Raw genomic sequence first — 144179 nt, forward strand, 5'->3', positions numbered from 1 at the left:
CTGTGGCCTCCATTGTCCTTCCACTCATAAAGACCCTTGTGATTATATGCAGCCCACCAACATTGCAGCAAAAGGAGTAAAAGCATGGGGGATGTCTGCTCGTGGGAAGTTTTCAAGAGCCTGCCATAGAAGCCATGCATTTCCTACCTGCTAGCCTTTCATTCTCATGGCTATGCCCCATGGCAAGGGAGGCTGGGAAATGTGGTCTGGAGGCCCCAGGAGGAAGAGGAAAAGAATTTCAAGAACAGCTACGCAGGGTGCCTGGGTGGCTCAGTTGGTTAAGCGAACTGCCTTCTGCTCAGGTCGTGATCCTGGAGTCCCGGGATCGAGTCCCACATCGGGCTCCCTGCTCAGCAGGGAGTCTGCTTCTCCCTCTGACCCTCTTCCCTCTCGTGCTATTTCTCATTCTCTCTCTTTCAAATAAATAAATAAAATTTAGAAAAAAAAAAAAAAAAGAACAGCTAGGCATTTCTGCCTCATAAGCTTGCCTCTGAAATCCTTCCCTTTCTAATCGAACTGGAATTTATATTCATCCCCAGAGATTCACCATGAACATAATCACTTATTTGGATATGGCTGTTCAAATTCTACTTTTCCAGAAAGAGCCCATGGTGACCACCTTCCCTTCAGCTCTTAGACCTAGAGTACTGGGTATCAGTATTTTTGTTTTCACAGGGTTTATCAAGGAGGAGAGAAAGGGCAGCTGCTGAGGGTAAGGGAGGGCTATCAGAAAACCCGAGGGATTTTTCCCACCTACACTCGCATTCCCCCACAGATAGCATATCTGCCCCCAGGGAAACCTGGCACTGGCTCACTGAGGCTCAGCAATGTGTGGGGTGGAAGAGGGACTGAGGGCCACAGATGTACCTTTATCACCCAGGCCTGCCAATCTGGTCAGAACTTTTATTTGTATGAATTTATTATCAGACAATTGTGTATAATGCCACAAGTCAGATCATGAACCCTAGAATACAGCCACATTCAATAAAGCTGGCTGTAACTGCAACTATGTGTCAGATTATACTCGTTACCCTTTATGTGTATATGCATTTTAAAAATGTTTTATTTATTTGAGAGAGAGAGAGACAGCCCACTTGCGCAGCTTGAAGGAGCAGGGAGGAGGAGCAGAGCAGGAGGAGCAGAGGGGGAGGAGCCGAGTGGGGAGGGAGAGGGAAAGCAGACTCCGTACTGAGTGCAGAGGCTGACCCGGAGATCGTGACCTGAGCTAAAACCAAGAGTTAGATGCTTAACTGACTGAGCTGCCCAGGCACCCCTACTTTTTTTTTATTTTTGCATGGACTTATTGCAGGCCTGGTGAAGTGCGTGGACCTCCTTTTTAGAATGTTTCCAAATTCATAAAACAAAATTCATAAGGATACAAAGGAAACCAATTATATTGAACTGCACTTACCCAAATATTAAAAAATAAACAAATGTTTATCATATATGCTTCTTTTTAAAAAAGATTTATTTATTACCTGGGGGGGGGCAGCAGAGGGAGAGGGAGAGAGAGTCCCAAGTGGACTCCAGCTGAGCAGAGCCCAACCCAGTGTTCGATCCCAGGACCCTGAGACCACAAGCTGAGCTGAAACCAAGAGTCGGACGCATAACTGACTGCGCCACTGAGGCGCCCCATATGCTTCTTTATTAATGCATGAAATATCAAAATCTAACTGCAGATCTAAAAACCAAGATTTTGGAGTAGTGATGAGTTTGCAATCTGGAAATATCTGTGTTTTTTACTAGTGACAAAGTCATAATTCCTGCCAATAGCACCGTGATTTGTTTCTCACATTCATCATTGAAAGAAAGGGTCAGTTTCAGTTAGAAGTTCATGAAATTAAGGATAATCCTTTCCCTATCCAAGTTTATGGACCTCCTGAATTTTATCCATAGACTCCTTAGGGACCATCGACCCCTAGATTCAGAAGTCCTGGATGATGGTTCCATAGTTCCCAAAAGTAAGCCCACATTTCTAAACACAGACTACAGAGGTAACTCATACCTGCTACCCACCTTTCTGGCCTGATGCCCACACTGGACCCTTGTTCCTGAGGTATTCTATTCTTGGGCACAGTCAAGCTAATCAACATTCACCCACACCAGCTTTTATCATTACTGGGCGCTGACCAGGCACCAACCCCCTTTTAACTTATTTTTTCTTTCAATTTTTTTTATTGCAGTAAAATACGTAACATAAAATGTACCATCTTAACCATTTGTAAATGTACAGTTCAGTGGTACTAAGTATATGCATATCATTGTGCAAGCATCACCACCATAGATCTCCACAGCGCTTGTCATCTTGCAAAATGGAAACTCTGTACCTATTATAAAATAACTCCCCACTACCCCGTCCCCTCATCTCCTGCCTGGTAACCACCATTTTACTTTCCTTCTCTATGACTTTGTCTACTCTAGGCACTTCATATAAGTGGATCATACAGTATTGGTCTTTTTTTTTTTTTTTTTAGTGTTGGTCTTTTTTTTGACTAGCTTATTTCGTTTAGCGTAATGCCCTCAAGATTCATTCATACTGTAGCAGGTGTCAGAATTTCCTTCCTTTGTAAGGCTGAATAATATTCCATTGTATGTATATATCACAATTTACTTATCCATTCATCTGTCAATGGACATTTGGGTTGTTTCCACTTTTTGGCTGTTGTGAGTAATACTGCTATGACTCTAGGTGTACAAGTCTCTCTTTCAGATCCTGTTCTCAACTCTTTGGGGGTAGATACCCAAAAGTGGAATTGCTGGATTATATGGTAATTCTATCTCATTTTTTTTGAGGAGTCTCCATACTATTTTCCACAGTGGCTGTGCCATTTTACGTTCCCATCAGCAGTGCATAAGGATTCCAATTCCCTCAACATCCTCTCCACACCTTGCTATTTTCTGGGTTTTTGTTGCTGTTGGTGGTGGTGGTGGGTTTTGTTTGTTTGTTTTTAATAGTACCTGTCCTAAATGAGTATGAGATTGTATCTCATTGTGGTTTTGATATGCATTTCATTAATGATTAGTGATATTGAGCATCTTTTTATGTGCTTATTGGCCATTCATATTTCTTTGAGAAATGTCTAAAGTCCTTTGTTCATTTTAAATTAAATTGCATGGGTTTTTTGTTACTGAATTATAGGAGCTCTTTTTATATTCTGGATTTTAACCCCTATCAGATAGGTGATTTGCAAATATTTTCTCCCTTTGTGTAGGTTGTTTTTTCACTCTGTTAATATGTTCTTTGATGCACAAAACCTTTTAATTTTTATGGAGTCAAATTTGTCTTTTTTTGGTTTTGCTATCTATGTCTTTGGTGTCATATCTAAGAAATCATTGCCAGATCCAATGTCATGAAGATTTTGTCCTGTTTTCTTTGAAGGATTTCTTTGGATGCTCTTACATTTAGATCTTTGACCCGTTTTGAATTAGTTTTTGTCTCTGGTGTTAGGTAAGGATCTACCATACCCTTTTCTAAAAACATTATCTAATTCGATCCTTGTGACAACCCAGTGAGCCATGGTATAGATAACACAAAGGGCAGTGAAGTCACTTGCCCAAGGAGGCACAACTAGTGAGGAGATGGAATCAGAATTCAACCCTGCTTGTCTGACTCCAGACCCAACTCCACTAGCTCTTTTGTGTGTTTATCATACCTCTGTGTGCATTCCCACGTCCATCTGCCGGGAACACCTTCTTTGGTCTGTGCCTGGCAAACCCTCCCCCTTGCAGCAGATGTTGTAGGTGTCCTACCCTTACCTCTGGGCCCCCACCGGTTTAGTTCATGCCACCCAGACTTCCAACGGCCAGCACCTGCAACTTTCTGCCCGGGAGCTTTTTGAAGTTGCTGGTGGTTGTTCTGCATACACACGTGGCAGACCAGAAGTGCCAGGAAATGAATGCCCCCAGAAAAAGCCCTCAGCCGATGATGAGAGGAGTTGGTCACCCTCCTGTCCTATTGGCTGTTCTGAGGCAGCGTTTACACTGTTTCCCTGTACCCCCTTCCCCCGAAGGATTGAGCGCTATTTGCCTACAACTGTTCATTTGCTCGATGATTCATTTTTATTGTCTTCTTTCCTTTCCCTGCCTCACTTTCTCATTCCTCTGCTGGTGTCCCCTGCAATTATCACCTAAAACAACTACTTGCCCTCAAATCTTTGTTTCGGGGCAAGCTTCCGAGGAAGACACTGCTCCTTCAGAGCTTTGCTCAAACTCCTCCTCCAGGGAGCCTTCTCCACTCTTCTCCTTGGCTGGCTGTTTCCCGCCTCTGCCCATGGCCTGGGGCCCACTCCTTGAAGGTCATGGGGCTCACATTGCCTGCCAGTGGTCAGTTTACACATCGGGTATAGGTTTTCTACTGCGCTGTGATGAATTACCACACAGAGTCTTAAAACAACACCCATTTCTTATCTCACAGTTTTGTAGGTCAGAAGTCCAGGCATAGCATGGCTCAGCTGGGTCCCCTGCTTGAAGTCTCACTAGGGCCGCAATCATAGCGCTGGCAGGGCTTCATTCCCTTCTGGAGAGCCTGGGGATGGGTTGGCTCCCAAGCCCATTCAGGCTGTTGGCCAAGTTCAGTTTCTTATGGTTGAAGGACGGGGTCCCAGTTTCCTTTCTGGTTGTCAGCCTAGAGCCAGTCTGCTCCTTTGAGAGACTTCCTAGGGGTACTTATGGTGTCCACGTTCCCCCCACCCCAGCAAAGTAGGTTGGATTTTCCTTATAGCTTCAGCCTCTCCCACGTTTCCTTCTGCCATGTCTCTCTGATTCCAGCTGGAGAAAGTTCTCTGCTTATAAGGCTTTACGTGATTAGGTCAGGCCCGGATGATCCAAGATAATCCCCCGTTTTAAGATTTTTCACCTCAATCCCATCGACAAAGTCCCTTTTGTCATGTAATGTGACATAATTTATAGGTTCTAGGGATTGGGAAGTGGACATCTTTGGGGGCCATTCTTCTTACCACATCTTCTTCCCCCACTCCATCAGTTACCTATTTCTTCTTAAAGAAAATTCAGTGGCTTCAACCAACCACCATTTTGTGTCCTCATGATTCCGTAGCTGGGGCTGGGCTGGGCTCGGCATTTCTTCTGCTGCAGTGCCAGGGAGACTAAGCACCAGTTTCCCACAACAGGAAGCCCTGCTGAAAAGTCTTCCTCTCCTCCCTCCCTGCCTCACCTTCCCCACTTCCTCCCTTGGGCTTTCTGTGATTCCCCTCCCAAAGAAAGGGCTTGAATTTAGGTCCTTATCTTAATTAAGGCTGTTACCATCACAGACTTCATGCTTTCCTTATTATTCCTGCTACTTCCCAGTGTGGTCTTCTCACCCTGTTTCTCCCTGGTCTCCATTTATCTAAGTATGTCATCTTTGCAGAATGTTTTCTGTTCTTATTAAAAACATAACCAGGGGCGCCTGGGCCGCTCAGTCGGTTGGGTGTCTGCCTTCGGCTCAGGTGGTCCTGGGATCGAGCCCCACATAGGGCTCCCTGCTCACCAGGGAGCCTGCTTCTCCCTCTGCCTGCCCCTCCCCCTGCTTGTACACACTCTCTCTCTAATAAATAAATAAAATCTTAAAAAAAAAAGCAAAACAATAACCAGACCCTATTCCTGCCCTGCTTGATGGCCCAGACCCCAGGCCTTCTTATGATCAGAAGTCAGTCTTTCTAACTCCGTCTGTCCTGCTTCAGCCATCTGTTTCCTCACCGTTTGAGAAAAACAGCCCAATCACCTAAATAAACGTCATGCTGAGGCTATAGACTTTCATTTCCTACTTTTCTCTACTACATTCGGTAACTTCCTCCCTCCCCCCCCCACCCCAAACTCCTAGTCTGAGCCTGAAAGGACTGGCTGGTAATTTCTGTTTCTTGATGAAGAAAGCCTTGTTTACAAAGCCAGTTTCCTTTTCTGTTACGTAAGGGTCTGGCATCCACTTCTTCCTCATGCTGTACAAGCAGTTTACATCAAGCTGTGTCTACATACAGCAACTTAGGATCAGAGTCCCTGGGCACAGCCAGAATCTAAGCACAGAATGTTGTCTCACTTATACGTGGAATCCAAAAAGCAAAACAAAACAAAACCCAAACTTACAGAAAAAGAGATCAGATTTTTGGTCCCTAGAGGCGGGGGTGGGGGGTAGGGAATTGGACGAAGGTGGCCAAAACATACAAATATCCAGTTATAAGATAAGTAAGTACTGGCGATATAATGTGCAACATGATGACTGTAGTTAACACGGCTATATGACACACAGGGAAGTTGGTATGAGACCAAATCCTAAGAATTCTCAGCAAGAGCAAAAAAACAATTTTTTTGTATCTATATGAAGTGATGAATGTTAGCTAAACTTTTTCAGTTATTATTTCACAATATATGTAAGTCAAATTATGATGTTGTACACCTTAAACTTATACAGTGTTGTATGTTATTATTATAACTCAATATTGTCTCAATTGTATCTCAATAAAACCAGGAGAAGATAAACAAACACAAAATGTTAGGATTTAAGGAGCCACGATTCGAATCCTTAAGGGGGGGATGGGTGAAATCAGTGATGGGGGTTAAGTAGCAAGTGCACTTACCCTGATGAGCACTGGGTGTTGTATGGAAATGCTAAATCACTGTATTGCACACCTGAGACTAATATAACACTGTATGTCAACTCTACTGGAATTAAAACTTAAAAATAAATGAATGGGGTGCCTGGGTGGTTCTGTTGGTTGAGTTACCAGCTCTGGATTTCAGCTCAGGTCATGATCTCAGGGTCGTGAGATCAAGCCCCGAGTCTGGCTCCACACTCAGTGGGGAGTCTGCTTGAGATTCTGTCTCTCTGTCCGTCCCTCCCAAAATAAATAACCCTTTTTTATAATAAGATAGATAGATAGATAAATAAATAAATAAATAAATAAATAAATAAATAAATAAATAAATAAATTCCTTAAAAATAATAATAGTAATAAATCACTGAGTGGAATATTATGGTTGGTTACATTCTTTTTTTCATTTTACTTTTCTGTATTTCTTGAAATTTTACAATGGTCATATCTTACCTTTAGTCAGAGGAAAAATAAGGGGATTTTTTAAAAAAAATTAATTATCCAATCAGCCTGCTTAATCTTATCTGAAAAAAAAAAATCCTATCTTGGACTGACCAGCCACTTCTCTTTCTAAAGTGGTTAAGCTGAGGTCATCTGGTCATTTAGTGGCTGTCAAGGGCCTCTAATTCCTGGGATGACCCGATGCATTGGTCATCCTTAACTTGGAAGCCCCAGAAGCTGACTCTGACAAAGACTCGGAGTAGTAGTCTATGTGAGAGATAATCGAAGAAAGCCCAGAGGGAGGGCGTGTGGGAGGATATGGGCCAGCCGCCAATCAAGTTGCATTACCAAGGGAGCTCCCACTCAGAGAGCCAGAGCTGTGTCCGCAGAGGGTCTCTGGAGCCAGAGCAGAACACACCTAAGAGCGTCCCGCTGCCACTTCCCATCAGTCAGGTATCAAGGGCCACGGAGGGGTAGTGACAATTCCTGGGCACTCTGGCCAGTCCTGTGGGTGGGCAAAGTAGGCTCCCGCAGCAGGAGGAAGCCCTGGCGGCTAGAAGTGGGGCCTGCTCACTGAAGGAGTCGATGTGAGGGATCGTGGGTGGGCAACAACAACATCCGCTACAGGTGTTAAAAGGGAGGAGACAAAGTTGTGAACTTGAAGGTCATCGAAATCCCTAGCTACCAAAACCATAAGCCTTCACTGATGGTCACAGGGCCCCAAATTCATCACCTAATCTGTTAGGGACAGTGGTTTTGACTACTGTGATTACAAATGGCAATAGACTTTACCAAAAGGAATGATATATCATTTCCCAACTCTTTGACTTTGGGTTTAGCCCTGTGACTTACTTTGGATAATGGTATATGGAAAGGAGTGACAGTGTGCCAGTTCTGTCTAGGCCTTAAGCCACATGTGTTTCTGCTTGCCCCTCTACCATCAGAATGAAAAGAACATGTGCAAGCTAGCCCATGGGTTCCAGGAGAAAGATGAGAACGACATGGAGCTGAGTCAAGTCACCCAGGCCGAGCCAGATAAGTCTCAGACTCATGAGCAAGTAAATAATTAGTGCTGTGTGACATAATTATATGTGGGGGCTGTTTGTTACAGAGCAACAGCTAACCGACACATTATGTTGGATACAGCTGACTCTCACAGTTCCTCATTGCACTTAGTTATCCGTATGTCATATCTCTTCTATCCCATTGGGCAGGTAGGGGTTTTCTTCCCCCCACCCCTGCCAGGTTTTCTTTTTTCATTTTCTTTTCTCAGCACCTAACCTATGCCTGGTGCACCGTGCACACTCAATGTGCACTTACTTACTGAATAAATGAATAGTTGAAAGAATGAGTGAATGGATGGACTTTTTTTTTTAAGATTTCATTTTTAAGTAATCTCTACACACAACATGGGGCTCGAACTTACAACCCTGAGATCAAGAGTCATATGCTCTGCCGACTGAGCCAGCCAGGCACCGCTGGATGGATTTTTTTTCTGCATGGATTTTGATTTTAAAATTGTCCTTAAAGGTCCAAAAGAACTTGTGATACAGGGAGAAGGGGAGAAAGTTTATGAAACTTCTTTCAAATTTTAACCACTCCATAAATTATTGTGTAATTATAAGTATACTGAAATAGTGTATAAAATAATAACCATAACTAGTATATCTACTATTATAAGAACACTTTTTGCATCATTTCCCAGAAAACCAGTCAGCCAACACACAGCTTACCCCCAGATCAAAACAACTTTTTCAGGTATTGTTTGATCAAAAAAAAAAGAAGGTGGTTGTTTTGTTTTGTTTTGTTTTAATATTCAGTAGGTAGGAATTCTTTATTTGAGCCTATGGAAAAAGGGATTTGATTGATCTGGATAGTTGCCTTGCTCTGAGGAAAAGGTTATCACTCATCCAGAAAGTGTGTGTCCCTTCTCTGGGGACCAGAGCTCCACGAGGGCAGAGGACTTTAGTCCCTTGAGGCAGCCACAGAGGATAAAGTAGCCACACGTGAGGCTACCCAGATGACAAAACAACTTGCTATCTACCTAGGCAAATGTGTCAGAGATAGGGGAGGAATGTACCATGGAATCTTTTCTCAAAGAAAAAAATAAGTAAATTCCAGCATAGCACAGTCACATTATTATGTTTTATAGATGGAACAGTAAATGTTCACACTTTCCTGAGGTAAAAACATGAAACTGGCCTAAAGTTTTCTAAGTAGTTTTGCAATACTTTGACCACCATTTGCCCTTCTTTTCCAGGATGTTAAACTGACCTCCATCCATTACTGACTTTTTAAACTGAAAGCATGGGCGCCTGGGTGGCTCAGTTGGTTGGTTGAGCACCTGCCTTCGGCTCAGGTCATGATCCTGGAGTCCTGGGAGCGAGTCCCACATGGGGCTCCCTGCTCGGCGGGGAGTCTGCTTCTCCCTCTGACCCGCCCCCCTCTCATGCTCTCTATCTCATTCTCTCTCTCAAATAAATAAATAAAATCTTAAAAAATAAAATAAAAAAATAATCTGAAAGCATAACGTGGATTGTTTGTTGGAGGGAAATCTGTCACGGTGAAAATATAAGGTCAAAGTGTTGACATTTCTGTTTTGCAATTTTAGGGTGTTAATTTCCCTTTCATATAGCTCTGTATTTCATAATCAATTTAATGGCAAGTTAAAACAAAATTATTTGGGATGTAAAAGTCACAAATTTGTATTTTAATCAGTTCATATTCTCTGAAATGTTTTAGGTGGTAAAATAAAAGCCAAGAATGTCAAGAGTTCTACAATTTTTTTAAAGATTTTATTTTTTTTTAAGTTATCTCTACACCTAACGTGGGGCTCAAACTCACGACCCTGAGATCAAAAGTCGCATGCTCCTCCAGGTGTCCCAAGAATGCCAAGAGCTCTGCAATGGAAACTGAATCTCTTTCTCACCCTAAGCCTGAAATTCTCAGTCTCCTCCCCAAGAGGTAACCATCTCTTGTTTCGAGAGTATGGTCCCTAAAATATCCCATGCACATATAAGTATGTTATAACTTTAAAAATTTTAAACAAACACAAACTTTCTAATACCTGTTGTTTCATAGCATCTTTTTTCCAAATATTCTCTTTCTTCCTTCTTTTTAAAAATAGCCATTCTCAGGGCACCTGGGTGGCTCAGTCATTAAGCATCTGCCTTCGGCTCAGGTCATGATCCCGGGGTCCTGGGATCGAGCCTCGCATCGGGCTCCCTGCTCTGTAGGAAGCCTGCTTCTCCCTCTTCTACTCCCCCTACTTGTGTTCCCTCTCTCGCTGTGTCTTTCTCTGTCAAATAAATAAAAAATCTTAAAAAAAAAATAAAAATAGCCATTCTTTCTCATGTAGGAAAAAAAATCTTGGAGCTCATTTTCTAAGTGACTTGCACTTCAACACAATCTCTCAAAAGTGTCAAGAAAACATGGGAAACCAAGGCTGTTTTGAGATGATTTCTTATGAATAAATAGGTTAGCAAGTGTTCATTCATGAAAGCACCCACATGTACTCTGGCGTTCATGAGCTGTATGTGTAGAAAACTCAAGGAACAGAAGATGTGAGGAATCAACTGAAGGCATACATTGTAATGACCGTTGACTGTGAACGTTAGTAGCATTAACAGGTGCTTCCTGGTAATGCCGTTCTGTCCTGCCTTCAATGTCACTGTCGGGGATTATGAGGCTTAACTAAGTAAACAGTGCTCTTTAACAGGGAAATGCAGATTAAAACAACAAGGAGCTTTGAATTCAGAGCCATTAGGTTGGCGAAGTTGTCACGTCTGATCCACTGTGGTAAGAGTAGAGAATCAGAAATGGGGGCTTTCATCCTTGGCCTGTGGGAGTGAAAATTGGAGTCATTACAATAGGGAGCAGTTTTGCAATACTTAGTAATGTTAATGTGTACATCATCTCAACTCGACACTCACACTTTTATGTATATCCCCAAGCAGGGTTTTTGCATATGTGGGTCGGCCCTCTGTAAGTAAGCCTGTTCATTGCAGCATTGCTTGTGATAGTAAAATGATGGGATACTACAGAACAGTTAAAATGAATGTATGAATTAGAGCTATGTTTCTTCAGCATGGATAAAATATCAAAAATATAATGGTGAATGAAAAAATCAAGCTGCGAAAGCACATGTAACAATCTGATACCATTTAGGTACATTTGTGAGACACACAACCAACCCTTTGTTTTGTTTTGGATACATATTCTCCACTCTCAGATCCACCTTCCAGCCTTCTCCACCATGGTCTGGCCCTGGGAGGCTTTAAGAACTTCATTAGAGGGGGTGCCAGGGTGGCTGAGTTAAGCGTCTGCCTTTGGCTCAGGTCAGGATCCCAGGGTCCGGGGATGGAGCCCTGTGTCTGGCTCCCTGCTCAGCGGGGAGTCTGCTTCTCCCTCTCCCTCTGCCCCTCCCCTTGTTGGTTCTCCCTCTCGATCTCTCTCAAATAAATAAATAAAATCTTTAAAAAAAGTTAATAGTCAACTTATCCAATATTCATTTAAGGTACTATATAGACAGAGCTTTCTTTCTTTCTTTTTTTTTTTACCCAAATACATGGAGGCTAAAGAGCATCCTATTAAAGAATGAATGGGTCAAGGGGCACCTGGGTGACTCAGTTGGTTAAGCGACTGCCTGGGCTCAGGTCATGATCCTGGAGTCCCGGGATCAAGTCCCGCATCAGGCTCCCTGCTCAGCGGGGAGTCTGCTTCTCCCTCTCCCTCTGCCCCTCCCCCTGCTGGTTCTCCCTCTCTATCTCTCTCAAATAAATAAATAAAATCTTAAAAAAAGAGAGAGAGAATTTCATCAGGAAGTTCTCTTCCTGTGGCTGTAGTTGGGTTCACCCAATGGGAGGCACCGGTAGGAGTCCAAGGGGAGGAGGAGAGGGAGGCTGGGGATGAACTCTGTCCCCCTACCTGCCCACTGCCTCCTTACCAAGCTGCATTTGTTTCCTGAGCACCAAAGCCGCCGTCAGGTAGCCGGCTCCTAGGGAGGCAGGTCTGTCTGGGTCTATAATAGCAGGTAGTTCCAACAAGTACCTCCAAGCCTTGACATGATGATGGCTCTCTGCAGTTGCTACCCCCAAGGTGCTTCGCCATCCCTTGTGAGTTTCCTCATCACAGTCTACACATTTGCAAAGAGAACCTTTATTAGACTACCTCAGCTCATTTGCATGCGCCTGCCACGGTTCTGAATTATGCACGTATTGGTGTGGGAAAATTTAAAACTATGTCTGCTAATGTTATACTCTCAGTTCAGGAGACTGGTCACCTCTGCAAAGGAGAATAAATTTTTTAAAAATATTTCATTTATTTATTTGAAAGAGAGACAGCAGAGCGAGAGACGGAACACAAGCAGGGGGAGTGGGAGAGGGAGAAGCAGGCTCCCCGCTAAGCAGAGAGCCCCATGCGGGAGCTCGATGCGGGGGCTTGATCCCAGAGCTCTGGGATCTTGACCCGAGCTGAAGGCAGACGCTTAATGACTGAGCCACCCAGGCGCCCCGAAGGAGAGTGAAATTAAGGATGGGGGAGCGGAGGGGAGAACTAGCTGTGCTGTATTTACAAAGTTTTTTTTTTAATAAAAAAAACTTTTTAGGATTTATTTAACAGAGAGAGACACAGCGAGAGAGGGAACACAAGCAGGGGGAGAGAGAGAGGGAGAAGCAGGCTTCCTGCGGAGCGGGGAGCCCGATGCGGGACTCGATCCCAGGACCTCAGGACCATAACCTGAGCCGAAGGCAGACGCTTAACGACTGAGCCACCCAGGCATCCCTGTAAAAATACTTTTAAACCAGTTAAATATGGGTGATTAATACATGGTTGTATTAACACATGGGTGTTGTATGATGTTTTGATTTAAGTATTTCTAAAAGTATTTTCTTTTAATAACAAGCTTCAAGAAAGTGAAATGCTTCTTCATGCAGATCGACACAAGGCACATTTGCACCTGATGGAAAGTTCTTCAGCCTCACCCAGGAATCTCTCTTCACCAGCATTTCTTCCAAAGACAAGATAAATTCTGCACAATTGGATGAGGACATTCCATCCTCTTTGCTTAGAGGTTATGAGACAGTGCAGAAGTGCAATTAAAACTAACACACCTGATGAAAACAAAATAAAATTGACTCCTATTCAACTCTGGAAGACATCATGGTGGGTAACAGCCACCGTGTTAACAGGACAGATCATTTGGGGGGCGCCTGGCTGGCTCAGTGGGTAGAGCATTTAAGTCTTTTTTTTTTTTTTTAAGATTTTATTTATTTATTTGACAGAGCGAGCGAGAGCAGGAACACAAGCAGGGGGAGTGGGAGAGGGAGAAGCAGGCTTCCCGCCGAGCAGGGAACCCGATGTGGGGGGCCTGATGCGGGGCTCGATCTCAAGACCCTGAGATCATGACCTGAGCCGAAGGCAGACGCTTAACGACTGAGCCACCCAGGCACCCCTAGAGCATTTAAGTCTTGATCTCAGGGTTGTGAGTTCCAGCCCCAGGTTGGCTGCAGAGATTACTTAAAAATAAAATCTTGGGGCGCCTGGTGGCTCAATTGGTTAAGCAACTGCCTTCGTCTCAGGTCGTGATCCCGGAGTCCCAGAATCTAGTCCCGCATCAGGCTCCCCACTCAGTGGGGAGTCTGCTTCTCCCTCTGACCCTCTTCCCTCTCATTCTCTCTCTCTCAAATAAATAAATAAAATCTTTAAAAAAAATAAAAAAATAAAAAATAAAATCTTGGGGAGCCTCTGTGGCTCAGTCGGTTAAGCATCTGCCTTCAGCTCTGGTTGTGGTCCCAGGGTCCTGGGATTGAGCCCCTCATTAGGCTCCCTGCTCAGCAGGGAGCCTGCTTCTCCCTCTCCCTCTGATCCTCCTCCCTGTTTGTGCTCTCTCCCACTCTTTCTCTCTGTCAAATAAACAAATAAATAAATAAATAAAATTTTTAAAAAATAAAATAAAATACAAATCTTAAGAGGTGCCTGGGTGCCTCAGTTGGTTGAGCGTCTCTTAATTTCAGCTCAGGTCACGATCTCAGGGTTGTGAGATGGAGCCCCAAGTCCAGCTCCCCACTCAGCTAGGAGTTTGCTTCTCCCTCTGCCCCTCCCTTCCCCCATACATGCTCTCTCTATCTCTCCCTCTCTAAAAATAAGCAAATAAAATATTAAAAATAATAAAAATAAAATAAAATAAAATCTTTTAGAAAGACAGATAATTTGTATCTTTCTATTTCTACAAAGCATTGTTAACCGCGCCTGAACTCATGTTGCTAAGGAAGTTGCTCCTGTAGCCAAAATAGACATAAGACAGTATCGAAAAGTTGCACAATTGTTCAACTTCCCTGAGTAAAACATTTGTAGCTCTCTAAAATTTAGAGCTTAGAGTGGAAACCTGTGTTACTTTGCCTTTAGGTACAGCTGTTCATAGTTTTAAGGTTTTTTAAAAAAATATTTGTATTGCTTTCTATGGTATTTACACAAGTTACATTTATTGCTCTGAAGAAGTAAACACAAAGTGTAGAGTTGACAGGACAAGTCCCTGGGGCTATGCCAGCCCCACCCAAGCCTCTCCCCTCCTCAGAATAAACACTGCTATTAATGTGCTGTGTTTTCTCCTGGGCCAGCTTCCAAGAGCGTATAGGCATGTGCATATGGAGATATTATCTCCAATATCAAAGCTTTGATACCGTTCTTGGTGTTTTACAACTTGATTTTCTCATCTAATAGATAAGAGTTGGTAGCACTTGATACAAGAAGACAGGTTTAATTCAAATGCTTTCCTTAATTCTCATTAAAAAAAACTCTAAGAGGCATATATAGTATATCATCATTTTCCCCATTTTATAAAAGGGGGAGCGGAAGCATAGAAAGCTCACCTGAGCTCAGACAGCCAGGAAATGCGAGCACCAGGATCTGAGTCCAGGCGGGTGGTGTTAAAGCCCTCATTGGGAAACTCTGTGCTATACTGCCTTCATCTTTTTTTTTTTTTTAAGATTTTATTTATTCTTTTGACAGAGATCGAGAGAGAGAGTGAGCACAAGCAGGGGGAGCAGCAGAGGGAGAGGGAGAATCAGATGCCCCTGAGTCAGGGGACCGGACCCTGGGATCATGCCCTGAGCCAAATGCAGTTGCTTAACCGACTGAGCCACCCAGGCGCCCCTGCCTTCATCTTTATAAGACCTTGTCATGCCATTCCATGCAGGTCTTCTTAAGTCTTTTTAGGTGCGGCATGGTTTCCAATAGAAAGGATTAAGCGGTTTATGTAACCATTATGTAACTATTCTCTGATGCTGAACACTTGTGCTGTTTCCAGTGTTTTGTGACTTATGTCTCTTCTTGTCTGTACATGGGTGAATATTTCTTTGGACTAAAATTGGAATGCAGGGTATGTACACTTAATGTTTTGACATATACTACCAAATTCTCTTCAGAAAGTGTTCTACCAATTTTATTTGTTTGTTTGTTTTTATCATGATAAGTGTACTCTTTAATCCCCATTACCTATTTCAGACATCCCTCAACCCACTTCCCCTGTGGTAAACATCAGTTTATTTTCTATAGTTAAGAATCTATTTCTTGGTTTGTCTCTCTCTCTTTCTTTTTTCCCTTTGTTTTGTTTCTTAAATTCCACATATGAATGAAGTCATATGGTATTTGTCTTTCTCTGACTTATTTTGTTTAGCATTAAACTCTCTAGTTTCATCCATGTTGTTGCAAATGGCAAGACTATTGATTTTTATAGCTGGATAATATTCCATTGTATATATATATATATACCACATCTTCTTTATCCACTCATCTATTGATGGACACTTGGGCTGCTTCCATAATCTGGCTATTGTAGATAATGCTGCAATAAATATAAGGGTGAAGGTATCCTTTCAAATTAGTGTTTTTGTGTTCTTTGTGTAAATACCCCAGTAGTGGGATTGCTGGATCATAGAGTAGTTCTATTTTTAGCTTTTTGAGGAATTCCCATACTGTTTTCCACAGGGGCTGCACCAGTTTGCATTCCCACCAACAGTGCACAAGGGTTCCTTTTTCTCCACATCCTCACCAACTCTTGTTGGTTGTTTCTTGTGTTTTTGATTTTAGCTGTTCTGACAGGTGTGAGGTAATCTCACTGTGGTGGTTTTGATTTGCATTTCCCTGATGATGAATGATGTTGAACATCTTTTCATGTGTCTGTTGGCCATCTGTATGTCTTCTTTGGAGAAATGTCTGCTCGTGTCTTTTGTCCATTTTTAACTGGATTATTTGGTTTTTTTTTTCAGTGTTGAGTTGTATAAGTTCTTTATATATTTTGGATATTAACCCTTTATCGGATATGTCATTTGCAAATATCTTCTCCCATTTAGTAGATTGTTTTCTAGTTTTGTTGACTATTTCCTTTGCTGTGCAGAAGCTTTTTATTTGGATGTAGTCCCAACGGGTTGTTTTTGTTTTGTTTCCCTTGCCTCAGGAGACATATCCAGAAAAATATTGCTATGGCTGATGTCAGAGAAATTACTGCCTGTGATTTTCTATAGGATTTTTATGGTTCCAGATCTCACAATAAGGTCTTTAATCTATTTTGAGTTTATTTTTGTGTGTGGTGTAAGAAAGTAGTCCAGTTCCATTCTTCTGCATGGAGCTGTCCAGTGTTCCCAACACCCTTTGTTTAAGAGAGTGCACTGCCAATTTTACAAGTACGTATCCTCATAGACACTGGCACTATTAGCCTTTTAAAATTTTTAAGAGAATTCATACCCTCACAAACTCTGGATATTACCAATTTTTAACATGTTTCCTTAACTGATAGGCAAAAATGATATTTCATTCATGGTCATAGCTTCTATTTCCTTCATTTTTAGTGAGGTTAAGATCTTTTTATATGTTTACTGGACATTTTAATTTTGACCTTCCACGAGTTGCTAATATATATTTTTAAGGTGTATTTATTTATTTCAGAGAGAGAGAGAGCACACATACACGGGGCGGGTGGGGCAGAGGAAGAGGGAGAGAGAGAGTCTTCAGCAGGTTCCACGCTGAGCACAGAGCCCAGTGTGGGGCTCGATCTCATGACCCTGAGATCAAGACCTGAGCCAAAACCAAGAGTTGGACACTTAACTGACTGAGCCACCCAGGCGCCCCTGCTGTCTGTTATGTTTTGTCCACTTTTTTATTGGGTTGTTTTCTTATTGATTTGTATGATATGCATAATAATTAAAATTCTTATCCTGCTATATGTACCACAATTTTTTTCTCCCAGTCTATCCTTTGTCTTTTACATTTATTTTTGGTGTCTTTTGACTCAAGAAGTATTTAATATTTATATAGACAAGTTCATCAGTCTTCTTTTTGGTTTCTGAGGTTGAGTCTTTCTCACTCTGACTTTTAGAAAAAAAAAAGGCATGTAATACATGCTTAGTGCACTATGGATAAGCCAAATCAAAAGCAAAAGTAAGGTATAATCCTATCCTCCAGGTACAAACCAAAAAATGTTAATGTTTTGGGTATTTCCTATTAATATTATAAATTAAATATTTTGTTTTAAATATTTAGGTCTTTTAAATCAATACTCCCATTAATATTATAAACTATTTTTTAAAAAATATTTTTATTTATTTATTTGTCAGAGAGAGAGAGAGAGAGGTGTGAGCACAAGCAGGGGGAGTGGGAGAGGGAGAAGCAGGCTTCCCACAGAGCAGGGAGCCCTATGCAGGACTGGATCCCAGGACCCTGGAATCATGACCTGAGCTGAAGGCAGATGCTTCACCGACTGAGCCACGCAGGCATCTGTATTATAAACTATTTTTTAAAGAGAAAAACAGGACTTTTCTTTTAATAAAAATGTTCTGGACACGCCTGCATGGCTCAGTCGGTGAAGCATCACTCAGGTAGTGATCCCAGCATCCTGGGATCAAGCCCCACATCAGGCTCCCTGCTCAGTGGGGAGTCTGCCTCTCCCTCTCCTCCCCGCTTGTGCGCTCTCTCGCTATCTCTGGCATTATCTGTCTCTCTCTTTCAAATAAATAAATAAAATCTTCCAAAAAAAATGTTCTGGTGTTACTTTCAAGGTTTGGTGTACTGCTTTAAGACCCTCGACTATAGGGTAATTATTACAAACCAAGGAAAGCACTGGGTCCTTACCAGTCTGGGCTGGAGGAATGTAAAGGGCACATTTCCAAGCAGTTGGTAGAATTTACCTCTTTTATTTCAAGGTGAGGGGATGATACCTGGAGGAACACAGGCAGCCCCGTTTGTTGGAAAGATGCCTCTGCCTCCCCGAGGACCCTCTCCCTGCAGACATCTCTGGTCGCCTCTTGCATTCTAAGTGGGCAACCCAGGCCCCTAGACTCCAACCCTCCCTCCCTCCATCAGAGGCCCCATCTGAGCACTTAAGCCCTGTATGTCATCTGAAACTGTCTGAGCCCCAAACTCTCCTGAGTCTCATTTGCTGTCTTGCTCCAGGCACTAAAGAGGCTGAGCACAGTTTCCATTGTTTTCAAAGGGGACTTGCACTAACTGAGCTCCCGAGGCTGTTAGAAAAATATATGACTTTGTAACACTGAGAGATGGGGGACATCTTTTAGGGGGAAAATGTATTTTAGAAGTATCATTTCTCTCTCAAGTCCTATCAGTGCACAAACATCATTATAACAAAGTAAAGGAAAAAAAAACATTCATCGCTCCATTACCATCTGTTTTCACATTTTTGATGCCTTCCAGCAAAAGCAGCATATTTAAAAGAACGATTTAATTTCCTTCTTCTCACTTAAAATCACTCGTAGAACAGGGTAAATTTTCTGCTGGTGAATTTCATTGGTGTGTGTTAAGCACTTTTATTATAATATATGTGTGTTCATTTCTGTCTATGCATGTGATCTCTCTCTGGCTATTAAGCCATCATGGTTTAATGCATGTATATTGTCAATTCACTGGGAAGTCTAGGCAGAGGGGCACTGAGAATTCTATTTTCAGGGTGCCTGGGTGGCTCAGTCCATTGAGCGGCCAACTCTTGATTTTGGCTCAGGTCATGATCTCAGGGTCTTGGAATCGAGACCCACGTTGGGCTCTGTGTTCAGTGCGGAGCCTTCTTGGGTTTCTCTCTTCCTCTCCCTCTGCCCCTCCCCCATGCGCGCGCGCGCGCGCGCGCGCGCACACACACACACACTCTCTCTCTCTCTCTCAAGTAAATTTTAAAAATCTTAAAAAGAGAGAATTCTATTTTCTCCAATCAGATTACTAATCACGATCTGAGTATCCTTCTCCATTCCTGAATGATATCTACAGCAAACGCGATCTGTGCCTTAAGGATATGGCTCTCACCTTTCACACCAAGTGCTTTTTGATGCAAGCACTCGGAATTTCCACCTGAGCTATCTCCTAGAAGGGGAGGGAATTAACACCTCTGAAAGCAGCCCTCAACCAGTGACAGATGGGAGTTGGTGGATGAATATCCCAGGGGTCTTACTCCGCAGGTAGGTCAACTCTGAGGTGTGCTCTTCATGCTCTCCCAGAAGTCCCTGTGGGGGTGAGGGCCAGTTTCCCATCCCCCCTTTTTTTAAATATTTCATTTATTTATTTGTCAGAGAGAGAGACAGAGGCACGCGCGTACAACCAGGGGGAGGGGCAGGCAGAGGGAGAAGCAGACTCCCCGCTGAGCAAGGAGCCCCATGCAGGACTGGATCCCAGGAGCCTGGGATCATGACCTGAGCCAAAGGCAGATGCTTCACTGCCTGAGCCACCCAGGCGTCCCCAGTTTCCCATTCTTTACTAACATATCCATGGCTTTCCTCCTTTCTCCATGTTGCTTCCCTACTCCCCTGCAGGTGCTTCCTGGGATCCTTTCCCAAATAAACTACTTGCGTGCATATCCTTGTGTTTTGGTCTGCTTCTAGGGGAAACCTACAGCAATATTCATACAATTCATTCTCAGCATCTCACTGTAGCTGGCTGGGTGGGCACCTGACTGTGCCAATTGGATTCTCTTTATAGGATTTTCATATTGGAACAGAGAGGATATTGTCTAGTGTCTGCAGGAGGCTGGCGCATACGAACTCAGGAGCTTTGTGGGGTCATAGTGTATCACAAGTGTAGAAGCGAAGAAAGCCGGTCTGTGGAGTGGGAGTGAGGGGGTGCGAGAAAGAGAAAGAGCAGAGGACGGGCAAGAGAATCAGAGATGAGAGATGGCTTCCTAGTCTAGGCTCCCTCCCTTCCTACAGCTTTCCTACATCCTGGTATGTGAATTCTGTCTGCGTAGATATAAGAAATTCTCCCTCTTCTCTCAAAATAGCTTAAATAACCTGTTACAAACTACCAAACAAAGGGTTGACACAGAAAATCATCAAAAAGTTAGACCCACCCTCTCACGGAGCTGGAAATCTATGTTCTAGAACTCTCCTGCTCCTTATCCCCTCCACCCTTCCCAGCCTCGTTCTCTGCTGTCAGGACTCCCGAGGAGAGGAGTCTCTGACCTCTGACCTCCTCCTGTGTGACTGGCTTCCTGGGAGGGCTCCTTCAGGTGGGGTCTGCCGCTGGTGGGCCCCAGAGTTGGTGGGCTCTGCTGAGAGAGCCTATGTGGTAATCCTGGAGTGCTGCATAACTTCATCTGGACCCTTCTTGCCACTGAAGACTGACCTCAGGCAGGGGCAGTCATAACTCCCCTCAGCCTCCAGGCCCTAGGCTCTCTCTGGGTGAAGCATCTCCTTGTTGGACAACTACTTGGGGAACCCCTTGGTATAGACCTCTACCCTATTCTGTGCTCCTTCATAAGGAGCCTAGTGACCCCTTGAGGTTCTCTTTCATGCCCTCAGACTAAGGGAAACAGGGTGAAAAGTCTCCCCATCCTCTCCTTTTGGGGCATGTTACAGTATGGTCACAGCTTACCTAGTACAGGCTGCCTCGTGAAGCCTCCCTGTTTCAGAATTGTCTATTCAAGAAGCACCACTGAGCTCTAAGTTCACAAGAACTCTCAAATTCCAGAAGTCATATGTCAACTCTCCTAAGAATCACAAATGCCCAAAACCAATTATTGGATACCCTCCCCAAACCCAAACGTTTCAGCTAATGGCAATTCCATCATTCCAATTGCTTGGACCAAAACCCTTCTTGACTCTTCTCTTTTCCGCATACCCCGTATCCCATCCCCACACCCCAATCTGGGAGCAAATCTTGTCACTCTTGTCACTTCTACGTTCAAGATATATCCAGAATCCAACTGTTTCTAACCACCTTCACTGCTATCATCATCTCTTGCTTAAATCACTGTTAGGTCCTTCTAACCCATCTCCCTGCTTCCAGCTTGCTCCCTGTATCAGTTGTCCATTGTCATCATGAAGACGCATTAAGAAAGTGGCATACAACAATGATGCACCTAGGGTTAACTGGGGATCAGCTGGGTAGCTCTTATTCATGCCTGGGGGTTAGCTGGTTGGGTTGACTGCCATCACTTTGGGCTTGTCCTATCAGCTGAAGCAAGTAATAGGGTTAAGCTCAGAGTCAAACTGAGTGATCCTTTCCAAGTTACGTGGCTGAAATCAAATCAAGTGGCAGGGAAATGCATGCTACCTCTTGTTGGGAGGAGCAGCAATGTGACATGGCAAAGTGTGTGGATGAGAGAAGTGAAGAACTGGGGCCTTTCATACAATCAGCCTCCCACACCTCTGTCTTGTGAATATTACATTGACACAGCACTTCGCTGCGAAAACCTTCCCACAGTTATAAAACACTTGGGGAAAAAATCAAAGGAAAAGCTTCATGACCTTGGGTTTGGCAATGATTTCTAAAATAGGACACCAAAAGTGCAGGCAACAAATGTAGAAATAGAGAAATTGGACTCTATTAAGATTAAAGACTTCTGGGCATCAAAGGACACCATCAACAGAGTGAAAAGGCAACCATTGGAAGGAGAGAAAATATTTGCAAATCATATATATCTGGCAAGGGGTTAATATTCCAGTATATATGAAGAACTCCTGCAACTCAACAGCAAGAAAACAAACAACCCAGCTCACAAATGGACAAAGGACTCAAATAAACATTTCTCCAAAGAAAATATACAAATGGCCAACAAGAACATGAAAAAGATGCTCAACATCAGCAATCAGTGGGGAGATGCAAACCAAACCACAATGAGATACCACTTTACACCCATTAGGATGGCTATCAAAACCAAACCAAACCAAACCAAACCCCAGAAAATAGCAAGTGTTGGCAAGAACGTAGAAAAATTGGAACATTTACACATTGTTAGTGGGAATGTAAAATAATGCAGTCACTATGGAAAACACTATGATGATTTCTAAAAAAAAAAAAAAAAAAACCTAAACAAAATTACCATATAATCTAGCAATTCCACTTCTGGGTATATAGCCAAAAGAATTGAAAGTGGGGTCTTGAAAAGAGATCTGTACATCCATGTTCATAGCAGCATCATTCACAAAAGCCAAAAGATGGAAGCAACCTAAAGGTCCATCAATGGATGAAGAGATGAGTGTAATGTGCTCTATCCATACAAAGGAATGATATTCTGCCTTAAAAAGGAAGGAAATTCAGATACATGCTACCATGTATAAAGTTAAAACTTGAGGATATTAAGCTCAGTGAAATCAGCCAGACACAAAAAAAGAAATACTGTATGATTCCAATTATATAAGGTACTTAGAGTAGTCAAAATTATAGAAACAGAAAGTAGAAGAGTGGTTGCCAGAGGCTGGAGGGGAGGGGCCGGGGGAGTAGAGAGTTTGTTTTGTAAGATGAAAGAGTTCTGGAGGTTGGTTACTCAACAATGTAAACGTGCTTAACCTACTGAACTGTACATTTGAAAATGGTTACAAGGTAAATGCTATGTTACGTATATTTTACCATAATGAAAAATAGACCCTCCCTGTGACACCTGGAACCCTTTCCTTAGCCTCCCTATACCACATGCACCGTCTCCTCCTTCCCAAACTCTTCTCTCCTACATGTCCTCCTCATGGTTCCCGGGCTGGGCCAGGCGATCCAGAGGCAGGCACGCGCCTGGAATGCTCTTGCTCTAGATAACTGTGTGGCTCACTCCTTCACCTAATTTGGGTCTTCTCAAATGGCCCCTTCTTGGGGAGTCCTTACCTGGAACTCTTTCCTTTTCTTTCTTTCTTTCTTTCTTTCTTTCTTTCTTTCTTTCTTTCTTTCTTTCTTTCTTTCTTTCTTTCTTTCTTTCTTCCTTCCTTCCTTCCTTCCTTCCTTCCTTCCTTCCTTCCTTCCTTTCTTTTGTTCTTTCATTCTTTCTTTCTTTCTTTCTTTCTTTCTTCCTTCCTTCCTTCCTTCCTTCCTTCCTTCCTTCCTTCCTTTCGTTCTTTCGTTCTTTCGTTCTTTCGTTCTTTCGTTCTTTCTTTCTTTCTTTCTTTCTTTCTTTCTCTCTCTCTTTCTTTCTTTCTTTCTTTCTTTTTGGAATTCTTTATCTAAGATGTCAGCCCCTGCCTTCCCCACCAACTTTTATCTCCATCTAACATTCCATACATTTTACTTACTGTCTTATCTTATTTTCTATTTTTCCCAGTAGACGTCCAGTCAGGCAGGAATTCCCCGAGGGCAGGGATTATTGTCTGTTTGGGGTTTTTTTGTTTTTGCTTTTTACTGTTGAATTCCCAGAGTTTAAAACATTGTATCACGCACCAGTAGGAACCTGTATTCGTCAAGGTTCTCCAGAGAAATTGAATATATAGAATCTATATATTTATGGGGCACCTGGGTGCTCAGTCCATTAAGCGTCTGCCTTCAGCTCAGGTCATGATCTCAGGGTCGTGGGATCGAGTCCCGCATCGGGCTCCCTGCTCAGCGGGGAGCCTGCTTCTCCCTCTCCCTCTGCTGCTCTCCCCTGCTCATGCTCTCTTTCTCTCTCTCACAAAAATAAATAAAAATACTTTAAAAAAAGAATCTATATATTTGCACATATATCCTATACCTATACCTTTATCCGTATTTATATCTACCTTAGTCCATTGAGGCCGCTGCTAAAACAAACTACTTAGACTGGGTGTCTTATAAACAACAGAAATTCATTTCTCACAGTTCTAGAGGCTGAGAAGTCCAAGATCAACGTGCTGGCAGATTCGGTGTCTGGTGAGAGTCCCCTTCTTGGTTCGTAGGCAGCTAGCTGTCTTCTTACTGTGTCCCAATATGGCACAAGGGGCAGGGGAGCTTCCTAGGGCTCTCTTTTATAAGGACACTAATCGTGGGGTGCCTGGGTGGCTCAGTCGGTTAGGCGTCTGCCTTTGGCTCAGGTAGTGATCCCAGGGTCCTGAGATCGAGCCCCGCATTGGGCTCCCTGCTCAGCAGGGAGTCTGCTGCTTCTCCCTCTGCCTGCTGCTTCCCCTGCTTGTGTGCTCTCTCTCTGACAAATAAATAAAATAAAATAAAATAAAATAAAATAAAATAAAATAAAATAAAATAAATTTATTAAAAAGAATACACTAATCGATTACTATTTGCAAAACTTCTACCCTCATAACCTAATCAGCTCCCTATCTCCTAAAACCATCATTTTGAGGGTTAGGATTTCAGCATATGACTTTTAGGGGTATGCAAAGATTCAGTCCATAAAGAGATTTATTATAAGAAATTGGCTCAGGTGATTATGGAGGCTGAGACATCCTAAGATCTGCGGTTGGCAAAGCAGAAACAAGAGAGCCGATGGTATCGTTCCAGTCCAAAACCAAAGGCCTGAACACCAGGAGATCCAATCATCTAAGTTCCAGTCCAAGTATGAGTCCAAAAGCAGGAGAAGACAAATGTCCCTGCTCAAATACAATGAGGCAGATAGAACAAATTCTCCTTACTCGCCTTTTTTTTTCTATTCAGGTCTTCCAAAGACTGGATGAGGCCCACCCTCATGAAGACTTTCCTCAGTCCCCCAACACAAATATTAATCCCATCCTAAACATCCTCAGAGACACACTCAGAATAATGTTTAACTAAATATGGTGGCATCCTGTGACTCAGTCAAGTTGACATAAAACTAACCATTATAGTGCCCAAGAAATATTTGCTTTTTAAATGGATGAACTCCCATCTTCAGATTCTTCCGCAGATTCCTAATTTGGGCAGCCAGGATCAAGATGTCGGTCTCCCCTTCTTGCAAACCCAACCATTTTCTTTAAGTGATTACCTTGGAGCCTCCCCAGTTATTTGATTGAAGGAGAAATGAAAAGGAACCCTAATTCACTCCACTCCTCACTAAAGCAGTTACCTCCAACACCACTCCCTAATATTCTCCCGTGTAGATCAAGAAGTGGGGGAGGAGTGAAGAGGTGGGAGTGTGGCTGACCGGAGCCTGAGAAGGAAGCATCCAGCCCCCCAGGTTGGCAGACCTCTTTAGAATGTGAGGTGTTTGTGTTTGTTGTTGTCAACAGTGCAACCTAGTGCTCCCAGGGAAGCAACGTGGAAAGTCCCTCTTAATATCTCATTGCACAACAGTTTCATGTATGGCAGGTTGTGAAAAATGGCCACAAATTCCTCCAATCCATGCACTGCCTGCTCCTTCCCAGTGTGGCTTTTCATCTCTTCCCATCAAGGGGTAGAAACGATTTCTCTACCCCTTTGAATTTGGACAGACCTTCTAAGTTGCAGGAATGACATCGTGGGGGAGTTCTGAGCAATGTTTCAAGGACCCTTGCAGCTCTCTTCACACCTGCTTGGAGCCCTGAGGATGCCAGGTAAAGTAGCCCAAGCCCACATTCTTGAGCATGAGAGATCACGTGATCAGAGTGGTTCAGTCGACAGCTGGCACCAACCACCAGATATGCAGATGGTGCTTTCAGGTCCCCCAGACCCAGTCATGCCTGATTGCTGCAATATGTGTGACTCTATCGGCTTTCTATTGCTGTATAACAAATCACCACAATCTTAGCAGCTTAAACAGCACAGGTTTACCATCCCACAGTTCTCCGTAACCAATACGGGTTCGCCGGGCTAACATCAAGCTGTCAGCAGGGCTGTGTTCCTTTCTGGAGGCTCTCGGAGAGAATCTGTCTCTTTGCTCATTCAGATGGCTGGTGGTGTTCAGTCCCTTGCAGTTGTAGGGATGAAGGTCCTATCCCCATGTTGGCTGTTAGTGAGGGCTGTTCCCTGCTTCTGGAGATCTCCTGCATTCTCAGACTCATGGCCCCTTTCCTCTAGATTCAAAGCCAGCAGTGATGAGCCCAGTTTCTTTCATATTCAAATTTCTCATGTCTCTCTTCCACAGCATCTCTCAGCCCGACTCTTCTGCCTTCCTCTTTCACTTTTAAGGGCCCATGTGACTACATTGGATCTACCCCGACAATCCAGGATACTATCCTTATCCAGAAGGACCTTACCCAAAGGTCCACAAATTTAATCCCATCTACAATGTCCCTTTTACTGTATAATGTAACATACACAGCCCTAACGCCAGGGATTAGGGCATAGACATCTTTGGAGGAGGGCGTTATTTTATTCGCCATAGTGACCCCAGATGAGAGCATCAGAAGAACCACACAGCTGAGCCAAATCTAAAAGCTGACCTACAGAATTATCAGCAAATAAAATGGGTGGTTTGTTAATGCTGCAATAATGAACTGATACATCCTACATACAATAACATCCGATCACTAAAAGCAAAAAAAAAAAAAAAAAAAAAAGTGCTTTTGGAATAGACACCCAAAATTCTTTGCTCTTGGATTCCAAAGGGGTCCCTCAAGCCTTGAAAATTCTCAAAGGTCTTCAGGCTCAGAGTCCTAACCCAATCTTATTGCTGCTAAACCCTCCCTGAAAATGGGAAATGGGTGATAAATCTTGAGAACCCAGTGGATTCTTGAAGTATGTTATCAGTAAAATGTAGAAGTTGGACCCCAAGTGATCATTAAGTATCTACCCATGCTCCATGCTTTTCTGGTTAAGTCACTTCCGGCTGCATGCTGAAAACCAACTGTGGTGCCAGATGGGTCCCTTTAGGGCCGCCACTCGTCCTGCAAAGAGTTGGGCACATTTCACTACTTTGTACAGCATCAGTTGAAGAGAAGTCTTTACTGTGCAAAGGCAAAAATCCACAAGTCCAGGGTGAGCAAGACAGACTCACACATAGTCTTCAATTTCACATTAAATCAAAGAGTGATCTGCCAGAGTCAGATTGCTACTGGATCCAACTTTGGTTCATTCCAGTGAAGGGACAATACCCAAACATGTGACCCGCTGGACTGGGATGTTTGGCTATTTGGCTAGCAGGGCAAATGCAACAGCTCTTGGACTGCAAGGCCCCCAAATGTCCCAGATGCAAAGCACTTGGCATCCCCAGACAATTTCACTCAACAGCTGACATCCCAAATCCGGACCATTTGGCACCAATCTATGCCATCGGAGGGAGGGGAGTTTCTTCACTTGAATAGAACCTATGGCATGTCCACAAATGCCCTGGACCTGGCATTCCTTCCTTGAGACATGAAAGGAGGTAGGACTGCCTGCCTTTTTGTCTGCTAGTTTTTCCTTTCCCTAATAAGGCAGATTCCTTAACCCATTCTGTATGACATTGCAGAATGGGTTCCTACCCTTGTATGACAGATGTCAACCCTGCAGGATCCCACCCTGGCATGAGAGTAGCTTTGTAAAAATAGACAGACGCTGGTATCACCCAAGATCAACTAAATTGGCCCACACACTGGAATTTTTTATATGCCATGGATCTTGTCGCATTAGGGGAAACATATGGACTCCTTCTCAGAATAGCATTTTTATAAAGCATAAAATGAAATGCACACATTTACAAAGTGACTCTTTTATAGCGGAGGAGAGAAATCAAAATATTAAGAAAACAAGTTTTGGGGGTTCCTGGGTGGCTCAGCTGGTTAAGCGACTGCCTTCAGCTCAGGTCATGATCCTGGAGTCCCGGCATCGAGTCCTGGGATCGAGTCCCGCATCGGGCTCCCTGCTCAGCAGGGAGTCTGCTTCTCCCTCTGATCCTCCCCTGCCTCTCATGCTCTCGCTCTCTCTCTCAAATAAACAAAATCTTAAAAAAAAAAAAAGAAAACAAGTTTGTAACATATTTGCTTCCATGTTAACACATTCAACAAGATGTAGCGATGGGTCTAATAACCAGAGTAATTCCAAAAGAGTAACAAGAGTAAACCCTTTCCTCCAGATTTTGCTCTCTACCCGTTCTCACCCTTATGATCTCTAATGGTTTTCCCAGAAAAGAATCCCTTTACATGGTTTCCCATGTTTGAAAAGAGTCTGTCTTCTCTAGTACTGGCAATAATTCATTTTCCCATTTCTGGAATGCAAATAGTTTAAGAACCATTGTTATGGCCTTTAGGAAGTCACTGAATCCCAAGGGCCTTATACGGGAATGACTATATGAGCAAGTACTAGCTAAGATGTTAGGTGGTAGCACCTTAAATTATATCCTTCTCAGAGGCATTGACATTGCAATTTGTTATGTCTATGTATAATTTAGAATGGAGATTTATATTTAAATTTTATTTAATACATACCCACTAGAATAGCTAAGATTACAAAGCCTGACAAACCCAGTTTTTGGCAGGGATGTAAAGCAATTGGAACTCTCATACATTGCTGGTAGCAATGCAAAATGGAACAGCCACTTTAGTTGGGCAGCTTTTTATACAGTTGAATGAAAACTTACCATGGTGAACCACACCTACACTATGATTTGTATTTCTATTCCTAAGTGACAACTCAAGAGAAAGAAAGACATGTGTTCACACAAAAACCTATGTGGGAATGTTTCTAGCAGCACAGTTCATAAGAGCTAAGAACTAGAAACAACCCAAATGTCAACAAACTAGTGAAGGATGGGATGGTATATCCTTCTTATGTAGCAATATTGAGGAATATAGAGGAATGAACCGCTAATACAACACAGATGAATCTCATAAGCATTATGCTAAACGAATAAACCCAGACATAAAAGAGTATACATGGTATGAGTCCATTTATTAGAATTTCTAGAAAAGGCAAAACTGTATAGACAGAAAGCTAACTGGTGGTCGATGAAGGGCTGTGGTCAGGGAAGGGGAAATGTCAGAATGTATTGGGGTAGTGGAAATGTTCTATACCTTGGTTGTGGTGGCAGGTAAACTCTTCGTCTGATGGGGCACCTGGGAGGCTCAGTCAGTTAAGCGTCTGACTCTTGATTTCAGTTCAGGTCATGATCTCGGGGTTGTGAGATGGAGCCCCAGGCCTGGCTCCACACTCAGCAGACAGTCTGCTTGGGATTCTCTCTCTCTCCCTCTGCCCCTCCCTACCACGGGCTCTCTCTCCCTCTCAAATAAATAAATAAATCTGGGGCGCCTGGGTGGCTCAGTTGGTTAAGCGACTGCCTTCGGCTCAGGTCACGATCCTGGAGTCCCGGGATCAAGCCCCGCATCGGGCTCCCTGCTCAGCGGGGAGTCTGCTTCTCCCTCGGACCCTCCCCCCTCTCATGTGCTCTCTCTCTCTCATTCTCTCTCTCAAATAAATAAATAAACAAAATATTAAAAATAAATAAATAAATAAATCTTTAAATTAAAAAAACCCTCTTTGTTAGAGAGTTGAACTACGTTGCACAAGGATGAGGGGTGGGGTCAGAGTGGTGGTGTTAATTCTGAAAACTGATAAGGAAGGTCTGCAGAAATAGGGCCTCTGTGTAGGATGGCTGCAAGTATGCAAAGGGTTTGGGGTCCTAGGTGCTACTCAGGGACCTCGGCAAAGAGCCCCCACCCAAATGAAGGGAGGGGACGATAGAGAGATTAAGTGGAACTCCATTTCTTCCAACACTTCAGATGGCAAGATATCTGTTCTGAGTAAACCCTGGGTGTTGTTACAATCCTAAGGGAGTGGGGAGGGAACTGTTCACCACAAGTCTGGGGTTGGGTTTCTCCATTGCTAAAGCCAGTAAAGGTTGGGTCTGATTTAGTTTCATTTAGGAGTGTAAAGGAAGGTGACAGTTCATGAGTTTGATTCTCATGGAACAAATTCATACAGATTCATACATATGACCATAAAATCATATTAATAGAGGGCTATTAGGGAAAATGGAATAGCCAAAGAAAAGGACAACTAAAGGTGGTTTTGGCACTGAGAGAGGTGATAGGAGAATGCCTTGGCAGCAACAGGTCTCCTAACTCCCCTGAGATCTTACTAGAGGCTGGTGCTTCTCACCCTGCTTCCTTAAAAAGACTCATTTACTTGGGCTTAGAGACTTTTCAGGGAAGCATACTTGGGTGGTCTGCCATGTAAGGAAATGGAAAGTCAGCTTGAGCATCATGTCTAAACTTGCAAAGACCATCATTTGCCAGACAATTTGTTTGGAAGAGTTGCCTTGTCTATGAAAGGCAGCCAGCAGAAGTTAACACTGTATTACATCAATATAAATAAAGGCTCTCCTCTTATAAATACATGCCCCAAATACTAGGGGCAGCTCACGCAAACTTGGGAGTTAGCAATTGCATGCTAACGTGATGATCAAGAGTTTTCAATTAGGAAAGAACCCTACCAACCAAAGGTGTCTTTTCAAGGTAAACCAGAGAGATAGATGATTATGTTAACATCAGCTTATTGTACATATTTATGACCTCAGGAGAACCATCTCCTTACATAATGGCCTGGCTTCATGACAGTCGAGAAAGGCACTTGTGTAGATAAATATGGAACTGTGAGTATAATGAGAGTATAATGTTTAGGATCTTTAATGATTGATTAAGATAGTGGATTAAGAGTTTTTGAAATGTCTGAGGTTTGTCCCAGCCCAGGAAAATCTATGTGGATGGAGGGGGACTTGGAAGAACATCTTAGTCCGCTTGGGCCGCCATAACGAAAGACCATAGACTGGGCGGCTTCCACAACAGAAGTATGTTTTCTCATAGCTCTTGATTCTGGAAGTCTGAGATCAGGACACCAACATGGTCAGGTTCTGGTGAGAGCTCTCCTCCTGTCTTGCAGATGGCCGCCTTCTCGCTGGGTCCTGCCAGTGCCTTTCCTTGCGTGTGGACAGAGAGCCATCTCTCTCTTTCTTCCTCTTCTTATAATTCTATCACATCAGGACAAATTCTATGAGCTCAGGACTCCCCCGCCCCCCATGACCTCATTTAAACTTAATTACCTCTTAACACCCCATCTCTAAATACAGTCATATTAGGAGTTAGGACTTCAATATCTGCATTTGTGGGAGACAATTCACTCATAGCAAAGACTACACAGTCTGTCCTTCCCCTCAACTTGGATTTTCAACTTAACCACCATAGAACCTGTAATGCGTGAAGCAGTGGTAACTGGTAAGGAGGATGGGCTCTACAGCTCAGAAAGAGCAGGGCTAGAGTACTCAAGATAGATTTTCTAAAGCTAGGACTCTCTTGGGACCATCAAGCCTAACAGCAGATTTCCTAAACCCCGAATCCAATCTGGTACTTCCTTACTCAGTGGCTTCCACCTGCTCTGAAGAAAATGTCCAGAAAGCAGACCCCTCATTCCACTTCCAAGCCTCTTCTCTTGCCACACTGTGGTACAGTCCTCTTGAGCTCCTTTTCAGGAGATTTTTCCTTCACCTTCAAGACTGTGCCCATGCAGTTCCCTCTACCTGAAAGATTTACCCATCTAATACCTCATTCTCATCCCTTTACCTTCAGTTTCTGCCTGCTAGCTCCTCCCTTCCTTGAGATCTCAGTTTAGAAGACACTTCCTCCAGAAAACCTCAGATTACCCTCCCCAGGGCTGATTATGTGGTTTTCGTGTTTACTGTATGCCATGGTAGAGAGAACAATACCATGAACTCCCTCTCAGCCATCACTCAACTTCATCGGATGATGGAATATCATCAAATATCCCCTCAGTGTTCAAATTCCCTCATAAATAATTTAAATCGTTTGAATCAAGATCCTGAGTTCACACTTTGCAAGATAATACTTAATTTTTTTCACTGAATTAAGATCTATAATATATACGCATTGAGTGCTCATCCCTTACCACATTGGTTGAACCACACAGTATTGTCTGTGCTTGCATACACCCCAGGCCACACACCTGAGATGCAAACTCACGGTTCACATTCATATTTGCAGAGCTAACCCCAACCACAAACTATTACTGACTTTGTCCCCTCAAAACAACTCACCCAAATGCACTGACAGACAGCCCCGATGTACCACCAATATGGTCACGGTCAGCACAAATTGGCCTCATCATAGGGCTCTTCAAGAGTTAGAAAACAGTGTGCTTTTTTTTTTTTTAAGATTTTATTTATTTATTTGACAGAGCGATAGAGAGAGAACACAAGTAGGCAGAGCAGCAGACGGCGGGGAGGGAAAAGCAGGCTCCCCGCTGAGTAGGGAGCCCAATGCAGGGCTCAATCCCAGGACCCTGGGATCATGACCCGAGCCGAAGGCAGACGCTTAACCAACTGAGCCACCCAGGTGCCCCAATAGTGTGCTTTAAAGGAAAAGAAGGGAAAGACTGTGTGATGCTGCATTGGGCAGGTCCAGGCTCACCCAGTACATCCTTCAAGGGCATCTCGGGCAGTTCATAATAAACCGGATGAAATGTACAAGTGCTCCCTGTGAGATATAGTGCACCATAGGCTGGAGCTAAGTTTAGGTGGATCCCAGGATCTTCCCCCTCCTAAGATCCTCTAAAAATAGCTTCTCTGTTATTTAAGAAATCTGTCTTGCTCCTGAGCACAAATATGCTTTGATTTGATTCCAACAGAAAAAGGCATTACTGCCTGAAAGAAAAACACACACACACAAACAGGCTTTTAGTGAGGGACATGGATGGGTAATGTACTATCTAGAATTACTTTCCTTGCCTTTTAGAATACATGTACTACTCCGCTACCCCCATTTCTGTGTTCCGTGCTGAAAACACAGAGGATGGGGTCTTTCACCATTGCAAATTGGTGAGTGTTAGGGGGAGGGAGATACAGGCCGTGTTCTCAGTGCTGCTTTGTAACACAGAATGTGTCCCAGAGAGAAATGCTGGGAAACAGAGAGGAAATAGGGGAGGATTTATATTTCCATGTTGGCAGTTGATCACATTCAGTCTTATGTAGCAAGCCTGCCTCAGTGCCTGTTGCCATGGGAACGAGACATGATTAAGTAGTTTATTGAATGCAGTTTCCATGGACCAACATTCTAAAGCTGGGTCAGGTTTTCATCCTCACGCCAGGTGTTGTAAAGCTACCAGTCTGTTTTCTCCTGATTGGTGTGTTTTTAATTTCACTGCCCACGAATATCCAAAACATGTGAAATAATATGGCCAAGCACGAGGGGCGCCTGGGTGGCTCAGTTGTTAAGCGTCTGCCTTCGGCTCAGGTCATGGTCCCAGGGTCCTGGGATCAAGCCCCACATCGGGCTCCCTGCTCCGCAGGAAGCCTGCTTCTCCCACTCACCCTGCTTGTGTTCCCTCTCTCGCTGTCTCTCTCTCTCTGTCAATAAATAAATAAAATATTAAAAATAAAATAAAATAAAATAAAATGGCCAAGCACACGAACCTAAAATATGTAGCATTTTGATGAGCTTGTCAGGAATGACATGACTTGGCACATTTGCCAGGAGCCGGCTATCATCGTAAAATTTTAGATGCGTCCACGCTGCATTTTTGCATCCCAATGTAAAGAACTCTGCGAGATCACTAAAGCCATCCCTGATTCGCAGTCTTCTCTTCCCTGACTGTGCTGGTTCAGAAAAACATTCGTTATTATGGTGGCTTCTTTATAACCTTTCCAAATGCTTCACATTCCTCATTTGTTCAAACCGGACAGTTCTCTGGTACAAGTCTGGCCAGACATCTTGTCTCCCTAACCACCCAGTGAGGTGTAGCAAACCCTGGTTTCCACCTCACATCCTGCCCTCATGGATGGGCAGCTGACACTTAGATACTGTGTATCTGGGATTCTTTCCAGAAACACGCTGCTGTGGTCCGTGTGTAGAAATCAGCACACAGCGGACAGTCAGCAACAAGGTGAGAGCTGGGGCAAGGCCACCTCAAAGGCCTGCATGCAAATCTAGGCTTTGCTTCTAGAAGCTGGGTGACTTGCTTCCTGTCCCACAACTGCTTCATGATTACTGGAATGCACTGCCCAGATTCCTTTTTGGGCCACAAGGATTTATTCTCCCAGCTGCTGGAAGTGTTGTCAGCTGACAGCCGAATCTCTCTCCAGGAATTGCCTTCTCCTAAAAAGAGCCGGCTCCCACAGGGCCCTGCTTCCTTCCTGGACATCCCACAAACAATATCTGGTTTTCCCAGGGGGTGAAGGTGGGGGTGGTATGAAGGCCCTGCCCCCTCATTGCCACTTACCTTACTCCAACTCAAGATCCCTCTGAAGGGTCATCCCAGCAACAGAGTCCCCTGTAGAGTTGGCTGAAGCCCTTGTTGAGATGTCTTTGCAGTCCAGCTTTTCCCTCTGCTCAACCCTATGTCTTTCCCTTCCCATCCAAGAGTGCTGCTCACAAGGATACACCCTCATAAATGGGTACATGAATGTCCATCTCAGAATCTGCTTCTGGGATAAAAATCTGCAACAAACCTAAACTTCCTTTGAGAAGTTCCCTCTCTTACTTTTGCAGTGCAGGTTTGGAGTGATTTGCTCCATACTCAGCCTTGGGTTTAAGGCATTTGGAAAAGCCCATCTCTTCCTCCATTCCGAGGCCACACCAATGTCTGAATTAGGGCAATGAAACCGTGAGAAGAGGTCTGGTGAGGACTCCTGAAAACGAAGCTTTCCTAATTTTCCAGAAGGTCTACCAGAGGACATGTTCTCTGTCATTGGATGTGAACGAGGCAGCATGTGACCTTCAAAGTTGTTGACAGGCATCTAAAGATGATGAGAGACGCTTGCTGAGATTATGGCCAACATGGGAAAGTGGAGGTGAGAAATAATCGCAAGATTCAAACCACTGGCTCAAACCACATCTGCACCAGTCCCATCTGAACTCAGCCTACCTGTGCATTTCTCAATCTTTGAACCAATTCGTTCACTCTATTGTCTAAGTCAGTTTCAACTTCCCCAACTGTAAAATGGCACTGATGACTCTAGAACCTTCCTCATGTGGAGGTTTTGGAGAATAAATTATCAATGGACCCAGCACATCAGAAGTATCCCATGGGTGTTAGTGATTCCTGTGGATTTCAAAACCCATAGCTGATTTGCCTGATGGAAGCATGGGTTCCTCAAAGGTACAAAGGTCTTTACTGGACAACGTCTGGGCTTCCCTTCAACCTGTAGTTCAAAGCTTAATCCAGAACTAAGATTTTCAATTTTTACACAGTGGCATTTTTAAAACCTGAAATCTCATGTGGAAACCATAGATACATATATATGTGATAATCTCCAAAATGTGAGGGCACTTGCGGTGTGCCAGGCACCTTACTTTTAGGTCATGTGTGTGCACTTGTATTATGTATGAATTCACTGGCCCCTCCCAACAACCCTATTATTGTTGCTTGTACTTCCTGGAAAACTTCTTGAATGCATTCACAATAGTACAGAGAATGGTGGAATTTGATGAGTATTACTATTTACTCTGAATAGTGGACACTGTGAATGCAGTTTTGGGGTCACAAGACTTTTTTTTAAAAGCAGGAAACAGAATATATGTAGCAGAAATAGCCTAAAGTAATAGCTACATGCCCGCACACACACACGCGCACACACACACACACACACACACACAGACACTTATTTCAGAGCTTTAACTGGGTCTCTGTGGGGCTGAGAGCAGTTGTTGAGAAAAGTAGCAGCTCAGTCACGGACCTCTTTCGTATTCCAAACAGGCCTGAGAAATCAATCTGAAAGGGGGAAGGAGAAAGGAAGGCAGATTAAGGATAGGAAGGAATATAACCTTATACAGAAATGTGAAATTTTATATTCACTGGGGAGAGGAAATATGCCAATTATAGGGTATGTAGGAAAATACTTCATTTCCTCCTTTTGGGTTTAGACTAAGAATTTATGGAGACTGTGTGTGTTGGTGTGTGTTTGAACCTTCAGCTCCCTGATGGGCAATTAGGGAATAAAGTGTTTAATCTGCAACTACACTGGGAGGGAGATTTAGAGTTCAGGGTTAGGATTTAAGGACCCCTGTCCCTGCTGGACCCTTGGAAGGGACTTGGAATACCAATACCTTTAAGAACTATCCTGGGGGCGCCTGGGTGGCTCAGTTGGTTAAGCGACTGCCTTTGGCTCAGGTCATGATCCTGGAGTCCCGGGATCGAGTCCCTCATCGGGCTCCCTGCTCAGCGAGGAGCCTGCTTCTCCCTCTAATCCTCCCCCCCTCACGTACTCTCTCTCTCTCATTCTCGCTCTCTCAAATAAATAAATAAATCTTAAAAAAAAAAAAAAAAAAGAACTATCCTGACACCCATGCCCCCAAGGTGTTGACCCAGACCAAATAAATCAGCTTCGGGGTGTATGGTGATTAACATAACATAATAAAAAAAAAGCCAGCCTCGGGGCCATGAACTGCTCAAGGAGGGACAAACTAAGTCAGGTTTGAATGAGCAGAAGAGCTAGAGAGCCTTTCACAGAGTGGAAGATGAGTTGGTGGGGGCAGATTTCAGAACTGTGGGTGCCAACAAGAAGTCTCAGTGAACAACTGAACTGTTGGGAAAGTTTTCCCTTAAACTAGAGGAAAATTCTTACAAAGCCTCGTCTGAAACCACATCTCTCCTATCATATGTGATCTGAGTTTTCCTCAACAGTATGGTGAAATTTGACACCCCCTCATACCTTGTGAGCCATGGCAATCAGGGGCCACGGGACCTGGGGAGACCTGTACAAAGGTGTCCATCTCCATCCAAAGCAGAGAAAGGAGGGAAGGGCCCCTCAAGACCAGGGGGTGAGTGGGGTCCATGATGGATGTCAGGAACCTTTTGTGTCCTACAAGAATGTGCGGGTCCTTAAGGGCCCACAAAACTGACTCTTGAGTTACAAGTAGGGTCAAATAAGCTTTTTTCCTTAGCAGAGAGTAATCACAATCCATTCCAAACATTTCTCTAAAGAATTGAAAATATTTGTTCAATATTTCCTGTGGTGGAAATGTGCGATCATGTTAGTGATCGATCAAAGAAGTTGTGGGGACTGTGCATTTCTTAAAGAGAGGAATTCAGTACCAGCGGACCTCGTATCACTCTCTGGGGAGGATTCCTTATGCGAGGGCCCCAGGTCCATGAAATACAGGCACATTTTCTGGTGGATGGTGCTGCACGGCAGGACGTCTGGGTAGCAAGAAAAGAGAGTGGCATGGGATGGGAAGCCAAGAGCTCCAGCTTAGCCGCTAGCAACAAGGTAACCTCTGGCCCATCTCGTTGGCCTCTTAGAGCCTCAGATTTCTCTTCTTTAAAATGAGAGGTTGTAAATTCCACAATTAGAGATTCATTCTTTTGACCTCAAGTGTTTCCTCCTGCTAAAATACACATACCCCTATGAGTGTTGTGGGAAACCATAACCAGGTATTTATGCTAACGTGGATTTATTCAAGAACAGGCTTTGACGGACAAGAAGGGAGTATTGGAGGAGGTTGCTGAGTTGGAGAAAGAGAGCCAAAAGGGGAGGCCAGACAGGCCAGCAGACGGTTTTGATGAGAGCTAAGAGAAGAAAAATGAAGTTTGGATAGTGTCACCTTGTCAAAGTGGGAGGGAGGTAGACTGTCTACACATGTCACCACAGTAAGAGTTGGGTTTTACAAAATATTTGTTCCACTGTTAACCAGCTCTGGCTGTGCTGGTTAAAATCCCTAAGTGCCAAATCATCATCCTTCTGAGATTGCGGTGTGACTACCAGGTAGCTATCCTTCAGAGTGAGAGAATGAATTCCTTTCTTTTAGTTTCCCCTATAAATGTACGTTTGGTAATCATTTTCTAATGAAATCATTTATTGAGAGTGTAGGAAACTTCTCTGTTTTATCTACTCCCAATAAAAGATTAATCAATGATTTAAAAAAAAAAGGCGGCATCAGAGGAGGTAGATTTCCCTTCGGTTCCTGCGGCTCTGAAATATTTTGGTTGTGTGTCTTGCCTTGCATCCAGAAAGTGGAGGTATTTGAGAGAGACCCATCCCCACAGGAACCAATAAAGGAGAAGGAATGCACTGTGCTCAGGGCTGACCGATTTGGCTGACTCATTGAGAGCAGAAAATGCACTCTGTCAGTATTTGTTGAGCTGTAAAATAAATAAACAAATGCATAAATAAAAAGAAATTTAAAAAAGAGCTGTGTCTTGTGGCTTCTCATAATTTCTTCTAGAAGTTTAGCAGACACTGTGAAGTGGAGATGAAACTGTGATTTTCTACAGACAAGTTCAGCTGGTCAGCTCAGTGCAGGGCTCAGTATAAACAGCTCCCTTTAGAAGCAGCCAAGAAAATGGTCTTAACAAAGACAGCATGCTTGGATAGTTTAGGACAATCTCTTCATCTGATCGTCTGATCCTTACAGTTCACACAACAAAACAAAAATGCTCCTTTTGATATCACTGAAGATTTCTAATTGGGTCTTGGGGCACCTGGGTGGCTCTGTCAGTCAAGCATCTGACTCTTGATTTCAGCTCAGGTCATGATCTCAGCATCGTGGAATCGAGGCCCACGTCAGGCTCCGTGCTCAGCACAGAGTCTGCTTGAGATTCTCTCTCTCCCTCTCCTTCCGCCCCTCCCCTCCCTGTGCTCACACTTGCGAGCTTGTGCTCTCTCTCTCTCAAATAAATAAATAAATCTTTAAGAAAAATCTTTTTTTAAAATTGGGTCCTGAATAATATGGGGACTGTAATAAAGTGGCAGGAGAAAATATAAAAGTGACCTTTTTGTCCTGAAATAAGCTTTCTTCCTCAAAGAAACAAATATGAACTGGGCATATTTCCTCCTCAGGGTTTCCTCAAGGACAGATGGATCTGGGACCTTTGACCTTTGTGTGTCTCATGGCTCATTCTCTATATGTAAAAAACTGTTTAGTTATCAGAAGAAGATTAGACAATACAGCCCTATTCTCTGCAAAATAGATTTCTTCCCAGGGAATTTTATCCATCCACTCACTTTTCTATGATTTATTTTGAAGCACTTGAAACATTTCTTGGCTCCTTGGGGAGATGATCTGAATCACTTAACAGAGTATAGGCTAGATTTTCCAAATCTGTAACTTGACAAAGGGGATTTATGGCTTTTACGAATGCTGGAAAGTAAGAGCTTCCATGGGTTAAATTCCACTGATAACTTGCTGGTGATTTGTATCCAACATTTAGTGATTTATTAACAAAACAGAAAGGGAGCTGTTTGAGGTATTAGAACAGAATTCAAATCCTGAGTCAGTCGTAGCCAAGTGAATGACAACTCCCAGTTGCATAATTATTAGGAGACCTGATGTCAGCCCAGTGCAGGTAACACAAAGTTTTGCCCATAGACATCAAAGTGAGACGTTATGCTCTACAAAGGGTCTATTTCCTTAACGTCAATGTTTTCTACAAATGTAAGAATGTTTAAGTACCAGAAGTTCACCTGGAGTTTCACTCATGCTCTCATCCAGAAGAGTTTAAGCTGAGTTGAAACCTTCTTCTCGTACCCCATCTCACAAGACCTGGGTCTCAGAGGAGGAGAAAAGAGAACAGCAAACTCCAACGAGAAACACAGGAAATGAGATGTGTGAGAAAATTCTCCCAGTCTCTGCATGTTAAGCTGAATACAGCTGTGTCAGAGGGCCAAGACCACAGCAAAACAGGAACTGCTTAGCTAAACACTTTCCACTCAAGTGATCTCAAAAATGTCCTTATTTTTGGTTTCAGATCCTGATTCATGTTATCAGTGTTAGATACGGATTCTATTGGGTGTAAATGGCCACATCTAGCAGGATCCCCAGTTAGGACAGAAGTAGTTCATTGTTTATGCTGCCTTTGATTTGTTTCAAATCTAACAAGGTTCCGGGGCGCCTGGGTGGCTTAGTCTGCCTGTGGCTCAGGTCGTAATCCCCCGGTCCTGAGATCAAGCCCCCTCCTGTCCTTCCCCCCCCACTCAGTGGGGAGTCAGCTTCTCCCTCTGTCCCTCCCCCCACTTGTGCTCTCTCTCTCCCAAATAAATAAATAAAATCTTTAAAAAAAAAAATCTAACAGAGTCCTTAAAAGTTTTCCCAATGTTGTCATTTGTGGAAAAACTGGCAGTATAACCATGGGAATAACTGTGATGATGGGGGTGTGGGGGATGGAGCTAAGAAGGAGAATAAGAGGAACAAAAAGGCTTATTTCATTTAGGATGGTTGGGGAGGCTTCTCTGAGAGGACAATAATTAAGCTAAGACCCAAAGGGAGAAAAGAAAGAGCCAGCATAAGAAATGTATGGGAAGAGCTTGCTGAAGAAGGAACAGCATGTGCAAAGGCCCTGAGGCTGGACAGGGCCAGTGTAATGAGCCCGAGGGAGAGTGGTATGAAATGAGCTTGGGGAGGTAGTTAGATACTATAGCAGCTTAGAGGGCCCAACAAGTTTATATTTAATTCTAAGTGTGGTAGAAATCTATTGAAGGATGTTAAATAGATCATGGTATAATCTGCTTTGTAAAATCAACCTATTTTCTGTGTAGAGAATGGGTTTGATAGGGCAAGGAAATTTGGGTGGTAAGGGAGGTGGAGAGGTTTGAAATGGGCTTTGGAGGTAAAATCAACAGCCCTTCTGATGAATTGGATACAGAGAGGGAACGAAAGGATGAATCAAGATATATTGAAGTTTCGGGCGCCTGGGTGGCTCATTCGTTAGGCGTCTGCCTTCGGCTCAGGTCATGATCCCAGGGTCCTGGGATCGAGTCCCACATCGGGCTCCCTGCTCGGCGGGGAGCCTGCTTCTCCCTCTCCCACTCCCCCTGCTTGTGTTCCCTCTCTCGCTGTGTCTCTGTCAAATAAATAAATAAAATCTTTAAATATATATATATATATATGTACATATATATATATATATATTGAAGTTTCTCACCGGGGAGACTAAAGCAGGGTGGTACCATTTACAAAACAGGTAAGACTTAGGGGTTGGGCAACAGGTTTGGGAGGTGAGGACCCAAGAGGTGCAGGAGACACATTGTGGTATCTGTGAAATTCTCTAGTGGGAATATCAAGAAGGCAGTTGGATAAAGGAGTCTTGAGTTCCAGGAAGAGATCAGGGCTGGAGGTATTAAAATTGACATTGTTGGCATCCACATGGTATCAGAGCCATGAGATTGGATAGTTATGTGGAAAGACAAGAGAGAAAATTACCACATTTAGAGGTTGGATGGTGGAAAAAGAACTTGCATAGATGGCAAACAAGGAGAAATCAATCTCCCAGGGACCAGGAGGAGAGTACTTCCAGAAATGGGGGGTGGTCAACTGGGTCAGTGATGCTTAGAGATCAGTGAATACAAAAACAGAAAAATATCCATCAGATTGGGCAACAAGGAGGTTGTTGTTAACCATGATGAAAGCAGGTTCAATGAAATGATGGGGGCAAAAGCCAGGCCAGAGGGAATAGGGGAGGGGAAGAGGTTGAGACAGCATGTGGAGGGCATTCTTCCAAGAAATTTGGCTCTGATGAAAGTAGTTAAAAAGATCTTTGCTTCCATACATGTTGTGCAAAAACAGAGCTCTAAGATTCTTTTCATATTAGTCTGGTTTTCCCTTCCTGTTTTGATTGCAAAGCCCTCTTTGCTTCAATTTTCAATTAGCACTAACTGGAAAATCACCTCCTTTCATCCCAGCACGAAACCTGGACATTATTGTCCTGTAAAGTAACTACTAATTACACTGGCAAAAGTAAACTTCCTGAAAGACTGTCCTTGCTGAATAAAGATATCATTTAGGCAGCCCTGATTTCTTGTTAGAAGCTGAAAATATTTATCTTCATAGAACCAAATAATTATTCAGGAGAAATAATCCCCTTTATAGTTTAGCCAAGAAATTGAAAATGACCTTTAAGGGCAGGGACAGCTTGTCTCCTATTGTTAGTGCAATAATAACTTTGGAAGAGGAGAAATTGCTCTGTCGTGCTCACTTCTATTTCACCTCTTTTCTTCACCAAGATGTGTCAGGGACTACCAGCCCTCAAGACTCTCTACCCCTTTCCCAGCTCCTGGACAAAAATTTTTGCTTGCATTTTCCTTAAAATCCTCCTGGCTTCAACATTACATACATCCTTTGGTCTTCTTTTCTTCTCTCAACTATCTTTTCCTTAGTTTAACTGAGTTCAGTTTCTAAGATGGCTCCCAATGATCCTGCCTCCTAATATTCATGCCCTCGTGTAGTCCCCTCTCTCACTGAAAAGGGCTGGTATCTGATGTAGGAAAAGATGTTAGGTTTCGAAGCCAATGGCCAAGAAAGAATTCTTGAGACGTCTTTGGTGCAAAAACTTGGTTTTATTAAAGCACAAAGACAGGACCCGTGGGCAGAAAGAGCTGCACGTGGGGTTGTGAGGAGCAATTGATTATATACTACGTGGTTTCGGGGAGGTAAGGAGAAAGGGAGGTGTCCAAAAGGACTTTCATCTGCTAAAGAAGACCCTCAGGATACTGGAGGCCTTGTTATTATCAAGCTAAGTTTGTTTTTCCCTCTAGCAAAGCATTAATATTAAGGTAGTTAGAAGTCTCCTGCAAGAATGTCACACATAGCCCACCCAGGGGTCGGTGGGTTGTAGGGTGTCAGCACAAGCTGTCCGCAGTTTGCCTTCTGCTTCCTCATCAATGTCTGTGACCAATAAGATAGTACGGAAATGACAGAGGACAACTTCTGAGGCTAGGTCACAAAAAATATTATGGCCTCCACCTTGCTCTCTCTTGGACTGCTTACCCTGGGAAAAGGCAGCCACCAGGTCATGAGAACAGTAAAGCAATTCATTGAGAGGTCCTCATGGAGAGGATCTGAAGGTTCCTGTCTATAACCAGGGCTATGTGAGTGTGCCATCTTGGAGATGGATCTTCTAGCCCAAGTCAAGCCTTCAGATGACGACAGCCCCAGCCAACACCTTGCTCCAGCCTCCCGTAAGATTCTGGAGCTAGAATCACTCAGCTAAGCTGCTACTGAATCCCTGACCCATGGAAACTATCATACAAAGTGCTTATTGTTTTACAACACTAAATTTGGACATTATAGAACAATAGATAACAGTACATCACTGAGGGACGCCTGGGTGGCTCAGTCGTTAAGCATCTGCCTTCGGCTCAGGTCATGATCCCGGGGTCCTGGGATCGAGCCCCACATCGGGCTCCCTGCACAGTGGGGAGTCTGCTTCTCCCTCTCCCACTCCCCCCCTCATACTCTCTCTCTCTCATTCTGTCTCTCTGAAATAAAATAAAATAATAAAAAAAATCTTAAAAAAATAAAATAAAAGTCAAAAAAAAAAAACAGTACATCACTGAGATTGATATTGGGAACAGCTCTACGACTTTCCACAAGAGTTTACATATTCTAAAGAAGATTGTTTTAAACTCAAATCTGGAACTGATAAATTTCAGAAAACAGAAAAAATGCAGTGAAAGTTTCAAGGCAGGGATAAGGAGACGAGGTCATTTTTCTGTATATATGTGTGTTTTGGAAAGTAGGGGAGGTCAGAAGATGCTAATATACAGTTAAGTAGGTCCTATATAACCTGTCTTCGGATCAAACCTCTCCTAAGTCTTTACTTCTTGTCAGAGCTTCTTTAAACAAATATTCACTGAAGCAGACTATCATGTTAGATTAAAAATAGCCATTTCTGGGGGAACCCAGCTAGACCATAGACCACAAGGCAGGGAGGAAGCCCAAGCTAGCCATCTGGAGAGGTACTGGAAAAGAGAGAGATGGCTGGGCGCCTGGGTGGCTCAGTTGGTTAAGCGACTGCCTTCAGCTCAGGTCGTGATCCTGGAGTCCCAGGATCGAGTCCCACATCGGGCTCCCTGCTCAGCGGGGAGTCTGCTTCTCCCTCTGACCCTCTTCCCTCTCGTGTTCTCTATCTCTCATTCTCTCTCTCTCAAATAAATAAATAAAATCTTAAAAAAAAAAAAGAGAGAGAGAGAGAGAGAGATGGCTGACCAGTCCCTAGCTGATCCAGCCATCCCAGCCGCGGTGCTGGACATGCAAGTAGAGAAGCCATCTCGGACATCTGGTCCAGTCAGTCTTTCAGCCAAATCCAGCTCCAGCTGCCATCTCACTGCAACTATGTAAGAAACCTGAGCAAGACACTCCCAGCTGAGCCCAGCCAGCCAACACAACAGAGAAAGATAATAAAATGGTTGTTTTAAGCCACTAAGTTGTGGAATGTGCAGGTGATCATTAGTTTGCAATGGAACCATTGCCTGGTGGTGTGACTTTCTCCAGCTCAGCTTCTCAGATTCAGGAGGAGGGGAATAAATAGTAGGGCTGGGAAAGATTATTATTTTGCCACATGGCCTGAAGAGACAGCAAACCAAGGGGTGATAAATGGGCATGTAATGAAACTGAATTTGATTTAAAAAGGAGGAAAGGAATCCAGAAAATGGAGATATGGCTCCCAAAGTTTTCTTGTCTAGGGCCAGTGTTGCCCCCAAAATTAAGCTGTTAAAAAAACCCCAAAGCTAATGGTTGCCCATTAGCATTTTCTCTTGTGAACTCTTGGCCACCTCATTTCATCCACACTTTTCTGTCTTCCACTCTAATAACTTAGGCACTGAGTTATTCCCAGCTATGACATGGTGACATTTCATAGGGCAATGGCCATCTTGCTCTTTTGAACATCCTGGTAGCCCCCTGCCTTATGCTTCAAACAGGCCTTCAGTGAAAGTTCACAGTGCTGCTAGTTAGTTTGTTTGTTTTTTTTAAGATTTTGTTTATTTATTTGACAGAGAGAGACACAGTGAGAGAAGGAACACAAGCAGGGGGAGTGGGAGAGGGAGAGGGAAAAGCAGGCTTCCCACCGACCAGGGATCCTGATGTGGGGCTCAATCCCAGGACCCTGGGACCATGACCTGAGCCAAAGGCAAACGCTTAATGACTGAACCACCCAGGTGTACCTACTTATTTAGTTTTTAAGAAGAAACATCAACATCCTCTTATTGTTAACATTTTTCTTGATCATGAAGCAGAGTGCTGGAAGCTTATGGTACTGGCACCAAAACAGACACATAGATCAATGGAACAGAAATGGACCCTCAACTCTGTGGTCAACTAATCTTCAACAAAGCAGGAAAGAATATCCAATGGAAAAAGGACAGTCTCTTCAACAACTGGTGCTGGAAAAATTGGACAGCCACATATAGAAGAATGAAACTGGACCATTTCCTTACACCACACACAAAGATAAACTCAAAATGGACGAAAGACCTAAATGTGAGACAGGAATCCATCAAAATCCTAGAAGAGAACATAGGCAGCAGCCTCTATGACCTCAGCCGCAGCAACTTCTTCCTAGAAACATTGCCCAAGGCAAGGGAAGCAAGGGCAAAAAGGAACTAATCGGACTTCATCAAGATAAAAAGCTTCTGCACAATAAAGGAAACAGTCAACAAAACTAAAAGGCAACTGACAGAATAGGAGAAGATATTTGCAAATGACATATCAGATAAAGGGCTAGTATCCAAGATCTATAAAGAACTTATCAAACTCAACACCCAAAAAACAAAGAATCCAGTCAAGGAATGGGCAGAAGATATGAACAGACATTTCTCCAAAGAAGACATACAAATGGCCAACACACATGAAAAAATGCTCCACATCGCTCGGCATCAGGGAAATCCAAATCAAAACCACAATGAGATACCACCTCATACCAGTCAGAATGGCTACAATTAACAAGTCAGGAAACGACAGATGTTGGCAGGGATGTGGAGAAAAGGGAACCCTCCTACACTGTTGGTGGGAATGCAAGCTGGTGCAGCCACTCTGGAAAACTGTATGGAGGTTCCTCAAGATGTTAAAAATAGAGCTACCCTACAACCCAGCAATTGCACTACTAGGTATTTACCCCTAAAGATATAAATGTAACGATCCGAAGAGGCATATCACCCCAATGTTTATAGCAGTGATGTCCGCAATAGCCAAACTATGGAAAGAACCGAGATGTCCATTGAAAAATAAATGGATAAAGAAGATGTGGTATATATATACAATGGAATATTATGCAGCCATCGGAAAGGATGAATACCTACAATTTACATAGACGTGGATGGAACTGGAAGGTATTATGCTGAGCTAAATAAATCAATCAGAGAAACAATTATCATACAGTTTCACTCATATGTGGAATATAAGAAATGGCACAGAGGATCATAGGGGAAGGGAGAGAAAACAGAATGGAAAGAAATCAGAGAGGGAGACAAACCATGAGAGACTCTTAACTATAGGAAACAAACTGAGGGTTGCTGGAGGGGAGGTGGGGGGGAATGGGGTAATTGGGTGATGGGCATTAAGGAGGGCACATGATGTGATGAGCACTGGGTGTTATATGCAACTGATGAATTATTGAACTTGACATCTGAAACTAATGATGTACTATGTGCTGGCTAATTGAATTTAAAATAAATTTTAAAAAACCACTAGAAGGGAATGGGTGGCTCAGTCGGTGGGGCCTCTGACTCTTGATCTCAGGGTTGTGAGTTTGAACCCCATGTTGGGCATGGAGTCTACTTAAAACAAACAAACAAACAAAACACTGAAAACATACTTCCTCCCACTGTCTTTGGTCACTTTGATAACTTCTCTTGGTCAGGTCAAACTCCCCATTCTTGGGGTAGCTCTTGACTTTCATGACATTTCCAACAGCAAATACTTCAGACTCAGATATTAGGTATTGACCATTTAATAATGAAAATGCTTATTCTTCAGGGAGGTAGGATAAGGCAGGATGTTTGTTTTGGTTTTTTTTTTTTTTTTTTCTTTCCAATATGAGTCTTTGGCAGGGCCTCTGGCAGGCAACAAAATGTTATTTGAGACATTAGAGAAAAGACTTAGGAACTGAGTGTTCCTAGGCTTATCAAGTGGATGGTTTGTACTAGACAGTCAAGAAAGAAGGATTTATTTTCAGAAAGGAAGTACATGCTATTAAGAGAGTTAATGGGATGAAAGTTTATTCTCTTGCCTTGTACCACCTGCTATTCCGAGGCTATTCTACTTGAAGAACATATTGTGAGAATCATTGTCGGCAGTTTCCATAGATGCAGTCTCAGTGTTTGCTGGTAAGTTACAACAACCACTCCCAAACCATTAAAACAGGTCTGAACCTATCCTGTTTGGTAAGTAGCTGATATTTCACAAAACAAAAGTGAGAAAAGTAAATGCAAATGGAGCCCAAGATTTCAACCCATGACTGTATTGACTGGGCATAGAATAGGAAATACGGGGGCACCTGAGGGGCTCAGTCAGTTAAGCCTCTGCCTTCAGCTCAGGTCATGATTCCAGAGTCCTGGGATCAAGCCCGCATCAAGTTCCTTGCTCAGCAGGGAGTCTGCTTCTCCTTTGGCTCCTCTCCCCCCGTTTGTGCTCTCTTTCTCTCTCTCGCTCTATCTCAAATAAATAAAATCTTAAAAAAAAAAAAAGAATAGGAAATACACTGGTGTCTACAGAGTTGGGTTTTTAATCTCAATATCCAGAAACTCTCAAAATCTTCTGAGTGGAGAAAATCAATTGTGAATATACCCTACTATGTCTACCAAAGCCCGAGAATTCAGGGATAAGAAACACTGGCTTTCATTTCCCTAAAAAGGTAAAAGACAAAGGTTATTTACTACATACCTTGAAAAAATTTTTAGATGACCATATTTTGACAACCAAAGCAGCTATAATTCTATAATCTCACTGTATCAAAGAAATATGTAGGATATTTTATGAATTTATCATTTCATTTAGAAGACTTTTGTTTTTTGGCATTTAAAGAACACCTTAGGGGGCACCTGGGCAGCTCAGGTAGTTAAGCGTCTGCCTTCGGCTCAGGTCATGATCTCCAGGTCCTGGGATCGAGCCCCTCATCAGGCTCCCAGCTCAGCGGGAGTCTGCTTCTCCCTCTCCCTCTGCCTCTCCCCCTGCTTGTGCTCTCTCTCTCTCTCTTTTAAATGAATAAATAAAAAATCTTAAAAAAAAAAAAGAACACTTTAGGGGTGGTTGGTTGGCTCAGTGGGTAGAGCATGAAACGCTTGATCATGAGGTCGTGAGTTCAAGCCCCACGTTGGGCATGGAGCCTACTTGAGAAAGAAAGAAAGAAAGAAAGAAAGAGAGAGAGAGAGAAAGAACACCTTAAAGAGGGACCATATATCTCTTCCATATGCATCTCGTGAATACCTTTTAATCCTTTTGTTATTGAAAAAAGTGGCATTGTGAAATTAAAATGGGTAGATTTTTCAGCAATAAACACAATACAGATAAATGTCTTTGGAAGGTAAAAATCTTTATTAAGTTAAATGAATTTTAAAAGTTATGAATTAAGTGTAGCGGCACCTGCGTGTCTCAGTCAGTTGATCATCCGACTCTTGATTTCAGCTTAGGTCTTGATCTCAGGGTCATGAGTTCAAGCCCTGCATTGGGCTCCACACTGGGCATGGAGTCAACTTAAAAAAAAAAGTTATGGACTAAGTGTTCAAATAAACTTTTACCTAATTATCTTTCCATTTATCTGATCAATAGCATTCTTTTTAAAGATTTTATTTATTTATTTGTCATAGAGAGAGAGAGCACAAGCAGGGGTAGCGGCAGGCAGAGGGAGAAGCAGGCTCCCCACTGAGCAAGGAGCCCGATGCAGGACTCAATCCCAGGATCCCAGGATCATGACCTGAGCTAAAGGCAGATGCTTAACCGACCGAGCCACCCGGGGTATTCCTCGATAGCATTTTTAGAACATCATGTTGCCATTGTTTAAATGCTAAGCTTTGATTCACATTTAATACAAATAGCTCTCCTTCAAGCAGCTGAGACTGGAAATGGAAGGACATTTTCCCCAAATAATCAAGTCGTGTAGAATCTTTAAGCCCAAAAGAAAGATTTCTGTAGGTGAAAAGATTTCTGTAGGTGAAAAGATTTCTGTAAATGAAAAGATTTCATTTAGTTCAGCATAACTTCTACTTGACTTGGGAAATTTGTAGAATTTATCTCTGTATTTGTGATTTCTGCATCCCCTTTTACAGAATTTTTTTTTTTTTTTTTTTTAGAAAGATCACCAAACCCACATTTTCACAACATCCCTGGTGCGTTGTAAATATTACTGTCGCAGCTTACTAGCTGTGGAAATAGCCTAAGAAGTTCAGGGATTTATCAAAGGTCTTGGCAAATGTGTTGTGGGAAAAGGTAAATGAAATTGGAACCAAAGATATTGGATATAGTATTGATGTTTGTTATTTACCTTCTGTGTAAATATTTTCCCCGCTTGTGGTTTGCTTTCGTGAGTCATTATGTAAAAGCAACCACACAAGGGCCGGGTGTGGATTATCAGCTGGCTTCTGTGGGTGGGGGCTGTGGGACAACCAGATCTGGTGGGGGAGACCAGTGGTACAGTTGTGAGAGAATTCACCCAAAGCAGAACAAAGGAGAAAAGATAGAAGTTTACTGAATACACTGCAAGGGAGGAGGGGCGGGGCGGGACAGCCAAGGAGAGGCCAGAAGGCGGGGTGGGGGTGGGGGGCTGTAGTTAAGGGGTAAGGTGAGGAGATATGAAAACATATGGAAGTTTCCTTTTTTGGTACCTGTGCCCAGTTGTAAGTAGCCCATTGGTCAGCTAGGGCGTATGGATGTTTTGAGGTGGGTTGCCTAATGGGCCTGATTGTATTCAGTCTGGTGGCCACTGTGGAACCTTCTACCTCACTCAGGTCTCCATTGCTCAAGGCTGTTGCCTAAAAGCGGCCTCTACAGGGGAGGCAAATTAAACCCAGGATTGCAGCACCAGGTCATGTGTTGTGAAGAGTGCTTTTGTTCAAGAGGCAACCCTATGATTTTAGGTGTCCATGTCATGTTTTGATGACTCATATTGGCATCACCTTGAAGTCTAGTTAGTGCCCCACCATCTGGAGCTCCTGACAATACATGATGTAACCCAGGTTACATCAGGTGAGAGACGAATCACAGACACGAAAGGCCTACGAAATGACATATTCCCTGAATATTATTCCACTGTGGCTAGCCTGCGGTGAGCCTCACTACTCAAAGCCTTGCAACTCAGAGTACTTGCTTACTCAAAGAGATTGATAGCATCAGCCACCCCCATCCTACCCTCCCAGTGTGTTAGAAATTCAGACAGGCCCCAGACCGCTGAATCAGAATCTGCACTTTAACAAGGTCCTTGGTGATTCAAGGGTAAGTTAGAGTTTGAGAGGCACTGATCTAGGTCCTAGATTCTAGGGCATCCCATTATTGTATTTGAGTTCCATGAATTATCCAAAAGACCCAAGACACCTCTCTCCCTCTTCCTTCTACCCATTTCTCTTCTGTTCCTTTCTCTCTTCCTCCTTCTCCTTCTTAGCCTCTTTCTCTCTCTCTCTCTCTCTTCCTCCCTGCCTCCCTCTCTTCTTTTTCTCCTCTCTCCCCCTCTAGGATATATGCTAGGAAAATAGAGACCTTTAACTCACGCATTTTTATGCGTATTTGCAAAGCCAAATAACTCTGCCTACATGGAGCATAAATCTGTAAAGGAGCTGGAAGGGGGGCATGGAAAGGTGGTAGAGATCATTCTCTCCACCGAGTTGGAGCAGAGTGAGGAGGAGAGATGCAGGTGGACGTGGGAAGGTGTGAGTTTTGCCTCCCTCCTCTGCTAGCCTGAAGTCAGTCACTGAAATCTCATCACTTACTGAAGTTACTGAACAAGAGGCATCAGGACTCTGCCCCTTGTTTTCTTTTGTTACCATTTTATTTTGAAGTAATTTCAAACATAAAGAAAATTGCAAAAATAATGCAACGGACTTCTGTATATCCTTTATCCAGATTTGCCTTTTTTTTTTAAGCGCTACCCCTCCCCTCAACATGGGGCTTGAACTCACAACCTCAAGATTAAGAGTTGCATGCTCTACCGACTGAGCCAGCCAGGTACCCCCAGATTCACCATTTTTAATATTTTACAATATTTGCTAGCTCTCTCTCTTTCTCTTCGTACACACACACACACACACACGTGCGCGCGCGCGCGCGTACGGATTACCTCAAGAGGCTGTATCTATTATGCCCCTTACTCCCATCCCCCCCTTTTTTCTGTAGGGTTGGTAAGGATCATACCATATTTTCTCAAACTTGTGATTTGAGTTTTATGATTTTGGAGATTTTTTTTTAAAGATTTTATTTATTTATTGGACAGAGAGAGACATAGCGAGAGCAGGAACAGAAGCAGGGGGAGTGGGAGAGGGAGAAGCAGGCCTCCATCTGAGCAGGGAGCCCAACGCGGGACTCGATCCCAGCACCCTGGGATCATGACCTGAGCCGAAGGCAGACGCTTAATGACTGAGCCACCCAGGCGCCCAATTTTGGAGATTATTTATACTGATTGCTTAACAAGAAAAAAGAAATCCAAAATTCGAAATGTTAAAAAGCTTGCCTTGTCCATGAATTCCACTCTTAGAGTTAATTAGGGTTTTGTTTAGTTTTTCCTCTATGCCTGCTTAAATAGTCCATCATCCTTGAGAACAAATAGGCACATTTAAGCTATCTTTCCAATCATTCAAAATCATGTAATTTTTTTTTTTTTTTGATCTGTCTGTAGGGAGAACTGACAAGGCCTAACCACCTTTTGGGTTTGAGTACGTGCAGAGATTTTTTTTTTTCGAGCTTTATTGAAATAACTGACACACAACCTTGTGTACATTTAAGGTGTACAACTTGTTGGTTTGATATATTTCTATATTAAAAAATGATTGTCGCCATAGCATTAGCTATCGCATCTCCATCCCATCACATAATTACCATTTCCATGGTAAGATCTACTCTTAGCCACTTTCAAATACACAATACAGTATTGTTCACTTTAATCACCCTGCTGTACATTAGGTCCCCATGTACATTAGATCTTATAACTGAAAGTTTGCTCCCTTTGACTAATAGCTCCCCATTTCCCACATCCCTCAGCCCCTGGGAACCACCACTCTATTCTGTTTCTCTACTCCTAATACGTTAGTGTATATTTCCTAAAAACAAGAATATTCTCTTATGAAATCACAGAAATTTAACATTGATAAAATACTATTACCTAATCTACAGTCCATATTCCAGTTTTATCAATTGTCCCCAAATGTCCTGTACAGGAAATTTTTTTCTGAAACAGGATCCAGCCCAGGTGCTTGTTATATTTGATGGTCATATCTCTGTAATTTCTTTTCATTTGGAACATTTCCTCAGCTTTTGTCTGCTAAAGACAAAGAAAGACGAGGTGACATTCTGGAACAGTAGAGACCAATCATGAGACTTTTTCATTATTAGGTTCAGATTATACATTTTAGGCTTGAATACCGCACAGGCTATTCTGCCTTTCTGCCTGTGGTTTTTTTCTAAACTACAACTCGGTGAGGTTCAGCAAGCTCACGCAAGAAATGTTTTTACAGGATTGAGACCAAGGACTCGGTATAAAAATTTCAGATTCTCCATCCCATTACTCCTTCCCCTGTAGGCTAAAATATTTTCCATACCCTGGTTGAAACAGCCAAAAAGTTCTGTGCAGTAGTGGAAATAGTCCGCCTTTTAGGTAAGGGCGTGGATTCGGGAAATGCGGGAATCGGCGGGGAAGCGGGGGGCGGCCAGGCTCTCAACAGACATGACTCAGCAGGAGGCCCGCCACTGGCCTCTTGGGTGGTGTCTTGGGGAAAGGAATATGAAAATTCATCAGAAAGCGTAGGCCCTGGTATTAGGTAATATTCTTCTGGCTACTAATAACAAAAAACTGATTCTCCTTATCTTGTAAGAAAGCGAATATATTGGAATATACTAGTTGGAATATACTAGAGTCTCACTACTCAAAAGTGTGGTCCCTGGACCAATAGCATTAGCATCACCCGGGAGCTTGTCAGAACTGTGGAGTCTTGGAGTGCCTGGCTAGCTCAGTCGGTAGAGCATGTGACTCTTGATCTCAAGGTTGTGAGTTCAAGCCCCACCTTGAGTGTGGAGCCTACTTAAAAAAATAATAATAATAATAAAAAGTGCAGAACCTCAAGCCCCACCTTGGAACTAGTAAGTGGCAGTCTGCAGTTTAACAAGATATCCAGGTGATTCACCTACGTGTTAAAGTGAGAAGCACTGACATGGGGTGGGGCAGGAAACTCAAGATGCTGGCAATAGGTGCAAAGCAAGCCTTAAGATGCAAGAACCGGGGCAACCCTGGAGCTGTAGGAGCACACGACACTTCCTGTTAGAGTCCTCTGCTAAGGAGACTTAGCGCAAAGTCATGGAGATGAAAAGTACAGCACAGGGAATATAGTCAATAATACTGTAATAATAATGTACAGTGACCAATGGGGACTACACTTATTATGGTGGGCAGTAATATATAGAACTATCAAATCATTATGTTGTACACCTGAAACTAATATAACACTCTAGGTCAACTATACTTCAATAATAATTTTTTTAAGATTTTTTTTATTCATTTGAGAGAGTGAGCAAGTGCACGAGCAGCGGGGAGGGTCGGAGGGAGAGGGAGAAGCAGCAGACTCCCCGCTAAGCAAGGAGCCTGATGTGGGGCTCAATCCCAGGACCCCGGGATCATGACCTGAGCTGAAGCAGATGCTTAACCGACGGAGCCACCCAGGTGCCCCAATAATTTTTTTTAATTAAAAAAAATGAAAGAAGATTCAGCACAAGTGCTCCCCACCTCTAGTCTCCAAATTCAAAATTCCCAGTTCCTGGTGAAGTAGTTTCTGTTGGTGCCCTAACCGTGGCCCTCAGCCTGCCCTGAAGATCACCTGTGCACCATTCTCCTATATGTTTATGGCTTCCCACACCTTCTCTTTGTCCAGAGCTGTTCTCTGGCCACTGTCTCAAGCCAGTAGGTATACAAAGTTCATGCCCCCAGAAGTAGCCCTCTTAGAATAAGAGATGGATTTGGCATACGTGCCTCAGCCTCCTCACCCCTCAGCAGGATAGTGTGGTGTCTACACAGCCTCTCAAGCGTCCCAGGAGGACTGAGACCCGGTTGCCCGCAGTGGTCACTCCCTCTTGCACAGCATGCTGGGGTCCTGTTGTACTGGCCAAGAGCCATTTGTTAAATTTTCAGAACCTGTGCAAGCTCAGAGCCATTATTAAAATAAATTATATTAAAAACAAAGGTAAGTGGCACCTGCGTGGCTCAGTCAGTTAAGAGTCTGCCTTCAGCTCAGGTCATGATCTCAGGGTCCTGGGATCGAGCTCTGCCTTCGCTCCCCGCTCAGTGGGGAGTCTGCTTCTCCCACTCCCTCTTCCCCTTCCCTCACTCATGCTCTCTGTCTCTCTCAAGTGAATAAATAAAATCTTAAAAATAAAAATAATTTAAAAATTAAAAAAAAACAAAAACAAAGATAATACATACTCTAACTTGCTTCCTAATTGCTCTTAAGGCTATTTACACCTATTATATTTGCATGGTGGAAATGTTGTATAGTGAGGTACAATTGTGCATTTCATCACGGCTCAGCATTTAGTGATGTTATGTCGGTAGCTGAAGCATGGCCACGGTGGGAGTATTGATAACCATGGAAATTGGCAAATGCGATTTTTTTTTCCTGGAGAGTGAATTATTAAACATTTACCATCACACCATGGACTTACACATTCTTTAGTGGTTCTTCTCTGTTCCTTGTCCCCTTCCTCACTTCATAATACTTTCTGAGATCACCATGCAAATAAGTTACTTGCATACATATCTTTGTCTTTGAGTTTGCTTTTGGAGAAATGCATACTAAAACGATAGGAGAGAAAAATCTGATTTTTCCAAGCAGATACTGCTGCTCACTTCTGGATCAATTAGCGACAGCCAGGGAGGTTGCGTTTCTTAGCACAAAGCTGCCACCACGTATCTACCCTTAGAGAGTGCAGTTTCTAAGCAATGAGGAATTGCTGTGAGCCCCCTAGGCGCTGCAAGGGAGGCCTGACAGAACTCTCAGCCTGGTGAAAATTTATTTCTAAGGAGACATTAGGGGAAAAAGAAGCTGGTGTGGAATTCATTAGAGAAAGGAATTGAATCTCCTACTTAGAGGAGCTGGTGTGTATTAGGTGTGTGAAATTCCTGGGTTTCAGCATAGGTCAGTGATTATCAGACTTTAGAAATTTTAATCCAACAAAGTCAATTTTTTAAAAATTCTGGATCTAGACAAAGGATTGCCAACTTTTAATATTGACAAATAGAACATATAAAACATAAAATATATATAAAAACATATAAAATATCTGCCATTTACTAGCCGTGTGAACTTGACCTCGCTACGCTCCAGCTTCCACAGTACTAAATGGTAGTAACAATCTACCCGTGGTATAAGAAAAGGAAAACTATTATAAAACAAAACAAACAACTGTCATTTCAATTTTAATGGCTATTTTTAACCTTTAAAAAGTAGAATAAATAGTATTTATTACAGGGTATCTTTTTATGTGATAAATTTGGCTTCATGGAGAATTTATGACATTTCCTTTGTATTTCTCATTTCTCTTCTGGCTAGTGAATGTGTCTCCAAGGAATCATTACTCGTCCACACTGACTTTGGGGAAATCACTCTTCTGGGCAGAGTTCTAATGTTTTTACAGTATACAAAGAGATAATCTCTGAAGGGAACAAAAATAAAGAAAGAAATGAATGTTTTCATGGCAGGGATGCGGTGGAAATCACACCATCCATTTTTCAGAGACTCTTCTTTCTGCTTCCCTCTGTACATCTATTCTGCCTGTCTCTGCCTCTTCCAACTGCCTTCCCCTGTTGACTCATCTTGGACTTGCCCTGATTATTTACAACCTTCTGGCCTAAATACATAGCACTTACGGAGGACTTCCTTCTCAGTGTCTGTTACGGGATGAACTGTGACCCACAAAAAGACAAGCTCAAGTCAAACCCCCATCTCTGTGAATGTGACCTTACTTGGAAATAAGGGTCTTTGCAGACATAATCAAGTTAGGATGAGGTCATTAAGGTTGGCATGAATCCAATATGACTGGTGTCCTTAGAAAAAGAGAAGAAGAAACACAGAGACAGACACACAGGGGAAAGATGACATGAAGACAAACACACAAGGAGAATGCTATGTGAGGATGGAGGCAGAGGCTGGAGTGAGCGATCCATCTACAAGTCAAGGAATGCTGAGGATTGCTGGCAACACCAGAAACTAAGAGAAAAACGTGGAACAGATTCTCCTAGTGCCTTCAGAGACAGCATGTTTCTGCTGGCACCTTGATTTTGCTCTTCTGGCATTCAGAACTGTGACAATAAGTCTCTGATGTTTTTAGCCACTGACATTGTGGTACTTTGTTACAGGAGTCCTAGGAAACTATCACAGTATCCCAGCTAAAGTTTCTGAGAGAAGCTGCTCGGGTGTCTAACCCTGGTCCAATCAGAGGCCAGCTTTGCTTCCCAGCCTGAGCAACAACGAGTGGGGCAGTTTGACCTACACGTGTCATATAGGAAGGCTGGCAGTCTAGGACCCACTTGGAGAAAGGCCTGTGAGTGTGGCCAGTGGCTTGAAGACACAGACGGAGAAGCAGGACTCTTACTCTCTGTCTCCATTGGCTTGCAACTTGGCTTTCAGGAGGGGAAAATGAACCCCAAAGTTTCTCATTTCTGCAGCCATACTGAGAAACTCTCCATCTTTTATCATGGAGGAAACGGAAGCTTTCCAGGGTTGACTACCAATCGCTAAAATAATGTTGACCAATACTGCCTTATTTTGATAAAATATCTTAATTTCTCCATGCCAACCATTCTTGCAAGATATGGTTCCACGGGAGAAGAAACGTGGTCTGATTAATGAACTTACTTATTCCAAGGCACAAGTATGCCAAACAAAATGGGCTATTCATAAAAATATTAATCTGGGCCCTTTATGGCAGCAACAAGCAGGAGAGAGATTCAAAAGAAAAAAAAAAAAGCCCACATCAACACCCAAAGATATTGTAAGTGGTGTATTGTTTCTCTAATCAGATTGAAACAGCTGAAATGGGAAAAATCTTTTTCTGAGGCTTTTTTGCCATTCTTGAAATTCCTTCGACATTGCACTGGGAAAATAGACCTCAGGACATGCAGAGCCAAGTGATGAATCATTCTCCCTAAATAAAGAAATAAAACCTGAATTTGAGCCAAACCAGTAAATCCATTTTCTTTCAATCTAGGAGTCGTGATGTGCTGGTAAATATCCAACAACCAGCTCTCTAGAGGGAAAGGCTCTGATTTGCAGTGCTTTCTGGTTTCTGACTCCCACCGTGGCTCATTTCAAGTCACCAACCTAAAGAGAGTGAACTTGAGGTTGGGAAGAGGTGTGCACAACCCATTCACGAGCTAGCTCCTCCCTGCTATTGCTTGGGAGTTTATTTTACTAGGTTGTACTTGACATCTATAGAGAAATTTAAAAAAGATGTTTTCTTTAGACTGTTTCACATAAGAACTCCTTCACAGCCAACGTTCTTTTTTAATCTTTACACTTGATGAGGTCGAAGCAATCTTAGGTTTATAGGCTGTAAAATTGAATGCCTAAAAGGATGAGGTGTTTATAAAGCCAGGTAGCGGAGCTGAACTCAGCAAGTTATTTGAACTCGATGGACTTTGTTTCCTTTGCTGCAGAATGGGTTAATAAAACTATCCTAAGATGGTTGGGAGGGTTTAATAAAATAGTGCATGTAGGGTGCCTGGGTGGCTCAGTTGGTTAAGCGACTGCCTTTGGCTCAGGTCATGATCCTGGAGTCCCGGGATCAAGTCCCGCATCAGGCTCCCTGCTCAGCAGGGAGTCTGCTTCTCCCTCTGACCCTCCCCCCCCATGTGCTCTCTCTCCATCTCTCGTTCTCACTCTCTCAAATAAGTAAATAAAATCTTTAAAAAAATAAAATAAAATAGTGCATGTAAAATTCTTAGCACGTTGTCTGGTATGCAGTTCTTCCCTATTTCAAATGCAATAAATACTCATTGTAGAACATTAGAAAGTACCAAAAGGCAAAAAAAGAAGAAAATGTATTATTATTATTTTTTTAAGATTTTTATTTATTTATTTGACAGAGAGAGAGACAGCGAGAGAGGGAACACAAGCGGGGGGAGTTAGAGAGGGAGAAGCTGGCTTCCCGCCCAGCAGGGAGCCCGATCCGGGGCTCGATCCCAAGACCCTGGGATCATGACCTGAGGGGAAGGCAGACGCTTAACAGCTGAGCCACCCAGGCGCCCCAAAAGAAGAAAATTTAAAATATTAACTGCTAACAACGTTGGTGCAAAATTCTGGTTCTGGCTTAGTATGGCTCAGGAAGGGCAGGCTGAGCATATGAAACACTTTTTCAGTGATGAAGCATTTGAGCAATTGTTGAGTTCAATTCTGTTTGGATCATGATGGGAGCTTAGGTTGCATACCGATGTATGCAAATGACTTTTAAAAATAAATTAGAGCAGGAATAATAATGTCATTGTCACTCGAGTGTGCTATGATATTCTCTCTGGAGTGGGAGTCCTAAGAAAGGAGATGTAGCCAAGGCCCAGGGTCGGGATGCCCATGGGGACACATGGTGGCTGTAAATTATACCCCCCATGAACGTTGCAAGAGAGATGGGGAGAGAAAAGAGTCAGACAAATTCATAGTTAGGGAAAGCTAATGTGTTTCTTCCAAGGCCCGTCATTGATAATTGTTCCCCATGCTGTATGCTATGTTGCAAAGGACAGCAGGGCCTCTCCTCTGAGGGGTACGGCAGGGTTGTGTGTGCATCATGCTTACTATGGTGGACGAGGAGGGGGAGCTGCTGTTGGCATGCCAAGGATATGCTGTTTTCTGTAGATGGCACTTCTCTACCTGATTTGACTGAGGATTTTCAGTGGAAGCAAGAAGTGATACTTTTCTTTTGTTCCCCAAATTTTACATTCTCTTATTTTATTTTTGTTTCCTTTGTTACCATAATTCAGTATGGAGAAGATGTGCTTGTAGTTTAGAGCGCTTATATATGAAAAATCTTTCCTATCATTCTCAGGTACAATCAAAAAATTAACAGTTATTCACATCAAATCTTTAAAAAAACTGAGACTAATGCAAAAAAGCCACAATATCACATAGCCCCACTACCTTTTTGTGTATTTCTTCATCTTTTAAAAAGTATTATAGCAACATCCATCGCTATAAATATATACATAGATCAACATATACTTTTTTAAAAAGTGGGATCATATTATGCACTCTACCATTTGCTTTTTTTTTAACTTAAAAATAGACTGTGAACATCTTTCCAAGTGGGTAGGTACATGAGGAGTATTCACATTTTCAATGGCTGTGTATTTCATGTGTAAATAAATGAGCATCACTTATGTATCTGTTGCCACATTTCCCATTGTGGGGTGTTTACCTTGCTTTACTTTTTACTTTTGTTTTTTTTGTTTGTTTCTGGGTTTTCTTGGGGGGCGGGTTATTTTAGGCAATTTCAAGCTATGCTACATGAATATTCTTGGTATATCTTTATGGGCCTGTATTAGTATTTCTGTAAATATACATTTCTAGAAGTATAATTTCTGGGTTGAAAGCTATGCACACTTAAATTTTTCATAGCTGTGATTCAAATATTCTCCAAAAAAGTGTTATCAATGAATTCAATAAGGATTAACATCCCAGAGCACTCATTTCCTCATATCCTTCCAACAATGGGTGCTACAAACCCTTATCACAGAAACGGATTATGTTTCCGTGATTGCCTCCTTATCAAGGATTCTTAGAAACTGAAGTGGTTGAAGACCACAGAACTAGAGAAGGGGTGTAATTGCTCCTTGGGCTGCTAGGAGAAGTCTCTGGACCCAGAGTCAAAGGGGACTATCTTGGGGCCTGGGAGGAAGAGAGTCATGTTTGCCCTCAAACCTCAAAGACCAAAGCAGCACACACAGTGTAAGCCTGTGATGGCAATAGGGTGGCATAGTAAGATGACAGATCCCTTCATTTTGGCTCAGGGCATCTCTTGTACTGGAAACAGGATGGGGAGCTAATTTGTACCGGAAACAGGATGGAGAATAGTTTAGTGCTCAACCCTGTGCCAAATTTAAATAGTCCTGTGAGATTCAAGATTTGTGATTCTGAAATCCCTTTAAACTCTACTAAGGATTAGATGATCGTTTGAGTGGCTGAGTCTAATTACAAGATAGGGTGGGCTTTAAAAGTCAATCCTTTATTTCTTTGGGCAACAGAATTCATCAAGGCCATCTTAATAGGCATTGTTCTTGGCACTGGGACTTCAAAATAGAAATAAGATAAGGTTCATGACTTCAAGGAGTTTACAGTCTCCTTGGGGAGGGCAGAGGAGATTGAAAACCAGAAACCAATACCTTTCGTAGAGTTCAATCTGGGTGAGGGACATTTGCATATACAAATTTACCCACAGAAAGTTTTGTCACACCCACAAAGGAAGAACTAAGAAGAAGGGAGGAGGTTGTTTACAAGGAAATGCTTCCCGGATGAGCGGCAGATCACTTGATTGCTTCTTGGAGCTAATTTTACATTGGTTCAAGTGGGGGGGTTGGTGCGTGACCAGTGAAGAAGGGTCTTCTAAGAGATCTTCTCAAACTTTGTGTCCATGTGAATCCCCAGAGTTCTTGTTAAAATGCAGGTTTTGAATCGTCAGGTCTGGGGTAAGGCCCGAGATTCAGCATTTCTAACAAGCTCCCAGGGAATGTCAGTGCTGCTGGCTCAAGAACCACACCTTGAACCTTGAATGCCAAAGTTCTAGATTGAAGAGGCCCTGAATCCTTTAGAATGACTGGGAAGGAAAGAAGTGGCTTGGGTCAGAAACAAAGCTTGAGAGGTAGGTGGGAGCTAGCTAAAGAATAACTATCTAATGGTAGAGAGCCACTGGGATAATAAAAAGAGGAGGGATAAATTGGGGGAGGTGGTGGAATCTAATTCAGAGAAGCAGACGATGGAGAATAAATCTCCTACCTCCTCCCCTTTCTCCTTCTTAGTCATTTTCTTTTAAGAATTCTTCTCCTCTCCTTGTTTTCTTTCTCCTCCTCCTCCTTACCATCATCATCATCATCATCATCATCTTACATTTAGGCCATATAACTAGAGAATTACTTGATGCAAGCAAAGGGGAAGACTTCTAAAACTATAGATTCCTAATAATAAAGTTTATGACACAAACTTGGCCTATAGGACACAGACAACATATGCCAACAATATTTAAATAGAGGTGAGTAGATATCCTGGAGGAAATCTTGGTTTGGCTGAGTTTGGCATACAGTGAAATTAGCACTATTTTGAGGACAAAAAGAGATTTTTGGCTATTACAGGATTCTTAGGTCTCTGAATTCCTTAAAATTTCCAAGATGAGTTTTTATCTACAAAACGATTTTGGGTCATTTGCCTTACACAATGGGTGCCTGCTTTGGCCCTAATTCTATAATTTGAATGTTGAATGGGTGACTTGGCAGGGGCTTCTCTGGACTGCGATCTGATACCTAAGGAAAAGGCCCTGATTTTAATGACAAGTCTTCTCAGGCTCAGAGGCCATTTTCCTATGGAACTTTCCTGTCATAAACTCCCTACTGGGAACTTCTCTCCCCAGACTCAGTAAAATAAACATTTCTAAAGCCAAACAGTTGAATTTATCAACACTCATTTCTCTTGTTAGCTGGGTAAGAAAATAATTTGAGAGACAATTTCCATTTCTGATGGACTTTGGTTGACTACACACACTAGAATTTAGTCTTCTAATCATGCATCATAGATATAATGTCTGTATTAAATGAAGGAAGGCCACTGCATCAGATTTTAAAAACCCAGCCTAGTAGTTAGTTAGATCTTCAGAAAAAAAGATGCCCCCAAAGTTCAAACTGCCATCACTTTTTGTAGGTCCTTGGTGTTTTCTTCCTCTTCTTTAGGAAACTATTTTGATTATTTTAATTTTTGATGGCTCAGCATTTTTATGTGTAGTCACATTAATGGATTGCATGGTAAGGTGGATGAATCCCAAGCGGTTTGGATGATACTTACCCTCTCTCCATGCCCCTTGGGTTGGGACTTACAATTGCTTTTTTAGGAGGAAAATGCAATAAGGAACATAGCCACAGTATACACTTATTTTCATGGAAGGAAGACAAGGTTCTCTTTAGCCTAGCTGGACTAGGATAATCAGTTTGTTCTGTTGCCTTGGAATCCAAACTCGGATGCCTATCTGGGCCAGGAAGGACATGTGAAATGTATGATTAGGACAATGGATGAGTAACAGGGAGGGGTGGGGTCTATGCTGGACTAGGGTGTGTATTCAAAATTAAATTTAAAACAACACCACCACTACGTGAGCCGTATGTCCAGGGCTGTGGGTCGGAATGTCATCTAACTCAATGTCAGTGTTGATAGCTACAGCACCACTCTCATAAGATGAGGTGATGTGAGTGCAAGGGGAGGCCATACCATGGAACCCATAGCAGCTGAATCCCTGCTTCTCCAGGGGTTAGACACAACATGGCTTAGGATTTAATGTTGACAGCTAGAATTGACAAACTTGCTTTAATACTTTTTCCTGAAATTTTCAGTGATTTCTATAAGCATGTTTATATCCGCTCTGTGCCAAGCACTGTGCTGGGATGTGAAGATCAATAATACATAGTCCTTGCCCTTGAGAGCCTAATTATAGGAGGGCAAAGTAGAGATCTAACCGATAAAAGCAATCAAGTGTTAGTTCTCACTCTCATTTTTGTTTTATAGGAAAAATAACAATGGCATAGTGTAAGCCAACAAGTTGGGAGTACAACAAAGAGCAGAATCATTGCCTCTATCTCCCCCATCTAAATCATTCACATAATAAATGCACCACTATTGCCAAGAACCTCTGCCTTCCTGACTTCAATCTGGGCTCTCTGGCGTGCTGCCAGCTGGGAGGGAGCAGCTGGGATTTTGAGGCTGCTGTGTGGTAGTGGAGCTGTTAGAGTCCTTTTGTTCAGAGGAAGGATATGCCCAGAAAACAACAGCTCCTTCTGTGGACAGTCACCAATATTTTCACTAAAATGATAAAATGGTAGCCAGTCAACTGTTGAACAATTTGAGCAGTAAAGGGGATTCCCTTGGGGAATCCATTTTAACGCAGAATGCGCAAGACTGAGAGGCATTTGGAAAGACAAAAAATAATAAGTGGAAAAGGCTAACAACAAAATGGCTTAGCTCAGCATTTTCTGATATAACTTGTACTTCTTAATTTTACAACGTCTTGATTCCTAGAGTCCATAAGGCAGATGCCTTCCAGAGTTGTAATTATGTTTACGTTACACATGGTAATTTTTCTTCAGAGACTGTTTCATGATATTCAGTTTTACCAATGTATTGGTCATTTACAGATGGTATCCTACTACCCTAAATATGAAAATTTGAGCTGACACCTATACGGGGCTGGTTAGTGACCCACAATGGGGCCCACAGATGACTTACAGATGAAAAGTTACTTTAGTCAAAATCAAATTGAAGATGTCCCCAGTTATGAAAAATGGTTATTTATATACTCAAAATGTCAGAGATGGTGAAGGGGAGGATTCAAGTCTAGGTCTGGCCCCTAAATCTAGAGCTTTTCCATCAATATCATTACTGTAATCAAGCCAGTGTTTGTTCCTTGGTGGGTCACAGAAATTACACCAGGTGAGTTGCTGCACAAAGAAAAAAAACTTTATTTGCAGCAAATAAGGAGATGACATAGGACAGCTTCCAAAGTCATGACTCCCTGAGGATGGGTGAATGTGTACCTTACATTTAGGCTTAGGATGAATATTTAGATAGGGAAGCCTTGTCAGTGTGTATAGGGGCAGGCATAAGGTAGCGAATGCACTTCAAAGAAACATGCCTATACGTACATTGTATGTTCTGTAAATGAAGCTGAGACTCCTCCTTGGGCAGAGATTTTAGTATTATAATGAGGTAAAAGTAATGGTCCAGAGTCACTCCATGGTCCCTCTGCACAGGCTAAAGTAGGGGTTTAGCTCAAAGGGTCTGGGTGGTCTGGGCCAGGAGGTCTTGTTAAGGCAGTTGCTATCCCCTGAGGGGTGGTTTCAGGTTTCATTTGCCTGAGTTAAGAGGAAACTACAGTGAGTACAAGCAGGTAGGCAGTAAAGGTCAGATCTTGGATCCTGGCTGGTGATATTACCACCTTTAAAAAAATTAAGGTATAAAGTGAGATCATGCAGTGTTGATTTTAGACAAATGAGATAACATATTTCATTATGTAATCAAATAAGATGTTAATCTTTTGTAAAATTCAATACATATGGAGTCCTTCTGGAAATAATGAGTAAATTAAGCTCATTAACCATGTTTTTGAAAAATTATAACATTCCACAGAAGTGGCGGGGGGAAAGAGTATATTCTCTATATTCTATTTCAAGATTTCAATCAGAATGGGAAATATATGATGTAATCTAAATATATTGCACTATTAAAGAATTTCTAAGCAAGGTTTTGTAAAATGGCATCTCTAGGAGTACCTTCTTTTCCTGTGTGGGTCCAAGTTTCTCTGTTCTTATTATTCTTCCAATCATCTAATGCTACTGGTTTGTTTTAGATCTTGAAGAAGTGCCTCAACTTCCAGCCCACTGATGGCATCTTTCAAATATGTATAATTCTTCTATAATTTCAGTAGGACTTAGGGAAGGAACATGGATTGGATCCATCAACTCAAACTATGAACATCAGACAAATAAAGCTTGACTAAGTGGTGATCACAGGAAAATAAAAATCTATTATAAATATTTAAAGGAAGCAAACTCGAAGGGAAGAAATTCATCACTGAGATATGACTAACAACAGAGAAATGAAACTCCAAGCTATTAGGAAATGTACAACAGCAGACTTGAGCAGATAATGGTACATAATTGGGAGGAAATTTTAATTCTTTAAGAAATTTGGGATTAAAAGTGCCATCGAAAAACCAATGCATTCTGTGCCTAACACAAAGCATACACTTAATAATTATTTAGTAACTGAATGGGTGACATTGTCAGAAATGCCCTGGGATCTCATCCAAGCTGAAATATCAAGTGTGGTTGTGAGCACTTTGATTTATGAAACTAGAAACTCTTTCTAAAGCTAGAGTTTATCTAATACAAATGCTTTTTTGCTTTTTTTGTTTTTTTAAGATTTTATTTATTTGACAGAGAGAGACACAGCAAGAGAGGGAACACAAGCAGGGGAGTGGGAGAGGGAGAAGCAGGCTTCCCACAGAGCAGGGATCCCGATGCGGGGCTTGATCCCAGGACCCTGGGATCATGACCTGAGCTGAAGGCAGATGCTTAACGACTGAGCCACCCAGGCGCCCCACAAATGCTTTTTTTAGCAGGCCCATTCCAACCAATTTGCAACACTGAGCTATCTCTTACTGCAGGAGTTCTTAAACACCCACTGAAAAGGCGATTCTTTAATTTTTAGTATCTCACTTGATTTAAATGAAATATTGATAATGTAATTTTATGTTAGAAGTTAACCAGAAGTTAACTTTGACGCTGGGAAGTTACCAATTTAAGTTAGGTAAGTGGCAAATGCTGATTAATTTTTCTGGGACCTGCAAAAGAGAGAAAAACTTTGCTTTTTTTTGTTTTTGGTAGGGCTGATTTTTCACAAAATAAGAAAGGACATTTGCAGAGCGAGTCTGTCTTGCTTTGGGAAAAGCACCTTCAAACTTTAATTTGCATACAAATAACCTGGGGATCTTGTTAAATGCAAATTAGATTGGGCAGATCCGAAAAGGTCCTGGGAGTGCAATTTTGACAGCTCCCAGGTGATGCTGCGGGCCTTGTAAGATTTTGCGTAGCAAAGGTATAAACGCTCAAACACCTTAGGTCACTCAATTCTCGTCTTCAACTTTAAAGATTTGGTCCAAATGTGCTTGCTGTTTTGTAACGAAACAAAGTTTCCAGAAAACACTAGGCCTGCTAATTTCCTTCACTTTTGAATGGCAAAAAATGCATTTCAGAACTGAAGCTCCGGCCTCCACGACTGGTCGTCCTAAGGTGGCTTTGGGGACCAAGGAATGCGCCTAAGACCCCAGTCCGGATGTCGGCCCTGCACCTAGCTGGGCTCCTGGTCTGCGGAAAACACTCACAGGATGGGGGGACCCCGGGGATACCCCGGCGCCCCCGGTCGCCGACGATAGCCCTTTCCAGGAACGCGCGGGCCCGTCCCCCGCGCGCGGCCGCCGATTGGCCAGGAGGGCGCCGGCGTGACGTCAAGCCCCGCCCCATCGCCCCTCAGGCCCCGCCCCGCGGGGCGGCCTGGTGGTTTGGTCTGGAGCAGCTGAAACCGGTTTGAGCGGAGCCGCTTCCTGCCGCTCGGCGCCGCCGCGGGCTGCCTGGGGGAGCGCTGGCGAGGCGCTGACGGCGGGCGCCCGGCTTCTCGGCCCGCGGCCCTCGCTCTCGAGCGCAGCGGCGGCGGCGGCGGCGACGGCGGCGACGGCGCGGACCCGCGGAGCAGGCAGGTGAGGCGGGCCGCCAGGCCTGGCCCGGCGCTCGGTGCGGAGGCCGCGGCGGCAGCTCACGTGGCGACCAAGCTGTCAGGGCGGCCCGGCTGGGGATGCGGCGGGGCGAGGGGTGGGCAGGGGGCCCCGGCCCCGGCGGGCACTGTCCCCCGGGGAAGCACTGGCCTGGACGTTCGCGCCGGTACGTCGGTGGGCAGCCTCTATGTATTTCGACTTTTATTGTTTGCTCCCACGATTCCGCTGGGCTGCCTGGTGCTTAGTTCCCCTCTGAAAAATTTGTACAGTATTTTCCCTGCCAGAATTCATAGAGCCTAAGACCACCACGAGTATACGAACTTAAGGAACGAAGAAACAAAAATTGCCACTGAAATCCGTTTGTGCACCCCTAACCCGCAGCATGCCCCTCGCTCACCACTACTCGATCCGTCTATGCGTAATTCGTAGTGTTTTGGCAACTGCTTATTCTCTGAAATTGCCTAACCACATAGTCGAAGGCATGCTTGTATAATCCAGTTATTCCAAAAAACCGAAGTGCCTTCTTATCCTAAGGAGAGGTCCCAGGAATAGACATCTTTGCTCTCCGTGCAATTTTGGGAAAGCTGCACCTTCTCTCCAAAACTGCTCTTGGCCCCAAGCTCTTCAGATTGCCTTCATGACCTCTGGGGGAAATCCTCGATCAGTTAGGGGCTTCATCAGCCCCCTCTCACCCCGCTGCCCCGTCATAAAGGAAATCGTTCATGAATTCAGTCATGAATTGCAGAGAATTCTTTCATTTTGAAGCAGCTGTGGAGTCCGATATAGTGCCGACATAGAAAAAGATTGAACCGAGCAGGATGTTTAGACCTGATGATGTTTTCTTCATACTCTTCTGTGGCCCTCCCTGTTCGCGCCTAGTAACTACCCCCCTTCTCTACCTCTTCATGTTTCTCCCTCTTGCTACATTTCTGACAGTTGTGACTTAGCTAAGAAGTAAATACAAGCTATCTGTCCTTTTTTCAACTCCTGATGGTCTGGATACAGATGATTCAGGATAAAGCAAACAGGTAAAACTGCACATGGCCTAATCTGTTCTGGACTTGAGAACTAGGGAGAACCAATATTCTACACAAAATAAGACTTAGGAAAGTTCTGTTGGGAAAAATAATGACCACAAAAGAAATCTCACAGTGGCAGAGTAAAATTTGGTACTTACAAAAAGTAGGTTGATGAATCAAATCCTGGTATGTAATCTAACCAGGGAAAGCATATGAACTATACATGAAATAATATCAAGACAAAGTGAAATGGAAAACATTTGGAAAACTTTTACTGCATTGCTTAGAAAGTTGAACCAGCAATAAACCTGGCTTAGTGAAATCTCCAGAAATGCTTTCTTTATGAAAATCCATTCATGTCTGCATACATTTGTTTAAAATATTGGCTCAAGTATAGTGGGGTCAGACTACTGGGGTCATAATGACCCTCCCAAAGGATTAACAGAAATTAACTTAGGAAAACATAGGCATTTCATATATTCCTTATGGCCAGTTATGAGGACCAAAGCTGCTGGAGTCTAGGAAAGAGTAAGACTTGGAAAAGGCTTTTTTCTTTGAAAAAATTTGAAGGAAGACAGAGATGTTCTTTTTGGCCAGAAAAACACATTTTAACTAAAAATATCTGTGATTTCAATATAGCTGTAAACTAAATGTTCCTGTACCTTGGTTTGCTTAAATACCCCTTTTGTTCTCCAAGCTGGTAGACCAGTAAGGTCTACCTATGTGTTGGGATAGTTTCTTTGACCAAAAAAATAGAGTAAAATTTATTTTGGCAGGTAGTGTAAACTCTGAAATATTTCTTGAATGTAAATTACAATGTCATACTTTACTAATTGCTTAAGTCTTTAAAAAAGTGTTAAAATACAGTTAGGTGCTACTCAAAATCTCAGATGAGAATACTGTTTGATATTTATCTTCAAAAAGCACAAAATGGAAGTTATATATAAAACAAATTGAGTTGAGGGGCGCCTGGGTGGCTCAGATGGTTAAGCGTCTGCCTTCGGCCCAGGTCATGATCCCAGGGTCCTGGGATCAAGCCCCGCATCGGGCTCCCTGCTCAGCGGGAAGCCTGCTTCTACCTCTCCCTCTGCCTGCTGCTTCCCATGCTTGTACACTCTTTCTGTCAAAAATAAATAAAATCTTTAAAAAAACAAACAAATTGAGTTGGTTAAATTACATTTATAGTCAGCTCATGTACATGAAAATGACTAGATTTTTTTCACCTTACTCTTGTGTATATCTGGAAGACCTCCCCTGTCCAAGTTGGGATTTTTTTTTTTTTTTGCTTATTTGGAAGAGGAAGTGTTGGTGGGTGTGTAAATTTTGCATTCCGCAACAGTACAGTATTTTACTTTGTCACTACTGTTTTGGTGGTAGCTGGGTGCCAAAATTGTGCGCGCCAATCCTGCACCAGAATTTTGGCCTCTGTCCACGATCAAGTAAACTGATGTAGGAGCAGCTCCCCAGGCTTTTATTTGGTATGGTATTAAATTGTGGAGGGGGAAGAGAGGAAATTAAATCACACTATAGGACTTTTGGCAATCCAAGCGAAAAATGATGCTTTGTTGACATCCAGGGAGGTTTTGGGGGGGGGTATGTTTGTGCTTGTGTATGTGGTTTTGTACAGTACATTTACTGCAGCTATTACTGTAACTGTTACCAAGTTACTATAGGCACTTTTACAAGCAACCTTAAGAATGAAAGTCAATTTTAATAATCAATTGAATTTATGTAAGTTTCCCATTTAATGCAGTAGAAATTTAGAGGTAATTTTGTGCCAGTTGTTGATTTTAATACGTAGGAATAATTACATTTGATTTCCCTAAAATTGGCTAAAATAGATATTTAGAATTGATCAGAAAATAGTTGAGTAGCAACTATGTAATTATGTAGATGAGATTATGTAGTCCTTTGTTGAAAACTGACAGTAAATACTGGGTGAAAGTAGAAGTTGTAGGTTGAGATTAAGGTTGGTTATGCACCAGTTTTGCTGGATGATGGGGCTTTTTGCTGTGTATCAAAATTCAGTTACATAAAAGCCAAGCTCTTTTGCTAGTCTTGAGGTTTCTTTATATGACATAAATTAAATGTAAGAGTGTGGTGTTTAAGTGAACTATTTAATTATTAGAAAAGGAAATATTCCTATTCTAGAGTTAGTACTCTGATTCTTATCAGATGTCATATTAAAGGAGAGTTAATAAGATACTTGGATAATGATTGCTTAATGAGGGGGTTAACAGTCTACAGCTATTTTTAGTTTTAGAACATTCTTTGGCAGTGCTAGAACTGAATGTATATGCTTTAAATAGATTGTGTTTGTTCTGAGACACAAATTATTTTGATCAAGGACAGGATTTTCTCTAGTGCACGGTCTTGGGTTTTCTAACTGAAATGGTAGAGTTATCAAATAGGGAATTCTGTGTGAAGGTGATATGAAACCACATTGACTGGTGGTCTTGCTTAATACGAATATTCAGTATTTACATTTTATCATTGGTGTAAGTGGGATGATAGTTTGTAGCCAACAGTGAGTCTGGAATTTTGACCCTCATAGCAGCCCCCTGTGGATCAGGTTTCTCAGCCTCAGCCCTATTGTTATTTGGAGCTGGACAGTTATTTGTGGAGAGCTCTTCTGTGCATTGCATGGTGTTTAACAGCACTTTGGCCTCTATCCACTGGCTGCCAGCAGTATCACTCCCAGTTGCGACAACCAAAAATGTCTCCTGACATTGCCAAATATCCCTTGGAGGGCAGAATTGTCCCCAGTGAGAACTGCTTGCTATAGATCTACCTTAGCTTGGAAGTGTAGTTACCTGAGCAGCAGTGTTCATTGAATGGTCATTGCAGAGTTGGGTATACGTTCATGGGGTGGGAAAAGGAGCAAAGGGAAAATAGAATGAATAGCTATGAAAATTACTTTTATGATTTTTAAAATAATGTATAAATACAAATAACCTTTATGCTGGTAAACTAATGAAATGATACAGAGTAAAGACATTGGAATTATTTTAGGAATACTGGTGAATTGGGGCACAAAATTTTGGGGAGGTTTTGGAGAAGTTATATAAAATGATCTGCCCTTGTGTAGAGTATGTGTTCTATATATAAGTTATATAGCCTCCTTTAGAATTGATACTGTATACATTTTTTAAAAAATCTGTTATCTTTCCTCAGGTACTTAAATTAGGGGGTGGTAAATCAGATTGGTTTGGCTGGGAAAAACAACCAAGAAATGAAAAATCAGCTAGAGAGAAAATGTGGATAGGACATCAGGATTAAGGGTTTAGATTTCTGTAAGTAATCGAAGTAATTCCTGGTCAGGGACATGAGGAAGAATATTTTAACTGACATAAAATGTATTATTGGGAAGACAGAATCCAAAACACGGGTTAGAATGCTTAGGATTTTGAATGAAGTTCAGACTGTAGAAAGAAAGGCATGTATGTAGGATCAATTAGAATCAACAGGGTTTGGTAATAGATCGCAGAGTTGAGACTTTAAATTTGAGTCTACAGAACTAGAGTAATAACAGTCCAGAGAAAATCTGAAAAGAGTGGTTTATGGGGGAGGGTTGTGTTTTTTTTTTTAAGTTTTTAGTTACATTACTTAGAAGCAGAATCTGCATCTTGTTGCAGAACATAACTAGTTTGTTTCAGTGAATGGTACTGAAGTTCTTCAGTTGTTCCCTTGTTATTAAAGTTGAAACCTTATTGAAGTAGAAATTCTCTCTTGAGCCAAGTTTTTTTCTATCTCTAGTGGTTTTTTGTTTTTGTTTTGCTTTTTTTCCTCCATCAGAACATGAGCCTGGTCGGGAAAGATAGGTTGATTTCAGAACAGCTGCTTATCAGAAGAGAAAGTTTGTAACGAGAATCTTGAATCCTTAAAAAAAAAAAAAAAATGTTTGGACACTTGTTTTGCAATTTTTCTGGTCCCTACACACAGAATAGGTTTTAACGTTATGCCTTAAAAATTGCTAGGTACTTCCTAAATAATTCATCCTTTATAAGTTTTCTGAAATCTTTTGTTCACAGTTTTGATTTATTTATTTTTGGTTTTTGTTTTGTTTTTTAATTTGTTTCTAGGTGGTAGCTATCTAGAGCTAGGATTTTTATATATTTTAAGTGACATCTTCTCTTTTTCTTCCTAGCTCAACATTGTAAAATAAATCCATCAGAATGACACCTTCTCAGGTTACTTTTGAAATAAGAGGAACTCTTTTACCAGGTATTGTAAAATTTTACTTTAAAACAAAATTTTACATGAGTATTTTTCTTATCTTGATTTTCTTAAATATGCAGTTTGTTATTACAGTAGGACTAATTTTTAGATGAAACTATTGTTAGGACTTACCTGATTTTTCAGAAATGTGCTTGGAGTATAGTATACTTAAGGGGGCGCCTGGGTGTCTCAGTCGTTAAGCGTCGGCCTTTGGCTCAGGTCATGAACCCAGGGTCCTGGGATCGAGCCCCACATCGGGCTCCCTGCTCAGCGGGAAGCCTGCTTCTCCCTCTCCCACTCCCCCTGCTTGTGTTCCCTCTCTCGCTGTGTCTCTCTCTCTCTGTCAAATAAATAAAATCTTAAAAAACAAAAAAAGAAAAGAAAAAAACCATACCTCCCCAAATAGTAAATGTTTTAGTCTCATATTTTCCAAGAAAGCTGTGAATTTACTTAATTTTGCACAGGACGAAGATAGTTGGACTAACCATGAAAATGAGGGAAATTTTGCTAGTGCAAGAAGTTGGTGAACTATTTGGTTAAGATAACTTTGTTCTCTATTTGTAAATTTTTTGGCTTATTGTATGTTTGCTGTTTACTAAAGCAGTGTGAAGTAATTTTAGGATAAATAGCATATCAAAATAGTATCACGCCTAGGGTATGTATCTCCTTATTTAATATACTCACTATACTGGCCAGTTCCTCAAATCTGTTACATTCTTTCCCTCTTTTGGGCCTTTCACAAATGGTTTCCTCTGTCTAGATCTGTGGCCTCCCTTCTCCCCTTTAACTCTCCTTAATGCCAACCCCACATTTAGCTAGGTTAGGATCCCTGTGAAATTCAGGGTTCCAGGACTTTTTGTAGTACCTTACAGATTTTATGGAATTATTTGAGTAATTTTGTTTATGGATAGATTGTAAGCTCTGTGAAAATGTGACTTTGTCTTGTCATGCTGAGTGCATGCACCTAACACAGTACCTGGCTCAGAATAGGGGTAAATATGTGTTCAAAGAATGAATAAATGATTCACTCTATATATTCAGCATCTTTGGTCTAGCAGCCATCAGAGTGATGTAGGAAAGATGTCATTTCGGTTCAAAGCCATTGGCCAAGAAAGAATTCTTGAGACGTCTTTGGTGCCAACAGGTGGTTTTATGAAAGCACAGAGACAGGACCCGTGGGCAGAAAAGAGCTGCACCAGGGTCACAAGGAGCGGCCCGCGACATACTTAGAAGCTGGGAGGGGGTTAGGGATAGCGTAAGTCTCTGAGGAATTTTGGAAGCAAGGTTTCCAGGACCTTGAGGGGGCTAGCTGTTGTTGGGAAAAGGTAATTTATTACTGCCTAATAAAACCTGAGTCATGAGACCCTTCAGATGTATATCGGTGGGCCATATGCTTGGGGGATGATTGCCAACACGTATCTTGGGGGGGTTTAGAGGTAAAGGAAGTTTCCAAAGGAATTTTTATATGTTAAAGTAGACTTCAGGATTGGGGGGGGCATCAGACTAGAATTGTCTTTTGCCCTTAGCAAAGTATTAACATCGAGGCAGTTGAGTCCCTAGAGGAATGTCACTCTGCCTCTTTCAGGGACTTGTCAGTGGGCTGTAAGTAGTAAGGAAATTTCATAATTTTTCTTCTGCCTTTGTTTCCCACATCAAGAGCAGTTGACAGAGTGTATGTTTGTCCAAGCTAAATTCTTCACCAAGATGTTCTGGTAGAGAGCTCCCATCTCTGGGCAGGATTCTGCAGATTGAAGATTGCTAGTCAGCTGATAGGTTGGCTCACTTGGGTCAAGAGCTCACCTCTAGTCCAGTGTATAGCCTTCTCTGTGGAGAGAAGACTACAGAGTGGTATCCTATCCTTTCAGGGAATTGTACACAGGCAGTTTGAGGTAGAAGGAGCTGGCCATGTCAGGCATAGAGACCAACCACAGAATTATCCCTAGAAGGGTGAGCTTGATGAGGGTCTTGTTCTCAAGGACTAGAGGGAAGTTAGTGGTGGATGTGAATGTAAGAGAGGACCATGTACACAGCAACATGTATGACTTTGGGAATGAATATTTATATGTAGCAACAGCGTTTATCCTTTTTAATCAGAGAAGGTGGTGATAACCTAAGTTAATTACAAAACAAAATCTGGTTACTCTAAAGGATTGGTGAATATTTTGATATGAGATCTCTATATGTAACCACTCTATGCTTGACAAACATGTATTTAGAACCCCAAAAACTCCTGAGTGATTATCGCACTTGAAATTTTAGTTAAGTTTTAGACAGTCCAAGCTTATAGAATGCTCATGCAGGTGGTTAAAGCCAACTACAATTCTGGCTTTACTGGAGTAGTGCCTGAAAGCCACTCAGAATGTGGAGGAGTTTGTCTTGAACTTTGTTCTCTTGGCCTCCGTTCATTATCTTTTTCTTTATGAATTTTAATTAGAGTAATTCAGAGTGTATTGCTATGTAAGTCCAAGACTTCTCCACTTATATCGAATAATTTTTTTTTTTAAGATTTATTCATTTTAGAGAGAGCTTGTGCAAGCAGGCGCAGGGGTGCCAGAGGGAGAGGGTGAGAGAGAATCTCAAGCAGACTCCCCGCTCAGTGTGGAGCCCAACACAGGGCTCGATCCCACGACCCAAGATCATGACCCAAGCTGAAACCAAGAGTCGGACGCTCAACTGACTAAGCCATTCAGGCACCTTGAAGTTGTAGACTTTTGCTGAATGTATGTAATTCAGCAAATATAGGTGACAGCTATGTTTTGGTTTGTCTATTGATGAGAAGTGTTCCGGTAAAACAATAGTCATTATTTTAGTAAGGAAAACTAGATTTTTCGCTATGTAAGTCTTTGTTTTGAGGATTTTTTGTTGTTGTCCCCATTGCTAATTTTCTTAATCTTTAGCTTGTTAATAGCCACTGTTTGAGTTCCTGGAAAATAATGGTTACTATTTCTCTAGAATACTTACATGCATTTAGTGTGTGCCTTTTTAAATGGGAAGCTGCCTTGAAGGCAGGAACTGTGGCATGATCACTTTGTCTTCTTGGTGCTTGTTATTGGCTCAGTTAAGTGGTTGAACACATGAAGAATAGTTCATCTCTATACATCCCTCCTTTTCTTTGGTTTTGGTTCTGTAGAGGTAGGTCAAGTTAAGAATGCAGGTGTTGGTGCAGTGCCTGGGTCTGACACATGTCTCCAGGGAGGCTCCTCCATGTCTGCTAAAGGAGACTCTGCATCTGGGTGACCTAGTGGAACTGACTGCTCTTTTCATGCTTCCTAGAACTAAAATTTGAAACTTTTTTGCTTAGCCCACTATAACTGGTTGTTCTCTTTCTTTAGGAGAAGTTTTTGCCATATGTGGAAGCTGTGATGCTTTGGGAAACTGGAGTCCTCAGAATGCTGTGGCTCTTCTTCCAGAAAATGAGACAGGTGGTGAAAGGTAAGAAGGGAAATAACAGGTTACAGAATAATTGTGACATCCAGATTAGAAACTTGGGGGGTTTCTAAGATACCTTCGTATAGTTTTCCTCTTTTAATTTTTATGACCGTTCTTGCATGTGCATAGAGTGAAGTAGTTGTACAAGGTTGGTTGTAAAAAAAAAGTTTCTGTTTCTCAATTTCCCACTGCAACCGTTTTCAACTTTTGGCTGGTTCTTTTGGTAGTTACTACCATACTTCTAAATTATAGGCTTACGTTGCTATTTCTTATTTTTTTTTAAGATTTTATTTATTTGACAGAGAGAGAGAGAGAGAGCTAGAGAGGGAACACAAGCAGGGGGAGCAGGAGAGGGAGATGCAGGCTTCCTGCCGAGCAGGAAGCCTTATGCAGGGCTCAATCCCAGGACCCTGGGATCATGACCTGAGCTGAAGGCAGACGCTTAATGACTGAGCCACCCAGGCGCCCTGCTATTTCTTATTTTTTTAAGCTTTTTTAGGTATTATGTTTTGGCTCTCAGTATATATTCTTTTTTTTTTTTTAAGATTTTATTTATTTGACAGAGAGAGAGAGCACAAGTAGGCAGAGCAGCAGGCAGAGGGAGAGGAAGAAGCAGGCTCTCTGCTGAGCAGGGATCCTGATGTGGGGCTCTATCCCAGGACCCTGGGATCATGACCTGAGCTGAAGGCAGTCGCTTAACCAACTGAGCCACCAAGGTGCCCCTATATTCTTTTTTTTTTTTTTTTAAGATTTTATTTATTTGAGAGAGAGATCGAGAGAGAGAGCACACCAGTGGTGGCAGGGGAGGGGCAAAGGGAGGAGGAGCAGACTCCCCGCTGAACAGGGAGCCCGATGTGGGGCTCGATCTCAGGACCCCGGGATCACGACCAGCCAAAAGCAGATGCTTAATCAACTGAACCCCTCTCAGTTACATATTCTTGATAAAAAATCTGATTTTTGCTTTGGCCTATAAAATAATTTCCTGTAGAAGAGAAGTGGAACAGGTATTTTAGTTAATGTACTGAAATGAGTTTGCAACCGACATTAAATACAGCACTAAAGTTAGCATGGGTGTATTGGTGCATTGCAGTGGGGAAAGAGGGGCCTGGGTGCTAGTTTCAGTTCTGCAGTTAACTGCAATCTTGGGCAAATCTAATTTCTCTAGGCCTGGGTTACCTCATCTGCATGGTAAAAGGGTTAGGACAGAATCAGTGAATATTGACAAAGATGGTACTTCTTCACTTGGGGATATTTGGAAGCGTTATGGGTTGTAAAGATATATGTGTGGGAGGTAAGGAAAGAGGAGATTGTAAACAGTATACAAACACATGCAGTGGCCCTAGGGAGAAACACCAGATTACATGATTATTAAGCTCAAATTGTTTTCCATGTGGAGCAGTGCTACTGACAATGTGTCCTGTGGGCCAGTGCTAGAGGAAAAAAAACTAGTTTTTCTAATAATCAATGCATTATGTGAGAAATACAGAAATTAAGAGCAATCATTTAGAAATGTTTATAGCAGTTTGACGTTGCTAGGACATTCATGCATGTCATTGTGGACTCATCTCTGTTGCACTGGATACATAGAATTATTGGTTACAGGACAGACAAGCAAACAAAAACTGGTCCTTCACAACAGATAGCTTGAGGAGCACTGATGGCAAAGCAAAAGAAAGTAACAATATAGTACCATAATGCAAATTAAGGAAAAGAAAAACAGGGGCGCCTGGGTGACTCAGTCAGTTAAGCGCCTGCCTTTTGTGCAGGTCATGATCCCAGGGTCCTGGGATCCAGTCCCCCATGGGGCTCCTTGCTCAGTGGGGAGCCTGCTTCTCCCTCTGCCTGCCGCTCCCCCTGCTTGTGCGCTTGCGTTTTCTCTGACAACATAAATGAATAAAAGCTTAAAAGAAATCTTTAAAACACCGTTTTCCTATTTGTCATTAGTGTGACACTTTTTCTTAGCCAATTCTCAGCTGTTTTTATAAGTAAAGTTTTATTGGTAAATAATATTGGAATCACAGAGGAATGAAATGTTTATTCCCTTCAAGTGGCTATTTTTTTCTTCCATTTTCAGATCAGTCTGAAGTAAAACCGTGTATCTTTCTGAACTTGTTCCTAGAACACACCTTGCTCTGAACACTTGAGCTGCCCTGTCACATGTCTTAAGTCCATTTCGGCCAACCTGGTCAAAGTTATGTGAACAGATGAGATAATACTTAACTACGCAACTTGAAGGGACCAGCCACTTTACCTTGCTGACGCACTTTGAAATGTAATTGATTCATATATGGCAGATAAACAGTGTTTCACATGGAGAAAGGAAGTAGATGATACAAGAGGATACAAAAAGCATTTGCCTTGAACACCATTCTTGTGTTTTAGAATTGTGTTTATTTGGATTTCAGTGTTGCGTATCTAAGCCCTTTGTACAAAGCTCTTTTTCAGAGTCTCTTAAGCTTCTCCATACCTATAAGCTTGTAGTGACAAGAACGCTGTTAGGATTTTTTTTTTTTCAACTTAGAGATAATTTGAAAGTCATAGTATTGTTTCCTAATAATGCAGAAAATGTGAGTCACTTGTGGTTTTATTTGCTCTTGTAGATTTTATGGTATTTGGGGGGAAGATATGAGGTCATTCAAAATCAGGCAGGTGCACTGAGTCTCATTGCTCCTCTTTCCTGACTTTTTGAATTTCATCAGATTATGTTCATTTTTTATGTCACTGAACAGTTCCGGTTCATTTTTTTTTTTAAGATTTTATTTATTTGAGAGAGAGAGAGAGCGAGAGAGGGAATACAAGCAGGGGGAGTGGGAGAGGGAGAAGCAGCCTTCCCACTGAGCAGGGAGCCGGATGCGGGGCTCGATCCCAGGACCTTGGGATCATGACCTGAGCCGAAGGCAGCTGCTTAACCGACTGAGCCACCCAGGTGCCCCAGTTCCAGTTCATTTTTAACTTTGCAACATTTACTTAGGGAAATGGAATAAAAAAACTCAATTGCTTTGCTCTCTCCATCGCTTTTCACTTAGCGGTTCTTAACCAGGGGCGCACGTTAGACTCACTTGTGAGGGCTTTAAAAAATACACATGTCTAGATCCTACCCTTGGGAATGAGGAAGTAGGCATGAGAGAGGGGCCCCAGCACATTTTTCAGAGCTTCCGCTAATTCTGTACACGTCTGGCGCTGGCTTCACACACTCTGGCTGACCGATTTATGAATGAAATAGTGCTAGAAATTTGCCATTTTTTTTGTAGCAGAGATGGGAAATAATTGCACCTCAGAGTTGGTAGATACGTCTGCCTGGAATGCTGTGTTGAAAAGGATTCTGAGGCTTATCAGGGAAAAGTGCGGGTGCGTGTGCCGAGCACTTGCTGTTCTTGTTTTATCGCAGTGGCCCTCAACTAGCCTTCTATCTTCATCTACTCTGTAAAGTTTTATCAAACTCCACGCGACCGGGCTCCACCCAGACCTCTGAAATCAGAGTCTCTCAGGGTGGAGCCAGGGCATATGTATTTTATTCTACCAGATTAATCTGATTGTTGACCATGGGTGACAGGTGGTTGTGGATATTTTGTTAGCAACCCAGGATTGAGTCCGAGTGAGGATAATGCCCTCAAGCCTGCCTTGGCAGAGCCAGGTGGGAAGCAGTGCTAGCCATCTGGTATTGGGGAAGAACATTTGGAGCTGCTGTTTATTCACTAAACTATTCATGCTGAATTAATGTTTGGGTAATGGTCTATGACAGTGCCTCACAAACTGAAGTGTTCATCATCAGAGTCACCTGGAGGCTTGTTAAATTACAGATTGTTGGACTCTCCTCCCAGAGTTTCTAATTCAGTAGGTCTAGGTGTGGCCTGAAAATTTGGATTTCTAACAAACTCCAGGGTGATATTGATGGTCCTTGGATCACACTTTGGGTAGCACTGGTCTATGATTGGAAGGTAATAAAAATCATTTATAATCATGAGTTACAGTGACTGCTTTCCCTGTTGAGTCAAAGCTTTAGAGTAGTAGTAGACTGTGTTGGCATAGAATAGGTCAGGGGAAGACACTGAGTTGAAACAATAAGATACAGAGCCCAGTTGCTTGGCTAGGGGAATAGCTGGAGGCTGGGCAGGACAGTCAGGATACAGGACAGTTGGGAACATGAGTGTAGCTCACCTGCCTCAGCCCCAAAGCCTCTTAGCAGCCGTGTACCATCTCTAAGTGGGAAGTCCGAGAAGATTCTGACTCTCGCTTCCACCTTCGTGCTACTTATTCTGTTTGGAATACTTGTTGTCTTCGTATGGCCGGTTCCTTCTCATTGTGTAGGACTACTCGGAGACTTTTCTTCCTCATTGAGGCCTCTCCTCCAAAACTTCCTGTCGCATCAGAAAAGTCAAATAGCCCTTACTGGGTATGTTTGGTGATTTGTTTGTCTACCCTCACAAGAGAGCAATCTGCTTAAAGACGGGGCTCTTTCTGCCTTACTCATCGCTGTGTTCCCAGTGCCTGGTGCAGGGTAGGCCTGGAGTATAATTCTGTGTAGGAATAAGTAAGTGGTATTGGTCACAGACCTTGCTGGAGGGATTTTATGAATTATGAAGTCTTTATGCATTTTAACTTGATATTAATGCTTCTGCTCTTTTTCCTCACAGCATGTTATGGAAAGCAACCATTGTACTCACTAGAGGGGTATCAGTTCAGTATCGCTACTTCAAAGGGTGCTTTTTAGAACCAAAGGTATGTTTTCTTTATCTAGTTTCCAGTTTCTTTAACAAACTTACTTCTTTTAAAAAGCAACTAATTTAAGTTTGGAAACACTGAAAGTCATGAGTTTGTTTTGATCAAAAAAGGAAAACAGAACTCTAGATTAATAATATTTTAGTGCTAAAAAGCAAGCAAGTAGCCACTTCAGAGGCAGACGATGTCTGCAGTGGAATTTGTAAAAGACTAATAGTAAGTATACTCTGCAGTATTCTTGTTATGAAATTGGTTTTAATGATAAATGAGTGTTCTCAGTAGCTGTGCTTTTTCTGTAACTTTTGTAAACCTGTTAGTAACCAGTTAAAAGGGTTTTCTTTTTGTTTCATTTTTTAATCCTTACGTGGTATAAATACATTTGAAGGCGTATATAGCCAGCTTTAAGTGAGTAATTATTTTAAAAACTTATTTCACAATAGCCATCTCCTTAGTGGCTGCATTTGTTTTAACTCCTATCAAAACTGAAAGTCATTCCTTTTAGATTTTTTTCAACCATGGTGTTGATAGTTGAGGATCTTTTCTGAAGGCCTTTGGAGTATCTGTAAAATCTGATCTGCTTGCTCACAATGATTTATTATTTGGGGATTGTTTTCATATTTAGAAAAGAAAAAAGTTGATTCTTTCCCTCTTATTTTAAAGATGCTTATTTCCTGAAAGGATTCTTTTCCTTCAGATTTTTATCTTTGAGCACACTTAGGCTGCATGTGAGCAGGGGTTTAGGCAGGAATCTAGGAAGCAAAACATGGATTAAACCGTTTTAAAATTTTATTTCCCTTTGGGATCATTGAATACTTGTTACATGTGAAAAGTGCAAGCAGCCGTTGTTACCTCATTCTCTTAGCCACCATTGTAGAAAAGAAAAAGTTCTGACAAAGCCACTTCAGCTGTCTTTTGCACCTATTACGTTTCTTATTCCAAGAATATATTGTAAATACTCAGTAATTAAAATTACATTATGGTTGATCATTGTGTTGGCTTATCTTGACAATAGTCTCATTTTAATGACTGAAGATCATTTATTTGGCATAAGGGTTATGCATTGTGGCAGAGTTTTTCAGTTTAAATTGAACAGTTGTGCAGTGATAAGTAGGTCATGGCACTTGACATTGAAAGTTTATTTGAGGATCCTGGTATGTGAAATTTGTAATATGAAATCACCTAAATTTTACTTAAAGGGGCATTTGGACAAGAAAAATCAAAATGAGTCCTTTGGGCATAGTTTTCTAAAGTAAGACTGTTGTCAACATAGATCAAATTAAGCCAACCTACAGTATTTTCCCTCTTCATTGAAAATGTAACCAAAAGCAGCAAATCAGTCCAAACTGCCTTTCTGAAAAAATTGGCAAGAAGTCTGCTTACAGTAAAAAACAAGTTTTTCCCCTTGTAATACTTGCAAAAGTTTACAGTATGTGTTGGTGAGTGTGTTTCTTTAAGTAGGTGCTCTGTATCGTGTACACATGTACCGTGTGATGCAGGGGCTGCCATGGTAAGTATGTTTTTCATGGACTAGAGTAAATAGCTACATAAAATCCCATGCATATAGCTAGAGGTTTTTTTTTTTCCACATGCCAGCTTAAAGTGACACTTCTTTTCTTTTAAAAAAGTTGGTGGCGCTCTTTAAATGAAACATAATTTTAAATAGAAATAATTATGAAACTTTGTCTCAGTTGTGCATTGTCAAATGATAAAATAATGTGCAGAGAATCTTAAATTGTAAAATGTGAATTATTGGAATATATATTTTATGAATATAAAGAATGATGGGAAAGCAAAGTAATTATGAAATATTGAAAAGCTGAAATGAGTAGTAAGATTAATTTTGCTGAGGTAGTCTCCCCAAGCATTTGTAGAGCCTAAGCTAAAAATCCTTGTGGTCTTGTCACTTGATCTTTGTATTTCAGTTTTCTTACCTATAAAATGAAGGGCTTGGACCATAGATTTCTTAGGTCCCTTCCACTGCTAAAATTTAATTGCAAATAAATAAAATTTTACCATTCATATTTTCTCCTCTGTTTTTGCTCTTTCTGACATATTCTTTTTAGCTTAGAAGAGTCTTGAAATCCCTTTTCTCTCAACTTTTCATAGCTACCTATTGTCTTCTACTTTGTAGAATTAGAATGAGGTGTTAATATGTTGAATTTTAAAATAATTTTACAGGTGACAAATCAAAATACTATCTTGAACATAGCGAACAAAGGTTGTAGATATTCTTGGAATGAAAACGCAGGTGGGAGTCTGCAGATGGTCCATATAATTTCACATCTTCACCAGAAATAATTTTTCAGTGAACATCAATTAAAACTTTTTTTTAAAGATTTTATTTATTTGACAGAGAGAGACACAGAGAGGGAACACAACAGGGGGAGTGGGGAGAGGGAGAAGCAGGCTTCCAGCAGAGCAGGGAACTCGATGCAGGGCTCAATCCCAGGACCCTGGGATCATGACCTGAGCGGAAGGCAGATATTTAACGACTGAGCCACCCAGGCGCCCCCAATTAAAACTTTTTTTAAATCCATTTCCATCCTTCTATACTTGTGGCCAGAATTGATGATGTAACCTGATACTGAAATGTTAGCCAATTTGTAATAATGTTGTCTGTGATTTTCCCTTCATTTCAATGGAAATAGCTTTTTATTTTCCGGTAACTTCTCTGTTTCTTATTTTTATAGGTGTTCACATTCACTCATAATTAGATTTGTTATAAACCCTTACTTTGTTCTTAATCTCCCTTGATTTTTGTTTTAAATCCTTTAACAAAAGAATCAATCATCTATGATAAGCACATCATTGTTTATTTTCAGAATAGCCCAGGTATCTTACTTTGTGTAGTGGTTTTCTCAATAAAATTCTTCTGGATGCTAAATACCCTCAGCTGTTAATCTCAGACTTGAACCATCTCACAAATGTCTGTCTGCCTAGCTTTCTTCACCTCACACTTATTCATAAGTGACCATTTTTCTTATTAGTCTTATTAAAAATCATGATTTTTAAATGACTGTTGGTCTGGCCTTGCCATCATAGATAAAAATTCCTCAGAGCCCCTTTTACATGTACCTTTTTTTTTTTTCAAAATGTGGAAAGACAACAGTAAAATTTTAGAAGTTACATTTTTCATGATATTTGAAAGCAGTGATACTACATGACTAGTTGATAATCTTGCTACGTGGTTTGTTCAAAACAAAACAGACCCAAAACCTCAGTCTGCATATTGTTTCAGTGCTTGATGTAGCTGAGTGATGTCGGTCACTGTTTAAGAAAGCAGTCACTATGCTTTTCTTTCTTTGCAGAAATAGATTACTTTGTATTTTTATTAATATGCTTGTTTGGAAACATTTCAACAGTCATCTGATTTAATGTATGTTAAATTGTGAACAACTCTGTCAATACTATTAATGGAATAATGTCTTCGACTGATGATGTTACTTTTTTCTTCAAAGATCCACCTTGCACTTGACTCCAGAGTGCTTAAAATTATGGCAGCCTTTTGTAGAATAGAACTGTTCTTTTTTCTAAGATCTTGAAAAATGAATGAGTTTATTACATTTAGCATATTAAAAAGGATTGCATGTTTTGGAGTCATTACTGAGATTTTTAATTTCCCAGTGCTCAGGGCTTAAATGAAGTTCAGTAAGCTAAAATTGAAGATTACCTTCTAAAGTTTAATAAAGTAGTATAATTTTGAAAGTTCGCTGTATTTTAAAACTTGGTAGATTTTTTTCCTATATTATAACACTTTGTTGTACCAACAAACATGGATTTGTAGTGTGAACGCTTGTGTACCCAATTAGAAGTCATCCTTTGAATCAGCTCTTTGGATTGCTCCTCAAACGCTCCATTCTGTTCAAGCCTAAGTTATTTTATGCTGTGAGTAGTGGGTTTGCTACTAAAACAGATGAGGGTGGAGTTATTAAAATATTATTAAAATATGTTTTCTACCAAATATTTTATCCACAGGGCTATTCTGACATGATTAGACGTAGATATTGTAGTCAACATTTTGTAAAGTTCCCCTGACGCTGAATTGATACAAAAACAAAAACAAACTCTCCTTTCTTCTATCCACTTCTTATCCCTGCTGATATGTAATAGTATGTTCCTGGCACCCTTTGAAGTCACCTCTGGTTAGTAACTTCTGTAAGAATGTAGATGCATACCATCTTTGTAGCAAAGAGGAAATTTTTTTGGGAAGGGGGCTGTGTAGGGGACATGAGAGGAATGGGGGAAGGGTATAGGTTAGATCTTTCTGGCTACTCTCTGTTGCTAAGAAACATTGTTCCTTTCTTAATGTATATATTTGCATCTTTTCAGGATCAGAAAGTTTGATGTTTAAGAAAGAAATTCAAAAAAATGTGATGGGAAAGTCGTAGTAAAAAACATCTAGCAGATGTAGGATTAAATGTATCTTCCTTTTTTTAGTGTAAAGGAAATGAAATTCACTATATTTAAGATGAGCAGTTTCACAGTAAAAAAAAATTTTTTTTAAACATCTGCCCAGTCTGCCGACTCATAAGTTGAACCCTTAAAACAAGGAGGTATTCAGCTAGAGAAAATGAGGATTTGCTATCTTATCCCATTTGCTATATGGTTTGAATGAATATCTAATACTACTTTAGTTTTCAAAGTTCAAAAGTTTGCAAGTTTTAAAAAAGATTTCAACCTCTGGTTATTTTTAAGTAGCGGAATATCTCTTGCATTTAATTACTTAATGTGCCTAATTTGTCTCATACTCGTTTATTATCATTTGGCACATTTATTATTAACATTGAAACCTGTAAAATGATACAGAAGAGTATTTAATACCATCTAAAAGTGTACACAATATATAGAGAGAAGCTTATATGTTCTGTGCTTTTTAAGAGTATGTAATATATGCCTAGAAAAGGGCTTTTGAAGATTATGTATGAAAATATCAATAGTGATTATCCCTAAGTGGCGTGATAATGAATGATTTTTGTGTTTTCTTTTTGCTTTTTTGTATTTTATTAAATGTCTTCTGAAGATGTGAAGAGAAATGTAAAATACCTTGTAAGGTTACCGTTGAAATTTTGCTTCTAAAATGTCTATTTGACGGTTTTATTTTGGCACATAAGTTTAGTCAATTTTTTTTTAATAATTAAAAGAAAATTAGGAAGCATTTAGTTAGTAGTTAGTCCTTTAGGTGTACATAGGGACTCTTAGTTGCTAGTTCATTTTTGTTTTTAAATTGCTGTAGATGTTAACACAAAGCTTTATTTTCCCTTTTAGTAAGAGAACTTGATAACAGAAGACACTTAGAAGTTTTCATACTGTATGAGTTTATGAACTGTATGTTAACACATAAAGCTTTATTTTCCCTTTTAGTAAGAGAACTTGATAACAGAAGACAATATTAGAAGTTTTTACACTGTATGAGTTTATGAACTGTAAGACTAGATGGTAGTTCCCTTTTTGTCAGACTTATTCTTCCAATTTACTCATGCACATGTACTTTCTTTTAGGGTTTTCCTGTGCTTTTTAGAAACACTGGTTACTGTGATACAAGAAATCTGATGTTCTTCCTGTTATTTACTTAGTATAATAAAGAACTTTGTTACGCCCTCTAGTTCCTTGTGATCATTGATCTTGAAGTACTTGTACCTACTATTCCTACTATCGTAGAGTACAGGCTTTTCCCAAACACTTGGAGAGTTATTTGAGATAACTTTATTCAGTTATAATACCTCATTGACCGCTGACAACCAAGCATAAAGTATATTTGGTGTTAACTTTAATTTATGGGAACAGAACATCAGCTAAACATGAAAATTTCTTTGAAACAATTTGGAGTATTGTAGGCAGATTTAAGATGGTTTTATGTGCCAGTTTCATCTCCTTTTTCTCTGTTTACTGCCTCACTGTCCTTTTCTTCCAGCACTCATAATGTTTTGTGAGATGGTACATTCCTGATTTTTGGCATATAATATTGATAAATAACAAGATGAATCTTTTGGTTTCATATTTAGTATAAGATTTAGGCCACAAACATCTAATGGAGTCATGGGTAGAAAATAAGATATAAGAAATTATTGCAGACGTTTAACTTTTAAATTGCAGACTATCGGTGGTCCATGCCAAGTCATAGTTCACAAGTGGGAGACTCATCTACAACCACGATCAATAACCCCTTTAGGTATGGGCATTAACTGCATCTGTTTGAGGCATATGCATAAAGTTACTAATATGCTGCACAATGGCTTAGTGGGATTTAATAAATTTTTATTCTAAAGTTTAAGGTCAATGCATTGTCAGTACTGCAAATTTCACTTAGCATATCATGGATCTTTTAAAACTAAACAGTTCTTAATTGCCTTTCTTTATAAACTGTTACAAATGCTTGCCAAGTTATTTTTATTTGGGGGGATTAGATTAATTTATTGTGGAATATTTATTTTCATTTGGAGTAGTTAACAAAGTTTGTAAAATAACATTCTTCTTGACTGAGCATCCACGGCTTTGATTACTTGCTTAGAGAGCTTAGAGAACATTCGAGGAAAAAATTAATCCAAAACAAAGATTCTTAAATTTTTAACTTTGAATAGTAAGAGCAATAGAATAAGTTAACCTATTTATTCTGTGTGTTTTTTTTAACTAATAAATCCTTGATTAAACTTGTATGAATGCATTCAAATTTCTTGGTTGTAGCATACATATTTTCCTCCTGATTTACTTAAATACCTGCTGGCTATGTTAAAATTGTTACTCAGATAGTTGGTTTTCTTTTGTTCTTGTTTTTGTTGTTTTTTTTTTTCCCTAAAACATCATTCAGTTTTCTTGTGCCAAAAAATGGCATTTCTCTTCATACAAGTATTTTTAAATGTCCTTTTCCATACGGAGATTAAAATTTGAAGTTCATTTCATATACATAAATTACCCACTTGGACTCATCTGTAAATTCACTCGTGCTGAGAACTGTATCTTTTAGTTTCTAGAGAAAATTAGAATTTAAAGATATTAAATGGCTTGCTAGTAGCTATCTTAGATTAGAAAGCAGTGAGAGATCCTGCTTTACCCTGTGGCAAGGACACGTCTTGTTTAAACAGATACTTCATTCCATCCTCTTTATTGGATTTTCTTTTTATGTTTTAATACATTTTTGATAGTATATTTAGAATTTTCATGAATAGTGTACTTTAGAATTACAATAGTCCCATACTGAGGTTGGAAATTATTAGGTATTAAACATTTAAAAAATAATTTGCGTTTGGAAGCATCTTGCAGTTAAATATATTTTCTTACTGTGAGAAGTGGAATGTTTGTTTCTGGTCTTTAAAAAATTAATTTTATGCTTTTGGGAAACATAACCTCTAAACTTAAGAGCTGTATGAAATCTACCAAGAATCTTTATTGGGAACTATCACACCTATTTTGACAAATATTTCGGGCTTAATATTTAAAGTTAAACTGGGAAAGGAAGTAGCAGGGAAGATCATTAGTGTTTTACTGAAGAGGGTGGGGCTTACCAGCTTTTCTTATTTAGCAGAAATTTCTGTTAGAAGGGAATGTGCTAGGACTTATTCTTTTTGTAGTTCTTCACAGCTCTGTATATACAGGTAAGTTTGTGCTGTTTCTAAAGCTTGTAGCTGGCTATAGAGAATAGTTGGGATTCGAGGAGAGTTACGTTTTAGATAAGTTCAGAATATGCACTACATAAGAATAAGCATTTTAATTGTGCCAAGACCTTTGGTTTAAAAAATCAACCAGGAGATATTGTTGTCCAGCAGCCTGTCTCATAAATTGGTGGGTGTAGAGGTTTGTTCCAGGGCCTCTAGAGCACCTCTCTGAGGAGTCTTCTTTCCCTTCCTTGTAACACCACGAATCATCACCAAGTTTGTAAGAACTTTTACTGTTCGATTACCTCCTTAAAAGGGAATTCTTGATTGAGGGCTACAATAAATATGCTTATTCACTTTGGGCTGCTTTTAAACTTTAGATTTCATATTTTAAAAATCCTTAATGTGGGTAATTTCTCAGTTGTTCATTCTGTATACATCATGAATTTTAACTGGTTTTTTTATTTTCCTTCAATTCTAGAAAGTGAAATTATTATTGATGATGGACAATTTGGAATCCACAGTAAGTGAGACTTAGTTTTGACAATTTTTACTGATATGATTGAGATGTTACCTTACATTTCATTAGAAACAGCACAGGGAAATAAGACTGTATGACAGTGAAAATAGAGACTAGATCCAAGAAACAAGTACATTCTGTTAAATAATAGTTTCCAATATAATCCTTAAGCTTTAAAAAGTTTTATCCTTTTCGTTTTTATTTGGTGACTTCAGGTGTATGAATTAATATACTTAATTTAAGAATATACTTAACTGTTAATATATCATCACTTTTTAACCCTTATGTTTAGTATTAATGTTTCTGAACATTCTAAACTCTTTTAAGCTAGGTTTGTGCATTTTGTGTGTGTATGCACATACAGTAAAATCCAGATTAAACAAAATGTTCCAGTAATTCTCCTGAGACTTTAACAATTAATTTACAGTAGAATAGACAATCCTTTTACTTTTGAGTATGTTGAAAATGTCATACATTCATGTATTTTTCTGCTTCACTAAATACTTTATCCTGAGGGTTCATGTTGTCTTCGGTGACTGGAATTCTCACAGTAGAATAGTGTTATCATGGTAGAACTGCATTTTTATTTTAGATCATATACTATAGAAGTCAAAGATACAAAGGGGGTGAGCAGAATGTGTGCTTGCACTGACTGTGAATCAGAGATAAATTGCTGATACTAGGTGCCTATTTTATGCACCTGAGAAATGTACATGCTTTGGCAATATTTGGATAGGAATTAAATTTCTTTTCCTTAATTTTATTTGAGATTATTTATATAACATTATAAGGTAGTCTAAAATACTTGCATAGCTTTAGTTTTAGTGCTTTAGAGTCTTGTTCTCTTTATTTACAAAAGATGGTATTTATGCTACATGTTTTAGAGAGCTTGTTGGATGGAGAAGTAGCTTTCTCATGTTCTTAACTGTATGTAAGGCAGGACATCATATCCCTCTATTGTATGTTAATATCTATGCAGTTATAAATGCAGGCATTTCTTTCCTCTTTTGTAGTTCTCTTAAACTCAGCTTTAGTTAGCTGTCAGGGTGGAAAACCGTCTCTCCAACTTTGTCCATTTCTGAGAACAGTTTAAAATTAAGAGAGGATAGTGGTTTCTCTTTATTTTTTAAAATTTGATAAGTATTGAACCTCTTGAAGTTATACCTAAAGAGAAAAACTTCTGGTTTTTTTTTTAAGTCCTGTTGATAAAAAAGTTAGGTCCAAAACAGTTGACAGCTCTCTGGTATTTATGAACATTTTATGACATATGTTAGCAGGAAACTTCAAGTTAAATAATGCTAACACAGTGTTATCACAATCCTGCCATTTATGTCAGAACTTATAAAGGTGAGAATACAAAATTGGCTCACAGTTTTGTTCTTAACCTTCTCATGTCTCAAGCTCCAGCTTTAGTGGTAGAACTAATTTCAGCTGAATAACTCATATGATGCTTTCGAAGCATGACAGCGGTCCTCCGTGGAACAACCGCTAGGTTAGAGCCAGTGAGGAATGTGGTATTCTTTCAGAAATTGATGCTATTACCTCGATAATGGACTCAGTACAAAATTTCAATTTCCTTAAGTTCTTAAATGTGGCTGCTTGTTTTTTTTTTTTTTTAAGATTCTATTTATTTATTCATGAGAGACAGAGAGAGAGAGAGAGAGGCAGAGGGAGAAGCAGGCTCCCAAGGAGCAGGGAGCCCGATGCGGGACTCGATCCCTGGGATCATGACCTGGGCCGAAGGCAGACGTTTAACCGTCTAAGCCACCCAGGTGCCCAAATGTGGCTGCTTGTTAACATTGAACTTTTTTCCCCCCTACTTCATATAAAAGTTTTTGAGTGATAAATTTAAGACCCCCGTGGGTTTGCTTTGGAGAGAAGTTCCAGTGATAACATAAACTGGGTGTATTAAAATGTGAACATGAACTAGATTGTTTCAAAAAAGTATGTATAATAATTACTGTTCTTTATATTTACTCTGCCAGATGGTGTTGAAACTCTGGATTCTGGATGGCTGACATGTCAGACTGAAATAAGATTACGTTTGCATTATTCTGAAAAACCTCCTGTCTCAATAACAAAGAAAAAATTAAAAAAATCTAGATTTAGGTATGACCATGTGTATTTGTTACTTAGGCTACTTATTTTTACTAATGCTGTAGATTTCTGACCCCTTTGTTTTTAGCCTTTAAGTGCATAAACTAAGAACATAACACACTTATAGATGTTACATTTTCTTATTGAAGAGTGTTGTGAGTATGAACTGCTTCCCTGACTCAGATTGTTCCAGTTAAACTGGCATTCTCTTAGTATTAATTGCTAAATTTGAAACGAGAAAATTTTCTTTCTATATAGATAAGTGATTTCCAAGTGTATGTATCTTTGTGGTTTCTACCATTCAAAATTTCTTTTCTTTTTTTTTTAGGATTTTGTGTTTATTTATTTGAGAGAGAGCGAGTGAGAGAGAGAGAGAAAGCATGTATGTGAGCTGGGGGAGGAGCAGAGGGAGAGAGACAAGCACATTCCGTGCCGAGATCCCATGATCCTGAGATCATGACCTTAGCCAAAACCAAGAGTTGGACATTTAACCTGCTGAGCCAGCTAGGTGCCCCCATTTAAAATTTCTTAGTGTAGCAATAGTTTGTTTTAAAATTGATATGATAGAAATGAATTTGTGCTAAATCAGGGAATAATGGTATAAACAGAGAAAAATGATTATTGGAAATATCCTTCAGTGTTCTAAAGTGTTCCTGTGGCTTGAAAATGAAAATTTCATGAAGAAAGGTAGCAGTGATCATGGCAGTTCCAGATTAGTTTCTTCTTACTCCTATATTAAGAATAGATTTCAAGCGTTGTGTAAATAGCTACATAGTGAGTAACTTTATTTTTCCGTAACGTCATCATACATACCTTTAAGTGAGCTGGCTTCTCAATGACCCAGGCAGCCCTGTCATTTGAGTTTTTGTAACTTACGGACTGAGAGTTGTAAGTCTTGGTATGTAATGCATCCTTTTCTGACAAAATGTCAGGGCTGGGTTGAAAGGGCCATTTTCAGCAACCAAAGTAATTAATAATACAATACTTAGTGTCTTTGTAATAAAACTTACAAGATACTGCAGGTAATAACCCAAAATGTTTTGTAATAACTGCTTAAATATTGTAGTACTTATCCCAGTCATAAAATTAAAAAGGGAAAAGGGTGAGTAACACTTCACAGTCCTTTGCATTGGTTGTTCTGAGAGGAAGCGGAAGGTTTTGGGTGTATCTTATCTTTGTGCATAGCGTTTCTAGGCCTTTTTCATACATAGTTGAATCCTTTTTTTCTTCTAAACTTTATTTATTATTTATGAGAGAGAGAGAGAGCGCACCCACATGAGCCCTCCCGCCCCCCCCCCCCAGCTGGGGGGCGGGGGAGGGGCAGACTGGGTAGCTTAGTTAAGCCTCTTGAGTTTGGCATGTATTGATCTCAGGGTGGTGAGACTTGGCTCTGCGCTTGGGGTGGAGTGTGTTTAACATAATTGAATCTTATTTACCTGTGAAAAGAAATTGTGTTACAGCTATAAAGTGTCTTCTTAGAATAAGAACTTGAGGGGTGCCTGGGTGGCTCAGATGGTTGGGCGTGTGCCTTCCGCTTGGATCGTGGTCCCTGCTCAGCTGGGAGCCTGCTTTTCCCTCTCCCTCTGCTGATCCCCCTGCTTGTGCTTTGTCTGTCAAATAAATAAATAAAATCTTTAAAAAAAGAAAAGAAAAAGAATAAGACCTTGAAATAAGGATGGCTGTAGAAGATAAAGATTAAACCAGATGGTTGGTTGGGCTTATGAGGATTTTTTTCTTTCCTTGACTTTAGTTAAGAAATTAATAGATAATTAATGGTTGGGTTCTGCTTGCAAATTTCTGATTGCAAATGCATACTGAGTCCTATACCATTCTTGTTTATATAGAAGTTATTTTGAGGGTTAGTATATATTATTGTGTTAATCAGGCTTAAATTGGAATATTTTTGTATAACCAAACTTTGGTGGGCTCTACAAATTAAATAACTGATTGCTATTGAAATAATTGTGTATGGGGTACCTGGCTGGCTCAGTCTGAAGAGTATGTGACTCTTGATCTCAGGGTCGTGAATTTGAGCCCAATCTTGGATGTAGAGATTACTAAAAATATATATATATATATAATAGTAATATAAACTATTAAAAAATTGTGTATAACTAGAAATTTGTGTTCTGACCACCTTTTCCCCCCAAATTCATATTTAGTGATAAACTAAACCTTCATGGGGTAGGAAATAAATTGATCTGCAAGAATATCAGGACTTTAAAAACTTAGCAACAGCTTATGCATTTTATTTATTTATTTATTTTTTAAAGATTTTATTTATTTTTTGACAGAGAGCGAGAGAGGGAATATAAGCAAGGGGGAGTGGGAGAGGGAAAAGCAGGTTTCCTGCTGAGCAGGGAGCCCAATGCAGGGCTCTATCCCAGGACCCTGGGATCATGACCTGAGCCCAAGGCAGACGCTTAATGACTGAGCTACCCAGATGCCCCTAGCTTATGCATTTAAATAAAATATTAGACATGCTGTTCTTTTTAATGAGAAAGAACCAGCAAGTTTATTTTTTTTTATTATCAGCAAGTTTTAAGCAAGTTTCTCCTTTAGTTGACTCTCTCAAAGTGGAAAGACAGATTATAACCATTATAGAGCTATTTGAAGAAAACCTTTAACATAAATGACAAATTTTTTCATAAATCCCTTTAAACTTGAATTTTTTTTTTTGTAAATGCACATTGCTGTTAGCAGAATAGTTATTTTTATCTTTGTGCCTTTCTTGCTTATTTATTACTGTCCAAATGTGGTCTCTCTTCATATATCCTGGTAGAGAATGTTCCTTCAGGTTCACTAATAGAATCAGTTATCCAGAACTATTCTTTTATTTTTTAAAGATGTTATTTATTTCTTTGAGAGAGAGAGAGAGCAAGAAAGAGAGAGCACGAGCCGAGTGGAGGGGCAGGGAGCCCCGTGTGGGGCTCGAACCCAGGACCCTGACATCATGACCTGAACTGAAGGTAGACGCTTAACTGACTAAGCCACCCAGGCGCCCTGTTTGTTTCATTTAAAAAGTACTTATATGTAAATACATACACACATGTAAAAAGTGTGCATGCATACAAATAAACAATGCAGTATATCTTTTTTTAATAATGTACTTTTCACAGAATACCTGGACTCACTGTGGTAAGGTAGAAGAAAGGTGAAAATTTTTAATTTACAGCCTCCAACTCTATAGTCTTTTTATGTACACTAAAAATATGATTCAGTTTGGTACTTGTTTTATACATATATTCTTTTGTGAGACTTTTCAAAAGAAGTTGAGATAGCCAGTTAGAAATGAGATAATAGTAATGCTTCTGTAGAAAAAGAATTACTGAAAACAACCTTGGGCATAATGAACATTTATCTTGTTTTAATTCTTTGCAGAAACATATGTAGATAAAAACAACAGTATATTATAAAACATACTAATGCCTTAACCAGTAGTATGTGTAGTCTTGCATAATACCATATTTTTGTTACTTAAAGGATTAGTATATTCAGGGAGCACTTTTTTAAAGTTGGCGTTTAGGTAACACTTGTATGAGTTTTCCTTTTCCATTTTTTTGCATTTCATTATTTTTTCCAAGCTTTGCACAGTGGCAGGATCGTAGCCAATGAGGTTTATCCAAGGTGTGATTATTGCTAATTCATGATTTTTTCCATTTGTGTAGGGTAAAGCTGACACTAGAGGGCTTGGAAGAAGATGATGATGATAGGGTATCTCCCACCATTCTTCACAAAATGTCCAATAGTCTAGAGATATCCTTAATAAGCGACAATGAGTTCAAGTGCAGGCATTCACAGCCAGAGTGTGGGTACGGCTTGCAGCCCGATCGTTGGACAGAGTACAGCATACAGACAATGGAACCAGATAACCTGGAACTAATATTTGATTTTTTTGAGGTGAGTAATTATTTCACAGAGGGAGTTGAGAAAGAGTGCAGGCATGAGTTTATTTTTATATGTTTTGACTTTTATTTTAGTCTGAGTGTAAACCCATGATTCATACATCCTTTCAGATGTTTGTCTCTACATTTTAGCAGGCTTAAAAAACTTGGAGTTGATAGACTCAGTACTATAAAAAAAGTTCAGCTGAATTGATGTTTTCGATCAAGACCAGATGTCTTAATATCTGTGCCTGTTTTTTGTTTTTTTTTTAAACCAACGTGGGGCTTGTACTCACAACCTTGAGATCAAGAGTTGCGTGATCGACTGAGCCAGCCAGGTGCCGCTGTGCCTATTCTAAATATCAATGAATAATAACCAAAGGAGCCTCCAAGAATAAATAGAGGGACGAGCGGACTGTATGACTCTTGATGAGCCGCCCAGTGTAACTAACATGATTGAGTCCTCCTCATGACTGAAGTCTGTGGTTTATTGAGGCATTTTTATAATAAGAATTCGTAACAGCGGACTCATTTTTACAACTTTGCTTGATAGTATAAATATGTAGCCAAAAAGAGTTGCTGTGAAAATTGTGCCAGGTTGTTCAGAATCTGCTACCGGCTTTCCAGAGCTCCTTGCGACTCAACACGAGAGCCCTCTGGCTTGGGGCTGTTCAGGGGTTCTCGTCTTCATAAGTCAGGCTGGGTCCTTGGCTAAGGTCCTCGCTTTACTGTGCCCAGCTAGTGGTTCTGTGTACTGCTTTCCTCAGACTCTGGCTCTTTGGCACTTCCACTCCCATTTCCATTAGACGAGAGACCTAGCCACAGTTTTGTGAAAATAGCAGAATACAGGATGGATTTAAACCCACAAGTAACATTTGTTACACTTGTTAAAATCATTATAGTCTTTGAATTATTTAATTTGATGATACCTTTATGCATCGCCTTTGCAACTGGCTTTTTGTACGAAAAAGCTTTTTGCATTGTATGAAATTTAAAGTGTTTCCTTTCAAAAAGCTATAATAAAGAATTTTATTTTTGGGGCGCCTGGGTGGCTCAGTTGGTTAAGCGACTGCCTTCGGCTCAGGTCATGATCCTGGAGTCCCGGGATCAAGTCCCGCATCGGGCTCCCTGCTCGGCAGGGAGTCTGCCTCTCCCTCTGACCCTCTTCCCTCTTGTGCTCTCTGTCTCTCATTCTCTCCCTCTCAAATAAATAAATAAAAAAAATCTTAAAAAAAAAAAAAGAATTTTATTTTTAAAAAACCTATAATTCGATCTTACCTAAGTAATAAGATCTGTGGGACTTTATTGTAAAAATGTGAGGTTTTGGTTGAATGTTTCCTTATTTCTTAAAATACTCTCTTAAACGTCCTAACTTGCTTTTCATTTGTTAAGCAGTTTTGGAAATACTATTTTATTCGTAGACTATGTTGATAAAATATCCAGTGTAATCTGCAAGTGAGTATTCAGTTTCCTAGAGAGTTAATTATCCCTTTATGTTCTCTGTGGTAATGCATTTTTAGAGAATATAAACATTAACAGCTCACTACAGGTGTATTTTAGTCTTTGAATATGAAGAGACTTAGAAACTTTGTCAGTGTTTTAAATTCATCTGATACATGTTAAAGGATCAGAAGTGCTAGTCAACAGAGTTATGACTAATAAAGTACCATATAAAATCTTAAAATATTATATACTAAAAGAAAATGTATCATTTATTTTACAAAGAATCTTATCTAAATTACCTGAATATAAATTTGATTCCTATTTATTATTGATCTTCCTCAGTAGATTATGAATTAATTTTAAGGGAGTTTTTTGATCTTTAAATGGGAAATACTGAAGTGTAAGAATGTGGATTATTTTAAACCTCATTTTTTATTTCAGGAAGATCTCAGTGAACATGTAGTTCAGGGTGATGCCCTTCCTGGACATGTAGGGACAGCGTGCCTCTTATCATCCACCATTGCCGAGAGTGGGAAGAGTGCTGGAATTCTTATTCTTCCCATCATGAGCAGAAATTCCAGAAAAACAATAGGCAAAGTGAGAGGTAAGCTGGGAGAAACAGAGGGGCCCTTTATAAATGAGCAAAGGTTAGGTTCGAATTTTAGTTAGCTTCAAATTGAGTTTTTGAGAATGGCGTCAAATTAATAATTTGTTTTTAGAATATTTACTACTTACAATAGCAATAAGGGACATCTGTGAAATTTTCTGGAAGCTTTACTCTGAATCAGTTTTGACTTGTTTTCTATTTGATAGAGATTGATAAAGTTGATTCGAGGGATATTTAAACGTAAATACCATTTAAATGCTCATCGTGGCCTTTTTAATCAGCTTTATCTTTATTTCTGCCCCTTTTTTTCTATGGAAGTTGACTATATAATTATTAAGCCATTACCAGGATACAGTTGTGACATGAAATCTTCATTTTCCAAGTATTGGAAGCCGAGAACACCATTGGATGTTGGACATCGAGGTGCAGGGAATTCTACAACAACTGCTCAGTAGGTTGAATATTTGAGTGGTATTTAGCATTTGGTAGCTTGCTCATAAGGTTCCATTGGTTTGGCCCATTAAAGGTCAAAGAATCCCTTTACTACCTGGGATTTAATGTAATTCAAATTAAGTAGAGACTAACTCTCCCGTAAGACTTTGTCTGGTCAGTGTCTCTAATATCTACTGAACTGATGCCAAGAGGGACATTAAAAAGAGAAAGCCAGGAGGAAAAGCTTGATGCAGGAAGCAGCCTGAATCTCAGGGTGTGTTGTGGTCCCAGCCTTTGGCATGCTCCCCTCTCTGGGTCTCTGTTTCCTCACCTGTTCTTGGTATCATTTCCATACTGCCGACCTGCTGGGTGTCAGCCTTTTCCCATTCCCCCGGTTGGCCAGGGTTAAGTGCTCTGAGGCACCATTGCAAGGGGCAAGTCTCTGTGTCTCTTCTACTTGATGCCACTGCAAAAGATTGTTTTCCTTGAGTGGTCACCTCACTTGGGGAGGTATGTATGGGTGTGGGATATGTTTATATTTGGCTTATAAGAATAGAGCTTGCATTTCTGGAATAAATGCATATCATTATTATGATTAGAGCTTGCGTTTCTGGAATAAATGCGCATCATTATTATGATTAGAGCTTGTGTTTCTGGAATAAATGCATATACCCACCAAGTGATGGTCACAGTCTTAATTTGGGGATGGCAGAAGGAGCTTCAGAATAGAGAATATTGAGCTGTTTCCATTGTTAAAGATATGGTTGGCTTTTTTTTTTTTTAAGATTTTATTTATTGTCTTAATTTGGGGATGGCAGAAGGAGCTTCAGAATAGAGAATATTGAGCTGTTTCCATTGTTAAAGATATAGTTGGCTTTTTTTTTTAAGATTTTATTTATTTATTTGAGAGGGAGAGGGACAAGCAGACTCCCCCCAAGCACAGAGCCTGATGTCAGCAGGGCTCCATCCCAGGACCCTGAGATCCCGATCTGAACCTAAGTCAGACGCTTAACGACTGAGCCATCCAAGCACCCCAGTTGGCTTCTTTATTACATTTGTTTTCTTTATCTTTTCTATAGTGGATGATAACGGTATTTCTATATATTTCTTCTCTTTCAGGCTTGCTAAAGTTCAAGAAAATACTATTGCTTCTTTAAGAAATGCTGCTAGTCATGTAAGTGACCTTCTCTTTTTTTGAACGACTTGGGACCGTTGGTCTAAAGATAGCAAAGTAGAGAATTGTGGGCTTGGGGAACCTCTTCCCTTTATTCTCTTTAATAGCTTAAAAAGGTTAAGTAAGTTAAAAATGCATGCTTCTTCTGAATATGATTCTAACTGAAGATAAAGTATCTCTGAGCATTTGTTTTTAGATTCTTGGTGAAGATTGTGATGAAAACTATAGAATCATTAGCATGTTTGAGATTACAGGGTTTTTTGTTTGTTTTAAAAGATTTTATGTATCGAGAGAGAGAGAGCGAGAGAGCATAAGCAGGGGGAGGGGCAGAGGAAGAGGGAGAAGCCGACTCCCCACTTAGCAGGGAGCCCAACGTGGGGCTCAATCCCAGGACCCTGGGGTCATGACCCCAGGCAAAGGCAGACGTTCAACCGACTGAGCCACCCAGGAGCCCCTGAGATTACAAATTTTGAGTGATTGGAACAAGAAAAACAATCCCCATTAAGCACTGGTTTTCATTAACTGAGTATTGTGCTCACTCAGATACTTTGGAAGTAATGCTTACAGAAGGATTTGATGGTGGTTTTATGTAACACTTAAGTCTCTCAGTTTATGTCCTGCATACCAACTTGATTATGTTAAATTTCTTAATTATTTTTATCCATTTATAAAAGGTTAGAGTCCATTTTTTAGCTTTCAGTTTTTTTCAGCAACTACAACTTGACATTTTTAGTCAAGAACCTGAGATTCCCCTGTCTTCCCCTGCTGCCTTTACATGACTGAAAAACCTCATGCTCTAAAGTTAAACTAGGGGGGAAATGGAGGAGAACAGCTCATTCTTTTATTTTCATTTTCTCCACAATGTTCTCCACGTGCCTTAAACTTTGCCTTTTTAAATAGTTCAGCAAGTAAACTTGATTAGTGTGATGTTTAATTTTATTACTTGTATGAGCAAACATCTATTCTAAGACATACTTTTTTCATATTTGAGCATCTCTACAATTGGTTAGCGTTTTACAGCTTTCTTAGCCTTGCATCCTGGTGTCATGGGCAGCATTTTTTCCCCTTTTAGTGGTATATGAAGCATATTATAATTCATGACATTTTATTTTAGTGTTTAAAAATATTAATAGTAGATTCTTCTGTCTTTTGTTGAAAGGATGATATTAAATCTATGTGTTGGGGGCTCTGGTTCATTATTTGGAACCAGTTTCAGTTCATTGTAGCTAACTATTCTAAACATTGGTTTATTAGCTGTAAACACATGAAGATCCTGTTAAGGAACTTTAGTGTCTCCATGCCTTTTTTTTTTTTTTTTTAAAGAGAGGGAAGTCGGAAGAGGCAGCAGTAGAGGGAGGGGAGAATCTTAAGCGGCTAGCACAGAGTCCGACACAGGGCTCGATCTCACAACCCTGAGATCATGACCCGAGCCAAAATCAAGAGTCAGTTACTTAACTGACTGAGCCACCCAGGCATCCCTCTGTGCTTTTTGAGAGAAAATTTCATTAAGCTTTTTTTCTTCCATGTTCTGTTGAGATCCTTTGTAAGTCATATGGATCACATCTTAGAATGCCATATGCTAGTTATTAATGACTTGTTTATTTTAATGTTAAAAACATATCCTTGAAGGGGTTGTGATATGTTATTGGCTTATTTCTTAAGGCTCACACATGGATTTTGGGATCAGGTTTTCTCTCGCAGGAAATTATCTTCCAAAGGGTGGTGATCCTGTAAAGTTAAACATTTAAACTACAGAGCTATAATTTGTTTAATCAACATAACTGTTTAAGGATGCTAGGGTTTGTTCTCTTCGGTAGAAACGCTTTTTTTGTTATTGTCTTGTTTTATAGCACTAGAAGGAGCTAAACTTACTTCCTGTTTCAGAATTCATCAAGGAAATAGGCTTTGATTCTAGTCTGTGATCCACATGTGCTCACAAGTTGGACACCCCTCCGTGACCTAAAGCTCAGGGAGGGGTGGAACCATGTCATCTGTCCTTACACAAGCACTTTTCTGGGCTGCAGGAACATATAGAATGCTCACACCTTGTTTCCTTTGATCCCAGCCAGCTTTCTTTCAGTGAATGCACACCTTTGTGGGTCAGTTTATGTTCTTAGCTTTATTTGGATTAATTCCTATGTCAGAATGGGTCCGACTTGGAAAAATGCATCCTTAACTCATCCTCGTCATCCTCCTTCCTGTTGAGGCTCTGTCAGGAGATTGGGCTTGTGCAGGGCCGTTCTTGACCCCCTTGCAGCTTTCTGTCTTTTCAGCCGCACCTGTCATTTCCTCTTGATTCTGCTTTTGGGGTTTTGCCAGGAAAGGCTGGAAGGTGTGCCGCTCAAGTGCACCAGGTTGCAGAGCGGAGACATTGTGGCTTCTTCCTTTCCCTTCTCAGCTTTGAGGGTCAGCTGTCTGGCCATGGCACTTCGGGGCAGTATAGCACAAGCTGGCCCCGCTCCCTGTTCCTGGCAGGCTATCCATTTCTGCTAAGGGCAGCAGCAGAGGTAACAGGCTGGCCACTGCCACAGCACGGCCCTGGGGTGTGTTGAGGTGGATCAGTGTGCCCATGTTTTTGCCGGGAAAAAATTGCTTGTGCTGTCATAACAAAGAACAATAAAAAAATTGTAAGAGAAGAAATTACTTTTTAGAAAAAGCTTGAAGTATAACTAATTCATGAGGAAGTTTTTTTGTTTTGTATACAGGTCTGAGTTTATAGTGAACAGTGAATTTCTTATGTCCTTGTAGTTTTTGATGTATTGTGGGCCAGATAATGTTTTTGAAGTACCTCTTTTCTTTATTTCTGTTAGGGGGCAGCCTTTGTAGAATTTGATGTACATCTTTCAAAAGATTTTGTGCCTGTGGTGTATCATGATCTTACCTGTTGTTTGACAATGAAAAAGGTATGTTGAAATTCCTTCATTTTATTTTATCTTATTTATTTTTTAAGGGGGGGGAGGGGAGACAGAATCTTAAGCAGACTCTGTGCCCAGCGCAGAGCCTGACACGGGGCTCGATCTCACAACCCTGAGATCATGACCTGAGCCGAAATCAAGAGTTGGTCGCTTAATGGACTTAGCCACCCTAGTGCCTCCAAATTCCTTCATTTTAAACTCTTACAGTTAGATAGGTTTAAACGCTAGGAAGTTTGTTTTACATATATGTGAATAGTCATTTATTAACATTGATCAGTTCATTTTTTTGGTCAATTGCTGCCAATTCTTTCCTCTGTCAAGCTCCTGCAACATCGAGAGAGTAAGGAGATGGGAATAATAATTGCCTAGAGTGGGGTCTCTGTATTGCTGATTTGCTTTCTTCTACTATCTAACAAAAGGACCTTCCAGGTGGCTTCTCTATCAGTCTGCCGCTGTTCCTGTATTGAAGCAAGAGAGGAAGCTGTCAGAGTGTCTGTTTTCTAGGCTCCCTTCTATTTCTGCTTCAGGCTTTTCCTCAGATTAATAGGTTAGTATGATTTGGCCAAAACGAGAAGAGCCACAGTGGAAAAGCACTTTGGAGCCAGATAGTGGAGGGCCTCAGGAAAGGGGTGTGGATTTAGGAGCTAGGAAGATGTGACAGACTCTTGAGTCAAGAAGGGAAATGTTCAGAACTAAACCTCTAGATGTAAGTGCCTGATGTAAGGGGAATTTAAGAGGACAGAGACTAGAGACAGGGGGAGTGGTAATGTGGCCAAAGATACAGTAAGCCTGGACCAGTGTGGAGATAGAATGGAGAATGGCACAATGGAGGAGAAAGTCCAGAAGGAGATTTGAAAATATATATTGTTTCTTAAAAATTGTAACCGTTGTGCAAACATAATCGTGATAATTGCATAGTGCTTAAACTTTAGTGTACAAATTAACCAAGTGATTTCTTAACTTAAACTAGGAGGGGGCGCCTGGGTGGCTCAGTCTAAGCGTCTGCCTTCGTCTCAGGTCATGATCCCAGGATCCTGGGATTGAGCCCCGCATCGGGCTCCCTGCTCGGCGGGAAACCTGCTTCTCCCTCTCCCTCTCCTACTCCCCCTGCTTGTGTTCCCTCTCTCTGTGTCAAATAAATAAAATCTTCAAAAAGAAAGAATCTGGCAAATATACAACTCTCAAAAAAAAAAAAAAGAACTTAAACTAGGAGGGTTCATTTGGCATTTTCTATAAAACTATTGGGTATCATTTTCCATTGAGGTGATTTAAAGTTAAGGCTAGCTTGCTAACATATAGGACACTCTACCAGACACAGTTGTTGTGGTATATATGGCAAGGTGCCTGGCTCTTCTTGCTCGTGGATTTGAATCAGTCATGGGGGTTTGGATTACTATGATGTATGGAAAAGCACGCTTCCACTTCTAGAAGTGGACCCCACTGTTTTTGGGGACCTCACTGTTTTTGCATATGTGAAGGGGCTAGGCTGTAAGTCTTTGTTGGTAGACCATAGGGGCTGACCCTTCTCGTCCATAGTCTTAGGAGAGAGAAGGAAGGAGATGCACCGATTTAGATAATAGAGGTAAAATAACTTAGTAGAAAAGGAGAAGATTGTTTTGCTCTTGGGAAAAAAATCAGTGCAAAAGTGGAACAGGAAGAAATGGAGCAGTAAAGATCTTCGTAACCGAGATTGAGGTTAATCAAGCTGTAATTTCAAAAAAATCTATGAGTTAATTGAAAAGTATCACTGATGTGGTTTTCACCAGACCTTGTCTTGTTCTTAAGTTGAACCTGGATGAGTTAGAGAATGAAAGTAACAAATTGTACGTATTTTTAGTTTTAATTTTTAAGCTGCTATTTTCCTTAACAAAATCAATTCATGTTCATTGTAAAACTGCTGAAGATTATGACATGAAAAATAAATCTTCCTTTCCCCTTTCTCCTTGGTCACACACTTCCTTACTCTTAACAGTTTCTTGTGTGTCCTCTAGAAGAGCGTTATGCACAGGTTTATACCATATGTATGTGAATGAATATAATGGATTTTACCGTTATTTGTTGATTGATGATTTATTGGTGGTCCATTAATTCATTTCCTTAAGATAGGAGTGCCTAAATAGTGTGATGTTTGATATGGTAGTAAAATCTAATGAAACAGATTTGTTCCTGGGGAAAACATTTGTAGTAGAGTTCCTGTTAAGATTAGAGTTCCTGTTAAATATTACTGCTTAAAACTAATCAGACATTTTTTTCCCATGACCATTGATTTCTGTGGCTATTTGTAACCAAACTTAAGTTTAAAAGGTTTAGAAACTTATTGACAGAAATTAATCCTTGTATAGTCCTTGTACATGTTGATTCCCTAGTCATGTAGCATGGATATATATATGTCAAATAAAATGTCAACAGCATGATAGGAAGTAGGGGGAAATGACTGATTTCTGGCTTTCTTCTCAGTTTGTCTTCAGGGCCCCATCCTCCCAGCTGTTTTTTCCTTTCAGGCACTCCCACCCACATCAAAAACGAAAACCAGAATTTAAGATCTGGAAGGTGGTGTTTAAAAAAAAGAGGGGCTCCCCTGCATGGGCTTGCTGCGGGCTCTGAACAGTTCTCATCACTCACTACGTTGGGGTGTTAGGCCTGTCTGGGGTTAAACATTCAGTAATAATTTGAGGCCTATTTTTCTCTTTCTTTTCTTTTTAGAAATTTGATGCTGATCCAGTTGAATTATTTGAAATTCCAGTAAAGGAATTAACATTTGACCAACTCCAGTTGTTAAAGGTAGTAATGATAACATAAAATGTAAATGATCTTTTAGTTTTAGAATGATTTATACTTTATGTTTTCTTTGTGCATGGAGATATAAAGCATGAGGAGAATGTATGCTTTGGTTCTCTGTACTATTAGGAAGAATGGGTTTGCGCTAATCCATCTGTCTTCTCTAACAGTTTCCACGGACCCTGCTGTTTTTGCATATGTGAAGGGGCTAGGTTATAAGTGTGTTAGTAGACCATAGGGGCTGACCCTTCTCATTCATAGTCTTAGGTTGCCTCTGGTCTGCATTAGCCCTTCTTTATATAACTATTTTATAGTTGACCTTTTATGCTGTCCTTGGTTTTTATACTTCTGTCACTAAGATCTTTGTATATTTTTTATACCATGTAATTTTATATGATCACTCTTCCTGTTCTCACTAGATACCTATATAAATGGTTGATTGGGTATAAACAGTTTCTTAAGAATTTTTATATTCTTCTTCCCTACTTGGGTATTTGATCATGATCTTATGTGTATGTATGCACATATAAAATATATATAGCGGTTAGTGATTATTTTTACTAAACTGATAATTCTACATTTTATGGTTTTCTTTAACTTGCTAGCTTTTCAAGTTACAGTTCTGTTAACCATATCTTCATAAATTAAGGCTTTTTTTCTGATTGTGTTTTGTGTGTGTGTGTGTGTGTGTTTTCTAGCTCGCTCATGTGACTGCTCTAAAATCTAAAGATCTGAAAGGTATGTACCAATATGGAAACACTATTTTCATTTCCTTTTTTTTTTTTTTAACATACCCTTGGTCATTTTAATGAATATATTATTGGGCTATCTAAATAATTTTATAGACATGAAGACTTTACATATATTAATTTTCAAATGCATTTATGTCATGTGTATAGTAATTAGGAGTTTTTACTTTTATGAGTTTTCTTAGCTTGATGATCAAAGTTCTTTGTAACTTTGTACTTACCATTTTTTCCAAACATTCTTAACCAACGAAGAAAGTGGAGGATATATCAAGTATGAAAGCTGGCTCTAGAGCCAGGAGTTTGAATACAACTCTTTAACATTCACCAGCTGTGACCTTGGGTGGGTTACTTTACTTTAACCACTTTGTCCCTCAGTTTCCCTAAAACTTGTCCTGCCTACAAAATCCCTTTGTAATTGTACTTCACTTGGCACTCTCATAGAACTTCATAGTTTGTGTCATTCATTTGAGGTTTAATGGCTCCTTTTTTTAACACTTTATTCTGTATATGTCCTGTCTCTTCAACTAGAATGTAAATCTCTCTAGGGTGGAAAACATGTTTTTGTATTCCCCAAGATACTTATAATGCTCTGTATGTAGTAGGTGCTCATTAGATATTTATCTGCAGTTTTGATAACAGGATGGTTGGAATGACTTTATGAAGATATTATAAAGTGTTAAAGACTCCAGAGGTTATCCCCAGAGCATTGATATGACTTTGTAGGCTTTATAGCTATTTCATGACTGTTAATAATAAAATGAATTTTCTTTATTTATTATTTTTATTTAGCCAGAAATTTTTATGTGACTTTAGTCTTCATAGTACACAGGGTTTTTTTGTTTGTTCGTTCGTTTGTTTTTTTAAATCTTTTTTTTTTTTAAGATTTTATTTATTTGAGAGAGAGAATGAGAGAGAGAGCATGAGACGGGGGAGGGTCAGAGGGAGAAGCAGACTCCCTGCTGAGCAGGGAGCTGATGCGGGACTCAGATCCTGGGACTCCAGGATCATGACCTGAGCCGAAGGCGGTCGCTTAACCGACTGAGCCACCCAGGCACCCAACAGGGTTGGTTTGTTTGTTTTTAAGAAAAGTTTGGGGTGCCTGGGTGGCTCAGTCGGTTAAGCGACCGCCTTCGGCTCAGGTCAGAAGCTGATTTTGATATTTCAAATAGAAGCCTTAGCAAGAGGACACAGCTCTTAATTCCATTGAGAAATAACAAATCACTGCTGGTGACTACTTTGTAAAAAGTAGTATTATAGTGTTTATAAGAAAATACTCACTGTTGGGTCCTCAAACTTGGTGTTTCTGTGAAATGTTACAAACTAGTTTTCATATTTCAAAATATGAAAACTATGTTAAGTATTATTTCAAAAAGGAGGTCTTAATGGTTAAACATAAGAACCTTCAAAAATACTACATATGAAAGGATCTCATAATTACCTCTGCGTCTTTTGTTTTAAGAGTTTAGGATAAGATCTTAGTGATAAAATGGTATTTTATCTACTGAGCTTTTGTAATTTAAATTTTCAGAATCTGTGGTTGAGGAAGAAAATTCTTTTTCTGAAAATCAGCCGTTTCCTTCTCTTAAGATGGTAAGTTCCTTAGGGAAACTAGCACAAGGCTATCTCATTAATTCTGTTATAACTAAATAAGTTATTTTGGTCTCTTAGATGGGCACTAAAAAGGCTGTGTCAAAGACAGCATTTATATAAACTTGTCATTGATTCTTTTTAGAGAAGATATATTTTTGTATGGTGTACCTATGCTACTTTTTAAGAGTAACCTATCTGCTCAAATGAATAAAAATCCCCACCTCAATGGGTTAATTTGGTAAGAACAGGAAATTCACATATTTCTCTATATAAACAAGAAATAGAGGGCACAGAAAAAGGGGCGGGAGGGACATGTGATGGTGGAAGAGCATTTTTACAATATTTAAAACTGTTCCGGGGCGCCTGGCTGGCTCAGTCAGAGGAGCATGCGACTCTTGATCTTGGGTCGTGAGTTCTAGCCCCATGTGGGTGTAGAGATAATTGGTAAATAAAAACCTGAAGAAAAAAAAAACAAAACCAAACTATTCCTTAGCTTTTAGAAAGAAATGAGATTCTCCAACCAAAGAATATAAGTATTCTCATTACTCAAAATGAGACACAAATTTCAAGAATTCGCTCAAAAAAGTATAACAAATACTAGCATGAAGATTTCAAAACTAGACACAATTCATACAGGAATCTCTTTACCGTATTAGGCAAGCCCTTGTGGATGCCGGGCACTCCTTGCTCAGCTGGGTCTGCTTTTTTCCCCTACTGGCTCCATTTCCTAACTTCTGTTCTTCTCCATTGTCTTTTTCTGATGTCAGGTACAGTAGATGTCTTAGGCAACAGTTTATCATGATTATTCACACAACAGAAAAGAACCTACAAGAGAGCTCCTAAAACATGATTGGAATAATTTTCCAGATATTTGTGAAGGCCAGCCAAGTAACGTCATTCCTTCTGGTTCAGAAATCTGAAATCGTTTAGTTCTGAGAAATCTCATGATTCCTAGACTTGTGATTAAAAACAACTTTTAAAAAAACTGTACATTAACGATTTAACATTTACTTAGCCAAATAAGTTAAACACACTTTTATTCGCGTACTTTGCCACTGTCACTATAATTTAATCACAGAAATTTTAAAACCAAAAAAGGCCAAATAAAATCTGTTTGTTTATTTTTAAGAAAGGGAAAGAGCTCAAGTGGAGGTGCTGGGGGGGAGGGGCAGAGGGAGAGGGGGAGAGAGAGTCTTAAGCAGGCTCAGGCTCAGTGCAGAGCCCTATGCCGGGCTCGATTTCATGACACTGAGATCTTGACCTGAGCTGAAATCAAGAGTGGGTTGCTTAACAGACTGAGCCACCCAGGTGCCCCTAAAATCTCAATTTAAAGGAGACTCTTTGTAAATTTGATGTTTAGCAGTCTCAATACTAATATACACTATTGTCCTTATTTTTCTAATTTTGTATTAGTCCGGTAAAAACATGATAGGTACATTAAATAAAATAAGCCTAGAGGTATCAGAGAAGAAAGTCAAAAAGCCCCACATGAAGTTGAGTACACAGTTTTAGGTATTGTACTTTCTATGCAACTGGTTAGTGCAGACCCAAGACCTATGATGGTGAAAGGATTTGAGGTTAAAGATGCATCTTTGTGGTAGTTCTGCCATCACAGATGTTGCCTAAGACTACTGCTTTTGTTTGACTTCCTTATTTAACTTAATCATCAACAAGGTTGTTAGTTTGGTTATGAGAAAAGATAGTGGTTTATGCTGAAGGCACAAAACATTTTATCCTTACTTAGTGATATGTTTTACTATAGGTTGCTTTTGGTAATAATTCTCTTCTTTTTTTCTTCTCTTATTCTGCCATTCATCTCACCAAAATCAAAACAAAATTCACCTCCAACAAACAAAACTCTAGGTTTTAGAGTCTTTGCCAGAAGATGTAGGGTTTAACATAGAAATAAAATGGATCTGCCAACAGAGGGTAAGTAATCCTTGACAGAACACCTTCTTCCTCTCTCTCCCCCTCATTTCTTTAAATGCGTTTGTTCCCATCTCCTTATTTTAATGGAAAAGTGAAGCTGAAATCTTACTGTGGCTTCTTCCACCATTATTGGACCTTTTTAATAAAGCATACTTTATCATTATACTATATGTGAGTACTTGAAAGTAGTGATGAATGTATTGTAGTATAAATGTCAATTTACATGTGTCTCGTGCACATTAATATGGATGGTTTCTGGATATACTTATAAAATGAACAGTGAAAACTGGACAGTTAACTTTATAACTGATTAGTTTTTATTTTCTTACTCTCCATCTAAACATATATTTTAAATAATTCCCTAAGCAGTTTTCTGTTAAGTGGCAGTAGTAGCTAGTAATAGTTAACCAAGAAAAGAAATTTCTGCAGGTGTGTTTTAAATCATTCCCAGATTTAGTCATTTTTTTGCTCAACAATTTATATTGAAAAGCTGCTGTGGGTGAGGCATTTTGTGGGTGCTGGGTTCAGGTAGTGAACAAACAGAATAAACCTTGCCTTCTTGGAACTTACAGTCTAGTTGAGGAAAACAATTAACTATTGAATATATCAGATGGGGATACGTATAAATGGTTGGGGTGCATAAGAGGGTTGTTGGGCCTGGGGGGTGCTGAAAGTGGCTAATTCAGGTATGATTGGGCAATCAGAGCAATATGCTGGAATTTGTTTTGATTAGAATAATCTATAACTGCCCTCAGATCTTGCCTTCTAAGTACTGTTTATGATAAGCTAGTCCCAGTTAACATAGTAAGTGATTTTTCTTAAGTGATTTTTAGTTTTCTGAGCTTTTAGGATTTAATGACTAATATATAAAACATCCAATATTTGAATATCAACAGGGCTCTTTTAGTGTCTTAGCTATATTTAGAGAATGGTATTTGAGGGTACTTGATATGTCTTAAGAGTCAAAGAATGAGGTTTTTAATTAGTAATTAATAATAACCTGGGTTTTTTTTGTCGGGGGGGGTCCTGGGTGGCTCAGTTGGTTGAGCATCCAACTCTTGGTCTCAACTCAGGTCTTGATCTCTGGGTCATTACTTCAAGCCCCTCATTGGACTCCACACTGGGCATGGAGCCTACTTTAAAAAGGGGGGGGCGGCGCCTGGGTGGCTCAGTTGTTAAGCATCTGCCTTCGGTTCAGGTTGTGGTCCCAGGGTCCTGGGATCGAGCCCCGCGTCGGGCTCCCTGCTCGGCGGGAAGCCTGCTTCTCCCTCTCCCACTTCTTCTGCTTGTATTCCCTCTCTCGCTGTGTCTCTCTCTCTGTCAAATAAATAAATAAAATCTTTAAAAACAAAAAAATTGTTTTTTGTAATGAATTAGCAAATGAAGTCCTTTTGTCTTACAGTTCATGAAGATTATAGAAATATTTTTTTAAGATGTTATTTATTTGAGAGAGAGTATGAGCGTGGGAGGGGAAAGGAAGAGGGATAAGCAGACTCCCTGCTGAGCGAGGAGCTTGATGTGGGGCTCGATCCCAGGACCCTGAGATCATGACCTGAGCTGAAGTCAGACGTTTAATCAACTGAGCCACCCAGGCACCCCTATATAAAAATATTTTAACTTCAGTAGAGTGCAGATTTCCAGAGTTTTAGCTTTTTATTTTGTTAACTTTATTAAAGGAAAAGTTTACTGATGGTATAACTGCTTTGTATCTAAGTGTCTCTACCTGAATTTTGACAGCTGCACTATCACTAAGTAGCTGTGTGGTCTTGGGCAAGTTACTTAATCTTTTTAGGCCTCTGCTTTCCACATGTAAAATAAGAGTTGGATTAGATGTTCCCAAGATTTTTTTTCTGGCACTGATTCTAGGGTATCTAATGACTTTTGTTTTCCTGTTTATTTCTTCCACATAGGATGGAATGTGGGATGGTAACTTATCAACGTATTTTGACATGAATATGTTTTTGGATATAATTTTAAAAACTGTCTTAGAAAATTCTGGGAAGAGGAGAATAGTGTTTTCTTCATTTGATGCAGATATTTGCACAATGTGAGTAATATTCAGTTTTTTTCACCTATACTCTTCGACAGTAGCTGGTACTTAGGGTACAAAGATTGTGGTTGGAGGTAGGGAGGTTGCCCAGATTTCACCCTTGACTTGACCTTTCAGTCAGGTTATATATATCTTCACATCCCTTTAGGACTGCCTGCAGGATGCCCTCCCAACTCCTCCAGTGAACTCCACACCCACTGGATCCTAGTACCTCACGCCCTGTGTTTCATTTTGTAGGCCTGTAACCTCCTCTTTACCAAATTGTAAGCCCTCAAGGGCTTTCTTGTTGCCCGTTGCTGAGAATATTTTAGCTCTTGTATAGAATGATTTAAAATTTTTCTTTTTGATTGAAAGATGCAGTACATGTTAATGGCGATTATATCTCAATAATGGGATTATGGTCTTTTGGGGGAGGTGGTTTCTTTATATTTTTAGAGTTTCCTAAAATTCTAAAACAGTATATTAGAATTATCTCCCTGATGAAAAGTATTTTTAAATTGTCTTTTTTTAGGGTTCGGCAGAAGCAGAACAAGTACCCCATATTATTTTTGACTCAAGGAAAATCTGATATTTACCCTGAACTCATGGACCTCAGATCTCGGACAACCCCCATTGCAATGAGCTTTGCACAGTTTGAAAACCTACTGGTAAGTTATGCTTAATTTTTTTTATTACTATTTTAATTTTTTAAGAAATGTCTTAGAGCAGTAGTAAATAAGTTTTCATGTTATTTTACACCTCTGATTGGTTAGTTTTGACACATTTCTAACAAGCTGATAGCTCTACTTAAATAAGTATATTAGATCTCAGAATGGAAAGCAGTTAAATGAACGACAAAATATTTTCTTGCGGGCCTAGGTTAAGTAAGTTTCAGAGTGGATTTTATGAATCATCTAAAATGGCTTGACTGTAAATTTGTTTGATAAAATAAATTAGAAGAAAAAGTTCTCACATTTTTTTCTCTGCCCAGTCTACTTTGGGGAACACTGATGGAGATTGTGATCATTTAGCATTTGTAGTTAATAATATTAGTTACTTTTTCATGAGTAACTTTTTTTTCTTCTTTTAGGGGATAAATGCACATACTGAAGACCTGCTCAGAAACCCATCCTATATTCAGGAGGCAAAAGCTAAGGGACTAGTCATATTCTGCTGGGGTGATGATACCAACGATCCCGAAAACAGAAAGAAACTGAAGGAACTTGGAGTTAATGGTCTAATTTATGATAGGTATTTGTTTTTCATGAAAAGTTTTCATGGATTGTTAGAAAAAAAATAGTTGTTTTATAAAATTAAAAATAATACTAAACTTACTAAAATTCTGTAGTTCAGCCTGAGGTTTATCTCAACATTTGTCAGTGGAATTTTTCAAACTCTGGAGTATAGCACAACCATGTGGGAAGCTTATTAAACATTTGGACGACTGGGCTCTACGCCAGATGTGCTGTCATCTTGGGGGTTGGGGGGGCTGTCTCCCCCAGACCTCTCTGTCTGCACCAACTTTCTTGGGAATCTCATCCACTTCTTTGGTTTTTCATACCTTTATTCTCCAATTTTTGTATCTCCAACCTTTGTCTCTTTCCCCTGACCGCTTACATTTTTATATCCAGCTATCAACACCTGTCCTTTCTCTAGACTTCCTGATTTCAATATACATGGCAACTCCTGTCTTTCTGGTTTCTCAGTCCAAATCCTTGGAGTCTTTCGTGGCTCTATTCTTAAACTCATACTCTAAAACCAGTCAAACAGAATCTTGTTGATTTCTGTCTTCAGAATATACCCTGAATGTATCTACTCACCATATTGACTCTTGTCACTCTCTGCTAAGACAACCTCATTTCTCATGTGGCTTATTGAAGTCCATCTGCTTACTGTCCACTCCTTTATCTATGCCTCCTTGCTCTCTGTTCTCAGCACAGCAGCCAGAGGGGAGCCTGTTCGAACTGAATCAGATCGTGTTACTGCATAAAACTCCCATGGGTCTCTTTGTCACCTAAAGTAAAATCCAAGATCCTTCCAAGGCCCCACATGAGCTGATGCCCATCTTTCTTCCTCCAGCTCCCACCCCAACACACCGACACAAACATAAGCTCCATGAGGACAGGCTCTTTGCCTGTTTTTGTTCACTCCTGTGTCTCCAAAAGTTAGAACAATGTGTGACACACAGTAGGGGTTCAAATATTTGTTGAACAAAAGTTTTTTTCCTTTTTTTTAAAAGCTCCCTAGGTGTGTTTATGATATGTTTGAGAGCCACTAATGGGAGAGACGAAAAGATTGCTTTAATATAAAGAAATTTGGGGTTAGAAGGGATGTCATTTAGTCCGCTGAGGGGTTAGCAGGCTTGCTAATACTTGAGCAACATCCTATAAAGAGTAAGTGATGAAATTCTTACGAGGCCTGCTTTAAAAAAATTTCTTTCCTTGGATGTAGTTCACTTTACTGTTTGTCCTGTATAGTTAATACCACTTATACACTTCCAACTAATTAAAGGAAGATAAAAATTTTTAGAGTAACCATTTGAAAGAAGTGCTGGCTTTAGCAAAATTTCTGAAGAATATTTCTTTGAGGAGGAGGAAGGAATGACTGCAAATATTTTCAGGCAAGAAAATGTATTCTGAGACAAACTCTGTATGACTTTGTAGGGTGTACACATTTTAGGCAGATCCTTTGAAGGATCTTGGTAACCAAGTAAGAAGCCTTACTTGTTTGGAGCCAAAATGTGACATGTAATGGACAACAGGAAGATACTTTGTGATATAAAAGGCCCTGAAGAAAGTGAGTAATCTTCCTGGCCCAGGGTCAATAAGAATAATTTTAAAGAGGAAGCATTGAGTTGGTTTTTGGGGGTGGCTAAGTTTGCTTTGACAGGATTTGAGTTTTAGTCAGAAGCAATAGCGTGACTCAGGGCAGGACTATGTTGAAGGTGTGGAAGACATTGAGGAGACAGCTTAGGACGGGGCTCCCGCTAGGGTCTGTTAAGAGTTGTGTTTACCCTTGAAAGTTGTTGGGTTCTTTTGTTTTGTTTTTTAATGTTTTAATCAAAGAAGTGTGTGTATAAGGTTTACAGTAAAAACCAGCAGTTCCCTATGCCTGTCCCTTTCATTGTTTTTCGCTGAGTTCCTGTGGCCGAATGTTTTTTATTTTAAGAGAGAACGAGCGGGTAGGGGGCAGAGGGAGAGAGAATCTTAAGCAAGCTCCATTCCCACTGTGTGGAGCCTGACTCGGGGCTCAGTCTCATGACCCTGAGATCATGACCTAAGCCAAAATCGCACTTAACCAATTGAGCCACCCAGGTGCCCCACCCTAATGTTTCTTTAGCTGTTTCTTCTGGTATGTAATGTGCTTATGCTAATTTTTTTATTATCAAATCTAGACGTAATAGAGAAGGTTTTGAACGATTAGTGATTTTGGAGCCTTTGATCTGTTTTATGTTGGGGAGAATTGATGAGAGTGGGTGTTTTAGTTGATCAAAACTGATTTCTTTTCTCGCTCAAAGGCAATAACACATTGTAGATTTTACATTTAATCATGGTTTTGTGGTACATTATCTCATATAAAGAGCTATGTTTGAGTTGCTGATATTTGGGATTTTTGCATTTGTGATAATGAGTAAGATGACCTTTAATTTACCTTTCTCAACTGGTCGTTGTCTCATTTTGGTATGGGGAAAGTACTTACCTCATAAAGTAATTAGGCAATGTTTCCTCTTTTTATAAAAAAGATTACTGTGTCTGCTCAAATGATTAAAAGATAAATCCAGTAACAGACACCCATGTTTAAAGAACATTATCATTAGATTTGAAGTCTCCCATATGCCTCTCCCTAATTCAATTCCCTTATCTCCTCCCTTAGATATAACTGCTTATCAAATTATTATTCTCTTTGTAAAAATTTTAAATTCTTATTTCTATCACTAAATAATATACCATTCTTTAAACTTTATTTGTACTTTTTTCCCCATTTGTTATGTTCTTAAAATTAATCTATTTGTTGTATATAGCTATAATTTATTCATCTTTGTGGCTATGTAATATTCATGGCTATGTTTCCATCACAATTTATTTTATATGAGAACACTTAGGTAGTTGCCAAGTTTTTGCTTTTGCAGTGTTTGCTGTAAACATTGTTGAACCAGGCCTTCTAGAATACATGTGTAAAGTTTCTGTAGGGCAGTGATTTTCAAACCATTTTGACTCAACCCAGTTAGAAATGCATTCTACATTGTGAACAAGTACACACATTGATATGTATATCTACAAGTATGTACCTGAAACAATTTTTAAAAATAATGGCCCTTGGATATTTTCTATTTGTATGTGTACTTTTGAAATGCTAGTCCATTTTGCCACTGGCCTTCACCTTTTTAAATGCTAGTTTTAACTTTCCATACTTGTTTTGCAACCCATTGTAAGGCATCTGTCTATGGGTCAGGTATTGGAAGTACATAAGGAATATGGTCCTGTGAAGTGGGTGGTTCTGTACCCATTGTAGCCTGCTACCAGTACTCAGGAGTGGGCCAGTGCATAACAAGCTGTCAGTTTATCAGCAGCAGCACATGGTTAAGACAAGCCACATATAAGTAAGATTCTGATTCAGGCTCACTAGGGCACTCTGTCCTTAGGGTACAATGCTGGTCGAGTGGCAGTGGCCCTCTTGGAGTGATGAGAGTCCCTCACACGCCTTCCTTTTCACTCAGACTGCTCTAGTGTAGACTCATTGACTTCTTTGGGCACCGCTGTCATCCTGAGTGAAAATTGCTCCCTGACCATCCCTGTGTCAGAGCTCCCATCTCCTGTAGTCCAGATCTTTTTTGCTTTCCTGTCATTTTTATGGAACACATCCTTCAGCATCTTCTTGAGAAAGGAGGACATGGAAAGTAAATGTTTGGTCTTGCATGTCTGGAAGTATTGTGGCTGGGCATAAAATTTCATGTTAGGAAATCATTTTCTTTTAGAATTTTAAAAACATTTCTCCATCACATTCACAGTTGCAGTTTCAGTGTTACTGTTGAGGAGGGTTCCCGCGCATGTGATTTCTTTGTTTCCTATCTGGAAGCTTGCAGAGTCTTCTTGTCACCAGAGTTGTCAAGTTTCATAGAAATGGATCTTGGTGTGGGTCTGGTTTCATCCCTTGTGCTGGGCACACAGCAGCCCATTTAATCTGTTGATACATGTCCTTGAAGATACAGAGATTTTTGTGAATTATTCTTTGATTTTTGTCTCTTCGTTTTTCGCCCCCCCCCCCCCGAAATCCTTTAGTTTACATATTATTCACTCTTGGACCAGACTTCTAATTCTTATGTTTTCTCCTATTTTCTATCTTTGTCTTTTTGCTCTACTTTGAAAGATTTCTCCAAATTTATCATCCACTGTTCTATTGAGTTCTATATTCTGTCTTTAGTTTTAAGAACTGTCTTTTTTCTCTGAATGCTCTTTTTTCTTCTATATATAACATCCTCTTTTGGTTCAATGAACTATTTCTGTGAAGGCATCAAGGGTTTTTTTTTGTTTTTTTTTTTTTGTCTTTGGAATTTTCTTCTCTCACTCAGTATCTTACATGTTAGAAGCTTTCCTCAGTTATTTGGAAATCCTTGGCTGCTTCTCATGGTAAGAAATTGGGATCTAAAAAGCTTGTTGAAGGCTCTGAGTGTGTGAATGGGGCTTGTTAACTTGGATTTCACTGTGGGGTGATCTGGGTGGCCTGTTTGGTCATACTTCTGATGTCAGTAGATTTAGAACTTTACTTTTTGGCTGACCAGATTCCTCACAGAAGAATCTATATAAACTACCTAGAGGATCCAGATCTGGCTCCCAGGGTTCTTGGGATTCAGGTAAGGGAAGAGAGCTCGGGAAGGGAGGGCATGCCTCTGAATTTTGCATGTGTTATATGTATGGACTGTCTCTAATTCCCCTGGTGCTGGTGGCTTTTGTAAAATGCCCGAACCCTCACCTGGTCTTCTAGTCCTCCATTCCAAGAGCTTTCCTGTTAAGTTCTCGAAATCAACCTAAGTGGGGGAGCGGGACGCTGGGCAGCCTCCATGGCAGGAAGTTAGAAGGAAGGGAGATGCTTACTGCTGCTCAGAGCCTTCACTCATCTTCCCTGTTTTAGCTGCCCCCCTCCCCCCTTCCCCAGTTCTAGGGGAATCTGGTGCTGCTTTTAACTCAGCCTTTTCATGTTTTCCACTACTGGCTTGCGATTTGGCCTTTTCCGTTCTGCTAACTGAAACACTTTGTTATTACTTATGCATCTGTTTTCCAGCTTCCAAAATTTTGTTGCTGTGTTTCTTTGTTTTTTTTTCCCATACGCATGGATTCTTTTTTAATCCCTTTATTTTCTTTTTAACGGAATGTACAAAGAAAGTATAGTTGCTTCTGTTTTTGGTCTGATATCTTGACCCGGAGGTCACTTCTCATTCTCTTAGAAATTCTTTCCTACTATGATGTCAAAACGACCTCTGTTGTAGCACCTCACGAGTTGCCTGGCCCTCACATTTAGGCCTGGAAGGCCATCCTGTCTCTGCTGATGGGCAGTGTGGTGCTGTCATTGTCACATGGGGCTTTTTCTGGCCTCTGAACTATGGGTACGTCGGCCTAGGCTGCACAACTTTGGACAGTTCTCACAGTGCAGATCTTCAGGGCTTTGAAGTCACAGCTGGGTATGAATTCCAACTCTGCCTCTTAATAGCTTCCCATCTGTAAAATACGGCATTGCCAGTTGATTGGCTTGGAGAGAAGATACCTGAAGAATCAATCACTAGGAAACTACAGGTTTATTTCATTTTCTGATTCAGTTGCTTTGTAATCCGTTCTTTTTCATTATGGGCACATAAGGACATGCTGCTGTTCTGTGTTGTTGGAAAGATGGAGAAGAAGTATTTTTAAATTGAACTGATACTTACATCTTTTAAAAAGGGAAGGGGGCTGTCGTACGATGGATGTTCCAGCTATTCTGTAATCAAATTGCCCGGAAAAGGTTAAGTCAGACAGGTCTTAAGTAAACCATAAAATTACACTATTTTATGTGTTTTGTGTTTGTTTCATCATAGGATATATGATTGGATGCCTGAACAGCCAAATATATTCCAAGTGGAGCAGTTGGAACGCCTGAAGCAAGAATTGCCAGAGCTTAAGAGCTGTTTGTGTCCCACTGTTAGCCGCTTTGTTCCCTCGTCTTTGTGTGGGGAGCCTGGTATCCATGTGGATGCCAACGGCATTGATAACGTGGAGAGCGCTTAGTTTGTATTGGGCAGAGGCCATTTTGGGGCATGCACCGCTGTTCTGGGTATTGACTTTTCATCATTGAGCATCGTTGATCTATGCCTTCTAGGTTTCTCAGTCCAATGAAGCAATAATGAAGTATTTTACTCTTTCACTACAATTCTTGCTAGAATTTCACGTATGCTATTTAAATCACTTGGCCAGGTATAATTACCAGTCAGTCTCTTTACAATGAGAAAATTTATTCGTTGACAAACCTATTAAACTAAATATGTAAACATATAATGTTAAACAGATGTTCATTAAAAGCATAGTGCTTTGAAATTAACTCTATAAATGTCTTATATTTACAGTTCTTACAGCTTTCATTTGATCAGGTCTGAAACATTTAGCACTTGGGGAACATGACTATGCATAATTATACCTGACCATGGAAAAAATAAGTACCTCAAATGCATGCATTTGCACTGGTGATTCCAACTGCACAAATCTTTGTGCCATCTATGTATATATGTATTTTTTACATGGATTGACATGCACAGACACCATTTTCATTCAGTATGAACCTTGAGGCTGCTGCCTTCTCCCACTTAACCAAACCAGTGCCTGTGTAAACAGCCTGCAGGTGATCCTTGAGAGCTTGTTTCATAAGTCTTTCAAAAAGTTGTTTTGCATAATGTTAAAGTTTCAAAAAATGCTGCAGGGTAATTTAATGTATAAAACATTAGAAGTATGTATTGCATACTTATTAGAGTAGATCATATCATAATGTATAAATTCTATTCAATGCATGCTTTAGGTTTTAAGCATGAGATTGTACACGTTTACTGTAAGTCCTTGCATCTGTGGTGCTAGGTGAGTGTGAGAAGGTGTCAAGGACTGAAAATATTTTGTTGCCTAAAAAAAAAACAAAAAAAAAAAAACCCCTGTTTGTAGGCGTTTTCAATATGCTTATTTTAAGTGTCTCTCACTACCTATTACGCACCATTGCTTTGTGGGTTTGTTTGTGTGTGTGTGTGTGTGTGTTGTACAGTAGTTAAATCTCCATGCAGAAAAATAAATGTCCTGAATTCTCATATTGGTATTCTTTGTTGGTTAATATATATCAGGCATGTAATTTATTTAGAAATGTAGAAGATCCTTCTAAATGTATATGCGTGTTTTTAAGATTATACTAAGGTTTCTTTGATTAGATGCTGATTGTTTTGGCATAACTGTAACTTAAGAACGAATGTTAAATAAAACATACAGATTTATTTTCTTCCCTATAAAACAAAATTTCAAGAAGGTATTACTTTTATAGACTTGATTCTATAATATTATGAGAAATTGGAACTTAGGAATTGGAATCCTACCCTAAAGTGATGAGTTTATTTGCATCTGCCTTTTACTGCATGTTCTTCACTAGGCAATTTATTCATGCATTGAGATGTTTTAGTTTAGTACTAGCTGAGAACCTAAGACTTGGAATTACACATTGTATCTTTTTTTTAAAGCCAAACAATGCAATTGTGTGATTTAATATCAATGAATTATGAGATTTAATATCAATTGTGTGAAGGCAGGCTTTGAATGCCCATGGTCTTGTGCTATAACACTGATATTTAATGGAAAAGAGTTTAGGAAATGCAGTCTTCTGCAAGGGTTCTATATACTTTTCCCACATTGAATGAGATTTTCCAACACTTTGGTGTGAGTTAGGCAGTTTTAGAAAACTCCTAAAAAGAAATTTCATTTTCTTTGTCTACAGACCTTTGTACAATACAGCGACCGTTACCTTATGGTAAGTTGATTAGCCATAGGTGTGCGTTTCCGGTCTTGTTCGGTTGCTCTCCTCCCCTATGCCTTTCCAGTCCAGTGGCAATGCAGCTCCATGTTGAAGACTCACAGATCATTAAGGGAAAGGAGAGGTGATGGGGAGGGGGGGGAGTTTCCCAAACAGTGTAATTTGCCGCAAAGAGCTTACACAAGGGTTGCTTATACCCCAGACAGAACCTCACTGCTCCCTTTCTTTCCTGTCCCTTCCCGACCTTGCAAACCAGGGTCAGCAGACAGTTAAAGCATAGCAAGCAGTAGCTCCCCATTGCTAGAGGACTGAGTCCAGGCTTCCATATCACTAGCTGTTGCCCTGCACGCTCTGCTCCGGCCACACTGTACCCATGGTAGGCCCTGGCCACGCCACGCTCCTGCACAATTCCCTGTCTGTAGCCATGTGCCCTTTGCCTGGAAGCCCTCTCCTCCCCACAGACTCGCTCCCTGCCAGACTCCTTTCTCTCTGAGTTCTTGCTGAAACTTCTGCAGAAGGGTGTGAATCCATCTTTTACTCCATGGCCGTTATGTTCATACCTTGATCATGCCATGCGTCCTAGTACATTCTAGGTAGGCATAGTTGTTTGTCTCACCCACCAGGCTGCGGGCTCTTTCAAGGGCAGGGAACTTGTCATACTCTTTTTTATTTCCACAGTGCATGGAACATGGTAGAAAATAAATGTTGGAATTGTTGGGATAATATAATTTGTATCAAATGTCCTTTTGAATTAGATTTAATTATGTTTACTAAGAAAGTAAACTTTGGTTTACATTTTGACAGTTGGAACAGTTTGTTGATACCAATTTTAAATGTAGAGGTATAATGTTAAGATCATTTTATATTTTCTGGAAATTGAGTGCAATGTTTGATAAAATGCCACCATTGTTCTCTGGTGTTTTCTACTCTCTGGAATTATGTACTGTAACTGACTGGATGTACATGTGAGGAATGCAGTTCGTTCCTGTGTCGGTAGTGCCTGCGGGCTACCACAGCCACCCATTACCTCACTCCCGTTGTCGCTTGTGTCCTCTCCCCTCCAGACCGCACGCTTACGCCTACCTCAGTACCACTTCCCTTGTCTGAAATGCCTTCTCTGTCTTCCTTCAGTGTCCAGCTCAGGTGCCACCTCCATAAAACTTGGCTCAGCTTTTGATCAGAATCATGATGCAAACAGATGCTTACAGCCTCTAAATCTCACTACTTCATTTTGCAGCTGGTCTACTAAACCCAGAGAAGTTAACTGGCTTACGAGGTTGGGACTAAACTGGGTTTCGTGATTCCTAATTCTGTGTTCTTAATCTACGCTGCCTTCCGAATTCTTGTGGCATTTGTTAGCATGTGCTTTCTTACCGTTTTTTTAATGTGCCTGTTCTATTTCCCTAAGATTGTAAGCCCCTTAAGGGCAGGGACCTCTTTGCAATTCCTAGCGCTGCTATAGTGTTCTCTCCTTAGTTACAAACTAGACAAATAAATGGCGGTGGCAACGATCCTAGTTTCCTAATCAGATTGTTTCACAGTCTACATACAGTTTTGTATGGCCTGCTTGGCTCTGTTGTCTGGAGCGTGTGTGCTCGTGTGCATGCGTGTGCATGTGTGTCTGCATGTATACTTGTGGGGTTCTCACTCTGTCCCCGTGGTTCGGGGTCACAGACGGCTTACTGCAAGCCGATTTTCTACTCCGTGCCGAATGAGGACAATTATGGGACTCAATGGACGACGAGGCCCAGCTTTTCCCCCAGGCCTGGCTGGCCCTTCCTGGGCTGATACACCTAAATCCTGCAGCCGCTGGTCTGGGTGTGCGGGATGTGCTGCCTGGGATAGGACTCGGGTGACCCGTGGGCTGGCTGTCTCACTAGCCCTGGTGGAGCGTCACTGCCCTTTGTGCCTTGGCTCTTTCTCTTCACAGCTGGCCTCATTCTGTTCCACATGTTGACTGCTTTGGTACTCTAGGTCGGCAGTGGAGTCCTGTTAATTCAGATTTGGATATGACTCCTTTGCATTTTAAATTTGGGTTGTGTATTTTGGGGGTAGGAAGCAAAGTGTCCATATGAGGAACATTGCATTATTTTGTGTTCCTGAATAGAAATTTACTCAAATAAAATCTCTTAGTTTATATAGTTTGAGAAATGGATTTGAAATGTCTAACATGCAAGAGAGCATATGATTAAGACCATGCAAGTGTGTGTTGGAGATAAGAGGAAGAGATGATAGGTTGAAGCTCTTGAGCCCTTGCAGAATGGGGTAGAGAGATCAGAGTAGTTGTGAAGCCACTTTGGGGCACAGCCTTCGTAAATCAGAAGCCAGGGTAGGGTGGTGTTTGTGGTGTGTTCAGAGAGAATGAAGGAACCATCCTGATAATGGAGAGGATATTTTTTTTTTACGGATTTTAAAGGGAAATGAGAGAAATGTATTTTAAAATAACGAGGAAAGTAGTATTAGTACAGGAATAATAAGTGCAGAAATTAATTTGTCTAATCCTCCACTAAATTTGTCCAAGCATACATCTTACCTGCTCAGACCAAAAACAGAAACGCAGTTGGGATAAGTGAGCTTCTGAAACTTACTTGCATATGTGCAAAGCTAAATTGTGTAATGTCACAGGAAGAAAACAAAGTTTAGTAAAAGTCCGTCCCACAGTTTCAAGTGTGTCTCTGCAGCCCAGATTTCTCCCGTAAGCCCAGATTTGCACATCCAGCTGTCTGTTTGCGCCTCCACTTGGAGGTGTAATGGCAACCTCAAATGTAATGTACCTCCAAAAAACTTCTTCCTTCTGGTAAAACTGTTCCTATCCCACCTGCTGCAGTGATCTATGTCACAGTAAGTGACACCCAGGAGTATTACACTAATCACAAGTTACCAATAAGAAATCATGGAACTTTATATTATGATATGTGATAAGTCAGTTGCCCGTTTTTCTTTTCAATTAAAAAAAATCTTCCACGTGTTCTTTTGCTTAATAGCATAGAATCATCTTACCAAGTGCCAGAAAAGGCCCATTGGGATTTTGAACAGTGTTGGATTGATTTTCTAGATTAATGTATGGGAAGGATTAATGTTTTAAAAATAGGAAGTCTTTCTATCCAGAACACAGAGGGTGTCTCCATTTTTTCAGAATTTTTACATCTTCCAGTAAAATGAGTTTTTTCATTTACATATTGTATATTCTTTAAGGTTTATTCTTACATTTAAAAAAACTACTTAAGAGGTTTTTTTATAATTCCCATTTTCCTTACATATCTTCTTCAATAATAGGCAGTTAATTTTTATTGATCTCGTCTGTAGCTACTCCGCTGAATTCAATTACTCAAAATATTTTGTTATTTTAAGTGGGATTTTCTAGTTGATCATATCTGCAAGTACATTTTTCTGATTTTTAATAACAGCTTTTTCTTTATCTTGTCTTATTTCAGTTAACTAATAACAATTGTAGGCATCCTTGTTTCTCTACTGACTGTAATGGGAAATTATTTGATGGCTGCTGGGGATTCCAGTACATGACCCTTAACAAATTAAGGAAGCTTCTTTTTCTTCTTGATTTGCTAAAGGATCTCTTCCCCCCAGCTCCACTCCAGCCTCAAGGGATAGGTGTGGAATTTATTCAGTGAGTTTTTGAGGAGTTAGAAAACAATCACAGTTTTTCACTTATCTGTTAATTTTAATGGAGTGAACGATGCTGATATATTTTCTAATGTTGAATTACCATTCAATAATTGGTATAAAACCTATTAGTGTTCTTTTGATAGTGATTGGCTGATTCGTTCAGGATTTATTATGTATATTCATAAATCAGATTGACTTAGTTTTCTTCTGCTATTTATGTCTAGTTTTAGAGACCATTAGGATAGCCTTATAAAGTCAGTTGAGTTAGCCTTTCAGGTTTTTCTATCATGTGGAACAGTGTTTATAATGTTAGTATCCTCTGTTTGTTGATGGTTTGATAAGCGCTTCTATAAAACTGTGTGCATATTTTCAAGTGTTTTTTTTTTTTTTTTCTCCTGCCCTCACAGTTTCTTCTTTAGTTATAGCCTGTTCGTGTTCTCTACTTTTTTATTAAGTTTATATTTTGGGGGAGAACCAGTCAGTTTTCCTAGATTTAAAAAAAATACTTGTCTGTCCAGCTATGTGTTGTATTTAGTATTAGTGTGTGTATATATTATATAATATGTAATATATATATACACACATAACTAAATACTGGGTATCATATATATGTAAAATCTTCTGAGATGTGACCACTTTTTCATTCTTAATATTTTCTTTGGCATGAAGCAGGGAGTTAGCCTTGATTAGATTGCCAAAGATCTATCTTTTTTTTTTTTTAACTAGGCTTTAGTAGTATTGAGCAGTGTTTTTACTGTTTCATTAATTACTGCTCTTAAATTTAGTGTGTAAAATTCTACCTAATTTGGATTTATTTTGTACCTTTTCTTCCTTTTTTTTTTAATTTTACTTATTTGACAGAGAGAGACACAGCAAGACAGGGAACACAAGCAGGGGGAGTGGGAGAGGGAGAAGCAGGCCTCCCACTGAGCAGGGAGCCCGATGCGGGGCTCCATCCCAGGACCCTGGGATCAGGACCTGAGCCGAAGGCAGACACTTAACGACTGAGCCACCCAGGCGCCCCCCCTTTTCTTCCTTCTTGAGTTGAATCTACTTCAATACTAAAAACAGTTCTGGTTCTATAACAACAGAATGGAGTTGACCTTGGAAAAATACTGTTTTAGTAGAAGGGAACAAGAACTTTACTTTCTGAAAGAAGAAAAAAAGTCTATATAAGGAGCTGTTGTTTCTATAATAATGGAAGTATGCACCATATAAAATATGAACCTTATTTTAGTTTTTAGCTAGTCTGATTGAAGTGAATTCCCTTATATTGTAATTCATTAAGGTATAACCATGATCAAGTATTTGTCAAGGCCTTGGTTTGGAGAATAAAGGCAGCTTCTGTCTTCAGCGTGCTTATTTAATTGAGGTATTTGTATATTTTTAAAAATGCAAGATTGGGGGTGCCTGGGTGGCTCAGTCGGTTAAGCGGCTGCCTTCAGCTCAGGTCATGATACCAGGGTCCTGGGATCAAGCCCCACATTGGGCTCCTTGCTCAGCGGGGAGACTGCTTCTCCCTCTCCCTCTGCCTGCCGCTTCCCCTGCTTGTGCTCTCTCTCTCTCTCTCTCTGTCAAATAAGTAAAATCTTAAAAAAAAAAAAAAAAAAAAAAGATTGTATAGCGGTTGTCCAAGAGAGCAACAGAAGGAAAGTCACTAAGCTTTAGCCTGATATTAGCTCATTTAATGACAGATAAGTCCTCCCACTTCCACTTCAGCCGAAGCGGCTCTGCTCTGACCTGTTTTGGTTCTCCTAATTGAGATGTGATTTGAAGGTAGGGCTCCTTGGCTAAGAACTCTTGAGATGCCTGTCAGACGTGTGTGTGAGGGGGGAGGAGAGGACATGATTGATTTCCTCAGTGTTGTCTTCCAATTCACTTGTTCACTTTCACTGTATCTAGCTTACTCTTTTTATTGAATTTTAAATATTACGTACTTTGTAGTTTTTTTTTTAATGGAAGTATAACGTCCATTTATCTCTTTAAACATTCTCAAGCTATTTCATTTTATCCTATACTTGCCAGGCTTTTCTGGAATGAATTCTTGTTCTGATTTTGTTGGCTATCTTTCTTAGCATTGAGTTTCCTTGTGTGTTTTGGAGTTTTGGTATGAAAGCTCATGGGGGTTTTTTGTTTGTTTGTTTCCCTCTTCCATCCTCTCTGGTGATCTGGTTGCCTCCCTTAGGAGCTCCAGGATCTCAATCTAAATCCAGGTATATGATCGCACCTGGTATTTAATACCAAGGGGGAGTGGGAACATTTGTACCCCATCCCAGAGTCACCTGGTAGCATCATTTTGATTTCTGGTCCAAGGAGGTTTTGCTATTTTATTTATTTTTATTTGTTTTCTCTTTTTGTAGTTTGCCCATTTTTCCTGTGTATTTGGAACAAAAGTTTGTTTGGTGTTTTGTTCTGTTTTGGCACAAACTCACCACATCATCATACAGTGTTAAAAATTCCCACCGTCCCAGAGGATTGTGGTATAGGTCCCTCCTCCCCAGAGGGCACCAGAGTTAATGTGTGTGGTGAGTGTGCTGGAGGTTTACGGTTGTTTAGCTGCCCAGTGCCCAACTCCTACTTTTGGGAGCAGTATTTTGGTGGGGGTGAGGGGTGTTCTCTCTCCCCTGTTGGGTACAGTCCTTGGGGACCTGCGAAATAAAGCGTCCTCCTTTCCCCCAGCCAAGGACTAGGTGCATGAACAGAGCCAGGCCAACTGGACCCTGGACTCTCTCCTGGATCACTGTAGATTAATCAGAACAACCAAAGGATAGAATAAATGCTTAGACTGTTTCCCTTCTAGAGCAACGTCAGTTCCCACAGTGCAGCCCATAGGATCTTGCTGCTTGCTCCTTTGGACCTGTCCTCAGGCCTTCCCTTCAATTCTGTGAGATCACCTACACCCCTCTAGTAGATTCCTTTCTTCTAATATTAGAGGCAAATTTTGTTGCTTAACACCCAGGAAAGCTTGACTGATAGACCATGTACCTTTACAGATGTGTATGTAAGTGCTCTGATAGAATTTTTATATACTATGCTTTACAGTATGGCAGTTTGCGTTTTCTTCACACACGTCAGACACTGTGTGTACTTGGTACGGGGATAAATGAACCACAGGGTAGGCCATATCTCAGGTAACCAGGCAAGTGTCTTGGTGGATCAGGACCGCAGCCCGTGCTGTTGCTGCGCTGTGAACAGTGTGGCTAGAGGGACTTCTGTCTCTCCTCCCCGGTCGCCTCCCAGCCTTGTCTCTGGCCATCCTGAACCGGAGCCCGCATCTCCGGCCACACCTCTCTACTCACTGTCTCAGAAGGCACTGGCCCTCTCTTCATGGTGTCTGCTTTTACTGTGGGTTATTTCACTTCTTCCTTCCCGCAAGACCAGCTCAATGGCCTGATGCCTTTTCTGAACACCCTAGTCTCCAGGGCAGTGCTCCCCCCACCCCACCTGAATTTCCAGAGTAGCTGATAGCTGTTCACTTGACCGTTGTTTGCCTTTTTACTTGTGTGTCTGAGTCCAGGATATAAAGAACACTCTGACGTTGCTTTGACAGCATGTCAGAGAGGCTTCTCGCCCTGCTTGATACACATACATTTGCCTTCTGTCTTATGAGTGCCCATCATGGCATTATATTCACACTGTTTCATCCAGTAAGTGAGCAGATCTCATACTCATGCAGGAAGTTTATTTCATTACCCAACACCAAAGGTAAGGAAGAAACCAGCTGCCCAAAAAATGATTTGACTCCACTTTTGCCTCAAAAAAAAAAACCTTCTGAAGCCATTTTTTTCCCCTGGCTGGTTCCAGTTCTTAAGGAGCCGTCAGAAACTTTCCTACGAGTTGTGAATTGGAGAGACCAAGGTCCTGCACATCCACAAGGACTGCAGCCTGGGCCTCTGGTTACAGATCTGGCCCTACGGGTAGCCCATGGGAATGCCTTGTTTATAGCATACATGAAGAACTTTCTTCATTAGTAAATTTCTTGTTTCAGTAGCGGGGAGACTCAGATGTTTGAATTTCTGAGAACTAAGAAAAACCAAAATCAGTGTACCATCAATCAGACGTGATAATAGTCTCTTGAAAATTTCTCAAATGGCCAGGGGCCCAGCAATATAGTAATATTTAAATATTTAATACTTTTCTAACCGGTGAAATCGTTTTGTACTAATGTCAGTTAATATCCATAGGAAATGAACTGAGCTGAATATATTAAGTCTCTGAGAAAAACTACTAATATTCTGATGACGAGAATGGTAAACAACTGCTTTCTGCCAAAGACAACCGAGAAGAAAAGATGTAAAGAATTGGAACAGGGTTTATATTGTCAGTAAGGAAGGAAGGGTTTCCTGTTGTAAGTTATTAAACATGAACAGATAGCACTTTGTTGATTAGTGGGCTACTCTGGGCTGTAGCATTAAAATCTCGTACGACCTGTAAGACAAGAGAGTGAACAATGACTGGATTTTCCTGTGACCTTATGTTCAAGCCGTTTTCATGGTTTCTTTGATACATACTTAACATACAGCCAGCCATTCCCTCCTAATTGTTTATCACAAGAAGTGAAAGCCTGGGTCCACATAAAGCCTTGAATGTATATAGCAGCGTATCCGTGAGAGTCCCAAACTGGAAACAACCTATGTGTCCATTACCAAGTGAATGGATATAAAAATTGTGGTATATCCATACAGTAGAATGCTTTCCATCGGTACAAAACAAACTATTACTACAACATTACAGATGAATCTCAAAAACAATTTTACTGAGTATAAGAAGCAAGACGAAAGTTCACACCATATAAATCCACTTACATAAAATTCTAGAATATGAAAACTAACAGCAAATCGGTGATTGCAGAGAAATGGGGGTGAAGTGGGGAGGGAGGAATGGGTTATACAAAGGCTTGGGGAAATTTGGGGCAGTGATAGATACGTTCAGTATATGGATTGAAAGTACTTGTCTTTTAAAAAAAAAAAATTTATTCTTTGTACCCTAGCTCCATCTAAATAAAACTAGTGTTTGAAAGAGTAAGCCAGATCTCCCAGAAAGGCTGTTAGATTCCAGATCACAGTGTTGCTCTAAGGTGGCAAAGTATATACTTTGACTCTCGAGAGTATCCATCACGTTCATACAGGGAGGTGGGGTTGCTCATGTTTGGGCTGGCCAGTGGCTTACAAGCTGGTGGTGGCAATCACAGAGGGCCTTTGCCCAAGATACCAGCCTTTTTCCCCTCTGGCTTCATTGATTCCCTTGGGCAGAAAAGAACCCAGAGGACCCGTTTCTGGAAAGTAGGGACCAGGATGCGATTCTGCAAAGCAGCAGCTTATTTGGGAGTTTAAAAAAATCATAAGGCTCCAAGTACTATTTGGCTTTCAGGTGTTTGGAACCCATACTCACATAGCAAAAGTGAATATAACATGGCGGTTGCACATGAAGGGAAGACACTAGTTGAAATCGACTTGTAGGAAAACAATTTTTTTTTTTTAAATTTCCAAAGCAATTTATTATTTAAAAATGGAAAATAGAAGTAAACAAACACAAATATTATCCACAAGTCTACTACCCGAATATTACCATTATTATAATTTGGTATACTATGTATTTCTAGTCCTTTTTCTATGCAAATAGTACATTTTATTTTTAGTAAAATTGTGGATCTTTTTCCTCAGTTTTTTGACTTAATATATAATGAAAAATTGGAGTCCTTCCAGAAAGGTGGACTAGACAGACTTCCCATATTCTTGCTGCTAGTACAACTAAAAATCCTGAACATTCTATGTAAAACAAACATAAGACCCAAAGGCAGAGAGAAGGCAGGTTGGTTAGGGACCTAAGGACTCAAGGAACTCCATGGTGGTGGGTTCCTCGGGTTTTCCTTTTGCCTTGTCTATCCCAGGTAATACCAGAGAAGCTGGCAACCAGGAAACACCAAGTACAGAAAAAAGAAAAAAACAACAAACCGAAAGCACAGCAAAGCCTGCTCTCCAGCCCAAGAACCGTGAAAAGGTCAGGCTAGCAAGGCAAATCTTTCAGGCAATAACTGCGCTGTTCCAATCAAATGCCATGGGAAGGGCTGCAGCTCCATCCTCCCCCCGCCCCCCAACGAGTAAAGACCGAGTGGAGAGCCTAGCTTTCACCCCTGCCAGGCCGAAATGGGCACCCTGCCCCGCTGCCAGGATGGTGTCCGAGAAGGCCTAGCGGGGAACCTGTCGTCCACCCCCACTTGCAGCGAGACACCGCTCTCCTTCCCTTCTGGGATGGAGGCAGAGGAGAGCCAGGAGAATCAGTAGTAATGAGGGTGTTCTGTCACAGTGGAGAACTGCACAGGAAAATATATATGATGATATATAAAGTGCCACACTGTTCATGGGGTCCTCTTCTCGAAAATGCAGCATGAGTGGGAAAGGACAAAAATTTAGGACTGCCTCCTTCCACCCTGGAATGCATTCTTTTTCAGTCTTTGCTGATGTCAGTTACAAAACACCAGTAGTTCTAAAATAAGGAAGAAAATGTCCGTCTCTGTCCCTCTCCTGTCTCTTAGTACTTGACCTCCTTATGCATGGAATTAATGGCAAATGTCATGATAGCTGATCAGCTGTCATGGAGTCAAACCTGCTTCTTTTGGAGGGACCCAGATCTCTGAGCTGAGGTCGTCTCCGGCTGCCCACCGCCCAGCCCAGAGTGGCAATGCCGTTGCCACCCCCCAAGCCTCTGGCTGACCTTGGCCGTCTATTTGGAAGCCGATTCCAGAGAAGGGGGATTCCGGCCAGCTTAGCAGCTACCATTGTCTTCTGCGGGGAAGGGAAGAGCTGATTGCATCTCACCAGAGCCCCAGAAATATTTACCCTGCAGGGTGGCACATCAGACCCCGTGCCAGGCTGAGGATAAGCGGCAGGCCTGAGCCAGCCCCCGCTCAAGACACACTCTGGGTTGTGTGCAGCACCAGCTCCTTAAACAGCCGGAGTGTGGACTGCTCTGAGCCCAGTGCCTGGCCTTGGAATGAAGTGGTCTGGTCTGATGTCAGAGATGCCTGATGCCACAAGTGTCCCTTCCTGCAGCCTTGAAAAAATCATTGCTTTTGTTTGTTTGAGGCAAACCAGGTTCACCCACACAAAATAATAATAAAAAAACCATAAATCACTCCAGGCCAGAAGAAGTAAGTGTGTATTAATTTGCCAGAAGTACGTAACTAGGCTTGATATATAGAATTTTTCTATAGAATATGAAATTATACTGAATTCTAAAGTTTGTGTTTTACCTGAATTTTCTTTTTTTCTGTTTTTTTTTTTTTGAAAAAGCAATATTCACATACCACAGAAAACTCAAGTGTACAAAATTTGTAATAGGAAAAGAGTTTGCAATTATAAAACTAGGTATTTTTCTTTGCCTCACAAATCATCTTAGGCAAGGGGGTGAGAAGGCAGAGGGGGAGAAGGGGCGTGCCCTTCCCAGCAAGAAAAGGAAAGAAGAGAAAGCACCTCCAAACCACCCAAGATGGGGAAAAAGGGAGAGGGAGTGTGAGCAGGTGAGATGCCAGGATCATTGTGTCCCATTTCCTCCCCTTGAGGCGGAGTGGGAAGGGCTACCGAACGAGCCCCCAGAGAAGTAGGGAGATTGTACAACACTGGAGACCCACTGCTGCACGGAAATGGGGTTGGGGGCAGGTTGCCCATCTCCAGTCCAGGGCCCTTGGCTGGTGAGGGAACAGTGCAACCCTGGGAGCCGCAGAAGCCTGGCCTCTAGAAGGTGGCCAGTGCTGGAGGGGACCTCGTCAACAGGCTGTCACAGGGAAGCCATTCCCTCCCCAGAGGCCCAGCATAGCACACGCGCAAGTGTACCTAGGACCAGTTCCTAGCAATGGGATTCTAAGTCAAAAGCCATGTGAATACCGGCGCTGTGTCTAAAAAGTCCTTGCCTGTTAGGTAACAATGTCATTATAGGTAAAATGATATTCTGCCGTGGATGTGCTTTAAGATAATAATCCGGCCAAAAATAAAAAGTGGATCTGGGATTGTGGTGACACGAGACAAGAATGGCAGAATGTTCCTCATTGTTGAAGTTGGATGGGTGCTGTATTGGTTCCCTAACGCCATCCCAGCGAAGGCCCACGGACCAGGGACCTTAAACAACAGATTTATTTTTTCTGTTCTGGTGGCTGAAAGTCCAAGATCAAGGTTTGGTTTGGTTTGGTTTTCTCACCACAAAGCAGATATTTATTTAAAATAATAAGCAAACTCTTGAGAAAACAAGAAAAATCCACGAAACACAAAACCAAAATTGAGACCACAGCTACCCTGAAGAGTTTGCTATTCCAGAAAACTAGAGACTGGATTTCAAAGGCCACGTAGGGGGACAGCAGGTCGTGTCTGTGGCCCATGCAAGGTGAGGGAACGGAACAGAGACCCTCCAAATGGCCAGGAGCGCTGAAAGACTGCAGTTTGAGTGGAAGGGTGATCTAGAAAAAAAGTTTGCTACCAGCAAATGACTATCAGTGTTTCTTAGACCTCTGCTCGGATCATAGGTCCATCCTCACACAGGTTCCAGGTTTGAATTTCCACCAGCACATGATCAGAAAAAACCAAGACCCAGAAATGATTTTCAAATGCTTCTTGTTGGTTGTTCCTGGAGCCCCTGAAGAAGCAAATGCAAATTCAGTTTGGAAGGAACCACTCATCCAGCCCCTGAGAAGTCCTTTAAAGGAAGGTAAGCCAAATATTAGTCCACGATAAAAAGTCACCTAACATACAAACAAGCCACTGTAAGTTAACAGAGATGTCAACGAGCAGATGTGGACTCCAGACAATAGATTTACTCCTCCAGTTGGACGTGGAGTAGGTCAGACTGAATCAGAGACTGGCCCGGGGTTGGCAGGTCAGGAGCTGACCCCCTTGCTTGTCGGAGGATGTGTGGGCAGCAGTGGGTGGGCTTCTGCATGCAAGACTGAGCTGTTGACTGTTTGATGGCTGTGACCCGTTAGGTCCCCACCTCGCCTCCATGAACTCCTTCTCCGTCCCCTTGGATTGAATCGGCCACTTCCTTCCTCCCTTGTATGTCCGTCCCACGGTCCCCACACGTACCTCTGCCTCAGCGCCCGGGACACTCGCCCCTGTTACTTTTCATTAGACCATCGACCCTTTGAGTGCCCAGGAAACATCTACTCCGTCTGTGGCGTGAGCACCAAGCAGTGCTCTGGAAATGATGACACACGCATCCAAGAAACGTTACCAAATGGGTGGCTATTTAGTCGAGGAGAGAGGAGATCGTTGCTTCGTGTTTGTAAGCTTTTGTTCTTCATAACCACCCAGGAAGACAGGTACAGTTATTACTGCCATTGTCCAGAGAAGATGAGACTGCTGGTTAGTCCAGAGGGAGGTCATGCAGCCCTTGACCTTGTCACCAGCATGGCAGAAGGGGTGCGGGGCAGGCGGGAAGCCATGGAGCGGCAGGAGCTGCTGGATTCCGTGTGGGGGCACCATGGGGGGGAAAGGGTGGTGACCCCGACTCCGAGGTTTCTAGCTCGGGCACCTGGCTGGATGCCGCAGCCGCGTGCTGCCCGGATGGCATGGAGTGACTTCCCCTTCGGGCCTGGCTGCTCTGAAGTGTCTGGGAACGCCCAAGGGGAAAGTCCCATCGGCTGTTGGTTATATTGGTCTGGAACTGAGCAGGATGATCAGGAAAAGATCAGAGTCATTACCATGGAGATCTGCCCACCACAGTGTCCCTGCTACACACACACACACACACACACACACACACACACACACACACACAGGTGAGTGTGCAAGCCAGGAAAGTTCCTTTGCATTTTGTTACAGTCAAAAATTCCAACATATAGGAGTTTAATGGAGTCATAGGCCTATTTCAAAAATGCAAAAACGTCAGGTCAAGGTTTCCGTAGTGTGTATGATGGTATTCTGGAGCCAAAGGTAGGATGTTGGAGAGGTTATACAGGCTCTGCAGATGAAAGCTTAGGGAGACATTCCTACCCTCCACCTGCAGAAATTCTGGTCAACAGCATTTCAGAAATTCTGGGGAATCCAGAAATCAGTAATCAAGGAATAAATAATAAAGGAACAAAGGAATCAGGAATACAGAAATAGAGTTAACTTAAAAAACCATTTCTTGTATAGTCTTTTTCTTGGAAACACAGCTATAGGAGGATTTGCATCCAATCAGTCCTGTACCTGAGTGTGGGTCAATTTCCGGTTGCAGGTGCTGGGGAGTGTTCTCATCAGCAAGGTGGGCAGGCAGAGTGTTTTGGAGCACAGGATATTTGGGCCTTGTCTTGCCTTCCAGAATACAGGTGTCCAAGACGGTGTGGGGGACAAGAGCCAAGGGAAACAGATAAAGGGTGTAGAGGATGGTGTAAGAGCCTGTCAAAGAGAGAAGAAATGAATTGACAGCATTTTGTCTGGTATGGCCTTTTGTCTCTTCGTGTCCCATGATGAGAAACTCAGACTAACAGTATGTGTACCGCAGTTCAGCCCGCTCATCTGAACCCCAGGTGAGCTAGCCTGGGACTCTCCACTGGCTTGGACCCATTGCACAATGGGTAAATGGAATCTAAGTTTCTAAGAACCAACTCATAAGCAATCTTCAGCAACGCAGTTCCTTGTGTCAAGTGTCTCTATTCAAGATGGAACTGGGGGTCTGTCTCCATTGGCTTTCAGCAAAGCTGTTCTAAGAGGGACGGGCCAAGGTTTGGGGAGGCAGCGTGATGAAGGTATTCCAGGCTTGGTGCTTGGAGGAGGTGGGGGTGGAGAGAGAGGAGTCCAGGCTCCAGCCATGTTTTAAGGGCTCTGCTGGAAGTACAGGATTTGTGTACTGTGACTCAACCCTCTCCTGTCTTGGGGCATCAGCAAGGACTCACTTACCCATTTCAGGGGAGCGTCAGCTGAGCAGAGTGATCACCATCTTCCCTTCTGAAGGCATTTCATGGTTGTCTCAAAAGTGTTTGGAGTCTGGACCCAACAACTCTATCAACGTACTGACTAGGTTTAGGGGGCGATGCCTTTGGCTCAAGAGGAGTCCCCAGAGTGTTTGCACATCTTGCAAGTATTTTTAAGTTTGGGAAACATTAAGAAATAAGGAAGCCAGAGGCTGGTGATGCCAAAACTGCAGAAGCAGTGACCCCCCTGTGTGGTGCTTGTGATGCATCCCGTGGTGGAGTAAGTCGAGTATGGGCAGGGCTGAACATCCCAGCTCCCGGTGTCGAGTCCTCAGTTTCCCTGTGGGATACTCTTTGGGGTGTGGGGAGTGCTCATGATTTCACATAATCCAGAGACACCCACAGGATCTCTTTTACCAAGTCAATGCTGGCACTATGCCTCAGCAGTGAGCACCAGTGACCCCCTCATGAGGCTCAACATCTGCAATATGGAATGCACTGGAATCCTGGTTCCATCTGTGTGAATCTGTCTGAGCCCCAGTCTTCTTATCTGAAAAATGGGGTAATAGTCCCAAGCTGGTGGAGTAGGGTGGGGGTTAGAGATATGCGTGTAACACCTCGCCCAGTGCGAGATAGGTGCCTGGTTGTTAGAAATCACTGTGTTATCTGCTGATGGCTCCTGGGGATTCCTGGGGATGTCCCACCAGAGAGAACCCCAAGGGTGAGCATCAGGCCATGTTGCTACTCAGACTCCATCCCTGCTGGTGCAGACCATACCTGGGGCCAGCATGCCCTGGGAAAAAGGGCTCGGGGGCGGGAGGGGTGTCCCTTCTTCACCCTCTAAGAACAATCGCCTTGAATTATTCTCATCCCTATTTAACCCAGACCAGTCCCCTTAAGCTAAACCAACCTCTTTGTCCAGCCGCATTGTGCACGTGCCGCCCACAGCGTAGCTGGTGCCAAGAACGATCAAAGCCCTACCTACACAAGCTCCTTCCCCGTTCCACTCTGTATCTACACCCCATTTCTGGGCATCTCCCCTGCACCTTCAGGACCCAGAGCGGCCTGCAGATGAGGAGGGGCTTATCCAGAACTTTCTGGACTTTATTACCACACCCATGGCACTTAGCACATGGATTTGTACTTTTTTGATTTATGTGCTCTTTGTCTTAACTCTGCTCGGGCTGCTCTAACAACACACCACAGGCTGGGTGGTGGTTTAAACAATACAAATTGATGTCTCACAGTTCTGGAGACTGGAAGTCCAAGATCAAGGTGTCAGCATGGCCTGTTCCTGGTGAAGGCTGCCTGGCTGTGTCCTCAGCCTTTTCCTCAGTGGACACACTTGGGAAAGAGAGCAATCTTTCTCTCTTCCTTTTCTGATAAAAGTAATAATCCCATCATAAGGGTCCCACCCTCATGAGCTAATCTAAACCTAACTACCTCAGTGACAGTCCCATCTGCAAACACCATCACGCTGGGGGTTATGGCTTCCCCAGGTGAATTTTGAAAGGATGCAATTTAGTCCCAACAGATACTTAGACAAATAAAAATGGCCAAAGTATAGCACTTCAGGTCTGTCCCCTGAAGACGGGGTCATACCAGGTCCCCCATGACCCCGAATGCCTAGAGTGGGTCCCAGAGGACCTGGATCAGCCTTGGATCAGGGCTTCTTTCCAGACTTTATCAGAAAAATACTTCCAAGCATATACCCTGGGATGGATGTGGTACAGTCTCACGTTCTTTCTTCTAAAAATATCTTTCAATTTGCAACTTTATTACTTTAAGGAAATTTAGAAGATAGATAAGCAAAAATCTAAAAAAATAAAGTCCACAAGAATCCCTGAGAGAGAATACTGATGTGGGAAGGCTAGTGCAGACCCTGCTCTAAACTTCAGTGTGTGGTATATGTTGCTTAAACTCTGCTTTTCCCCACTGTATTGTCCATCTTGGGAAGAATTCAACATCTTGGGTGGCCTTTTCAGCATCATTTAAAAAGGCAGCTTAGCATGTGGTCTTTGTTGCTTCAGGGAGGCAGCTTCTCACAAGGGCCAGCTTAGGACACGGACTCAGATTGGGGGTGAGGATATTGCCCTTGGGGAGTGGACCGTGGGGAGGGGGCAGGCCACCACGCTGGAAGAAGTGAAGAGCAAGAAGAGGGGAGCTGGGTGATGTTGCCTCAGTTGCCTTCTGCTCTGAGGGAGGTGCAGAGTCAGCCTGGGACCCCCTAGGCCACTCCGGGCTCTGGAACCAGGAAGGATAGGCTTCCCCTCCCAGGAACAGGGAGGATGGCTCTCGGCATGAGGACAGATCTCCATTGGAGCGGTGATGTCACCCCAGGGCGTGAAGGCCAGGAGCAAGCTCTGGGGAGAGCAACAAGGGAAGGAGGGGACAGCCCATTTCTCTGTGTCTCTTTTGTCCAAACCCCCGAGACTAAGTTTCAGGTACTTGGAAGCCATGTGGGTGGGAGAAGCAGTACTGTTTGGACTTTCCTAAAACACAGAAGGGGTGATGGGGAGATGTATCTAGGGACACTGTCCTGACACACAAGGAGGACTGTCGCCAGTAACTGCTTCTACCAAGAAAAGACATTGTTCATCCATTCATTCAGTTATTCTACAAACCTTTGTTGACTTCCTACAAGGTGACAGGCACCACAGAGTAAACACATTTCATCTGTATTTTTTTTAAAGATTTATTTATTTATTTGACACAGAGAGAGAGCACAAGCAGGGGGAGCAGCAAAGGGAGAGGGAGAAGCAGGCTCCCTGGAGCCCAACATGGGGCTTGATGCCAGGACCCTGGGACCACGACCTGAGCTGAAGGCAGACGCTTAACCAACTGAACCGCCCATGCGCCCCTACATTTCATGTGTATTTTAAGAGGCCTTCACTATCAGAACAGTTTAAAGTTGAGCTGTGTTAGGGGTAGTGAGGGCCCCCTTGCTCATCATGAGGTGGGATGGTCGCCAAGGACCTTCCTCAATGAAATGACTTTTAAAGCTAATATTAAAATTTAATGAATGTTTTTTGCAAACACTCATTGGCTTGTTCTGACCCCATCATCTAGCCAATTCACCCATGGCATTATAAGTTCTGGGCTTCCCTCCAAAGCTGGGTGAGGGCTATTGGAAGGCAGTGGGAGGGAGTGAGAAAGGAACTTACCAGTCTGGGACCAGATGCTTTCTAGAGGGTCTGATGGCAACATGCACATCTCCACTGCAGGCCTCACCGATAATCCACGCCTGGGCTGACTCACAACTGGAATGCCCCAGTCCTGGCCTCCGGGCAGTCAGGGGCCACAGCTGCACACCCTCTGCCTAACTCCGAGCTCTACGCATCCTTCCATGCTGAGCCGGCCACCCCTCCATGGGGAGCTGGTCACGGCATCCTCAGTTACACTGAACAGGGCAGGTGATGGTCTGATCCCATTTGGAAGTATGGATATTTTGATATGCAAATGACAAAGGATATAATCAGCATCCTGAGTAATCTCAGGAAAAAATTGTTTTACAACCTCTTTGTCATGCTAAATAAACAAAGCACTGGGCTTGCAGCTTGTTCAACTGAACTTTTAGCCGGTATGTGGGCACTGGGTAATTTTACTCCACCGTCAGGCCTCAGCCTGCCCTCCATGGCCTCCCCTCTCTTCCTCATCCTCCCTGATTTCCCCACATCCCTGAGCCTCACCTCCAGCTCTGAGCTTCAGTCTTCTCCTGCTCCTCCTTCTGCTCTCTGTCCTTCATCTCTGATCCTCAGAAATGAAGAGTCAGAAGTGGATAATAGGTGGAAATTTGCTCTTTGCTTGTTGGATGTCAAAATGGCCATTCCGGAACCTGCCTCAACTGAGCTTATCCACCCTGGGCCAAGGGCACTGGTGTTTGGAGAGGAAGGGATAAAGGAATGCCTGAATTGAAACTGGATTCTTCCAAGGGCTGCCCTGAACCTCCAGAATGTTCTGATTTCTTCCCCTTCCTCTCTGTTTCTGACTATGTGGTTATGAAGCAGCCATGTTAAAACCAAAAGCAAAACAAAAAGCGAGCAAAGCATGAGATCTGGGCATACAAAGGGTTTCCAAAGCTTAAAAAGAAACAAGCCATACAAAGTCACAGAGTATAACTCTCAAGGTATCTTGCCAAGCGTAGAGGTGTCTAAGACCGGTATCTAATGACCATGACTGTTAGCCAGAGGAAAGGCCAGCCCAGCCCAAAGGAATAGGGGATATCAAGAGAGGCAGTGGAATGTCACACAGGTCCCTCTAGACCAGCAGAAAATGGTGTTAACAGGTCTAGGGCAGGGCATGAAGGAGACATGCATGGGCATCTCACTATGCCAAAAGCAAGGAAGGTGTCAAAAGCTAATGGAATGAAGTCAAAGGAACACAGAGCCAATCTGAAGGGACTTTCACTTGTCTAAGACTGAACGGTTCTAGCACAAAAATGGATAGTGTCTACAATGGACTGAAACATCATAATGATATGAGAACAAAATGAAACAACAGAGAGCCATGCATTTGTCAGCGTTAGAAGTTTCAAGAGCACAACCCAGTTCTCTGACAATTGATAAATAAATGGACAGAATCAAGCATTTATCCTACCTTTACTAGAGCGGCTGTATTTCAGGAAAACCTATTAGTTGCTAAGGAAGTCTTCCTTTACAGAAGAATTCCAACTAATAGAAGCAAAAAGAATGATAGAATCAGAAAACTCATCAACCTCAAGCACCATGAAACAATGAATGCAGACAGTGATCATCATGAGATGCTGGAATCACAGTGTGAAAGTTGATGGGGAGCTTTATCATGGAGGAATCAGGCCAGTGCCCCCTGCACCTACTGAATGGTCTTAGCACCACCAGAGGTAACCAGGAGCTATTATATGGCTCCTAATGGGTAGCCACAGCATTCTCAGTTTGCCTCCTCTCGATTCTTCTTGCCTCAAAAGCTGAATCTGAATTTGAGCCAGCACCTACACCTGACTTCCAGTGTACAGGAAATACAGGGGACGGAGATCACCGTGGGACATGGATGACACCACAGGAAATTAAAAAGCCAAACCCAGAACACAGAACATTCTAGAAGACCATTGATTCACTCTCTCTAAGAAATCAGTGGCATTAAAACCAAAAGAGAGATAAGACTGCTGTAGACCAAAAGAGACGTAAGAGACATACAACCAAACGCAACATGTGGACCTTTATAATCCTGATTCAAACAACCCAACTATTAAGACACCTCTGAGATAAGTGGGGAAATGAATATGGACAGGTATTAGATGGTATTAAAGGAATCATCATTAATTTTATTGAAGGTCTAATGGTATGGGGTTTTAAATTTTTTTGTAAAGATTTTATTTATTTATTTATTTATTTATTTGAGAGAGAGCATGAGCCAGGGGAGGGGCAAGGGACAGGGAGAGAGAATCTCAAGCAGACTCTGCACTAAAGGCAGAGCCCAATGCAGGGCTTGAGCCCATGACCCTGAGATCATGACCCCACCCAAAATCAAGAGTCAGTCGCTCAACCAACTGAGCTACCCAGGTGCCCAGGTTTTAATTTTTTTAAATATTCTTATATGAGTTCAAGAAGCATGCTAAAGTGTACAAGAGAAATGATGTATCTTGGATTTGCTTTGAAATAATCCAGTACAAATAGAAAGGGGCATAGATAAAACAGCACTGCCTGAATGCTGATAACTGTAGCTGAGTGATGAGTATCTATGAGTTCATTATACTATTCTTTTTTTTAATTTGTTAGAGAGAGAGAGAGGAAGAGCATGGGAGGGCAGAGGGAGGGGCTGAGCAAGGAACCAGATGTGGGGCTGATCCCAGGACCCTGGGATCATGACCTGAGCCGAAGGCAGATGCTTAACCAACTGAGCCACCCAGGCGTCCCTTACTGTACTATTCCGTTTTGTGTACATTTAAAATTTTCTGTAACAAAAAGTTAAGAGAAGGCAGAAACCAACCAGTTCTTTTTTTAATTTAAATTAAATTAACATAGAGTGTATTATTAGTTTCAGAGGTAGAGTTCAGTGATGCATCAGTCTTATAAAATACCCGGTGCTCATCACATCACGTGCCCTCCTAATTATCCATCACCCCGTTACCCCACCCTCCCACCCTCCTCCCCTCCAGCAACCCTCAGTTTGTTTCCTATGATTAAGAGTCTCTTACGGTTTGTCTCCCTCTCTGATTTCATCTTCTTTTATTTTTCCCTCCCTTCCCCTATGCTCCTCTGTTTTGAGAAACCGACCAGTTCTAAACTTGAGCAAGTCAGTTCACCTTTCTGGCTCCTTATCAGTGAAATCAGTTCATTAAAATAACCAGCTTCCAGCTCCTGACTTCTGGGGTTCTTTATCCTCCCTTTGGTTTGGGAACCACTTTTAAATGCCTTCCCAGTTATGTCCAAATCAAGAGGCATCTGTAGTGTTGGCTGCATGGGAAGTGTGGGGGCTCTGAGGGAAGGAAGGGGAATGCGGAACCAACTCAGGGTTAGATGGTGATAAACAAGAGTTGATTGGTGTTTTGTTTTAGGTAGCCAAGGAACTGCAAAAGGGAAGACAGATTTATCTGATGCAACTTCCTTGTTTCTAAATTTTGTTTTTGTTTCTCAGTGTATGCTGTTGGTTAATTCCTGCGTGGGAACCTCTATGCTGAGGGTCTAGACAGGAGGATTGCTTGTTTACCAGTTGGCCTAACATGGAAGGGAATGGCTTTCCTCAGTTAGGGTGATGTGGCTGGTTCAACCCAAAAAATTCTTACCCAGTATTTTATTTTTTGTAACAAAATTCCAAGTGTGTAGGGAAATGTTTGCAAGGAGGCAAGAGCAACTTGTGAGCAGGGCAAGCAGAGCATAGAAATTTCTTGATGAGAAGCTATAGATTCTCTATGTTATAAAATGTGGAAATACCAATCTGGCTTCTGGACCCTGTACTTTCTATCAGCTGGTCTGTGTTTGGGGTATTATTGGACTGGGCCAAATGTCAATGGAAGTTACATCTGTAAAAAAAAAAAAAAGCCACCCTACAAAATGAATTGGGAGTTATTTTTATCATGGTTATTCAGCAAGCTATAGGGAGATGACTGGATTGATTTAGAATTCTTTGATCTCAGGATTCACATCCCAGAGCTTTAACTACAATCTAGGTGCAAAACCATCGGATTTATATCTCTAGCTTCATCTCTCCTGTGAACTGCAGACCCCTATAGCCAATTGCCCCTTCAAGATTTCTACTTGGAGGTCCAACAGGGCCCTCAAACCTCACATACCCCCATGTGAAGTCATGATGTCCACTACCACCCCCAACATTCTACTTGCAGTCTCCCCTTTTCGATAGAAGGTAACTCCATTCTCTCACTTGCTTAGGCCGAATCTACATTCACTCTTGACACCTCTTACACTTCCATGCCTCATATCCAATCCATGAACAAATCCTGTTAGATGCTTCCTTCAAAATATTTCTGTTTTCCCTGCCTCCTTTGACAGAGTGAATGGGAGTCCCTAACTAGAACTGGGTCACCCCCTTACCTCCAAAGTCACAGCCTCACCATCCGTATCTACCTTGAGAAAATCGGGCCTTACCTCTTTTTGACCTTGAAGTCTGCTTTCTCCTGGAGCCACAAGTATCTCAGGACTCCCTGGAGATCCCTCAGTCCCGAGACACCCGTCCTCATGTGACCTATGCATTGGCCTTTCTGACCCTTTCTGGCATCCCCTGCCAACCCCTGAAGCCTTTCCACCATGCCTTCTGGAACATTTGGTCAGGCGTCAGCTAAGTGCCCTGCGTCTTCCATCTCTTTTGTAGCTGTCCCCTTCGTCATCGTTCTCTAAGCCAGCACTGCCCAACGGAAATGTAATGTGAGCCACACATGTAATTCTAAATTTTCCAGTCGTCACATTAAGATAATGGGAAAAAAAAGCAGGTAAAACTAATATAACATTGTATGTCGATTACACTTCAATCATAAAAAAGCAGGTAAAATTAATTTTAATAATACATTTTATTGGATACAATAGATCTAACGTGCAAAAACATATTTTATGTAGCCCAGTATATTCCACCAAGCAAAAAGTATAAAAATATTAAAGAGATATTTTACATCTTTTTTTCATACTGTCTGAAGTCCGGTGTGTATTTGACACATAGGGTATATTTTGATTTGGTTTTTTGATGGTTAAAGTGACATTTAGTCCTACCAAAACATTAAAGTTTGTTTAACAGAAAAAATAATTTACAGTGCTTCAATTTTTAGCTTAATTGGAATGAAATTTAATTAAATATTCAGTTCCTCAAAGTGCTCTCTAGCCATGTGGGGCTGGCGGCTGCCATATCAGGCTGTGCAGATCTGAGGGAAAACTCACCTTCCCTTCTGCTCTTTCAAGGTTTGGGTCTTTTCTAGAATTTTTGTGTATCTGTGGGCCCGAAGGTGAATGGGTGTCTTCCTTGGCACTCATTGCTGTTTTCCTGGGACATTCTCCCTCCTTCCTACCACAAAGCCTGGGTAGATGCCTCTCTTCCTTGAAGACACCACTTCCTGGCTCCCTGTCACTTTCTTTAACACTCTCCAGTCATGATCCTTGGAAATATCAATATCTCTAAATACTATTTCCAACATAAGGGCTTTCAGTTCCCCACGAATGATCTTACCTGCTCAGCCATTCATTCCCATGGTCAGCCTCTAGACCTGGTCTGCCCACTGTTGACACCCCCTCAGAACTGAAATGTCATGCATCCCTCTCCTATCACTGCTCACCCCCTTGAGTGCCCTCCCCTCAACCAGACCACCCGTGCATTGATTCATCTTCAACTACAGCCCCCCCTCCTGTCTCGCCTAGCTTTAATTAGATGGTCAGTTGTTGGAGTCTCTTCCTCACCTGAGCCGGCAAGGCCCTGCCCTGGCTTGCTTCATCACACCCTTCTGACTCCATGCCCTTCACCTCCATGTCTGTATCTGCACCCACACAACACAACGTGCTGGAAGGGGGCACGTCTACCTGGCTTCCACCACAGTCACCCCTGGCCAGGGCTGGCCCCGAATCCGAGAGCTTTCTCTGCACTTCATCCCTGATTCTCCTAGATAATATTTTACTCTCCTTCTAAAGACTTCCACTTAGCTAAATTCATTTTTCTCCCATGTAGACCACCGAGGAAAGTTACCTGCTACCACATTTTCCTGATTTGAAGAAAGAGATAATGCCCAACCTACAGGGTTAACATGAAGGCCTTATGTAACTTATGTAAGTCACATATGCCAAAAGCATGCATAGTAAAAATCAGAGACATTAGTTCTAGGGGAAACCCCTAGGCCAAATATGTTCTGAGAGGATTTGTCATTTTCCTTCTTTTCTTTTTTAAATTGAGATATAATCTACATCTAACACTGTGTGAGTTTTAGGTATACAACATGTTGAATGGATACACTTAAATATCCCCAAATGATTACCAGCATAGTGTAAACTACCACCTTCATCATGTCCCATAATTCTATTTCTTTCTTGTGGTGAGAACATAGAAGATCTAGTTTCCCAGCAACATTCAAGTATATAACACAGTACTGTTAACTATAATCCCAATGCTGGGCATTAGATGGATCTGGCATTTTCAATAATAATAGTAAAAAGACAGGGACTTCTGATTCCCTATAGACTTTATCCTGAACTGAATCTTGTTCCCTTCCCCCAACTGTGCCTGGTGCCCGAGTGTCTGAGTCAGGCGAGTGAATATGACCTGCTAGGCTGGAGTGGCCGCAGGGAGGCCCAATTCCCCAGGGATGTTCTCTCTGTGCAAGTGAGGTATGTGTCCATCCAACGGACCTCACCTGTCTCCCTCCTACCTGCCTGCCTGTCTTTTCAACCATTCACCATCCTATGACTTAAGTACTACCTGTTGTCGACAATCTTGATCCCCTGGACCCACGGTCATAAATAGGAATTAAGAAAGGCCAATTTCTCAATTTTCCAGAGTTTAAAGAAAAGGTCTAACCATTCATGTCCAGCCACCTCACCTGCCCCTGCCCAGCACCAAAGTAGCCATGCATCTGGATGTGGGCCACTCAAAATCAGCTGTCCATGCTTACCTGAGATCTGCCACTCCCATGAGTCTTTTGCCGACTGATGGCACTTAGGGTGTTGTAATTTTAGTCCTACAATAACTGAAGTAGAAAAAAGAAAAACCTTTCAGGCACCCATGTAATGTTATGAAGCTTTTTTTCCTTTTTAGATAGGCTTCACGCCCAGTGTGGAGCCCAACGTGGGACTTGAACTCATAACCCTAGGACCAAGACCTGAGCTGAGATCATGAGTCAGACACTTAACCAGGCACCCCGTGAAATTTTGACAATAAGTTGCTAGTTACTATTCCCGCTATTCCAAACTAAGGGTTATCCTCAGGCGGTGTTAGAATGAACATATCAATGATCATATCAATACAAAATATTCTTGATGAAAGGAGAAAGACCCCTTCAGTTAGAGTGTTGGTATAGGCTTCAGGGATCATCAATCAGTAAAAGCTCAGAATGAGCGCCACCTAGAGGAGTCCTCGTGTACTGGGGAGCGTCGGGAGGCAGGCGGGCTGCTTTCAGAGCGCACCTCAGGCTTTCCTAGCTCTGCATCCTAACCAAAGTTACTAATGACTCCAGTCCTTTCTTTTCCCGCCAGTAAAACTAGGCTATTGATACTCACCACTCCAAACGGCTGCAGTAAAGTTTAAAGCATAATGCATGTAAGACATTGCCAATATGCCTAGCATGTGGCTAAATTCTCAACAAATGAGATGCAGGGAAAGTGTCCAGCACAGCCAGTCTCAAGCCATGAGCCCAAGCAGGAAACCTGTGTTTAATAAATCCTTTTATCAAATATTGTTAATTTCTGGCTTCGGGTGCAAGATATATATTCTTCACCAAAAGGTGAAGAAGTCTAACTGCGTGAGCTATGGTCATCCTTTGAATCTATGTATCTACCTAAAGAAATTCTTCATGCATTTTCAACACATTATCATAAAAATATGCTTCACTGTAAACCTTTAAGTGTAGGGTTTTCCAGAGGGCGGGGGTGTTGGGGGGACC

At 41.3% G+C, this 144179-nt stretch overlaps 1 protein-coding gene across 6 annotated transcripts; it reads left to right on the forward strand.

The window, feature by feature from the left end:
* The first annotated feature begins 66275 nt into the window (after positions 1–66275).
* GPCPD1 (glycerophosphocholine phosphodiesterase 1) lies at positions 66276–120123 on the forward strand. Of its 6 annotated transcripts, none has more exons than XM_027621098.2 (21): positions 66276–66451; positions 71633–71709; positions 75036–75135; positions 79767–79851; positions 85945–86020; positions 87922–87963; positions 89946–90069; positions 93726–93957; positions 95826–95988; positions 96310–96442; positions 97543–97597; positions 100408–100500; positions 103216–103293; positions 103989–104028; positions 105568–105629; positions 107493–107558; positions 109469–109605; positions 110120–110255; positions 110678–110838; positions 115367–115438; positions 116654–116728. In XM_027621098.2, the coding sequence occupies exons 2-20, from the start codon at positions 71661–71663 to the stop codon at positions 115389–115391; spliced, it is 1857 nt and encodes a 618-aa protein (XP_027476899.1). In that variant the 5' UTR covers positions 66276–66451; positions 71633–71660; the 3' UTR covers positions 115392–115438; positions 116654–116728. The 6 variants fall into 6 exon arrangements, 5 of the variants coding, with proteins under 5 accessions (XP_027476899.1, XP_027476897.1, XP_027476894.1 ...); XR_003524538.2 differs by lacking the exon at positions 115367–115438 and adding an exon at positions 119743–120123 and having other exon boundaries at positions 66277–66451; positions 116654–118608; XM_027621093.2 differs by lacking the exon at positions 115367–115438 and having other exon boundaries at positions 66277–66451; positions 116654–120123.
* Positions 120124–144179: the final 24056 nt, after the last annotated feature.

Source organism: Zalophus californianus, chromosome 8 (assembly GCF_009762305.2).
Source record: "Zalophus californianus isolate mZalCal1 chromosome 8, mZalCal1.pri.v2, whole genome shotgun sequence".
In the NCBI taxonomy this organism is placed as follows: domain Eukaryota; kingdom Metazoa; phylum Chordata; class Mammalia; order Carnivora; family Otariidae; genus Zalophus; species Zalophus californianus.

Coding starts and splice junctions, on each gene's coding strand:
- GPCPD1 (XM_027621093.2), top strand. CDS start 71,661: ATGACACCTTCTCAGGTTACTTTTGAAATAAGAGGAACTCTTTTACCA. Junction 79,852..85,944: donor GGTGCTTTTTAGAACCAAAG/GTATGTTTTCTT, acceptor TTTAAATTGCAG/ACTATCGGTGGTCCATGCCA. Junction 96,443..97,542: donor AATTCTACAACAACTGCTCA/GTAGGTTGAATA, acceptor CTTCTCTTTCAG/GCTTGCTAAAGTTCAAGAAA.